Source organism: Coregonus lavaretus, assembly GCF_964263955.1.
Source record: "Coregonus lavaretus genome assembly, contig: HAP1_SCAFFOLD_204, whole genome shotgun sequence".
Lineage (NCBI taxonomy): Eukaryota > Metazoa > Chordata > Actinopteri > Salmoniformes > Salmonidae > Coregonus > Coregonus lavaretus.
Genome location: NW_028163741.1, coordinates 454,996 through 592,495, shown reverse-complemented (window position 1 = coordinate 592,495; position 137,500 = coordinate 454,996). Strand labels below are relative to the sequence as shown.

Here is a 137,500-nt window from a genome sequence, read left to right as displayed (position 1 = left end):
TTCAGCTACTGTACTGAGGTCATCACCTACTTTACTATTACTATTCAGCTACTGTACTGAGGTCATCACCTGCTTTACTATTCAGCTACTGTACTGAGGTCATCACCTGCTTTACTATTCAGCTACTGTACTGAGGCCATCACCTACTTTACTATTCAGCTACTGTACTGAGGCCATCACCTACTTTACTATTCAGCTACTGTACTGAGGCCATCACCTACTTTACTATTCAGCTACTGTACTGAGGCCATCACCTACTTTACTATTCAGCTACTGTACTGAGGCCATCACCTACTTTACTATTCAGCTACTGTACTGAGGCCATCACCTACTTTACTATTCAGCTACTGTACTGAGGCCATCACCTACTTTACTATTCAGCTACTGTACTGAGGCCATCACCTGCTTTACTATTCAGCTACTGTACTGAGGCCATCACCTACTTTACTATTACTATTCAGCTACTGTACTGAGGCCATCACCTACTTTACTATTCATCTACTGTACTGAGGCCATCACCTACTTTACTATTCAGCTACTGTACTGAGGTCATCACCTACTTTACTATTACTATTCAGCTACTGTACTGAGGCCATCACCTACTTTACTATTACTATTCAGCTACTGTACTGAGGCCATCACCTACTTTACTATTACTATTCAGCTACTGTACTGAGGCCATCACCTACTTTACTATTCAGCTACTGTACTGAGGCCATCACCTACTTTACTATTCAGCTACTGTACTGAGGTCATCACCTACTTTACTATTACTATTCATCTACTGTACTGAGGTCATCACCTACTTTACTATTCAAATACTGTACTGAGGCCATCACCTACTTTACTATTACTATTCAGCTACTGTACTGAGGCCATCACCTACTTTACTATTCAGCTACTGTACTGAGGCCATCACCTACTTTACTATTACTATTCAGCTACTGTACTGAGGTCATCACCTACTTTACTATTACTATTCAGCTACTGTACTGAGGCCATCACCTACTTTACTATTACTATTCAGCTACTGTACTGAGGCCATCACCTACTTTACTATTACTATTCAGCTACTGTACTGAGGTCATCACCTACTTTACTATTCAGCTACTGTACTGAGGCCATCACCTACTTTACTATTACTATTCAGCTACTCTACTGAGGCCATCACCTACTTTACTATTCAGCTACTGTACTGAGGCCATCACCTACTTTACTATTCAGCTACTGTACTGAGGCCATCACCTACTTTACTTTTCAGCTACTGTACTGAGGCCATCACCTACTTTACTATTCAGCTACTGTACTGAGGCCATCACCTACTTTACTATTCAGCTACTGTACTGAGGTCATCACCTACTTTACTATTACTATTCATCTACTGTACTGAGGTCATCACCTACTTTACTATTCAGCTACTGTACTGAGGCCATCACCTACTTTACTATTACTATTCAGCTACTGTACTGAGGCCATCACCTACTTTACTATTCAGCTACTGTACTGAGGCCATCACCTACTTTACTATTACTATTCAGCTACTGTACTGAGGCCATCACCTACTTTACTATTCAGCTACTGTACTGAGGCCATCACCTACTTTACTATTCAGCTACTGTACTGAGGCCATCACCTACTTTACTATTCAGCTACTGTACTGAGGCCATCACCTACTTTACTATTCAGCTACTGTACTGAGGCCATCACCTACTTTACTATTCAGCTACTGTACTGAGGCCATCACCTACTTTACTATTACTATTCAGCTACTGTACTGAGGCCATCACCTACTTTACTATTCAGCTACTGTACTGAGGCCATCACCTACTTTACTATTCAGCTACTGTACTGAGGCCATCACCTACTTTACTATTCAGCTACTGTACTGAGGTCATCACCTACTTTACTATTCAGCTACTGTACTGAGGTCATCACCTACTTTACTATTCAGCTACTGTACTGAGGCCATCACCTACTTTACTATTCAGCTACTGTACTGAGGCCATCACCTACTTTACTATTCAGCTACTGTACTGAGGCCATCACCTACTTTACTATTCAGCTACTGTACTGAGGCCATCACCTACTTTACTATTACTATTCAGCTACTGTACTGAGGCCATCACCTACTTTACTATTACTATTCAGCTACTGTACTGAGGCCATCACCTACTTTACTATTACTATTCAGCTACTGTACTGAGGCCATCACCTACTTTACTATTCAGCTACTGTACTGAGGCCATCACCTACTTTACTATTCAGCTACTGTACTGAGGCCATCACCTACTTTACTATTCAGCTACTGTACTGAGGCCATCACCTACTTTACTATTACTATTCAGCTACTGTACTGAGGCCATCACCTACTTTACTATTCAGCTACTGTACTGAGGCCATCACCTACTTTACTATTACTATTCAGCTACTGTACTGAGGTCATCACCTACTTTACTATTCAGCTACTGTACTGAGGTCATCACCTACTTTACTATTACTATTCAGCTACTGTACTGAGGTCATCACCTACTTTACTATTACTATTCAGCTACTGTACTGAGGTCATCACCTACTTTACTATTACTATTCAGCTACTGTACTGAGGCCATCACCTACTTTACTATTCAGCTACTGTACTGAGGTCATCACCTACTTTACTATTACTATTCAGCTACTGTACTGAGGTCATCACCTACTTTACTATTCAGCTACTGTACTGAGGCCATCACCTACTTTACTATTCAGCTACTGTATTGAGGCCATCACCTACTTTACTATTCAGCTACTGTACTGAGGCCATCACCTACTTTACTATTACTATTCAGCTACTGTACTGAGGCCATCACCTACTTTACTATTCAGCTACTGTACTGAGGCCATCACCTACTTTACTATTCAGCTACTGTACTGAGGCCATCACCTACTTTACTATTCAGCTACTGTACTGAGGCCATCACCTACTTTACTATTACTATTCAGCTACTGTACTGAGGCCATCACCTACTTTACTATTCAGCTACTGTACTGAGGCCATCACCTACTTTACTATTACTATTCAGCTACTGTACTGAGGTCATCACCTACTTTACTATTCAGCTACTGTACTGAGGTCATCACCTACTTTACTATTCAGCTACTGTACTGAGGCCATCACCTACTTTACTATTACTATTCAGCTACTGTACTGAGGTCATCACCTACTTTACTATTACTATTCAGCTACTGTACTGAGGTCATCACCTACTTTACTATTCAGCTACTGTACTGAGGCCATCACCTACTTTACTATTCAGCTACTGTACTGAGGTCATCACCTACTTTACTATTCAGCTACTGTACTGAGGCCATCACCTACTTTACTATTCAGCTACTGTACTGAGGTCATCACCTACTTTACTATTCAGCTACTGTACTGAGGTCATCACCTACTTTACTATTCAGCTACTGTACTGAGGTCATCACCTACTTTACTATTCAGCTACTGTACTGAGGCCATCACCTACTTTACTATTACTATTCAGCTACTGTACTGAGGTCAGCACCTACTTTACTATTCAGCTACTGTACTGAGGCCATCACCTACTTTACTATTCAGCTACTGTACTGAGGCCATCACCTACTTTACTATTCAGCTACTGTACTGAGGCCATCACCTACTTTACTATTCAGCTACTGTACTGAGGCCATCACCTACTTTACTATTCATCTACTGTACTGAGGCCATCACCTACTTTACTATTCAGCTACTGTACTGAGGTCATCACCTACTTTACTATTACTATTCAGCTACTGTACTGAGGCCATCACCTACTTTACTATTACTATTCAGCTACTGTACTGAGGCCATCACCTACTTTACTATTACTATTCAGCTACTGTACTGAGGCCATCACCTACTTTACTATTCAGCTACTGTACTGAGGCCATCACCTACTTTACTATTCAGCTACTGTACTGAGGTCATCACCTACTTTACTATTACTATTCATCTACTGTACTGAGGTCATCACCTACTTTACTATTCAGCTACTGTACTGAGGCCATCACCTACTTTACTATTACTATTCAGCTACTGTACTGAGGCCATCACCTACTTTACTATTCAGCTACTGTACTGAGGCCATCACCTACTTTACTATTACTATTCAGCTACTGTACTGAGGTCATCACCTACTTTACTATTACTATTCAGCTACTGTACTGAGGCCATCACCTACTTTACTATTACTATTCAGCTACTGTACTGATGCCATCACCTACTTTACTATTACTATTCAGCTACTGTACTGAGGTCATCACCTACTTTACTATTCAGCTACTGTACTGAGGCCATCACCTACTTTACTATTACTATTCAGCTACTGTACTGAGGCCATCACCTACTTTACTATTCAGCTACTGTACTGAGGCCATCACCTACTTTACTATTCAGCTACTGTACTGAGGCCATCACCTACTTTACTATTCAGCTACTGTACTGAGGCCATCACCTATTTTACTATTCAGCTACTGTACTGAGGCCATCACCTACTTTACTATTCAGCTACTGTACTGAGGTCATCACCTACTTTACTATTACTATTCATCTACTGTACTGAGGTCATCACCTACTTTACTATTCAGCTACTGTACTGAGGCCATCACCTACTTTACTATTACTATTCAGCTACTGTACTGAGGCCATCACCTACTTTACTATTCAGCTACTGTACTGAGGCCATCACCTACTTTACTATTACTATTCAGCTACTGTACTGAGGCCATCACCTACTTTACTATTCAGCTACTGTACTGAGGCCATCACCTACTTTACTATTCACCTACTTTACTATTCAGCTACTGTACTGAGGCCATCACCTACTTTACTATTCAGCTACTGTACTGAGGCCATCACCTACTTTACTATTCAGCTACTGTACTGAGGCCATCACCTACTTTACTATTACTATTCAGCTACTGTACTGAGGCCATCACCTACTTTACTATTCAGCTACTGTACTGAGGCCATCACCTACTTTACTATTCAGCTACTGTACTGAGGCCATCACCTACTTTACTATTCAGCTACTGTACTGAGGCCATCACCTACTTTACTATTCAGCTACTGTACTGAGGTCATCACCTACTTTACTATTCAGCTACTGTACTGAGGTCATCACCTACTTTACTATTCAGCTACTGTACTGAGGCCATCACCTACTTTACTATTCAGCTACTGTACTGAGGCCATCACCTACTTTACTATTCAGCTACTGTACTGAGGCCATCACCTACTTTACTATTCAGCTACTGTACTGAGGCCATCACCTACTTTACTATTCAGCTACTGTACTGAGGCCATCACCTACTTTACTATTCAGCTACTGTACTGAGGCCATCACCTACTTTACTATTACTATTCAGCTACTGTACTGAGGCCATCACCTACTTTACTATTACTATTCAGCTACTGTACTGAGGCCATCACCTACTTTACTATTCAGCTACTGTACTGAGGCCATCACCTACTTTACTATTCAGCTACTGTACTGAGGCCATCACCTACTTTACTATTCAGCTACTGTACTGAGGCCATCACCTACTTTACTATTACTATTCAGCTACTGTACTGAGGCCATCACCTACTTTACTATTCAGCTACTGTACTGAGGCCATCACCTACTTTACTATTACTATTCAGCTACTGTACTGAGGTCATCACCTACTTTACTATTCAGCTACTGTACTGAGGTCATCACCTACTTTACTATTACTATTCAGCTACTGTACTGAGGTCATCACCTACTTTACTATTACTATTCAGCTACTGTACTGAGGCCATCACCTACTTTACTATTCAGCTACTGTACTGAGGTCATCACCTACTTTACTATTACTATTCATCTACTGTACTGAGGTCATCACCTACTTTACTATTACTATTCAGCTACTGTACTGAGGTCATCACCTACTTTACTATTCAGCTACTGTACTGAGGCCATCACCTACTTTACTATTCAGCTACTGTATTGAGGCCATCACCTACTTTACTATTCAGCTACTGTACTGAGGCCATCACCTACTTTACTATTACTATTCAGCTACTGTACTGAGGCCATCACCTACTTTACTATTCAGCTACTGTACTGAGGCCATCACCTACTTTACTATTCAGCTACTGTACTGAGGCCATCACCTACTTTACTATTCAGCTACTGTACTGAGGCCATCACCTACTTTACTATTACTATTCAGCTACTGTACTGAGGCCATCACCTACTTTACTATTCAGCTACTGTACTGAGGCCATCACCTACTTTACTATTACTATTCAGCTACTGTACTGAGGTCATCACCTACTTTACTATTCAGCTACTGTACTGAGGTCATCACCTACTTTACTATTCAGCTACTGTACTGAGGCCATCACCTACTTTACTATTACTATTCAGCTACTGTACTGAGGTCATCACCTACTTTACTATTACTATTCAGCTACTGTACTGAGGTCATCACCTACTTTACTATTCAGCTACTGTACTGAGGCCATCACCTACTTTACTATTCAGCTACTGTACTGAGGTCATCACCTACTTTACTATTCAGCTACTGTACTGAGGCCATCACCTACTTTACTATTCAGCTACTGTACTGAGGTCATCACCTACTTTACTATTCAGCTACTGTACTGAGGTCATCACCTACTTTACTATTCAGCTACTGTACTGAGGTCATCACCTACTTTACTATTCAGCTACTGTACTGAGGCCATCACCTACTTTACTATTACTATTCAGCTACTGTACTGAGGTCAGCACCTACTTTACTATTCAGCTACTGTACTGAGGCCATCACCTACTTTACTATTCAGCTACTGTACTGAGGCCATCACCTACTTTACTATTCAGCTACTGTACTGAGGCCATCACCTACTTTACTATTCAGCTACTGTACTGAGGCCATCACCTACTTTACTATTCAGCTACTGTACTGAGGTCATCACCTACTTTACTATTCAGCTACTGTACTGAGGTCATCACCTACTTTACTATTCAGCTACTGTACTGAGGCCATCACCTACTTTACTATTCAGCTACTGTATTGAGGCCATCACCTACTTTACTATTCAGCTACTGTACTGAGGCCATCACCTACTTTACTATTCAGCTACTGTACTGAGGCCATCACCTACTTTACTATTCAGCTACTGTACTGAGGCCATCACCTACTTTACTATTACTATTCAGCTACTGTACTGAGGCCATCACCTACTTTACTATTCAGCTACTGTACTGAGGCCATCACCTACTTTACTATTCAGCTACTGTACTGAGGCCATCACCTACTTTACTATTACTATTCAGCTACTGTACTGAGGTCATCACCTACTTTACTATTACTATTCAGCTACTGTACCGAGGTCATCACCTACTTTACTATTCAGCTACTGTACTGAGGCCATCACCTACTTTACTATTCAGCTACTGTACTGAGGTCATCACCTACTTTACTATTCAGCTACTGTACTGAGGCCATCACCTACTTTACTATTCAGCTACTGTACTGAGGCCATCACCTACTTTACTATTCAGCTACTGTACTGAGGCCATCACCTACTTTACTATTCAGCTACTGTACTGAGGCCATCACCTACTTTACTATTCAGCTACTGTACTGAGGTCATCACCTACTTTACTATTCAGCTACTGTATTGAGGCCATCACCTACTTTACTATTTCTATTCAGCTACTGTACTGAGGTCATCACCTACTTTACTATTCAGCTACTGTATTGAGGCCATCACCTACTTTACTATTCAGCTACTGTACTGAGGCCATCACCTACTTTACTATTCAGCTACTGTACTGAGGCCATCACCTACTTTACTATTCAGCTACTGTACTGAGGTCATCACCTACTTTACTATTCAGCTACTGTACTGAGGCCATCACCTACTTTACTATTCAGCTACTGTATTGAGGCCATCACCTACTTTACTATTACTATTCAGCTACTGTACTGAGGTCATCACCTACTTTACTATTCAGCTACTGTACTGAGGCCATCACCTACTTTACTATTCAGCTACTGTACTGAGGCCATCACCTACTTTACTATTCAGCTACTGTACTGAGGCCATCACCTACTTTACTATTACTATTCAGCTACTGTACTGAGGCCATCACCTACTTTACTATTCAGCTACTGTACTGAGGTCATCACCTACTTTACTATTACTATTCAGCTACTGTACTGAGGTCATCACCTACTTTACTATTACTATTCAGCTACTGTACTGAGGTCATCACCTACTTTACTATTACTATTCAGCTACTGTACTGAGGTCATCACCTACTTTACTATTCAGCTACTGTACTGAGGTCATCACCTACTTTACTATTCAGCTACTGTACTGAGGCCATCACCTACTTTACTATTCAGCTACTGTACTGAGGCCATCACCTACTTTACTATTCAGCTACTGTACTGAGGCCATCACCTACTTTACTATTCAGCTACTGTACTGAGGCCATCACCTGCTTTACTGTTCAGCTACTGTACTGAGGTCATGACCTACTTTACTAATCAGCTACTGTACTGAGGCCATAACCTACTTTACTATTCAGCTACTGTACTGAGGCCATCACCTACTTTACTATTCAGCTACTGTACTGAGGCCATCACCTACTTTACTATTACTATTCAGCTACTGTACTGAGGTCATCACCTACTTTACTATTCAGCTACTGTACTGAGGTCATCACCTACTTTACTATTCAGCTACTGTACTGAGGCCATCACCTACTTTACTATTCAGCTACTGTACTGAGGCCATCACCTACTTTACTATTCAGCTACTGTACTGAGGTCATCACCTACTTTACTATTCAGCTACTGTACTGAGGTCATCACCTACTTTACTATTCAGCTACTGTACTGAGGCCATCACCTACTTTACTATTACTATTCAGCTACTGTACTGAGGTCATCACCTACTTTACTATTCAGCTACTGTACTGAGGCCATCACCTACTTTACTATTACTATTCAGCTACTGTACTGAGGCCATCACCTACTTTACTATTCAGCTACTGTACTGAGGTCATCACCTGCTTTACTATTCAGCTGAGACTGTATCAGTGTGTTTTGATGCGTTGTTGTGTGTTCATCCTCCAGTCTTAATGTGTATTGATGAGTCCTGTACAGCTGCCTCCTCAGCAGTCTGTCTGTCTCTCTCTGGGGGAATTTGGTTGTAAATGTATGAACTACATGCCATGTTTATGTATGTATCAACAGGATTCTGATCAGTGCACTACGTTGGTCCCTGCATACATCATGAATGCTTCCCAAATGGCACCCTATTCCCTACCTAGTGCACTACTTTTGACCAGAGCCCTATTGGGAATAGGGTGTCTTTTGGGACTCTGCCTCACACTGGTCCTTTCCTCTGGCTTAAAGACTAAAAAGGAGAACCTATTGAGTTTTCTGAAATGAAACAAATTTCTGGCAGACATTTTTACAATGTAAGTTTACTTTTAATCCATCTATCTGCATATTTCAAGACATGGCTTGTAAGGGGAGATACCCAATGGGTTGGACAATATTATTTTCATCTCATATTGAAGAAGCTATTACTTACACTGAACAAAAATATAAACACAACATGTGAAGTGTTTCATGAGCTGAAATAAATTATCCCAGAAATGTTCCATACGCACAAAAAGCTTATTTCTCTTTAATTTTGTGCACACGTTTGTTTACATCCCTGTTAGTGAGCATTTCCCCTTTGCCAAGATAATCCATCCACTATTAAACAGCATGATCATTACACAGGTGCACCTTGTGCTGGGGACAATAAAAAGGCCACTCTAAAATGTGCTGTTTTTTCACACAACACAATGCCACAGATGTCTCAAGTTTTGAGGGAGCGTGCAATTGGCATGCTGCCTGCAGGAATGTCCACCAGAGCTGTTGCCAGAGAATTTAATATTAATTTCTCTACAATAAGCTGCCTCAAATGTCGTTTTAGAGGATTTGGCAGTACGTCCAACTGGCCTCACAACCGCAGACCATGTGTTTGGTGTTGTGTGGGCGAGCGGTTTGCTGATGTCAACGTTGTGAACAGAGTGCCCCATGGTGGCGGTGGGGTTATGGTATGGACAGGCATAAGCTACGGACAACAAACATAATTGCATTTTATCAATGGCAATTTTAATGTAAAAAAATACCGTGATGAGATCCTGAGGCCCATTGTGAGACTCATTTTTTAAAGGTATCTGTGACCAACAGATGAATATCTGTATCCCCAGTCATGTGAAATCCATAGATTAGGGCCTAATGAATTTATTTCAATTGACTACTTTCCTCATATGAACTGTAACTCAGTAAAATCGTAGAAATCTCCTCCCGTTGCTCCGCTCTGATTCGCCGGTCAGAGGGCCAGATTGGGACTTTGGTCAGGACACCGGGGTTAACACCCCTACTCTTACAATAAGAGCCATGGGGTCTTCAGTGACCACAGAGAGTCAGGACACCCGTTTATCGTCCCATCCGAAAGACGGCACCCTACACAGGGCAATGTCCCCAATCACTGCCCTGGGGTATTATTTTGTTATTTTTTGACCAGAGGAAAGACCACCTCCTACTGGCCCTCCAACACCACTTCCCACAGCATCTGGTCTCCCATCCAGGGAATGACCAGGACAAACACTGCTTAGCTTCAGAGGCAAGCCAGCAGTGGGATATCAAGTTAGTTGACCATCTCAGTTTCTACTTTTGATGTACAGTACCAGTCAAAAGTTTGGACACACCTACTCATTCAAGGATTTTTCTTATTTTTTAAAAACTATTTTCTACATTGTAGAATACTAGTGAAGACATCAAAACTATGAAATAACACATATGAAATCATCTAGAAACCAAAAAAGGGTTAAATTCTTCAAAGTAGCCACCCTTTGCCTTGATGACAGCTTTGCACACGCTTGGCATTCTGTCAACCAGCTTCACCTGGAATGCTTTTCCAACAGTCTTGTTGGCTGCTTTCCTTCACTCTGCGGTCCATCTCATTCCAAACCATCTCAATCGGGTTGAGGTCGGGTGATTGTGGAGGCCAGGTCATCTGATGCAGCACTCCATCACTCTCCTTCTTGGTCAAATAGCCCTTACACAGCCTGGAGGTTTGTTGGGTCATTGTCCTGTTGAAAAACAAATGATAGTCCCACTAAGCACAAACCTGATGGGATGGCAAATCGCTGCAGAATGCTCTGGTAGCCATGCTGGTTAAGTGTGCCTTGAATTCTAAATAAATCACAGACAGTGTCACCAGCAAAGCAACCCCACACCATCACACCTCCTCCTCCATGCTTCACGGTGGGAACCACACATGCGCAGATCATTTATTTGGGCTGCAATTTCTGAGGCTGGTAACTTTCTAATGAACATATCCTCTGCAGCAGAGGTAACTCTGGGTCTTCCTTTCCTGTGGCGGTCCTCATGAGAGCCAGTTTCATCATAGCGCTTGATGGTTTTTGCGACTGCACTTGAAGAAACTTTCAAAGTTCTTGACATTTTCCTCATTGACTGACCTTCATGTCTTAAAGTAATGATGGACTGTCGTTTCTCTTTGCTTATTTGAGTAGTTCTTGCCATAATATGGGCTCCCGAGTGGCACAGCAGTCTAAGGCACTGCATCTCAGTGCTTGAGGCGTCACTACAGACCCCCTGGTTCGATTCCAGGCTGTATCACAACCGGCCGTGATTGGGAGTCCCATAGGGCGGCGCACAATTGGCCCAGCGTCGTCCGGATTTGGCCGGTGTAGGCCGTCATTGTAAATAAGAATTTGTTCTTAACTGACTTGCCTAGTTAAATAAAGGTTAAATAAAATCAAATAAAATCAAATATGGACTTGGTCTTTTACTAAATAGGGCTATCTTCTGTATACCCCCCTACCTTGTCACAACACAACTGATTGGCTTAAATGCATTAAGAAGGAAAGAAATTCCACAAATTAACTTTTAAGAAGGCACACCTGTTAATTGAAATGCATTCCAGGTGACTACCTCATGAAGCTGGTTGAGAGAATGCCAAGAGTGTGCAAAGCTGTCATCAAGGCAAAGGGTGGCTACATTGAACACTTTTTTTATTACTAAATGATTCCATATGTGTTATTTCATAGTTTTGTTGTCTTCACTATTATTCTATAATATAGAAAATAGTACACAATAAAATAAAACCCTTGAATGAGTAGGTGTGTCCAAACTTTTGACTGGTACTGTAGGTAGTAGTAATAGGAGCAATCCAGGCTCTGGAGACAGCCCTACTGACAGACAGCAGACTAGCAGAGGAGAATGGAGACAGCCCTACTGACAGACAGCAGACTAGCAGAGGAGAATGGAGACAGCCCTACTGACAGACAGCAGACTAGCAGAGGAGAATGGAGACAGCCCTACTGACAGACAGCAGACTAGCAGAGGAGAATGGAGACAGCCCTACTGACAGACAGCAGACTAGCAGAGGAGAATGGAGACAGCCCTACTGACAGACAGCAGACTAGCAGAGGAGAATGGAGACAGCCCTACTGACAGACAGCAGACTAGCAGAGGAGAATGGAGACAGCCCTACTGACAGACAGCAGACTAGCAGAGGAGAATGGAGACAGCCCTACTGACAGACAGCAGACTATCAGAGGAGAATGGAGACAGCCCTACTGACAGACAGCAGACTAGCAGAGGAGAATGGAGACAGCCCTACTGACAGACAGCAGACTAGCAGAGGAGAATGGAGACAGCCCTACTGACAGACAGCAGACTAGCAGAGGAGAATGGAGACAGCCCTACTGACAGACAGCAGACTAGCAGAGGAGAATGGAGACAGCCCTACTGACAGACAGCAGACTAGCAGAGGAGAATGGAGACAGCCCTACTGACAGACAGCAGACTAGCAGAGGAGAATGGAGACAGCCCTACTGACAGACAGCAGACTAGCAGAGGAGAATGGAGACAGCCCTACTGACAGACAGCAGACTAGCAGAGGAGAATGGAGACAGCCCTACTGACAGACAGCAGACTAGCAGAGGAGAATGGAGACAGCCCTACTGACAGACAGCAGACTAGCAGAGGAGAATGGAGACAGCCCTACTGACAGACAGCAGACTAGCAGAGGAGAATGGAGACAGCCCTACTGACAGACAGCAGACTAGCAGAGGAGAATGGAGACAGCCCTACTGACAGACAGCAGACTAGCAGAGGAGAATGGAGACAGCCCTACTGACAGACAGCAGACTAGCAGAGGAGAATGGAGACAGCCCTACTGACAGACAGCAGACTAGCAGAGGAGAATGGAGACTGCCCTACTGACAGACAGCAGACTAGCAGAGGAGAATGGAGACAGCCCTACTGACAGACAGCAGAGGAGAATGGAGACAGCCCTACTGACAGACAGCAGACTAGCAGAGGAGAATGGAGACAGCCCTACTGACAGACAGCAGACTAGCAGAGGAGAATGGAGACAGCCCTACTGACAGACCGCAGACTAGCAGAGGAGAATGGAGACAGCCCTACTGACAGACAGCAGACTAGCAGAGGAGAATGGAGACAGCCCTACTGACAGACAGCAGACTAGCAGAGGAGAATGGAGACAGCCCTACTGACAGACAGCAGACTAGCAGAGGAGAATGGAGACAGCCCTACTGACAGACAGCAGACTAGCAGAGGAGAATGGAGACAGCCCTACTGACAGACAGCAGACTAGCAGAGGAGAATGGAGACAGCCCTACTGACAGACAGCAGACTAGCAGAGGAGAATGGAGACAGCCCTACTGACAGACAGCAGACTAGCAGAGGAGAATGGAGACAGCCCTACTGACAGACAGCAGACTAGCAGAGGAGAATGGAGACAGCCCTACTGACAGACAGCAGACTAGCAGAGGAGAATGGAGACAGCCCTACTGACAGACAGCAGACTAGCAGAGGAGAATGGGGACAGCCCTACTGACAGACAGCAGACTAGCAGAGGAGAATGGAGACAGCCCTACTGACAGACAGCAGACTAGCAGAGGAGAATGGAGACAGCCCTACTGACAGACAGCAGACTAGCAGAGGAGAATGGAGACAGCCCTACTGACAGACAGCAGACTAGCAGAGGAGAATGGAGACAGCCCTACTGACAGACAGCAGACTAGCAGAGGAGAATGGAGACAGCCCTACTGACAGACAGCAGACTAGCAGAGGAGAATGGAGACAGCCCTACTGACAGACAGCAGACTAGCAGAGGAGAATGGAGACAGCCCTACTGACAGACAGCAGAGGAGAATGGAGACAGCCCTACTGACAGACAGCAGACTAGCAGAGGAGAATGGAGACAGCCCTACTGACAGACAGCATAGGAGAATGGAGACAGCCCTACTGACAGACAGCAGACTAGCAGAGGAGAATGGAGACAGCCCTACTGACAGACAGCAGACTAGCAGAGGAGAATGGAGATAGCCCTACTGACAGACAGCAGACTAGCAGAGGAGAATGGAGACAGCCCTACTGACAGACAGCAGACTAGCAGAGGAGAATGGAGACAGCCCTACTGACAGACAGCAGACTAGCAGAGGAGAATGGAGACAGCCCTACTGACAGACAGCAGACTAGCAGAGGAGAATGGAGACAGCCCTACTGACAGACAGCAGACTAGCAGAGGAGAATGGAGACAGCCCTACTGACAGACAGCAGACTAGCAGAGGAGAATGGAGACAGCCCTATTGACAGACAGCAGACTAGCAGAGGAGAATGGAGACAGCCCTACTGACAGACAGCAGACTAGCAGAGGAGAATGGAGACAGCCCTACTGACAGACAGCAGACTAGCAGAGGAGAATGGAGACAGCCCTACTGACAGACAGCAGACTAGCAGAGGAGAATGGAGACAGCCCTACTGACAGACAGCAGACTAGCAGAGGAGAATGGAGACAGCCCTACTGACAGACAGCAGACTAGCAGAGGAGAATGGAGACAGCCCTACTGACAGACAGCAGACTAGCAGAGGAGAATGGAGACAGCCCTACTGACAGACAGCAGACTAGCAGAGGAGAATGGAGACAGCCCTACTGACAGACAGCAGACTAGCAGAGGAGAATGGAGACAGCCCTACTGACAGACAGCAGACTAGCAGAGGAGAATGGAGACAGCCCTACTGACAGACAGCAGACTAGCAGAGGAGAATGGAGACAGCCCTACTGACAGACAGCAGACTAGCAGAGGAGAATGGAGACAGCCCTACTGACAGACAGCAGACTAGCAGAGGAGAATGGAGACAGCCCTACTGACAGACAGCAGACTAGCAGAGGAGAATGGAGACAGCCCTACTGACAGACAGCAGACTAGCAGAGGAGAATGGAGACAGCCCTACTGACAGACAGCAGACTAGCAGAGGAGAATGGAGACAGCCCTACTGACAGACAGCAGAGGAGAATGGAGACAGCCCTACTGACAGACAACAGACTAGCAGAGGAGAATGGAGACAGCCCTACTGACAGACAGCAGACTAGCAGAGGAGAATGGAGACAGCCCTACTGACAGACCGCAGACTAGCAGAGGAGAATGGAGACAGCCCTACTGACAGACAGCAGACTAGCAGAGGAGAATTGAGACAGCCCTACTGACAGACAGCAGACTAGCAGAGGAGAATGGAGACAGCCCTACTGACAGACAGCAGACTAGCAGAGGAGAATGGAGACAGCCCTACTGACAGACAGCAGACTAGCAGAGGAGAATGGAGACAGCCCTACTGACAGACAGCAGACTAGCAGAGGAGAATGGAGACAGCCCTACTGACAGACAGCAGACTAGCAGAGGAGAATGGAGACAGCCCTACTGACAGACAGCAGACTAGCAGAGGAGAATGGAGACAGCCCTACTGACAGACAGCAGACTAGCAGAGGAGAATGGAGACAGCCCTACTGACAGACAGCAGACTAGCAGAGGAGAATGGAGACAGCCCTACTGACAGACAGCAGACTAGCAGAGGAGAATGGGGACAGCCCTACTGACAGACAGCAGACTAGCAGAGGAGAATGGAGACAGCCCTACTGACAGACAGCAGACTAGCAGAGGAGAATGGAGACAGCCCTACTGACAGACAGCAGACTAGCAGAGGAGAATGGAGACAGCCCTACTGACAGACAGCAGACTAGCAGAGGAGAATGGAGACAGCCCTACAGACAGACAGCAGACTAGCAGAGGAGAATGGAGACAGCCCTACTGACAGACAGCAGACTAGCAGAGGAGAATGGAGACAGCCCTACTGACAGACAGCAGACTAGCAGAGGAGAATGGAGACAGCCCTACTGACAGACAGCAGACTAGCAGAGGAGAATGGAGACAGCCCTACTGACAGACAGCAGACTAGCAGAGGAGAATGGAGACAGCCCTACTGACAGACAGCAGACTAGCAGAGGAGAATGGAGACAGCCCTACTGACAGACAGCAGACTAGCAGAGGAGAATGGAGACAGCCCTACTGACAGACAGCAGACTAGCAGAGGAGAATGGAGACAGCCCTACTGACAGACAGCAGACTAGCAGAGGAGAATGGAGACAGCCCTACTGACAGACAGCAGACTAGCAGAGGAGAATGGAGACAGCCCTACTGACAGACAGCAGACTAGCAGAGGAGAATGGAGACAGCCCTACTGACAGACAGCAGAGGAGAATGGAGACAGCCCTACTGACAGACAGCAGACTAGCAGAGGAGAATGGAGACAGCCCTACTGACAGACAGCAGACTAGCAGAGGAGAATGGAGACAGCCCTACTGACAGACAGCAGACTAGCAGAGGAGAATGGAGACAGCCCTACTGACAGACAGCAGACTAGCAGAGGAGAATGGAGACAGCCCTACTGACAGACAGCAGACTAGCAGAGGAGAATGGAGACAGCCCTACTGACAGACAGCAGACTAGCAGAGGAGAATGGAGACAGCCCTACTGACAGACAGCAGACTAGCAGAGGAGAATGGAGACAGCCCTACTGACAGACAGCAGAGGAGAATGGAGACAGCCCTACTGACAGACAGCAGAGGAGAATGGAGACAGCCCTACTGACAGACAGCAGACTAGCAGAGGAGAATGGAGACAGCCCTACTGACAGACAGCAGACTAGCAGAGGAGAATGGAGACAGCCCTACTGACAGACAGCAGACTAGCAGAGGAGAATGGAGACAGCCCTACTGACAGACAGCAGACTAGCAGAGGAGAATGGAGACAGCCCTACTGACAGACAGCAGACTAGCAGAGGAGAATGGAGACAGCCCTACTGACAGACAGCAGAGGAGAATGGAGACAGCCCTACTGACAGACAGCAGACTAGCAGAGGAGAATGGAGACAGCCCTACTGACAGACAGCAGACTAGCAGAGGAGAATGGAGACAGCCCTACTGACAGACAGCAGACTAGCAGAGGAGAATGGAGACAGCCCTACTGACAGACAGCAGACTAGCAGAGGAGAATGGAGACAGCCCTATTGACAGACAGCAGACTAGCAGAGGAGAATGGAGACAGCCCTACTGACAGACAGCAGACTAGCAGAGGAGAATGGAGACAGCCCTACTGACAGACAGCAGACTAGCAGAGGAGAATGGAGACAGCCCTACTGACAGACAGCAGACTAGCAGAGGAGAATGGAGACAGCCCTACTGACAGACAGCAGACTAGCAGAGGAGAATGGAGACAGCCCTACTGACAGACAGCAGACTAGCAGAGGAGAATGGAGACAGCCCTACTGACAGACAGCAGAGGAGAATGGAGACAGCCCTACTGACAGACAGCAGACTAGCAGAGGAGAATGGAGACAGCCCTACTGACAGACAGCAGAGGAGAATGGAGACAGCCCTACTGACAGACAGCAGACTAGCAGAGGAGAATGGAGACAGCCCTACTGACAGACAGCAGACTAGCAGAGGAGAATGGAGACAGCCCTACTGACAGACAGCAGACTAGCAGAGGAGAATGGAGACAGCCCTACTGACAGACAGCAGACTAGCAGAGGAGAATGGAGACAGCCCTACTGACAGACAGCAGACTAGCAGAGGAGAATGGAGACAGCCCTACTGACAGACAGCAGACTAGCAGAGGAGAATGGAGACAGCCCTACTGACAGACAGCAGACTAGCAGAGGAGAATGGAGACAGCCCTACTGACAGACAGCAGACTAGCAGAGGAGAATGGAGACAGCCCTATTGACAGACAGCAGACTAGCAGAGGAGAATGGAGACAGCCCTACTGACAGACAGCAGACTAGCAGAGGAGAATGGAGACAGCCCTACTGACAGACAGCAGACTAGCAGAGGAGAATGGAGACAGCCCTACTGACAGACAGCAGACTAGCAGAGGAGAATGGAGACAGCCCTACTGACAGACAGCAGACTAGCAGAGGAGAATGGAGACAGCCCTACTGACAGACAGCAGACTAGCAGAGGAGAATGGAGACAGCCCTACTGACAGACAGCAGACTAGCAGAGGAGAATGGAGACAGCCCTACTGACAGACAGCAGACTAGCAGAGGAGAATGGAGACAGCCCTACTGACAGACAGCAGACTAGCAGAGGAGAATGGAGACAGCCCTACTGACAGACAGCAGACTAGCAGAGGAGAATGGAGACAGCCCTACTGACAGACAGCAGACTAGCAGAGGAGAATGGAGACAGCCCTACTGACAGACAGCAGACTAGCAGAGGAGAATGGAGACAGCCCTACTGACAGACAGCAGACTAGCAGAGGAGAATGGAGACAGCCCTACTGACAGACAGCAGACTAGCAGAGGAGAATGGAGACAGCCCTACTGACAGACAGCAGACTAGCAGAGGAGAATGGAGACAGCCCTACTGACAGACAGCAGACTAGCAGAGGAGAATGGAGACAGCCCTACTGACAGACAGCAGACTAGCAGAGGAGAATGGAGACAGCCCTACTGACAGACAGCAGAGGAGAATGGAGACAGCCCTACTGACAGACAGCAGACTAGCAGAGGAGAATGGAGACAGCCCTACTGACAGACAGCAGAGGAGAATGGAGACAGCCCTACTGACAGACAGCAGACTAGCAGAGGAGAATGGAGACAGCCCTACTGACAGACAGCAGACTAGCAGAGGAGAAGGGAGACAGCCCTACTGACAGACAGCAGACTAGCAGAGGAGAATGGAGACAGCCCTACTGACAGACAGCAGACTAGCAGAGGAGAATGGAGACAGCCCTACTGACAGACAGCAGACTAGCAGAGGAGAATGGAGACAGCCCTACTGACAGACAGCAGACTAGCAGAGGAGAATGGAGACAGCCCTACTGACAGACAGCAGACTAGCAGAGGAGAATGGAGACAGCCCTACTGACAGACAGCAGACTAGCAGAGGAGAATGGAGACAGCCCTACTGACAGACAGCAGACTAGCAGAGGAGAATGGAGACAGCCCTACTGACAGACAGCAGACTAGCAGAGGAGAATGGAGACAGCCCTACTGACAGACAGCAGACTAGCAGAGGAGAATGGAGACAGCCCTACTGACAGACAGCAGACTAGCAGAGGAGAATGGAGACAGCCCTACTGACAGACAGCAGACTAGCAGAGGAGAATGGAGACAGCCCTACTGACAGACAGCAGACTAGCAGAGGAGAATGGAGACAGCCCTACTGACAGACAGCAGACTAGCAGAGGAGAATGGAGACAGCCCTACTGACAGACAGCAGACTAGCAGAGGAGAATGGAGACAGCCCTACTGACAGACAGCAGACTAGCAGAGGAGAATGGAGACAGCCCTACTGACAGACAGCAGACTAGCAGAGGAGAATGGAGACAGCCCTACTGACAGACAGCAGACTAGCAGAGGAGAATGGAGACAGCCCTACTGACAGACAGCAGACTAGCAGAGGAGAATGGAGACAGCCCTACTGACAGACAGCAGACTAGCAGAGGAGAATGGAGACAGCCCTACTGACAGACAGCAGACTAGCAGAGGAGAATGGAGACAGCCCTACTGACAGACAGCAGACTAGCAGAGGAGAATGGAGACAGCCCTACTGACAGACAGCAGACTAGCAGAGGATAATGGAGACAGCCCTACTGACAGACAGCAGACTAGCAGAGGAGAATGGAGACAGCCCTACTGACAGACAGCAGACTAGCAGAGGAGAATGGAGACAGCCCTACTGACAGACAGCAGACTAGCAGAGGAGAATGGAGACAGCCCTACAGACAGACAGCAGACTAGCAGAGGAGAATGGAGACAGCCCTACTGACAGACAGCAGACTAGCAGAGGAGAATGGAGACAGCCCTACTGACAGACAGCAGACTAGCAGAGGAGAATGGAGACAGCCCTACTGACAGACAGCAGACTAGCAGAGGAGAATGGAGACAGCCCTACTGACAGACAGCAGACTAGCAGAGGAGAATGGAGACAGCCCTACTGACAGACAGCAGACTAGCAGAGGAGAATGGAGACAGCCCTACTGACAGACAGCAGACTAGCAGAGGAGAATGGAGACAGCCCTACTGACAGACAGCAGACTAGCAGAGGAGAATGGAGACAGCCCTACTGACAGACAGCAGACTAGCAGAGGAGAATGGAGACAGCCCTACTGACAGACAGCAGAGGAGAATGGAGACAGCCCTACTGACAGACAGCAGACTAGCAGAGGAGAATGGAGACAGCCCTACTGACAGACAGCAGGCGGTCATCCACAACAGCCTAATAACAACTCTTCAGGATGACCTCCAGGTCCTAAATGCATCAAGCCACTGCAGATGGCAGTTAACAGCTAGCTCAGGGGTGTCAAACTCATTTTGGTTCAGGGGCCACATACAGCGCAATCTGATCTCAAGTGGGCCGGGCCAGTAAAATAATAGCAAAATAACCTATAAATAACGTCAACTCCAAATCTTTACCTTTGTTTTTCAATATTATGCCTTAATTTATCATTTAGCCTACATATGTGCATTATAACTCACAGATCACAGTGGATCTACAAAGGCACAAAACATGTATTCACAGATAGGCCTATGGAACTGAAAAAATGGCATTTCACTTTGATTAAAACAACTTGTTTTATTAACTTATTAACTTAACTTATTTTAATGGACAGTATACATTCTGACCACCTGAACTGACTCACCACACTATGCACAAACTAAAGCTATGAAGAACGTTATCACAATGTTCATGGTCTTTAAATATTACATTACCACAGTAAATGTTATTTTTTCACAGAACTGTATTCTTCAGAGTGCAAAACGTCTCTTAAAGAGCATTACAAGTCTTACAATTAGACTTGACCTACTCGCTGTTTAACCCCCTCCCCTCTCTTTCTCTCACTGCGGCCTACCGGCTGCTCCTGAAACTTGGCATCTTTTAGCCTTCACGATTGCATCAATATCAGGTGTCAAATCCTGAGTAGCAGCCAATTTCATAATGTCATTTAAGTGCTTGTGTGTTAGCCTTGAGCGCAGCTTTGTTTTATTGATGTTCATTACAGAGAAAACCTGTTCACAAAGATAGGTAGTCCCAAACATGCATAAAACCTTTGCAGCCAGGGCTGTTAATTTGGGGCACCCTGGCAAGAGATACTGATAAAATGTGTCCAAGCCCACAGAGGCAAATTTGTCCTTCATACCTGAATCACACTGCAAGTCAATTATTTCGAGTTGGATGTCAGCGGGCAGATCAGAAGCCTTGACTGTGAATGGCGAGCAAAAAACGGCAAATTCTGTCTCAAGTTCACCGAAGACCTGAAACCGTCGCTCAAACTCCCGCAGCAATCCTGTAATCTTGTCTTTGTATTGAGTCATGTCAGCATTAAGTCCGGTCGCACGCACATCTCTTAGACAAGGGAAATGAGCGGTGTCACCGCTAGATAGTTGTGTCTCCCAGAGTGACAGTTTCAACTTGAATGCGCGTATGCTGTCATAATACTGAGTGACAACTTTTTTGCGGCCCTGCAACATTTTGTTAAGATTATTCAGGTGCTCTGTAATATCCACCAGAAAGGCAAGATCCTGCACCCATTCTGGGCATTTAAGTTCCTTCACTGGTTTGCCTTTTTTCTCCATGAACTGTTCAATTTGCTCTCGTAGCTCAAAGAAACGCTTCAGCACGGCACCTCGGCTTAATCACCGTACTTCAGTGTGGTATGGCAAGCCATGCGTAATGTCTTTATCACTGAGAAGACTGTCAAACTGACGGTGATTCAAACCTCTTGCTCGGATGAAATTAACAGTGCGGACAACCACCTCCATGACATGATCCATTTTTAATGATTTGCAACACAATGCTTCCTGGTGCAAAATACAGTGAAATGTCCAAAACTCTTGTCCTCCATTTGCGGCCTGTACTTTATCTCTGAATTTTGTCACAACGCCTGCTTTTCTCCCAATCATTGATGGCGCACCATCTGTAGCCAGGCTGACGGCACGGGACCAGTCCACTCCGACGAGAGAGCTCATAATGTCATCCGCTGTTGTAGTATCCGTCATAGGTACCAACCCAAGGAACTCCTCTGTGACTGTCAAAGTCGCATCAACACCACGAATGAAAATGGCCAGTTGAGCAACATCTGTAATATCAGTGCTCTCATCAATTGCAACCGAAAATGCAACAAATGACTTGACTTTGTGATTCATTTGGCTCTCCAAGTCTGCCGAGAGATCTGAAATTCTATCTGCGACAGTGTTTCTCGTTAGGCTAATGTTGGCAAAGGCCTGTCGCTTTTCAGGGCACACGATTTCTGCAGCCTTCAGCATGCATGTTTTCACGAACTCACCCTCAGAAAATGGCTTGGATCCTAACGCTATCTCATTAGCAATAAGGTAGCTAGCTTTCACCGCTGCATCACTGACCTCTCGGCTACGGGTAAAAACAGACTGCTGTTTCTTCAGACCCACTAACAATTCATTTATCTTCTCTATTCTCAGTTGTCCTCGCAAATGGTTGTATTTTTCACCATGATGAGTCTCATAGTGGCGCCGAATATTATATTCCTTGAGCACTGAAACTTGCTGATTACACACCAAGCACACAGATTTCCCATTCACTTCTGTGAATAAATATGAATCAGTCAATTTTTCTTGGAAAACTCTGCACTCTGTGTCAACTTTTCTCCTTTTTGACAAAGACATTTTGGTAATGTGGGTGCAACAGTGGGTAATTTTGACAACAAGAGCTTAATAACGATAAGGCAAGCTCGGCAGATGGCGCATTCTGGGCGCGTTGCTGTCACGTGCTGTTTATTTCAGGATCTCTCGTTATTTCAGTGCGACCTCTGCTGGACAAATTTGGAATATCTGTTCCTTAAAAAAAAAAAAAAAGTGGACGTCGTCTCGCGGGCCGGATTGAACCATCTGGCGGGCCGGTTCTGGCCCGCGGGCCGTATGATTGACATCCCTGAGCTAGCTAGTCACTAGGGTCAGTCTGAGGAAAGGCTGGGTCGTTTTGACGTTTTCTGCAGTAGGGTATTAGATGGAGACCAGTGGTGGAAAAAGTACACAATTATCATACTTGAGTAAAAGTAAAGATACCTCAATAGAAAATGACTTAAGTGAAAGTCACCCAATAAAATACTACTTGTGTAAAAGTCTGAGTATTTGGTTTTAAATATAATTAAGTATCAAAAGTAAATGTAATTGCTAAAATATACTTAAGTATCAAAAGTAAAAGTTTGAATAATTTCAAATTCCTTATATTAAGCAAACCAGACGGCACAATTTTCTTGTATTTTATTTATTTATGGATAGCCGGGGGCACACTCCAAAACTCAGACATAATTTACAAAGAAGCATTTGTGTTTAGTGAGTCCGCCAGATCAGAGGCAGTAGGGATGACCAGGGATGTTGATGACAGGATAGAGACAGCCCTACTGACAGACAGGATAGAGACAGCCCTACTGACAGACAGGATAGATACAGCCCTACTGACAGACAGGGTAGAGACAGCCCTACTGACAGACAGGGTAGAGACAGCCCTACTGACAGACAGGACAGATACAGCCCTACTGACAGACAGGGTAGAGACAGCCCTACTGACAGACAGGATAGAGACAGCCCTACTGACAGACAGGATAAAGACAGCCCTACTGACAGACAGGATAGAGACAGCCCTACTGACAGACAGGATAGAGACAGCCCTACTGACAGACAGGATAGAGACAGCCCTACTGACAGACAGGATAAAGACAGCCCTACTGACAGACAGGATAGAGACAGCCCTACTGACAGACAGGATAGAGACAGCCCTACTGACAGACAGGATAGAGACAGCCCTACTGACAGACAGGGTAGAGACAGCCCTAGAGACAGCCCTACTGACAGACAGGATAGAGACAGCCCTATTGACAGACAGGGTAGAGACAGCCCTACTGACAGACAGGGTAGAGACAGCTCTACTGACAGACAGGATAAAGACAGCCCTACTGACAGACAGGATAGAGACAGCCCTACTGACAGACAGGATAGAGACAGCCCTACTGACAGACAGGGTAGAGACAGCCCTACTGACAGACAGGATAGAGACAGCCCTAGAGACAGCCCTACTGACAGACAGGATAGAGACAGCCCTACTGACAGACAGGGTAGAGACAGCCCTACTGACAGACAGGATAGAGACAGCCCTACTGACAGACAGGATAGAGACAGCCCTAGAGACAGCCCTACTGACAGACAGGATAGAGACAGCCCTACTGACAGACAGGATAGAGACAGCCCTAGAGACAGCCCTACTGACAGACATGGTAGAGACAGCCCTACTGACAGACAGGGTAGAGACAGCCCTACTGACAGACAGGGTAGAGACAGCCCTACTGACAGACAGGGTAGAGACAGCCCTACTGACAGACAGGATAGAGACAGCCCTACTGACAGACAGGGTAGAGACAGCCCTACTGACAGACAGGATAGAGACAGCCCTACTGACAGACAGGGTAGAGACAGCCCTACTGACAGACAGGATAGAGACAGCCCTACTGACAGACAGGGTAGAGACAGCCCTACTGACAGACAGGGTAGAGACAGCCCTACTGACAGACAGGGTAGAGACAGCCCTACTGACAGACAGGGTAGAGACAGCCCTACTGACAGACAGGATAGAGACAGCCCTACTGACAGACAGCATAAAGACAGCAGTAGGGATTTGTAAACTCACTCCTCAGCTTGAAATGTCTCCACCCGTGCCATCGAATTGCTAGCTGGCTAATATGTTGTGAAGGGGGACGGTCACATTTGTTTGCAAAACAGGTCCCGAGATCCAGTCTCTGTGTGAGTGAGCTGGTAAGATAGGAAGAGTTACGTTTAAGCACAGTGGTGTCCGCCACGACAGCTAGCTAGCACTATGAAGCCGGACTGTGACATCAGCCGTTCTCTGTCAGGATCAACTGTCAATCACAGAAATGGATGCACTGATTGGTGGATCCATGAGGAAAAAATACATTTTTGCTCTTTGACTGACTGGGCAGTTAGTCTCCTGATTGATGAGTCACTGACGGGTAGTCAAGTGTAGGGGGAAGTTTGATAGGTAGAGGGTGTGGTTCCACGGGATGTGGAGGTCTTTCATTTCCTTTCCTCCTTCTCTTCACTGTGGGGGTCTTTCATTTCCTTTCCTCCTTCCTTTCCTCCTTCTCTTCACTGTGGGGGTCTTTCATTTCCTTTCCTCCTTCCTTCCTTCCTTCCTTCTCTTTACTGTGTGGGTCTTTCATTTCTTTGTCAGGATATATTTTCTCAGCTCTGGTTTTCTCAGGTTTAGGATGTGCATGAATATCACGTCCATTTGCTTTACCACTGTACAGGTAACTGCCAAAATAAAGGAAACACTTGAGTAAATCAGGGATACAAAGTATATTGAAAGCAGGTGTCTTCCAGAATCTTATTTTTGCTCAGCACTGGTTTTGTCAGGTTTGGGATATGCATACCACACTCGCTTGCTTTGCGTTTGCTGGACATCAACCACAGTATAAACCTACATTCTTAGTTTCTTAGAAAAATCTAATAAAACATTTTTTTCTTCTCTCTCTTCCAGAACCATTCGACATCGATGACTGAGGTCACATGACTAGCGGAGACTGAGGGGCAGCACCGGGTCACCTTTGCGTCTCCTCAACACAACTTCTAGGCACAATGATGTTTTTCTACTGTCATACTACTGTAAAAAAGGACAGTATTCTGGTGTAACTAGTTAGAGGCTGATGTTTTGTACATTTTGTATAAGAGAGTACGTGCTGTAGCCTCCCTAACTCTGAAGATGTTACTACTGGTAGGTCTGGTTGCAAAATAAGCAGCCGGGAATCCGGGAATCCTCCTGGGATTTCTGGAAAACCTGGGAACTTTGGGAACGTTTGCAACCCTGGTCTGAACTGAACTGTCTGTCTTACAGTCATTCCTCCTCTCTCTCTCTCATCATGTTCTACATCACAAAGGAAATCTAATATACAGTATCTAATGTTATTGAAATATTGATGTCGTTCTGTGGTATTTGTACAAATCCTTCGATCTATTCTGTTTATTGACTAAAGTCATATTTTTATTATTTTTGTTATCGCTGTATGAAATATTTTGTCAAATTCGTTGCCTGCTGTTTTTCAGGAATGTATTTGGTATTCATAATTTTTTTGTATAGGAAAAAAATTAAGTCTAATTGGATTGTGACTCGGTGTGGTAGTGTTTTCCTTCATGGCAGAATACAGAAGCTGCCATTCTTTCAGCATGGAAGTAAACAGTTGAACTGTTTGAATAGATCCCTATTTGTATAGTGTCTTTCTTTGAAAAAAAAAAAAAGATTAATTTAGAAATGCTGCATATATTTTTCTTGATTTGTGAACAAAATAAACAGTCCGTAGCAGAGTATTTATTGTGTGGGCTTTTTATTCCAAACCTCAACAGTCTAATCCTGAATGCTGATTGGTTAAAATGCCTATTTACTCTGTTCCATCTGACTGCCCAATCCACTTTCTCATCAGCCCAGCTTGATCTCCACTATAAAAATCACCTAGACATTATCTCACATTTCTTTTAGACTAACATTTAGTTTTCAACAGCTGAGATTTGTATAAAACTTGCTGTCTGTCGCTCCAACATTGTTTCAATGTTCAAATTCGATCTCCAGCTGTACCATAGTAATAAACGTGTCGAGAGTCGGGACGAGACAGAAAGGTGGGCAGCGTTTCTCAGCCAGTCGAAATCATGAATCAGCTGGCATCATTTTTATGGATATATATCAAGAAATGTCAATTGAAAAAAGGTAAAACGAAACGTGCGGCTAGTCGCTTTCTAGCTTCAGCTTGATGTGATGTTGGCTAGCTGTTTTAGAAACATTTAAAATAAGGGCTGTGTTTCATGTAGGCTTACCCAGGTGTGACGTTTTGATAACCGTGTAAAGCTCTCTCGGACAAGGTGACTTTTATCAATATATTCGACTCAATTTACTCTCAGATTCTCAAACGCTAATTCGCATCAAAGTAGACATCATGCAAAACTACAAATCCCTGCAAGCTCCTGCACATCGTCTCTAGCTGATACCTTTGCTAACAGGGATTGTGTCAATTTAAAACCTGCACAAGACAGTTCACAGAATTGTCCATTTAAAGAAATGTACCCAATTTATTCATTAATACATTTAGCAATAGAGTTTTTTTTTTTTTGGGGGGGGGGGGAATGGATCAGCTTAATATTGCAGATAGATTGTATCTTCTATCAATGTAATTGTCTGCATCACTTCCAATCCCCCATGTTTTTTTTAATATATGTATATACATACTCCCCTTTATTACTTTTCAACCCCACCATCCTTTCCCTACTTGGAGTAAATTAGTGAACAACAATGCCCAGGCCTCTACTTCTGGTCTATACTTACTATACTTACTATCTACACCTTATGGACAGAGTTAATTTTACAATAATTCTATTATATATATATATATATATATATATATATATATTTTTTTATTTTTTTTATTTTTTGCTCCTGAACTACTTCTACTCTCAACCTCTCCGATCATTTTGTCACGATCGTCGTAATGAAAGGACCAAGGCGCAGCGTGATATGCGTACATCTTTTAATTAGTACTTTAAACAATTCAACAAAACAACAAAACGAAACGTGAAGTCCTCGGTCATAAACACAAACCTACACGGAACAAGATCCCACAAATGACAAGTGCAAAACAGGCTGCCTAAGTATGGTTCCCAATCAGAGACAACGAGCCACAGCTGTCTCTAATTGGGAACCACCCCGGCCAACATAGAAATAAACGATCTAGAAAGAAACACATAGAACGCAAAACATAGACACTACACACCCTGGCTCAACATTTAAGAGTCCCCAGAGCCAGGGCGTGACACATTTTCCTGATGTCCATCCGGTTTGCTTCTATATGTACAGTGGGGGAAAAAAGTATTTACTCAGCCACCAATTGTGCAAGTTCTCCCACTTAAAAAGATGAGAGAGGCCTGTAATTTTCATCACGTCAACTATGACAGACAAATTTAGATTTTTTTTCTCCAGAAAATCACATTGTAGGATTTTTAATGAATTTATTTGCAAATTATGGTGGAAAATAAGTATTTGGTCACCTACAAACAAGCAAGATTTCTGGCTCTCACAGACCTGTAACTTCTTCTTTAAGAGGCTCCTCTGTCCTTCACTCGTTACCTGTATTAATGGCACCTGTTTGAACTTGTTATCAGTATAAAAGACACCTGTCCACAACCTCAAACAGTCACACTCCAAACTCCACTATGGCCAAGACCAAAGAGCTGTCAAAGGACACCAGAAACAAAATTGTAGACCTGCACCAGGCTGGGAAGACTGAATCTGCAATAGTTTGCTTGGTTTGAAGAAATCAACTGTGGGAGCAATTATTAGGAAATGGAAGACATACAAGACCACTGATAATCTCCCTCGATCTGGGGCTCCACACAAGATCTCACCCCGTGGGGTCAAAATGATCACAAGAACGGTGAGCAAAAATCCCAGAACCACACGGGGGGACCTAGTGAATGACCTGCAGAGAGATGGGACCAAAGTAACAAAGCCTACCATCAGTAACACACTACGCCGCCAGGGACTCAAATCCTGCAGTGCCAGACGTGTCCCCCTGCTTAAGCCAGTACATGTCCAGGCCCGTCTGAAGTTTGCTAGAGTGCATTTGGATGATCCAGAAGAGGATTGGGAGAATGTCATATGGTCAGATGAAACCAAAATATAACTTTTTGGTAAAAACTCAACTCGTCGTGTTTGGAGGACAAAGAATGCTGAGTTGCATCCAAAGAACACCATACCTACTGTGAAGCATGGGGGTGGAAACATCATGCTTTGGTGGCTGTTTTTCTGCAAAGGGACCAGGACGACTGATCCGTGTAAAGGAAAGAATGAATGGGGCCATGTATCGTGAGATTTTGAGTGAAAACCTTCTTCCATCAGCAAGGGCATTGAAGATGAAACGTGGCTGGGTCTTTCAGCATGACAATGATCCCAAACACACCGCCCGGGCAACGAAGGAGTGGCTTCGTAAGAAGCATTTCAAGGTCCTGGAGTGGCCTAGCCAGTCTCCAGATCTCAACCCCATAGAAAATCTTTGGAGGGAGTTGAAAGTCTGTGTTGCCCAGCGACAGCCCCAAAACATCACTGCTCTAGAGGAGATCTGCATGGAGGAATGGGCCAAAATACCAGCAACAGTGTGTGAAAACCTTGTGAAGACTTACAGAAAACGTTTGACCTGTGTCGTTGCCAACAAAGGGTATATAACAAAGTATTGAGAAACTTTTGTTATTTACCAAATACTTATTTTCCACCATAATTTGCAAATAAATTCATAAAAAATCCTACAATGTGATTTTCTGGATTTTTTTCCCTCATTTTGTCTGTCATAGTTGACGTGTACCTATGATGAAAATTACAGGCCTCTCTCATCTTTTTAAGTGGGAGAACTTGCACAATTGGTGGCTGACTAAATACTTTTTTCCCCCACTGTATATGCTATATATGATATATGCTTATATATCTATATTCTATATATTCTATATTCTATATATATGCTTCTATCTTCTTTCTAACTGTGCTCTTTCCCAAAAGCTCCCAACATACAACCTATATACAGTGGGGAGAACAAGTATTTGATACACTGCCGATTTTGCAGGTTTTCCTACTTACAAAGCATGTAGAGATCTGTAATTTTTATCATAGGTACACTTCAACTGTGAGAGACGGAATCTAAAACAAAAATCCAGAAAATCAAATTGTATGATTTTTAAGTAATTAATTTGCATTTTATTGCATGACATAAGTATTTGATACAACAGAAAAGCAGAACTTTATATTTGGTACAGAAACCTTTGTTTGCAATTACAGAGATCATACGTTTCCTGTAGGTCTTGACCAGGTTTGCACACACTGCAGCAGGGATTTTGGCCCACTCCTCCATACAGAACTTCTCCAGATCCTTCAGGTTTCGGGGCTGTCGCTGGGCAATACGGACTTTCAGCTCCCTCCAAAGATGTTCTATTGGGTTCAGGTCTGGAGACTGGCTAGGCCACTCCAGGACCTTGAGATGCTTCTTACGGAGCCACTCCTTAGTTGCCCTGGCTGTGTGTTTCGGGTCGTTGTCATGCTGGAAGACCCAGCCACGACCCATCTTCAATGCTCTTACTGAGGGAAGGAGGTTGTTAGCCAAGATCTCGCGATACATGGCCCCATCCATCCTCCCCTCAATACGGTGCAGTCGTCCTGTCCCCTTTGCAGAAAAGCATCCCCAAAGAATGATGTTTCCACCTCCATGCTTCACGGTTGGGATGGTGTTCTTGGGGTTGTACTCATCCTTCTTCTTCCTCCAAACACGGCGAGTGGAGTTTAGACCAAAAAGCTCTATTTTTGTCTCATCAGACCACATGACCTTCTCCCATTCCTCCTCTGGATCATCCAGATGGTCATTGGCAAACTTCAGACGGGCCTGGAAATAAGCTGGCTTGAGCAGGGGGACCTTGTGTGCGCTGCAGGATTTTAATCCATGACGGCGTAGTGTGTTACTAATGGTTTTCTTTGAGACTGTGGTCCCAGCTCTCTTCTGGTCATTGACCAGGTCCTGCCGTGTAGTTCTGGGCTGATGCCTCACCTTCTTCATGATCATTGATGCCCCACGAGGTGAGATCTTGCATGGAGCCTCAGACCGAGGGTGATTGACCGTCATCTTGAACTTCAACTATTTTCTAATAATTGCGCCAACAGTTGTTGCCTTCTCACCAAGCTGCTTGCCTATTGTACTGTAGCCCATCCCAGCCTTGTGCAGGTCTACAATTTTATCCCTGATGTCCTTACACAGCTCTCTGGTCTTGGCCATTGTGGAGAGGTTGGAGTTTGTTTGATTGAGTGTGTGGACAGGTGACTTTCATACAGGTAATGAGTTCAAACAAGTGCAGTTAATACAGGTAATGAGTGGAGAACAGGAGGGCTTCTTAAAGAAAAACTAACAGGTCTGTGAGAGCCGGAATTCTTACTGGTTGGTAGGTGATCAAATTCTTATGTCATGCAATAAAATGCAAATTAATTACTTAAAAATCATACAATGTGATTTTCTGGATTTTTGTTTTAGATTCCGTCTCTCACAGTTGAAGTGTACCTATGATAAAAATTACAGACCTCTACATGCTTTGTAAGTAGGAAAACCTGCAAAATCGGCAGTGTATCAAATACTTGTTCTCCCCACTGTACTTATTATGGACACAGTATGCCCTACATTATTAGCTATCTTTGTTATTATTTGTTGTTATTTGTTATTAGTCCCATCCTTCAACTCTATTAAATACCTCCCATCTATCTCTTAACACCATCCATATAGGATTTCTTTTTGCCATATATATTTCAACCGTACTGTGATGTTTTACAAAAGTTCTGAACCTTTCTATTCTCATTGCTTCTACAGATTGTGAATTAAAAATAAACATTTTTGCTAAAAGTATTATTATAATATTGATTGATTGACTATGACTTTTCAGATCACCCAGTAATGCTATCTGCAAGGTTAGCTCCAGGTAAATATTGTAATCCTTTAGCCATTCCTGGACCTGTGTCCAAAAACAAGCTACAAATGGACAGAACCAAAACAAATGATCTAATGATTCTGTCTCTTCACAGCAAAATCTGCAGAGCTGGGAAGATTGTATCCCCCATATAAATAACATTCTATTGGTAGCAAGAATTTTATATAATAATTTAAATTGAAAGATTCTAATTTTTTAATCCGGTGTCGTTTTGTGTGTCAGTTCATAAACACTATGCCATGGGATCGGTACGTCAAAGATCTCTTCCCAACTATTTTGCAATCTATATGGGACGGCTGTCAATCCTTTGGTCCTTAAGTGAAACTGATATACTTTTTTATTTATCACAGTTTTCCTTAACCAATTATGTTCTTTAATGCAAGGCCGACAGACAAGTTCCTTACTTTCTCCCCCTTCCACTTTCCTCTTCCACTTTTGCGGTAAGGCTGCAATTATTTGGTTGTAATTTTGGGTAGAGCAGACATTTCCATATGTTTTTGTTAGCTGCATGTGCGACATAACTCCACCAGTCCTACCGATGATATCATTTACCTAAGTTTGAGTTGTTCACTTAGTTAGCACACTCCGCCAACCCTGATGTTCTAGCAGTGTCTGAATCCTGGCTTAGGAAGGCCACCAAAAATTCTGAAATGTCCATCCCCAACTATAACATTTTCCGTCTAGATAGAACTGCCAAAGGGGGTGGAGTTGCAATCTACTGTAGAGATAGCCTGCAGAGGTCTATCAGACTATCCAGGTCTGTGCCCAAATAGTTTGAGCTTCTACTTCTAAAAATCCACCTTTCCAGAAATAAGTCTCTCACTGTTGCCGCTTGCTACAGACCCCCCTCAGCCCCCAGCTGTGCCCTGGACACCATATGTGAATTGATTGCCCCCCATTTATCCTCAGAGTTCGTACTGCTTGGTGACCTAAATTGGGATATGCTTAACACCCCGGCCATCCTACAATCCAAACTAGATGCCCTCAATCTCACACAAATTATCAACGAACCTACCAGGTACAACCCTAAATCCGTAAACATGGGTACCCTCATTGATATCATCCTGACTAACTTACCCTCTAAATACACCTTTGGCCGCCATTCCTTCCAGTTCTCTGCTGCCAATGACTGGAACGAATTGCAAAAATCTCTGAAGCTGGAGACTCTTATCTCCCTCACTAACTTTAAGCATCAGTTGTCAGAGCACCTTACCGATCACTACACCTGTACACAGCCCATCTGAAATTAGCCCACCCAACTACCTCATCCCTATATTGTTATTTATTTTGCTCTTTTGCACCCCAGTATCTCTATTTGCACATAATCTCTTGCACATCTAGCATTCCAGTGTTAATACTAATTGTAATTATTTTGCACTATAGCCTATTTATTGCCTTACCTCCATAACTTGCTACATTTGCACACACTGTATATATATTTTCTGTTGTATTTTTTGACTTTATGTTTTTTACCCCATATGTAACTCTGTGTTGTTGTTTTTATCGCACTGCTTTGCTTTATCTTGGCCAGGTCGCAGTTGTAAATGAGAACTTGTTCTCAACTGGCTTACCTGGTTAAATAAAAATAAATAATATAAATAAAATTTACGAAGATTATACCTTTTTTAAACATTCTTTCAAAAAATAAAGTTTTTTTGTCAATTAGTATATTTGAATTTAACCACAATAATTGTTGCATTATTTGTTCTGTCGTTTCTGGAGGATTAAATTGAAATTGCAACCAACTTTCTATGGCTTGTTTTAGAAATAGTGATATATGGGAGATTATTTCCTTTTCAAATAACTGAAAGTGAGAGGTTGTAATCTGAATAAAGGGAAAAAGGCCTTTCTTGAACATTGGGTGAGACAATCTTACTAATTTGCTTGAGAACCAGTTCGGATTTAAGTATAACTTTTGTATGACTGAAGCTTTTAGTGATAGGTCTAATGCTTTAATATTTAATAATTTCTGTCCTCCGAATTCATATTCATTATATAAATATGTCCTTTTAATTTTGTCTGGCTTGCCGTTCCAAATAAAATTGAATATTTTTTTCTCATATAATTTAAAAAACTGTTCGCTAGGCATAGGCAAGACCATAAGCAAATAGGTAAACTGGGATAATACTAAAGAGTTAATCAGGGTGATTTTTCCACAAATTGACAGGTATTTTCCTTTCCATGGTAGTAAGATCTTATCTATTTTTGCTAAATTTCTATTAAAATTTATTGAAGTGAGATCATTTATTTCCTTTGGGATATGTATTCCGAGTATATCCACATCAACATCAGACCATTTTATTGGTAAACTACATGGTAATGTAAAAATTGTATTTTTTAGTGATCCAATACGTAATATAGTACATTTGTCATAATTTGGTTGTAATCCAGAGAGGTTAGAAAATTTATCTAGATCCTCTATGAGGCTGTGGAGGGATTCTAGTTGTGGATTTAAAAGAAAACATGAATCATCAGCGTACAATGACACCTTTGTTTTTAAGCCCTGTATTTCTAATCCTCTGATATTATTATTGGATCTGATTTTAATAGCTAACATCTCGATGGCCACAATAAATAGATATGCCGATAGTGGACAACCTTGTTTCACTCCTCTTGACAGTTTAAAACTTTCTGAGAAATAGCCATTATTTACTATTTTACACCTAGGGTTACAATACATGATTTTGACCCATTTTATAAGAGATTCTCCAAAATTGAAATGCTCCAGGCATTTATATATAAACCCCCCAGTCGAACTTTATCAAATGCCTTTTCGAAGTCTGCTATGAATTGCAGGCCTGGTTTCCCATATTTTCCATAGTGTTCTATTGTTTCCAATACTTGCCTTATATTATCTCCAATGTATCTTCCATGTAAAAAACCTGTCTGATTAGAATGAATAATATCCGACAATACCTTTTTAATTCTATGCGCTATACATTTTGCTAGGATTTTTGCATCACGACACTGAAGTGTAAGGGGTCTCCAATTTTGTAAATGGACTGGATCTTTGTATTTTACACTTGTATCCTGTTTCAGTAATAATGAGATTAGACCTTCTTCTTGAGTGTCAGATAATCTACCATTTACATAGGAGTGGTTAAAACATGCTAATAACGGTCCTCTTAGTATATCAAAAAAGGTTTGGTATACCTCGACTGGTATGCCATCCAACCATGGAGTTTTCCCGGACTTAAAGTCTTTAATTGCATCCAGAAGTTCCTCCTCTGTAATTTCACCTTCACATGAGTCTTTCTGTGTGGCTGTTAATTTGACATTATCAATAGAAAAAAAATCTCTACAATTAGCTTCAGTTAGAGGAGATGGAGGCGACTGAAAAGAAAACATATGCTTAAAGTACTTTGTTTCTTCCTTCAAAATATCATTTGGTGAATTATGGGTGACTCTGTCAATTGTAACCGGTTTCATTAAGTTATTTTTGGTAGCATTCCTATGTTGAAGATTAAAAAAGAATTTTGTGCATTTTTCCCCATATTCCATCCAGTTTGCTTTATTTTTTATAATATATTACACTTGATCTTTCTTGAATAAGTTTCTCCATTTCTTTTTGTTTTTCCTCTAAATTATTCTGAGCCTCTATGTTACAGTTTTTATTACCATCTATCTGTTCTGTTAGACTTTCTATTTCCTTTCTTAGTATAAACTCTTTTGACCTAAATTGCTTTTGTTTTCGAGATGAGTACTGAATTGCATGGCCTCTAAAGGCACATTTAAAGGTGTCCCATACAATAAGGGGATTCGCTGTACCTATGTTATGTTGGAAAAAGTCAGTTATACATTCGTTTGTTCTAATTATAAATAAATTATCATCCAATAGGCTTTGATTAAATTTCCAATATCCTCGCCCACGTGGAAATTCAGTAAGAGTAATGTATATGCCTATTATATGATGGTCCGACTGCATTCTGTCCCCTATCAACACTTTTTTTTTACTTTTGGTGCCAACGAGAATGAGATAAGAAAGAAGTCAAGACGACTAGCTTGATTCAGTCTCCGCCATGTATATCTCACTAGATCAGTATATTTAAGCCTCCATATATCTACTAGTTCTAATGTATCCATGACATTCACAATTTCCTTAAGAGCATGTGGGTGATTGTTTGTGGTGTGATTTCCTTTACGGTCCATTGAGTTATTTAAAACAGTATTATAATCCCCCACCATAATAATATTGTCTTGAGTTGCTTGCAGGCTTGATAATTTATTATATATATTGTCAAAGAATTGTGGATCATCATTATTTGGTCCGTAAAGGTTAATGAGCCATATTTGTTTATGGTCCAATAACATATTTAAAATAATCCATCTACCTTGCGTATCTATTTGGACAATTTGCACATTCGGATCGAAATTACTATTAATTAATATCATCACCCCTTTTGAATTTCTTTGCCCATGGGAGAAGTATATTTCGCCCCCCCATTCCTTTTTCCACGCTACTTCATCTCAAATTGTTGAATGAGTTTTCTGTATACAATAGATATTATATTCCTTCTCTTTGAGCCATGTAAATATTGTTCTTCTTTTGTTATTATCAGCTAAGCCATTACAATTATAACTGGCTATACTTATTTCACCATACACCATAATGAGATACAAGTTTCAAGTCTATTTATCATTATATATGTTTGTAAATTTACCAATAAAAAATAGCGTAATGATTGAGTGTCCATATAGCTGTACCGTGATATTTGCATTGCTACGGAGTAACCCTTCAATTGTTCTCCACTAATTCCCCCGCTAAAGCCCCTCCCCATCCCAAGTTGAGCCGTCATCCCAGTGATCAGCATCCCACCCACGTCCCTCCGTATCCCTAAGGCCCCGAGAGGCCAGGACCCATCCATCGAAAACAAAAACACAGTGCCACCCACAAAACAGAAGCAGATTAACCGCCAAAAGCATTTCCAATGCTTTCACCTCTCTCTATATATATATATATATATCTATATAACTATTTTTTTTTAAAATTATGCATATCCTATTTTCCATCATTATCAATTAATATGCGTAATAATGTCGGCAGTTCACGCGTAGGATTCTAACATATAACCCGGATTGCCATTGTATTACATTTAATTCATTGACAAGCAATTATTATCCTAGCAAATAATTCCCAGGGTCCATCCCATACCCCCCCCCCCTCCCCCACAACATCCCCACCCCCCCACAACAGATACCAGACAAGCACATACTCACATACTACAACACACTCAACCCCCCTCCTCCACAATCCACCATAAAATCAGATACTCAACGGCTGTTATATCCCAGAGCTCAACTCGAGAAATAACTTGATTTACGAGTGCACATACAGTTAAAGCTGATTGAGAAAGCATGCAGATTGAGCAGAAATTGATAACAATGTGAGATTTGATTAATCTAGTTAATCTATGTCAAGTCCTAGGTGATGGAGATCAGATCCACCCTCTTCACCTGAGACACAAACACTCTGATCCCCTGTTGTAACCATTTTCCCAAGCATCTCCATGCGGTCAGACCTTTGATTATTTTGTGCCACCTGGGCCACAATGATAAACCCCCTCTCTGATTGTCCGAGTGTGACCCCCTCCCCATGGGTTACTGCAGCCAGTGTTGCCAGCACTGCCACTACCTGGGTGGGGGCACCCCACCGGAATCCCCACCGGCTAGGTCGTCAAGGTTCTCATTAGCAGCTTTGAGAATTTCCTTGTATATTATGCTCTCCCATCAGGGGGCTCTGGCTTTGTAGGACCAACCCTGCCAGGCAGGCTCAGAATCTTGAGGGGGCGGTACTGCTCAAGTAGGTCTCTGACCGCATTTATTTCTCTGTTTAGGCTGCATATTCACAGCAGGTCCATAAACGAGATGGGAACTTCTCTTTGGTGTATGGGTCGCTCAGGTGGGTGTCCAGGTTATAGGGTTAGGGATCTTTCCATCATGATAGGACAATGAAAATTTAGATTAGATGTATACTATATTTTAAAATGTATATCCCTCATCTACACAAAATTGAAAGCTCTCTCTCACTACCCCTGCTCATAGATCCCCGGTCGGCTCTGGGACATGCAACCATTTCCCCTCTCACTCACTTAATGCCGCACCTTTTCAAACACAAAAATGCACACCACATGGTTGACTGCGGAAGAAATGGGCCGAGCGTGCAAAGCATCCGCATCCACATCTGCCGCAAGGGGGAAAGGATGCCAGAGAGAACAAAGGACCAACCACAACAACCATCCGCCAAAACAACAACCTCCCGCCAAAAAAGCCATGTTCTAATTATTTGTATTTAAAGATGTATTATTAAGCTTGTTATATCGTTTTATCCTTTTATAATATACTATACTTACTATAAATGTTATTTAATATTACAATCCCTATCATTGCTAGTATCAGGTGCTCCAATATTTGACTCCTCTATTACAACTTTTAGAATAGCCATGGAGTAGTCTTTGTGTCTCTGAACATTTGGTTGTCAATATATAATTTATCCACCACTAGTGCAACACGTTTCCCTTTTAATCTGTTTTCCTTGAAGATTGGATACAGAACTTTGCGCCTTTCTACAATCTCCCTCGGGAACTGATCATTCATGCCTATTTTCGTGCCAGCAAGTCTTTTTCCTAGGCTTTTCACCATAGCTTTATCCTTAAAAAAAGCAAATTTGGCAACGATTGGGCGCTCATATTTCTGTCCTCTTTTTCCGAAACGATGTACACGTTCGAGTTGGATTTTACCGACAGCCTCGAGTGGGATTTGTAACGCTGTATGCAGGAAGTCCTTCATAATATTCTCTGTTATTTCTCCCTCCTTTTCCTGAATACCCGTAAGTACTAGATTTTCCCTCATCGATCTAGTTTGGATGTCTAGTAAGGCTTCTCTCAGAAGATTGTTCTCCTTTTTTAGTTCCCTAACGTCCGTTTCCATTTTAGAGACTGTCACTTTTAATTATTTGGTTTCTTTCTCCATTACCAAAGCTTTTTCGTCACTCATTTGAAGACTCACTTTCAACTCTTTAACGTCTTTACTGACCAATTCCAGTATGCCCAATTTGTCATTTATCGACTTCAACAGGTCGCTTTCCACACTTACCAGACCCAGTGGTGAAAAGCATATATCATCTGTATCAGTCGATGAGTCGCGTTTCCTTTTGGGGATCGGCTCTCCACGCTTGTCTTCAGTCATGTTTGGGTGTTGCGTGTTGATGTAATATTTGTCCATATATTTCTCTAGCCTTATGATCTGTTTTGTGTTATTATCCAGATTGAATTATATTAACTGCGAATATATGAAATGCTAATATTTAGTCTAATTTACTGATTTTGAATATTATGAACCATTTCCTTGTTTGACCACTACATGTTATGGTGCACTACATTTGACCGGGGCACTATATAGGGAATAGGGTGCCGTTTGGGACACAGACAGCATCAATGCCACTGGTATTCAGTATTCAGAGGGAGAGAGGGAGCTTCTGTTTCTGCTACAGATATCATACATCACCCTGACACCTCTACAGCTATCATACATCATCCTGACACCTCTACCCAGGGCTCCTCTTCCCAGGGCTCCAAATGTTCACCATCCTTTGACACCTCTACCCAGGGCTCCTCTTCCCAGGGCTCCAAATGTTCACCATCCTTTGACACCTCTACCCAGGGCTCCTCTTCCCAGGGCTCCAAATGTTCACCACTCCCTGACACCAACACACATCTGTGGCACGGTCTCCCTAAAACCCCATGGTTCACAAATCTAAACGAACTGTAATTCTGGAAATAAAATGCATTCATGAAGAAAAGTTCTGATTTAATATAATATTGTATCATCAGTCCCTCAGTACCCTCTGTCTTCACACAGCAAACGGTCGGAAGACATCCACAATATCTCATTCTTTATGAAATAAGATGTGAGAGAGAGAGTAACAACAGGCACCACTAGAATATCTATTGAAATAATCCACCCCAGGACCGGGACAAAGGCTTTGGGTCCAGACAGTGTTCCTCTGATTAACTCCTCTGTCAGAGAGAGCTTGGAGGTTGGTTGGAGCTGGAGAGCAGATGGTTCCAGGGATCAGGAGACACCATGTTCCTCTGGGTAGAGGGCTCTGGGTTTTGGGTGAGTCTGGCTGGTCTCTGGGTCTTGATCTCTGGGTAGAGGGCTCTGGGTTTTGGGTGAGTCTGGCTGGTCTCTGGGTAGAGGGCTCTGGGTTTTGGGTGAGTCTGGCTGGTCTCTGGGTAGAGGGCTCTGGGTAGAGGGCTCTGGGTTTTGGGTGAGTCTGGCTGGTCTCTGGGTCTTGATCTCTGGGTAGAGGGCTCTGGGTTTTGGGTGAGTCTGGCTGGTCTCTGGGTCTCAGGCTGGTTGTCCTCCTGCTGGTCCTCTGTGCTGCTCTCAGACTCAGTGTTCCCGTTGTCAGCTGGTACCAGTGTAACAGAGTTAGCTTCATAACCTCAATCCCCAGTTTGAAATATCTTCACTCATGCTATCAAATTGAGTTATTTTCTATAGCTTAATTCTCAGTCATTTTGTGACCAGACCAGTCCTCTACTCAGCGATATTGAGTGTCTGCTGGTACCGTCTCTACTCTGTCATCTAGTATGTCTGCTGGTACCGTCTCTACTCTGTCATCTTGTATGTCTGCTGGTACCGTCTCTACTCTGTCATCTAGTATGTCTGCTGGTACCGTCTCTACTCTGTCATCTTGTATGTCTGCTGGTACCAGTCTCTACTCTGTCATCTAGTATGTCTGCTGGTACCGTCTCTACTCTGTCATCTTGTATGTCTGCTGGTACCGTCTCTACTCTGTCATCTTGTATGTCTGCTGGTACCAGTCTCTACTCTGTCATCTTGTATGTCTGCTGGTACCGTCTCTACTCTGTCATCTTGTATGTCTGCTGGTACCGTCTCTACTCTGTCATCTTGTATGTCTGCTGGTACCGTCTCTACTCTGTCATCTTGTATGTCTGCTGGTACCAGTCTCTACTCTGTCATCTTGTATGTCTGCTGGTACTGCTCCAGCTCCCTCTTCTTCTTCATGGCGATGTGCAGCTGCTGTTTGATGACGGGGATGTGTGTCTCCAGCTCCGACAGCTCCTGCAGCATGGCAATGGTCCTGGCCTGTAGACCCACCTGGACCCGGTCTGTCCTCCTGTTAGAGGTGGCCTGCCGGGGGACCAGGCTCTTCACCTGTGGAGGAAGAGGACAAAATAAGATACATTTGGACACCTCCCCCCAATCAAATGGCCCCCCAGTCAAAATATCAATTACAGTGCCTTCGGAAAGGATTCAACCCCCTTGACTTTTTCCACATTTCGTTACGTTACAAAGTGGGATTAAAATTAATTTCATTGTACTTTTTTTTTTGTCAAAGATCTACACAAAATACAATGTAATATGAAAGTGGAAGAAAAATTCAAACATTTATGAATAATAAAACAATAATTTATCTTGATTAGACCACCTGAGTCAATACATGTTAGAAACACCTTTGGCAGAAATATAGCGTGTCTGTGTCTCTAAGAGCTTTGCACACCTGGATTGTTCTGGAATGTTCCATCAATCTTTAAAGAGAAAGAAATCAAGCTCTGTCAAGTTGGTTGTTGATCATTGCTAGACAGCCATTTTACAGTCTTGCCATAGATTCAAACCAGTTTAAGTCAAAACTGTAACTAGGCCACTCAGGAACATTCAATGTCATCTTGGTAAGCAGTGTAGATTTGGCCTTGTGTTTTAGGTTATTGTCCTGCTCAAAGGTGAATGAGGTTTTCCTCCCATGTTTTGGAATATTTGTATTATGTACAGGCTTCCTTCTTTTCACTCTGTCATTTAGGTTAGTATTGTGGAGTAACTACAATGTTGTTGATCCATCCTCAGTTATGTCCTATCACAACCATTCAACTCTGTAACTGTTTTAAAATTACTATTGGCTTCAGTTTCCTTCCTCTCCGGCAACTGAGTTAGGAAGGAGGCCTGTATCTTTGTAGTGACTGGGTGTAGTGATACACCATTCAAAGGGTAATTAATAGCTTCACCATGCTCAAAGGGATATACATTTGTCTGCTTTTTTTACCCATCTACCAATGGGTGCCTTTCTTTGCAAGGCATCAGAAAACCTCCCTGGACTTTGTGGTTGAATCTGTGCTTGAAATTCAATACTTGACGAGGGACCTTACAGATAATTGTATGTGTGGAGAACAGAGATGAGGTAGTTATTCAAAAATCATGTTAAACACTATTATTGCACACAGAATGAGTCCATGCAACTTATTATGTGACTTGTTAAGCAAATGTTTACTCCTGAACTTATTTAGGCTTGCCATAACAAAGGGGTTGAATACTAAATTCCACTTTGACATTTTGGGATGTTGTTTGTAGACTAGAGACACACAATCTCAATTTAATCCATTTTAAATTCAGGCTGTAACACAACAAAATGTGGAGAAAATCAAGGGGGTTGAATGCTTTCTGAAGGCAAATGAGAGAAATGACCCCCTTATTTGATCAATCGATTATGACTAAATCGTAACCGCTGGTATTGGCTAGAATGGCTACCTTTATTTGAAATAATTCAGGCTCTAGAATACAGGAAATAGAATACAGGAAATAGTGTTGTGGAAAATTGTCTTTGTCCTCAGTAAACACAAAGTATTTCAGAGTTTTTGTAGAATTAAAGATAGACTTTATTACACAAGCAATAGAATAGTCTGCAGAGCATCTACAGTGGGGAGAACATGTATTTGATACACTGCCGATTTTGCAGGTTTTCCTACTTACAAAGCATGTAGAGGTCTGTAATTTTTATCATAGGTACACTTCAACTGTGAGAGACGGAATCTAAAACAAAAATCCAGAAAATCAAATTGTATGATTTTTAAGTAATTAATTTGCATTTTATTGCATGACATAAGTATTTGATACAACAGAAAAGCAGAACTTTATATTTGGTACAGAAACCTTTGTTTGCAATTACAGAGATCATACGTTTCCTGTAGGTCTTGACCAGGTTTGCACACACTGCAGCAGGGATTTTGGCCCACTCCTCCATACAGAACTTCTCCAGATCCTTGAGGTTTCGGGGCTGTCGCTGGCCAATACGGACTTTCAGCTCCCTCCAAAGATGTTCTATTGGGTTCAGGTCTGGAGACTGGCTAGGCCACTCCAGGACCTTGAGATGCTTCTTACGGAGCCACTCCTTAGTTGCCCTGGCTGTGTGTTTTCGGGCCGTTGTAATGCTGGAAGACCCAGCCACGACCCATCTTCAATGCTCTTACTAAGGGAAGGAGGTTGTTGGCCAAGATCTCGCGATACATGGCCCCATCCATCCTCCCCTCAATACGGTGCGGTCGTCCTGTCCCCTTTGCAGAAAAGCATTCCCAAAGAAAGATGTTTCCACCTCCATACTTCACGGTTGGGATGGTGTTCTTGGGGTTGTACTCATCCTTCTTCTTCCTCCAAACACGGCGAGTGGAGTTTAGACCAAAAAGCTCTATTTTTGTCTCTTCAGACCACATGACCTTCTCCCATTCCTCCTCTGGATCATCCAGATGGTCATTGGCAAACTTCAGACGGGACGGGACATGCGCTGGCTTGAGCAGGGGGACCTTGCGTGCGCTGCAGGATTTTAATCCATGACGGCGTAGTGTGTTACTAATGGTTTTCTTTGAGACTGTGGTCCCAGCTCTCTTCAGGTCATTGACCAGGTCCTGCCGTGTAGTTCTGGGCTGATCCCTCACCTTCCTCATGATCATTGATGCCCCACGAGGTGAGATCTTGCATGGAGCCCCAGACCAAGGGTGATTGACCGTCATCTTGAACTTCTTCCATTTTCTAATAATTGCGCCAACAGTTATTACCTTCTCACCAAGCAGCTTGCCTATTGTCCTGTAGCCCATCCCAGCCTTGTGCAGGTCTACAATTTTATCCCTGATGTCCTTACACAGCTCTCTGGACTTGGCCGTTGTGGAGAGGTTGGAGTCTGTTTGATTGAGTGTGTGGACAGGTGTCTTTTATATAGGTAACGAGTTCAAACAGGTGCAGTTAATACAGGTAATGAGTGGAGAACAGGAGGGCTTCTTAAAGAAAAACTAACAGGTCTGTGAGAGCCGGAATTCGTACTGGTTGGTAGGTGATCAAATACTTATGTCATGCAATAAAATGCTAATTAATTACTTAAAAATCATACAATGTGATTTTCTGGATTTTTGTTTTAGATTCCGTCTCTCACAGTTGAAGTGTACCTATGATAAAAATTACAGACCTCTACATGCTTTGTAAGTAGGAAAACCTGCAAAATCGGCAGTGTATCAAATACTTGTTCTCGCCACTGTAACTGTCCACCTCTCAGCTCTTAGTTTATATAGTCACTTTACATATATTTCAGCTTAATCCCTCCCTCTTTGGTTCCTCCACCACTGTCTCCAGTTTTCACCTCCTGACCGCTCCGCCCACTTCCTTAATGGCGGTATCTGACTTCCCTCCCTTCTAGTTCCGTGTCTGCAAACAATAGTGGTGGGACCAAGCCCTGTCATGCAAAAATAACAGAGGCATTCCCTGACTTCATTCTGACCCCTTAATTGATCCCCAAACCCCTCAATCGGTACTTAAATGGCTTAAAACATGGCAGGTCCATAATCAATCTCTCAAACATATACCAGCCTCCTCCCTCTGTACCACTCAGTCCCAACGCCCCTCATGCTGTGATTAACCATGTTTAGTCTGAACTCTGTTCAACCCTGGCTCCGTTCCAGGACTATGCCTAAGGAGAGATGCAACGGGCAACAGTCTGGTTTAAGTCACTGACAAGGCAGGACAGCCGTGGATTAGGGAGGAGCGAGGAATTCGACCCGAAGACAGGTCAGATGAAAAGAGAACAAAACGGTCCTATTTCCCCCACAGTGACTACACCATCGAGAGGAACCCATTAAGGTATTGCCTGAATAAAACGGTCCTATTTCCCCCACAGTGACTACACCAGCGAGAGGAACCCATTAAGGTATTGCCTGAATAAAACGGTCCTATTTCCCCCACAGTGACTACACCAGCGAGAGGAACCCATTAAGGTATTGCCTGAATAAAACGGTCCTATTTCCCCCACAGTGACTACACCTGTCACGGTTTCGGCCGAGGCTGCCTCTCTCCCTTGTTCGGGCAGGTTTCGGCGTTCGTCGTCTCCGGAATTCTAGCTGCCACCGTTGCATGTTCTATGTTTCCTGTTTGATTAGTTTTGTCTGTTAGCCACACCTGTCTTGTGTTATGTCTCATTAAGCACCCTATTTAGTTTCCTTGTTGTTAGTGTAGTGTTGTGTGTAATTGTTTCGTGTCAGGTGTTTGTGCGTTACCAGTGTTTCGGTACGCCAGTTACGATTTACTTCCTCCTCGGTTGAGGAGAGTTTTTGCGCCCTGTGTTTGTGCGCTCGTTTTGACGCCTGTGTGCGTCTGTTGGCCTCTGGCCGTTTTTGGATTATTTTGCACTCGCTAGTAAAGTCTTGTTGGACTGTACATCTGCTTCTGCGCCTGATTCCACACCTCACCATTTCTAACACCGTGACAGAATTACACACCCTTTGACATGGAATCAGCAGGAGCCGAAGCAGCCCCGACGAGACTGGAGGTCCAGGTTCGGGAACAACAGGACCAGATACAGCAGATGGGGACCGCCCTGCAGGAGGTGATCACCACGCTCCGAGGCTGGGGAGCGCCTCCACCACCTCCCTCCCTGCCAGCACCATCGGCCAGTCCGCCCATTCCAGCGCCAGAACCCCGAGGAATCCGACTCTCTCTCCCGAGGGCCTACGACGGAACCGCGGCTGGGTGTCAGGGATTCCTCCTCCAGGTGGAGCTGTACCTGGCCACCGTACACCCGGCACCCTCGGGGCATGAGAGCGTGTCCGCCCTGATCTCCTGCCTGTCCGGGAAGGCGTTGGAGTGGGCCAACGCGGAGTGGAGGAAGATCGACGCCGAGACTATCACCTACAACGAGTTCTCCCGCCGCTTCAAGGCGGTGTTTGACCATCCCCCGGAGGGGAAAGCGGCGGGGGAGCGTCTGGTCTTCCTCCGGCAGGGGAGGAGGAGTGCCCAAGAATTCGCTCTCGAATTCCGTACTCTAGCGGCAGATGCAGGGTGGAATGAGCGGGCCCTCGTCGATCTATGCAGATGTAGCCTACGAGAGGACGTCCGTCGGGAGCTGGCTTGTAGGGACACCAGTCTCTCTTTCGACCAGCTGGTCGACATGTCCATCAGGCTGGATAACCTATTGGCCACCCGCGGACGTCCTGAGGGGGGTCCGTCCATTTCACCCTCCAGCGCCTCCGAGCCGTGTCCTATGGTGCTCGGGGGCGCTGGCGCTAGAGAGAGGAGGAGTCGGTTGGTTAGGGGGTCCATCCACTGCACCAACTGTGGTCGGGGAGGACACACCGCGGCTAGGTGCTGGGGATGGCCTCCTAGGGAGGATGACGACAGGTCCCGCACTGGGGATTCCCTCCAGGTGAGTAGGCGCCCCACTCACCCAGAGCTCACTGTTGCCCATTTTTGGATGCCTGTGCGTTTTCCACAGGTAGCACCTCATTCCCAGCATAAGGCGCTGGTAGATTCAGGCGCGGCTGGGAATTTTATTGATAAAAAGTTTTGTTTAGCGTTAGGGATTCCCCTTGTTTCTGTTGATGTTCCTTTCCCCGTTCATGCCCTAGATAGTCGTCCGTTGGGTACGGGCTTAATCAGGGAGGTCACGGCGCCACTTAGGATGTGTGCGCAGGGGGATCATCAGGAGATGATTCAGCTGTTCCTGATTGATTCTCCTGCGTATCCGGTGGTGCTGGGCATGCCCTGGTTGAGTACCCATAACCCAGCTATTTCGTGGCAGGAGAGGGCTCTGATGGAGTGGTCTGCTCAGTGTGTGGGTAGATGTTTGGGCGTTTCCGTAGGGGCTACCTCGGTGGAGAGTCCAAACCAGGTGCCCGCATTTCACGTTCCCCCTGAGTATGGGGATTTGGCTATTGCGTTTAGTAAGGCGAGGGCGACGCGGTTGCCACCCCATAGGCAGGGAGATTGTGCGATAGACCTCCAGGCAGGAGCTGCGCTCCCACGGAGCCATGTGTATCCTCTGTCTCAGGAGGAGAAGAAAGCTATGGAGATTTACATAGACGAATCTCTGAGACAAGGATACATACGGCCTTCCACTTCCCCTGCGTCCTCGAGTTTCTTTTTTGTGAAGAAAAAGGATGGTGGTTTGCGCCCGTGCATCGATTACCGTGGTCTCAATCAGATTACGGTGAAGTACAGTTATCCACTCCCGCTGATTGCGACCATGACTGAGTCGTTGCATGGGGCGCGTTTCTTCACTAAATTAGATCTCAGGAGCGCGTACAACTTGGTGCGCATCAGGGAGGGTGATGAATGGAAGACAGCCTTTAGTACCACCTCGGGCCATTACGAGTATCTGGTCATGCCATACGGGTTGATGAACGCTCCGTCAGTTTTCCAATCATTCGTGGATGAGATCTTCAGGGACATGCAGGGGCAGGGGGTGGTTGTGTACATTGATGACATTCTCGTGTACTCGCCTACCCGTGTCGAGCATGTGGCCCTGGTGCGTAGAGTGTTGCGGAGGCTGGTGGAGCACGACCTGTATGTGAAGGCAGAGAAGTGTCTGTTTTTCCAGGAGTCGGTCTCCTTTTTGGGTTATCAGTTGTCTGCGTCAGGGGTGAAGATGGAGGTAGACCGGGTGTCGGCCGTGCGTTATTGGCAAACACCAACCACTGTGAAGGAGGTGCAGCAGTTTTTGGGGTTTGCAAATTACTACAGGAGGTTTATCCGGGGTTTTGGACAGGTGGCAGCTCCCATCACGTCTCTTTTGAAGGGGGGTCCGGTGCGTCTGCAGTGGTCGGCCGAGGCGGACAGGGCGTTTGGGAGGCTGAAGGACCTGTTTACCTTTAGGCCCCGGTGCTGGCGCATCCGGATCCCTCTTTGCCGTTCCAGGTAGAGGTGGACGCGTCAGAGGCCGGTTTAGGAGCCGTGCTTTCACAACGGTCTGGCGCGCCACCTAAACTCCGCCCCTGTGCTTTTTATTCTAAGAAGCTCAGTCCGGCGGAGCGGAACTATGACGTAGGGGACAGGGAGCTGTTAGCCGTGGTACAGGCTCTAAAGGTGTGGAGGCACTGGCTTGAGGGGGCTCAACACCCTTTCCTCATTTTGACGGACCACCGTAACCTGGAGTACATCCGGGCGGCGAGGAGGCTGAACCCTCGCCAGGCAAGATGGAGTATGTTCTTGACCAGGTTCACTTTTAAGATCACGTACATCCCTGGGTCACAGAATGGTAAGGCAGATGCGCTGTCTCGGCGGTATGACACGGAGGAGAGGTCCGTGGAGCCCACTCCCATACTGCCTGAGTCGTGTCTGGTGGCACCGGTACTGTGGGAGGTCGATGCTGAACTCGAGCGGGCGTTACGCACCGACCCTAGTCCACCACAGTGCCCGGAGGGTCGGAGGTACGTTCCGCTCGAGGTTCGGGATCGATTGATCTATTGGGCTCACACGTCACCCTCCTCTGGACATCCGGGTATCGGCCGGACAGTGCACTGTCTTAGTGCCAAGTACTGGTGGCCCACGTTCGCAAGGGATGTGAGGGTTTATGTTTCCTCCTGCTCGGTGTGCGCCCAGTGTAAGGCGCCTAGACATCTGCCTAGGGGTAAGTTGCTACCCCTGCCCGTTCCACAACGACCATGGTCCCACCTCTCTGTGGACTTTATAACAGACCTTCCCCTCTCCCAAGGTAATACTACCATCCTGGTCGTTGTGGACCGGTTCTCTAAGGCCTGTCGTTTGCTCCCCATGCCGGGTCTTCCTACTGCCCTACAAACTGCCGAGGCACTGTTCACCCATGTGTTCCGGCACTACGGGGTACCCGAGGACATTGTGGCTGATCGGGGTCCCCAATTCACCTCCAGAGTCTGGAGAGCGTTTATGGAGCGGTTGGGGGTCTCGGTGAGCCTCACCTCGGGGTACCACCCGGAGAGTAATGGGCAGGTGGAACGCGTAAACCAGGATGTGGGTAGGTTTCTCAGAACATACTGCCGGGACCGGCCGGAGGAGTGGTCAAGGTACGTTCCCTGGGCCGAGATGGCCCAGAATTCCCTACGCCATTCCTCCACTAACCTGACTCCATTTCAATGTGTGTTAGGTTACCAGCCGGTTCTGGCACCCTGGCAGCAGAGCCAGATCGAGGCTCCTGCGGTGGATGAGTGGGCGCGGCGCTCGGAGGAGACTTGGAACGCTGCACACGTCCACCTGCAGCGGGCCCTCCGACGTCAGAAGGCGAGCGCTGATCTCCACCGCAGTGAGGGACCGGTGTACGCACCTGGTGATCGAGTCTGGCTCTCTACCAGAAACCTGCCCCTCCGACCTGCCCTGTCGGAAACTGGGTCGGCGGTTTGTAGGGCCATTTAAAGTCCTGAGAAGGTTGAACGAGGTATGTTATAGATTACAGCTACCTGTGGAGTATAAGTGTATTAACCCCTCGTTCCATGTGTCCCTTCTCAGGCCGGTGGTAGCGGGCCCGCTCCAAGAAAATGAGATAGGGGAGACTCCCCCGCCCCCATTGGACATCGAGGGGGCACCGGCGTACTCCGTGAGGTCCATCTTGGATTCGAGACGTCGGATGGGGGGTCTTCAGTATCTAGTGGAGTGGGAGGGGTATGGTCCGGAGGAGCGGTGCTGGGTGCCGAGGAGAGACATTTTGGACCCGTCGCTCCTGACGGAATTCCATCGGGGGTATCCGACGCGCCCTGCTCCACGTCCTCCGGGTCGTCCCCAAGGCCGGAGTCGGCGCACGTCTGGAGCCGCGCGTCAAGGGGGGGGTACTGTCACGGTTTCGGCCGAGGCTGCCTCTCTCCCTTGTTCGGGCAGGTTTCGGCGTTCGTCGTCTCCGGAATTCTAGCTGCCACCGTTGCATGTTCTATGTTTCCTGTTTGATTAGTTTTGTCTGTTAGCCACACCTGTCTTGTGTTATGTCTCATTAAGCACCCTATTTAGTTTCCTTGTTGTTAGTGTAGTGTTGTGTGTAATTGTTTCGTGTCAGGTGTTTGTGCGTTACCAGTGTTTCGGTACGCCAGTTACGATTTACTTCCTCCTCGGTTGAGGAGAGTTTTTGCGCCCTGTGTTTGTGCGCTCGTTTTGACGCCTGTGTGCGTCTGTTGGCCTCTGGCCGTTTTTGGATTATTTTGCACTCGCTAGTAAAGTCTTGTTGGACTGTACATCTGCTTCTGCGCCTGATTCCACACCTCACCATTTCTAACACCGTGACAACACCAGCGAGAGGAATCCATTAAGGTATTGCCTGAATAAAACGGTCCTATTTCCCCCACAGTGACTACACCATCGAGAGGAACCCATTAAGGTATTGCCTGAAAAAAACGGTCCTATTTCCCCCACAGTGACTACACCATCGAGAGGAACCCATTAAGGTATTGCCTGAATAAAACGGTCCTATTTCCCCCACAGTGACTACACCATCGAGAGGAACCCATTAAGGTATTGCCTAGCAACAGAGATGTACCCATGTTTAACCCTGGCTCTGTGTACGTCATGTTGTGATTAACTATGTTTATCTTATAGTCTGCTGATGAATCCTCATCAATAGCTCTTACAGGGGTTTTAAAAATGTGTTCCTTAGAATTCTGTGCTTGTGGTGGAAATGCTACCTGAGGAGGAGGAAGAGGAGGAGCGGAGCAGTCACGGGGGGGGTTCTCCAGAACGTTTAGCTGGGACTCCTGAGGAGGAGGAGGAGGAGGAGGAGGAGGAGGAGGAGGAGGGGAGCAGTCACGGGGGGGGTTCTCCAGAACGTTTAGCTGGGACTCCTGAGGAGGAGGAGGAGGAGGAGGAGGAGGAGGAAGAGGAGGAGGAGGGGAGCAGTCACAGGGGGGGTACTCCAGAACGTTTAGCTGGGACTCCTGAGGAGGAGGAGGAGGAGGAGGAAGAGGAGGAGGAGGAGGAGCGGAACAGGGGGGGTACTCCAGAACGTTTAGCTGGGACTCCTGAGGTGGGATCTTCCTCCTGTTGCAGTTGGACTCTGAGCTGTTACATGGCTGCTGTTGTTGTTGGTTGTTACCCATGTTGCACCTTGGGGTCGAACAAAAACACAGATTTTATTGGGGCGTTGAGATCTTGTTTATTTCCAGGATTCTTTATACACCACTAGTCACCCTGTTGTTCTTTTCCACAGTCAATTTTGCGGTGGGCTGTTAAAAAAAAGCAACAGGGAACCTAAACTACAATGTACAGAGATCAGCGGAGGCTGCTGAGGGGAGGACGGCTCATAATTATGGCTGGAATGGAGTCAAGGGAATGGCATCAAACACATGGAAACCATGCTGGATGTATTTGATTACATTCCACTAATTATTCTCCAGCCATTACCATGAGCCCGTCCTCCCCAAATAACCTCCCGTGACAGAGATCCTTCTAAGACTATGAATTAACCTAATAGTGTAACATGAAGTGAGGCGTCTATCAGGTCATTATTCTACAGTGATATGTAAGACTGACTCAATACTTAGTGAGGAATCTATCCATATTAAAAGTAATTTTTAAATGATATTCACTATCTATTACTGGACTTGGTATATGACAGAATAGGATCTTTTTCACGGCCAGTTAGTAGGGTGATTCATCAAATAGGTTTTCAAAGTCTGCGTCCCAGATCCAAGATGGCGTAGCAGTGCGGTCGTGTTTTCTGTAGTGTTCTTCTGTAAATAGCCAGTTTTTTTTGTTTCTTTGTCTATTTTGTATATATTTCTCAATTTTACTTTTCATTCTTTAACTAAATATACTTTCCTGCAACCCGCCTCACCCAACGTGGAAAGGATTCTATTATTTCTTTATAACTTTTATTCTCCGTGGCCTGCACTACCCACCAGCCAGCACTAGCTCTAGCCTGGACAATTTGTCGGCCAGTCTGCACAGCGTGCTATCGACCCAGAGCATATCGGATTTTCTGCCGGAATCACTGGACCCTAGCGCTGGATCATCGCAACTAGTTAGCTGCAACCGAATGGCTGTTGTAGCCAGCTAGCTAGCTACTTGCTATTAGCCACCGTTAGTTGTCTAAACCATTGTCCGTGGCCTGCACTACCCACCAGCCAGCTCTAGCCTGGACAATTTGTCAGCCAGTCTGCACAGCGTGCTATCGACCCAGAGCATATCGGATTTTCTGCCGGAATCATTGGACCCTAGCGCCGGATCATCACAACCAGCTAGTTTCAACCAAATGGCTGTTGTCGTTGGCTAATTACCATTGCCCCTTATCAAGCACCAGTTAGCCTTGAGCTAGCCTTGAGCCAGGCCAATCTACCTCTCTGTCAACCGGACGGGACCTCCTAGTGTTGACACGGAGCCCCGCCGATCCAACATGACTGGTCTGCCGACGAAATCGTCTCATGTGGTTTCAACAGGCTTCCCGTTACGACGTCGACCACGAAGATCCATCTGCTAGCCCCGACCCGCTAGCACACGCAAGCCGTGGCCTCTTGCTCGCCAGTGCTGTAGCAGCCCCCGAACTACCTCTGAACTCTCCTATTGCTGTTCACTGGACCTTATGATAACTCAGCTATACAGCGGATGCCTGCTGGACTGTTCCTTTATACGGTACCGCATCCTGTTTATGTTTAGCCTCAGCCCAAACTTTGTCACTATTACCAGCTGTTGTCTTAGCTCTCTCGAATAACACCTGTGATTGCTTTATGCCTCTCTCCCATGTCAATATGCCTTGCTTATTGCTGTTTCGGTTATTTCTAATTGTACTATTTCACTGTAGATCCTCCAGCCCAGCTAAACCTGCCTTAGACAGCTCCTTTGTCCCACCCCCCATACATGCGGAGACCGACTCAATTGGTGCTTCCATATCCTTGTCTGTACATAATGCCCTGAATCTATTCTACAACGCCCGGAAATCTGACCCTTTTTATCTCTGTACCCAACGCACTAGAAGACCAGTTCGTAAAACCTTTAGCCGTATCCTTATTCTAGTCCTCCTCTGTTCCTCTGGTGATGTAGAGGCTAACCAAGGCCCTGTAGCCCCCAGTATCACTCCTACTACCCAGGCGTTATCATTTGTTGACTTCTTTAACCGTAAAAGCATTAGTTTCTTGCACGTTAACATCCGAAGCCTCCTCCCTAAGTTTGAGTTATTCACTGCGTTAGCATACTCTGCCAACCCTGATCTAGCAGTGTCTGAATCCTGGCTTAGGAAGGCCACCAAAAATTCAGAAATGTCCATCCCCAACTACAACATTTTCCGTCTCGATAGAACTACCAAAGGGGGTGGGGTTGCAATCTACTGTAGAGATAGCCTGCAGAGCTCTATCGTACTATCCAGGTCTGTGCCCAAAGAGTTTGAGCTTCTATTTCTAAAAAATCCACCTTTCCAGAAATAAGTCGCTCACTGTTGCCGCTTGCTACAGACCCCCCTCAGCCCCGAGCTGTGCCCTGGACACCATATGTGAACAGATTGCCCCCCAACTATCCTCAGAATTTGTACTGCTTGGTGACCTAAATTGGGATATGCTTAACACCCTAGCCAACCTACAATCTAAACTAGATGCCCTCAATCTCACACAAATTATCAACGAACCTACCAGGTACAACCCTAAATCTGTAAACATGGGCACCCTCATAGATATCATCCTGACAAATGTACCCTCTAAATACACCTCCGCTGTCTTCAACCAGGATCTCAGCGATCACTGCCTTATTGCCTGCATCCGTAATGGGTCCGTGGTCAAACGACCACCCCTCATCACTGTCAAACGCTCCCTAAAACACTTTAGCGAGCAGGCCTTTCTAATTGACCTAGCCCAGGTATCCTGGATGGAAATTGACCTCATTCCGTCAGTAGAGGATGCCTGGTTGTTCTTTAAATGTGCTTTCCTCTCAATCTTAAATAAGCATGCCCCATTCAAAAAATGCAGAACTAAGAACAGATATAGCCCCTGGTTCTCCTCAGACTTGACTGCCCTTGACCAGCACAAAAACACCCTGTGGCGTACTGCATTAGCATCGAACAGCCCCTGCGAAATGCAGCTTTTCAGGGAAGTCAGGAACCAATATACACATTCAGTTAGGAAAGCAAAGGCTAGCTTTTTCAAACAGAAATTTGCATCCTGTAGCACCAACTCCAAAAAGTTTTGGGACACTGTAAAGTCCATGGAGAGTAAGAGCACCTCCTCCCAGCTGCCCACTGCACTGAGGCTAGGAAACACTATCACCACCGATAAATCTACAATAATCGAAAATTTCAACAAGCATTTTGCTACAGCTGGCCATGCTTTCCACCTGGCTACCACTACCCCGGCCACCAACTCTGCACCCTCCGCTGCAACTTGCCCATGCCCCCCCCCCGCTTCTCCTTCACACAAATTCAGATAGCTGATGTTCTGAAAGAGCTGCAAAATCTGGACCCCTACAAATCAGCTGGGCTAGACAATCTGGACCCTTTCTTTCTAAAACTAGCCGCCGAAATTGTCGCAACCCCTATTACTAGCCTGTTCAACCTCTCTTTCGTAACGTCTGAGATCCCCAGAGATTGGAAAGCTGCCGCGGTCATCCCCCTCTTCAAAGGGGGTGACACTCTAGATCCAAACTGTTACAGACCTATATACATCCTGCCCTGCCTTTCGAAAGTATTTGAAAGCCAAGTTAACAAACAGATCACCGACCATTTCGAATCCCACCGTACCTTCTCCGCTTTGCAATCCGGTTTCCGAGCTGGTCATGGGTGCACTTCAGCCACGCTCAAGGTCCTAAACGATATTATAACCGCGATCGATAATAGACAGTACTGTGCAGCCGTCTTCATCGACCTGGCCAAGGCTTTCGACTCTGTCAACCACCGCATTCTTATTGGCAGACTAAATAGCCTTGGTTTCTCAAATGACTGCCTCGCCTGGTTCACCAACTACTTCTCAGATAGAGTTCAATGTGTCAAATCGGAGGGCCTGTTGTCTGGACCTCTGGCCGTCTCTATGGGGGTGCCACAGGGTTCAATTCTGGGGCCGACTCTATTCTCTGTGTAAATCAATGATGTCGCTCTTGCTGCTGGTGACGCTAGGATCCACCTCTATGCGGACGACACCATTTTGTATACATCTGGCCCTTCATTGGACACTGTGTTAACAAAACTCCAAACGAGCTTCAACGCCATACAACACTCCTTCCATAGCCTCCAACTGCTCTTAAACACTAGTAAAACTAAATGCATGCTCTTCAACCGAACGCTGCTTGCACCCGCCCACCGGACTAGAATCACTACTCTCGGCGGGTCTGACCTAGAGTATGTGGACAACTACAAATACCTAGGTGTCTGGTTTGACTGTAAACTCTCCTTCCAGACTCACATTAAGCATCTCCAATCAAAAGTCTGATCTATAGAATTGGCTTCCTATTTCGCAACAAAGCCTCCTTCACTCATGCTGCCAAACATGCCCTCGTAAAACTGACTATCCTACCGATCCTTGACTTCGGCGATGTCATTTACAAAATAGCCTCCAACACTCTACTCAGCAAATTGGATGTAGTCTATCACAGTGCCATCCGTTTTGTCACCAAAGCCCCATATACTACCCACCACTGTGACCTGTACGCTCTTGTTGGCTGGTCCTCACTACATATTCGTCGCCAAACCCACTGGCTCCAGGTCATCTATAAATCACTTCTAGGCAAATTCCCGCCTTATCTTAGATCATTGGTCACCATAGCAACACCCACCCGTAATATGCGTTCCAGCAGGTATATCTCACTGGTCATCCCCAAAGCCAACACCTCCTTTGGCCGCCATTCCTTCCAGTTCTCTGCTGCCAATGACTGGAACGAACTGCAAAAAATCTCTGAAGCTGGAGACTCTTATCTCCCTCACTAACTTTAAGCGTCAGTTGTCAGAGCACCTTACCGATCACTACACCTGTACACAGCCATTCTGAAATTAGCCCACCCAACTACCTCATCCCCATATTGTTATTTATTTTGCTAATTTGCTCCCCAGTATCTCTATTTGCACATAGTCTTCTGCACATCTATCATTCCAGTGTTAATACGACATTTTAAGTTTTTTGCACTTTGGCCTATTTATTGCCTTACCGCCATAACTTGCTACATTTGCACACACTGTATATATATTTACTTTTGTAATTATTATTATTATTATTATTATTATTATTATTATTATTTTTATTTTTTTATATATATATTTATTTATTTTTATCTTTTTTTTTTGGGGGGGGGGGAATGGATCAGCTTAATATTGCAGATAGATTGTATCTTCTATCAATGTAATTGTCTGCATCACTTCCAATCCCCCATGTTTTTTTTATTTTTTATATATATACTCCCCTTTATTACTTTTCAACCCCACCATCCTTTCCCTACTTGGAGTAAATTAGTGAACAACATTGCCCAGGCGTCTACTTCCGGTCTATACTTACTATCTACACCTTATGGACAGAGTTCATTTTACAATAATTTTATTATATATATATATATATATTTTTTTTTTGCTCCTGAACTTCTTCTACTCTCAACCTCTCCGATCATTTTCATGGTGTCCATCCGGTTTGCCATATCTTTCTAACTGTGCTCCTTCCCAAAAGCTCCCAACATACAACCTATATACTTATTATGGACACAGTATGCTTACATTATTAGCTATCTTTGTTATTATTTGTTGTTATTTGTTATTAGTCCCATCCTTCAACTCTATTCAATACCTCCCATCTATCTCTTAACACCATCCATATAGGATTTCTATTTGCCATATATATTTCGACCGTACTGTGATGTTTTACAAAAATTCTGAACCTTTCTATTCTCATTTCTTCTACAGATTGTGAATTAAAAATAAACATTTTTGCTAAAAGTATTATTATATTATTGATTGATTGACTATGACTTTTCAGATCACCCAGTAATGCTATCTGCAAGGTTAGTTCCAGGTAAATATTGCAATCCTTTAGCCATTCCTGGACCTGTGTCCAAAAACAAGCTACAAATGGACAGAACCAAAACAAATGATCTAACGATTCTGTCTCTTCACAGCAAAACCTGCAGAGCTGGGAAGATTGTATCCCCCATATAAATAACATTCTATTGGTAGCAAGAATTTTATATAATAATTTAAATTGAAAGATTCTAATTTTTGAATCCGGTGTCGTTTTGCGTGTCAGTTCATAAACACTATGCCATGGGATCGGTACGTCAAAGATCTCTTCCCAACTATTTTGCAATCTATATGGGACGGCTGTCAATCCTTTGGTCCTTAAGTGAAACTGATATACTTTTTTATTTATCACAGTTTTCCTTAACCAATTATGTTCTTTAATGCAAGGCCGACAGACAAGTTCCTTACTTTCTCCCCCTTCCACTTTCCTCTTCCACTTTTGCGGTAAGGCTGCAATTATTTGGTTGTAATTTTGGGTAGAGCAGACATTTCCATATGTTTTTATTAGCTGCATGTGCGACATAACTCCACCAGTCCTACCGATGATATCATTTACGAAGATTATACCTTTTTTAAACATTCTGTCAAAAAATAAAGGTTTTTTGTCAATTAGTATATTTGAATTTAACCACAATATTTGTTGCATTATTTGTTCTGTCGTTTCTGGAGGATTAAATTGAAATTGCAACCAACTTTCTATGGCTTGTTTTAGAAATAGTGATATTTGGGAGATTATTTCCTTTTCAAATAACTGAAAGTGAGAGGTTGTAATCTGAATAAAGGGAAAAAGGCCTTTCTTGAACATTGGGTGAGACAATCTTACTAATTTGCTTGAGAACCAGTTCGGATTTAAGTATAACTTTTGTATGACTGAAGCTTTTAGTGATAGGTCTAATGCTTTAATATTTAATAATTTCTGTCCTCCGAATTCATATTCATTATATAAATATGCTCTTTTAATTTTGTCTGGCTTGCCGTTCCAATTAAAATTGAATATATTTTTCTCATATAATTTAAAAAACTGTTCGCTAGGCGTAGGCAAGACCATAAGCAAATAGGTAAACTGGGATAATACTAAAGAGTTAATCAGGGTGATTTTTCCACAAATTGACAGGTATTTTCCTTTCCATGGTAGTAAGATCTTATCTATTTTTGCTAACTTTCTATTAAAATTTATTGAAGTGAGATCATTTATTTCCTTTGGGATATGTATTCCGAGTATATCCACATCACCATCAGACCATTTTATTGGTAAACTACATGGTAATGTAAACATTTTATATTTTAGTGATCCAATACGTAATATAGTACATTTGTCATAATTTGGTTGTAATCCAGAGAGGTTAGAAAATTTATCTAGATCCTCTATGAGGCTGTGGAGGGATTCTAGTTGTGGATTTAAAAGAAAACATGAATCATCAGCGTACAATGACACCTTTGTTTTTAAGCCCTGTATTTCTAATCCTCTGATATTATTATTGGATCTGATTTTAATAGCTAACATCTCGATGGCCACAATAAATAGATATGCCGATAGTGGACATCCTTGTTTCACTCCTCTTGACAGTTTAAAACTTTCTGAGAAATAGCCATTATTTACTATTTTACACCTAGGGTTACTATACATGATTTTGACCCATTTTATAAGAGATTCTCCTAAATTGAAATGCTCCAGGCATTTATATATAAACCCCAGTCGAACTTTATCACATGCCTTTTCGAAGTCTGCTATGAATAGCAGGCCTGGTTTCCCATATTTTCCATAGTGTTCTATTGTTTCCAATACTTGCCTTATATTATCTCCAATGTATCTATCTTCCATGTAAAAAACCTGTCTGATTAGAATGAATAATATCCGACAATACCTTTTTAATTCTATGCGCTATACATTTTGCTAGGATTTTTGCATCACAACACTGAAGTGTAAGGGGTCTCCAATTTTGTAAATGGACTGGATCTTTGTATTTTCCACTTGTATCCTGTTTCAGTAATAATGAGATCAGACCTTCTTCTTGAGTGTCAGATAATCTACCATTTACATAGGAGTGGTTAAAACATGCTAATAACGGTCCTCTTAGTATATCAAAAAAGGTTTGGTATACCTCGACTGGTATGCCATCCAACCATGGAGTTTTCCCGGACTTAAAGTCTTTAATTGCATCCAGAAGTTCCTCCTCTGTAATTTCACCTTCACATGAGTCTTTCTGTGTGGCTGTTAATTTGACATTATCAATAGAAAAAAAATCTCTACAATTAGCTTCAGTTAGAGGAGATGGAGGCGACTGAAAAGAAAACATATGCTTAAAGTACTTTGTTTCTTCCTTCAAAATATCATTTGGTGAATTATGGGTGACTCCGTCAATTGTAACCAGTTTCATTAAGTTATTTTTGGTAGCATTCCTATGTTGAAGATTAAAAAAGAATTTTGTGCATTTTTCCCCATATTCCATCCAGTTTGCTTTATTTTTATAATATATGACACTTGATCTTTCTTGAATAAGTTTCTCCATTTCTTTTTGTTTTTCCTCTAATTTATTCTGAGCCTCTATGTTACAGTTTTTATTGCCATCTATCTGTGCTGTTAGATTTTCTATTTTCTTTCTTAGTATAAACTCTTTTGACCTAAATTGCTTTTGTTTTCGAGATGAGTACTGAATTGCATGGCCTCTAAAGGCACATTTAAAGGTGTCCCATACAATAAGGGGATTCGCTGTACCTATGTTATGTTGGAAAAAGTCAGTTATAAATTCCTTTGTTCTAATTATGAATAAATTATCATCCAATAAGCTTTGATTAAATTTCCAATATCCTCGCCCACGTGGAAATTCAGTAAGAGTAATGTCTATGCCTATTATATGATGGTCCGACCGCATTCTGTCCCCTATCAACACTTTTTTTTACTTTTGGTGCCAACGAGAATGAGATAAGAAATAAGTCAAGACGACTAGCTTGATTCAGTCTCCGCCATGTATATCTCACTAGATCAGGATATTTAAGCCTCCATATATCTACTAGTTCTAATGTATCCATGACATTCACAATTTCCTTAAGAGCATGTGGGTGATTGTTTGTGGTGTGATTTCCTTTACGGTCCATTGAGCTATTTAAAACAGTATTATAATCCCCCACCATAATAATATTGTCTTGAGTTGCTTGCAGGCTTGATAATTTATTATATATATTGTCAAAGAATTGTGGATCATCATTATTTGGTCCGTAAAGGTTAATGAGCCATATCTGTTTATGGTCCAATAACATATTTAAAATAATCCATCTACCTTGCGTATCTATTTTGACAATTTGCACATTCGGATCGAAATTACTATTAATTAATATCATCACCCCTTTTGAATTTCTTTGCCCATGGGAGAAGTATATTTCCCCCCCCCCCCATTCTTTTTTCCACGCTACTTCATCTCGAATTGTTGAATGAGTTTCCTGTATACAATAGATATTATATTCCTTCTCTTTGAGCCATGTAAATATTGTTCTTCTTTTGTTATTATCAGCTAAGCCATTACAATTATAACTGGCTATACTTATTTCACCATACACCATAATGAGATACAAGTTTCAAGTCTATTTATCATTATATATGTTTGTAAATTTACCAATAAAAAATAGCGTAATGATTGAGTGTCCATATAGCTGTACCGTGATATTTGCATTGCTACGGAGTAACCCTTCAATTGTTCTCCACTAATTCCCCCGCTAAAGCCCCTCCCCATCCCAAGTTGAGCCGTCATCCCAGTGATCAGCATCCCACCCACATCCCTCCGGATCCCTAAGGCCCCGAGAGGCCAGGACCCATCCATCGAAAACAGCACACAGTGCCACCCACAAAACAGAAGCAGATTAACCGCCAAAAGCAATTCCAATGCTTTCACCTCTATATATATATATATATATATATATATATATATATATATATATATATAACTATTTTTTTTTAAATTATGCATATCCTATTTTCCATCATTATCAATTAATATGCGTAATAATGTCGGCAGTTCACGCGTAGGATTCCAACATATAACCCGGATTGCCATTGTATTACACTTAATTCATTGACAAGCAATTATTATCCTAGCAAATAATCCCCGCGGTCCATCCCATACCCTCCCCCCCAACATCCCCACCCCCCCACAACAGATGCCAGACAAGCACACACTCACATACTCACATACTCCAACACACTCAACCCCCCTCCTCCACAATCCACCATAAAATCAGATACTCAACAGCTGTTATATCCCAGAGCCCAACTCGAGAAATAACTTGATTTACGAGTGCACATACAGTTAAAGCTGATTGAGAAAGCATGCAGATTGAGCAGAAATTGATAACAATGTGAGATTTGATTAATCTACTTAATCTATGTCAAGTCCTAGGTGATGGAGATCAGATCCACCCTCTTCACCTGAGACACAAACACTCTGATCCCCCGTTGTAACCATTTTCCCAAGCATCTCCATGCGGTCAGACCTTTGATTATTTTGTGCCACCTGGGCCACAATGATAAACCCCCTCTCTGATTGTCCGAGTGTGACCCCCTCCCCATGGGTTACTGCAGCCAGTGTTGCCAGCACTGCCACTACCTGGGTGGGGGTACCCCACCGGAATCCCCACCGGCTAGGTAAAAAGGTCGTAAAGGTTCTCATTAGCAGCTTTGAGAATTTCCTTGTATATTATGCTCTCCCATCAGGGGGTCTGGCTTTGTAGGACCAACCCTGCCAGGCAGGCTCAGAATCTTGAGGGGGCGGTGCTGCTCAAATAGGTCTCTGACCACATTTATTTCTCTGTTTAGGCTGCATATTCACAGCAGGTCCATAAAAGAGATGGGAACTTCTCTTTGGTGTATGGGTCGCTCAGTTGGGTGCCCAGGTTATAGGGTTAGGGATCTTTCCATCATGATAGGACAATGAAAAATTAGATTAGATGTATACTATATTTAAAAATGTATATCCCTCATCTACACAAAATTGAAAGCTCTCTCTCTCACTACCCCTGCTCATAGACCCCCGGTCGGCTCTGGGATATGCAACCATTTCCCCTCTCACTCACTTAACGCCGCACCTTTTCAAACACAAAAATGCACACCACATGGTTGACTGCGGAAGAAATGGGCCGAGCATGCAAACGCACCCGCATCCACATCTGCCGCAAGGGGGAAAGGATGCCAGAGAGAACACAGGACCAACCACAACAACCATCCGCCAAAACAACAACCTCCCGCCAAAAAAGCCATGTTCTAATTATTTGTATTATAAGATGTATTATTCTGCTTGTTATATCGTTTTATCCTTTTATAAAATACTATACTTACTATAAATGTTATTTAATATTACAATCCCTATCATTGCTAGTATCAGGTGCTCCAATATTTGACTCCTCTATTACAACTTTTAGAATAGCCATGGAGTAGTCTTTGTGTCTCTGAACATTTGGTTGTCAATATATAATTTATCCACCACTAGTGCAACACGTTTCCCTTTTAATCTGTTTTCCTTGAAGACTGGATACAGAACTTTGCGCCTTTCTACAATCTCCCTCGGGAACTGATCATTCATGCCTATTTTCGTGCCAGCAAGTCTTTTTCCTAGGCTTTTCACCATAGCTTCTGTTGTATTTTTGACTTTATGGTTTGTTTTACCCCATATGTAACTCTGTGTTGTTGTTTTTATCGCACTGCTTTGCTTTATCTTGGCCAGGTCGCAGTTGTAAATGAGAACTTGTTCTCAACTGGCTTACCTGGTTAAATAAAGGTGAAATAAAAAATAAATACAAATTAAACTGGATTATACCTGGTGTCTTTGCTATCATCACTGACAATTACACTACCAGTCAAAAGTTTGGACACACCTACTCATTCAAGGGTTTTTCTTTATTTTTTACATTGTGAATAATATTGAAGACATCAAAACTATGAAATAACACATATGGAATCATGTAGTAACCCAAAAAGTGTTAAACAAATCAAAATATATTTTATATTTGAGATTCTTCAAATAGCCACCCTTTGCCTTGATGACAGCTTTGCACACTCTTGGCATTCTCTCAACCAGCTTCATGAGGCAGTCACCTGGAATGCATTTCAATTAACGGATGTGCCTTTTAAAAGTGAATGTGTGGAATTTATTTCCTTCTTAATGCGTTTGAGCCAATCAGTTGTGTTGTGACAAGGTAGGGTTGGTATACAGAAGATAGCCCCAATTGGTAAAAGACCAAGTCCATATTATGGCAAGAACAGCTCAAATAAGCAAAGAGAAACGACAGTCCATCATTACTTTAAGACATGAAGGTCAGTCAATACGGAAAATGGTAAGAACTTTGAAAGTTTCTTCAAGTGCAGTCGCAAAAACCATCAAGCGCTATGATGAAACTGGCTCTCATGAGGACCACCACAGGAATGGAAGACCCAGAGTTACCTCTGCTGCAGAGGATAAGTTCATTAGAGTTACCAGCCTCACAAATTGCAGCCCAAATAAATGCTTCACAGAGTTCAAGTCAACATCAACTGTTCAGAGGGGACTGTGTGAATCAGGCCTTCATGGTTGAATTGCTGCAAAGAAACCACTACTAAAGGAAACCAATAAGAAGAAGAGACATGCTTGAGCCAAGAAACATGAGCAATGGACATTAGACCGGTGGAAATGTGTCCAAATTGGAGATTTTGGGTTCCAACCGGCGTGTCTTTGTGAGACACGGTGTGGGTGAACGGATGATCTCCACATGTGTAGTTCCCACCATAAAGCATGGAGGAGGAGGTGTAATGGTGTAGGGGTGCTTTGCTGGTCTGTGATTTATTTAGAATTCAAGGCACACTTAACCAGCATAGCTATCACATCATTCTGCAGTGATACACCATCCCATCTGGTTTGTGCTTAGTGGGACTATCATTTGTTTTTCAACAGGACAATGACCCAACACACCTCCAGGCTGTGTAAGGGCTATTTGACGAAGAAGGAGAGTGATGGAGTGCTGCATCAGATGACCTGGCCTCCACAATCCCCCAACCTCAACCCAAATGAGATGGTTTGGGATGACTCGGACGGCAGAGTGAAGGAAAAGCACCCAACAAGTGCTCAGCATATGTGGGAACTACTTCAAGACTGTTGGAAAAGCATTCCAGGTGAAGCTGGTTGAGAGAATGCCAAGAGTGTGCAAAGCTGTTATCAAGGCAAAGGGTGGATATTTGTAGAATCTCAAATATAAAATATATTTTGGTTTGTTTAACACTTTTTTGTTTACTACATGATTCCATATGTGTTATTTCATAGTTTTGTATGTCTTCACTATTATTCTACAATGTAGAAAATAGTAAAAATAAAGAAAAACCCTTGAATGAGTAGGTGTGTCCAAACTTTTGACTGGGACAGTACATTTGCCACCTTGCGATTAAAGCAAATGACTTTAAATTACCAGTCAACGGTCTTTTCTGTTTTTTTGTGAAGGTAACAGGACATTCAATGGCACGTCAATGATTTGTTACCTTTCTTGTGGCTTTGCTACGGTCTGCAGTTTATCTTCATTGAAAGATGAGTTCATTGCTCGATGTAACCTCTGTGGGACAGAGCAGACGTAAGATGTCAAACAGAAACTACACAGATACCAGGGTATGATATTCTCAGAATAGTTTCAGTCATTTCTGAATGGGACTGCCGCACAGAAGAAATATAAACCCATAGATAGAAGCACGAGATTGAACTTCACTCAACTTTCTAGAGTTGTCCCTGTTAACACTACCAACATTTCCCTTTACTGTGGCAACTGTGATCGAATCAATGCAATATTAGCCTCTTTCAATGCAACATACCAAAACAAAACGAACTATGCAAGAGATGTTGTTGTAGGCAGAACGCATAGGAGTAGGATTCTATTGCATTGACAGGCAGGACTCAGACCCTACCCTACACAGACCGGTGCACCATATCCAATCAGTGCTGCATTAGGCCAATATGCAAATAGACCATTGCCATATACTGTATGGATCTGTTCCATTCACTTTGAACTGGACTGTGTTTACAGCATGAGCGGTCGGGAGTAGATCGGCTTGTTTTGAGATCAAAGCGAGAGCTGCATGTCTCCTTTGCTAGTTAGTGAGTTATTAGCCCAGTTATAGATCATTGTGTTCATATCCTTTGGTAGTTAGTGAGTTATTAGCCCAGTTATAGATCATTGTGTTCATATCCTTTGCTAGTCAGTGAGTTATTAGCCCAGTTATAGATCATTGTGTTCATATCCTTTGGTAGTTAGTGAGTTATTAGCCCAGTTATAGATCATTTGTAGTCAGCAATAGGGGAGTGATTGCTTCCTACATGAGCACAAAAGTGAGTCAGGTAAAGAGCTTTTTTTTTTGTCTTAAAGGGGCAGTGTTGTATTTTGAGACAGTCTTGAATAAGCTAAGTAGCCAATAGGCAGAGGGTAGCATAATTTGTCTGATTCTCTGTAATAATGGTATGGGAATAATATTGCATTTTATTTTGTAAAGTGGTTTCTTGCATCAAACAACATTTTCAGTCACCTCCTTTTCTGAAGGACAAGTGGATAAACATATTAATGTCAAGCCCTGCATGTTTTTTTTCAAAAGTCTCATGGAATGTAGGCCTACATTGAACACCACACATTGGCTGCTACTGTAGGCTGAACGACAGAACAGCTATTTCCATGTTAAAATGTTATGGGATGCATTTTCTCCATTGTTTTTGATGGTCGGCCACTCTGGTAGGCCTAAATTATGATCAAATAGCCACAGTAGCCTACGTGGCCACTGTTCAAACTGTAACTTTAAACATTTTTAGTCATTTAGCAGACGCTCTTATCCAGAGCGACTTACAGTTAGTGCATACATTATTCTTTTTTATTTTCATACTGGCCCCCCGTGGGAATCGAACCCACAACCCTGGCGTTGCAAACAATATGCTCTACCAAATGAGCTACCTCCCTGCCGGCCATTCCCTCCCCTACCCTGGACGACGCTGGGCCAATTGTGCACCGCCCCATTGGTCTCCCGGTTGCGGCCGGCTACAGCAGAGCCTGGATTCTAACCAGGATCTCTAGTGGCACAGCTAGCACTGCAATGCAGTGCCTTAGACCACTGCGCCACTCAGGAGACATACCTGACTAGTATGCAGCCAGTTAACATAGTGATAGTTAAGTGAGTTACCTGACTAGTATGAAGCCAGTTAACATAGTGATAGTTAAGTTAGTTACCTGACTAGTATGAAGCCAGTTAGCATAGTGATAGTTAAGTTAGTTACCTGACTAGTATGAAGCCAGTTAACATAGTGATGGTTAAGTGAGTTACCTGACTAGTATGAAGCCAGTTAACATAGTGATAGTTAAGTTAGTTACCTGACTAGTATGAAGCCAGTTAACATAGTGATGGTTAAGTGAGTTACCTGACTAGTATGCAGCCAGTTAACATAGTGATAGTTAAGTGAGTTACCTGACTAGTATGCAGCCAGTTAACATAGTGATAGTTAAGTTACTGACTAGTATGCAGCCAGTACTTGAACTTGGGGTCCTTGACTCTGGGGATGATGAAGTGGTAGATGATGTGTTCAGCCAGGGTGGTGAGGAGAGAGAGACCCAGCCCAACACACAGCATCAGAAACAGGCCTGAGAAATGCTTAATGCCCATCTGGAGGGTCTGGAGAAAGCAGAAACAAACACACAGGCTATAATAAACAGTTTGTACTGTTACAGTTTTAACATTTGTACATGTTTTACATTTCCCTTGCATAAGAATCAAACTGAACTATTTCACATATTTTACGAATAGCATCTTATTTATGGAAGCTTATTTAAGAAAACAAATGGCAAGTTTTATTTTCTGTTGCAGCGAAAAGCTTCTGTTATTTATAATGAACATCATTAAGACTTTTTGAAAAACACAGAATAGAGATGATTTAGTATTGTGATGTAGCACATCAGTATTGGCATTGCAGTAGTATGATGTGCATTACCTCTGTGACTGATTGCAGTAGTATGATGTGCATTACCTCTGTGACTGATTGCAGTAGTATAATGTGCATTACCTCTGTGACTGATTGCAGTAGTATGATGTGCATTACCTCTGTGACTGATTGCAGTAGTATGATGTGCATTACCTCTGTGACTGATTGCAGTAGTATAATGTGCATTACCTCTGTGACTGATTGCAGTAGTATATTGTGCATTACCTCTGTGACTGATTGCAGTAGTATAATGTGCATTATGATGTGACTGATTGCAGTAGTATATGTGCATTATGATGTGCATTACCTCTGTGACTGATTGCAGTAGTATAATGTGCATTATGATGTGACTGATTGCAGTAGTATAATGTGCATTATGATGTGCATTACCTCTGTGACTGATTGCAGTAGTATAATGTGCATTGCCTCTGTGACTGATTGCAGTAGTATGATGTGCATTACCTCTGTGACTGATTGCAGTAGTATGATGTGCATTACCTCTGTGACTGATTGCAGTAGTATGATGTGCATTACCTCTGTGACTGATTGCAGTAGTATAATGTGCATTACGATGTGCATTACCTCTGTGACTGGTTGCAGTAGTATAATGTGCATTACCTCTGTGACTGATTGCAGTAGTATAATGTGCATTACGATGTGCATTACCTCTGTGGCTGCAAAGCTCCGTTTCCCACAGGGCAACACCTTGTACCACTTGTCATGCAGCATGTCCATGAAGCCATCTGACTTGTACTGGCTCACCAGCTCAGAGAGGTTAGAGGTAAGGGGGGAGTTCTGGCGCAGGCCGATGCCATAACCTGGGAAGAGGGAATGACTACAGCGGTGTGAACTGGCGCAGGCCGATGCCATAACCTGGGAAGAGGGAATGACTACAGCGGTGTGAACTGGCGCAGGCCGATGCCATAACCTGGGAAGAGGGAATGACTACAGCGGTGTGAACTGGCGCAGGCCGATGCCATAACCTGGGAAGAGGGAATGACTACAGCGGTGTGAACTGGCGCAGGCCGATGCCATAACCTGGGAAGAGGGAATGACTACAGCGGTGTGAACTGGCGCAGGCCGATGCCATAACCTGGGAAGAGGGAATGACTACAGCGGTGTGAACTGGCGCAGGCCGATGCCATAACCTGGGAAGAGGGAATGACTACAGCGGTGTGAACTGGCGCAGGCCGATGCCATAACCTGGGAAGAGGGAATGACTACAGCGGTGTGAAAAGGAGAGGGGATAGGGATCACCTTGTCCCTCTACAGTATGGGTACAGCAGTTATTTCATCTCAAACTACTCGCCTTCAAATTACAAATAGATACAGACACATAGAGCGACAGAAAACACAGCAATCAGATGCATTTTTTGTGATCTTAAACTGGTGTTGCACATGTATGTGTGTACAGGGTTATCTGGCTGTCTCTGAGGATCTGTATTATAATGTATAGCCTTGTCTTATCCTTTCGACCAGTGGCTCTATAGCTAGCATGAAAAGGAGAGGGGACATACCTGTCTCATTCCTCTTCATTATGGATATAGAATTAACACCTTATTTCATGTCAATCTACTTGCCTTCAATTGCAAATGGTTTCCCCACGGTGAGTGTCTTGCAGTCTGCATCGATAGACACCTCGTAGTCTAGTAAGGCCTTGTCCATGATGAAAGCATCCAGTTGCTGTGGATCATGCCTGAAAACGACAGAAGATTTGCTACTGAATAAATTGCATCTCTCTAACATTGTCTATGACCCAAATGGCACCCTATTCCCTACATAGTGCACTACTGTTGACCAGGGCCCATAGTGAATAGGGTGCTATTTTTAAATTTTTAGTCATTTAGCAGACACTCTTATCCAGAGCGACTTACAGTTAGTGAGTGCATACATTTTTCATACCGGCCCCCCGTGGGAAACGAACTCACAACCCTGGCGTTGCAAGCGCCACGCTCTACCAACTGAGCTACAGGGGACTACGATATTTGAGATGCAGTCTTGAACATGGACTATAATCAACATCAGGAAAGGATGTTTTTTCAAAATAAATAAATAAATTCAACCTACTGATGTTAGACATTTAACATTTTAGTCATTTATCAGACACTCTTATCCAGAGAGACTTATAGGAGCAGTTAGGGTTAAGTGCCTTGCTCAAGGCCACAGACAGACTTTTCATCTAGTCAGCTCGGGGATTCGAACCAGCGACATTTCGGTAACTGGCCCAACGCAAAGCTGCCTGCCGTTAGCTCTGTTTTAGTTCCAGGTGTCCACATGTCAATGCATACTAATATATATTGTTGGATATAGTAAATGTGGGAGGACTATTTCTGTCTCTGAAAGAAACTCAGGCAAGCGGATACAGTGTGCACGTCCTTATCAAAATACATTCCAGAAGGATCTTATCAGTGTCGAGCAGGTGCCATTCTTCAGGCATAGAATAGTCCTCCCCCACCCCCCCACCCCCCCACCCCACCCCCCGACACAGAGAGAAAGGTATATTTAATCACACCCAACCTGCCCTCAGCCCCCCAGCCTTCTGCCCTCAGCTCCAGTAACTCTGCTCTGCTCCAGAGAAGATGTGAGATGACTTGAGAAACAGTTTCAGATTGGGTAGCAGATATTGGAGAGGGTCAAAGGGCACATAGTGGCACACAGCAGCTCCTGTGGACCTGGGTTTCAAATACGTGTAGCACTGGAGAGGGTGGCAGTGAACAGAGCCCAATACGTGTAGCACTGGAGAGGCTGGCAGTGAACAGAGCCCAATACGTGTAGCACTGGAGAGGCTGGCAGTGAACAGAGCCCAATACGTGTAGCACTGGAGAGGCTGGCAGTGAACAGAGCCCAATATGTGTAGCACTGGAGAGGCTGGCAGTGAACAGAGCCCAATACGTGTAGCACTGGAGAGGCTGGCAGTGAACAGAGCCCAATACGTGTAGCACTGGAGAGGCTGGCAGTGAACAGAGCCCAATACGTGTAGCACTGGAGAGGCTGGCAGTGAACAGAGCCCAATACGTGTAGCACTGGAGAGGCTGGCAGTGAACAGAGCCCAATACGTGTAGCACTGGAGCGGCTGGCAGTGAACAGAGCCCAATACGTGTAGCACTGGAGCGGCTGGCAGTGAACAGAGCCCAATACGTGTAGCACTGGAGAGGCTGGCAGTGAACAGAGCCCAATACGTGTAGCACTGGAGCGGCTGGCAGTGAACAGAGCCCAATACGTGTAGCACTGGAGAGGCTGGCAGTGAACAGAGCCCAATACGTGTAGCACTGGAGAGGCTGGCAGTGAACAGAGCCCAATACGTGTAGCACTGGAGAGGCTGGCAGTGAACAGAGCCCAATACGTGTAGCACTGGAGAGGCTGGCAGTGAACAGAGCCCAATACGTGTAGCACTGGAGCGGCTGGCAGTGAACAGAGCCCAATACGTGTAGCACTGGAGCGGCTGGCAGTGAACAGAGCCCAATACGTGTAGCACTGGAGAGGCTGGCAGTGAACAGAGCCCAATACGTGTAGCACTGGAGCGGCTGGCAGTGAACAGAGCCCAATACGTGTAGCACTGGAGAGGCTGGCAGTGAACAGAGCCCAATACGTGTAGCACTGGAGAGGCTGGCAGTGAACAGAGCCCAATACGTGTAGCACTGGAGCGGCTGGCAGTGAACAGAGCCCAATACGTGTAGCACTGGAGAGGCTGGCAGTGAACAGAGCCCAATACGTGTAGCACTGGAGAGGCTGGCAGTGAACAGAGCCCAATACGTGTAGCACTGGAGAGGCTGGCAGTGAACAGAGCCCAATACGTGTAGCACTGGAGAGGCTGGCAGTGAACAGAGCCCAATACGTGTAGCACTGGAGAGGCTGGCAGTGAACAGAGCCCAGTGCCACTAATGCTGTTACTCATGTATTGATGATAGCTGGACACATTCCATATTGACCTGTTATTGGCAGAGAGGAATAAAACATATTGACCTGTTATTGGCAGAGAGGAATAAAACATATTGACCTGTTATTGTCAGAGAGGAATAAAACATATTGACCTGTTATTGTCAGAGAGGAATAAAACATATTGACCTGTTATTGTCGGAGAGGAATTAAACATATTGACCTGTTATTGGCAGAGAGGAATAAAACATATTGACCTGTTATTGGCAGAGAGGAATAAAACATATTGACCTGTTATTGGCAGAGAGGAATAAAACATATTGACCTGTTATTGTCAGAGAGGAATAAAACATATTGACCTGTTATTGGCAGAGAGGAATAAAACATATTGACCTGTTATTGGCAGAGAGGAATAAAACATATTGACCTGTTATTGTCAGAGAGGAATAAAACATATTGACCTGTTATTGTCAGAGAGGAATAAAACATATTGACCTGTTATTGTCGGAGAGGAATAAAACATATTGACCTGTTATTGTCAGAGAGGAATAAAACATATTGACCTGTTATTGTCGGAGAGGAATAAAACATATTGATCTGTTATTGTCAGAGAGGAATAAAACATATTGACCTGTTATTGTCAGAGAGGAATAAAACATATTGACCTGTTATTGTCGGAGAGGAATAAAACATATTGACCTGTTATTGTCGGAGAGGAATAAAACATATTGACCTGTTATTGTCAGAGAGGAATAAAACATATTGACCTGTTATTGTCAGAGGGGAATAAAACATATTGACCTGTTATTGTCGGAGAGGAATAAAACATTAAGTCTAAGTGTAGGTGTAGACAGTGAAATGGTGTAGCTTTGTTTTACTGGAGTACAAAACGTGTTAAATCTGACCCTGTGGGACATATTCACAACAGTTATGAAGTCTCCCTATATGAAGCCTGTATTGTCTTGGTACTCATGTTAAAGCTGTGATGAGTCAGAATTGTATTGTCTTGTCTTGGTACCCATGTTATTTTTATTTTTATTTTTTTATTTCACCTTTATTTAACCAGGAAAGCCAGTTGAGAACAAGTTCTCATTTACAACTGCGACCTGGCCAAGATAAAGCAAAGCAGTGCGATTTGCTCATCACGCTGCGCCTTGGTCTACTCCGTTCAACGATCGTGACAGAAGATCCCACCATACCAGGACCAAGCAGCGTGTCCAGGAGCAGGCAGCCTGGACGTGGGAGCAGATAATGGACGGGCAGGGGTCCTGGACCTGGGAGGAAATCCAGGCCGGGATGGATCGCCGTCCATGGAAGGAGACGGTGGAGGCGCGACGGAGAGAGGAGGGCCGGGCTGGCGACGCGCACCGTAGGCTTGGTGCGAGTGGCAGGAACAGGCCGGGCCGGGCTGGCGACGAACACCGTAGGCTTGGTGCGAGTGGCAGGAACAGGCCGGGCCGTGCTGGCGACGCGCACCGTACGCTTGGTGCGAGTGGCAGGAACAGGCCGGGCCGGGCTGGCGACGCGCACTGTAGGCTTGGTGCGAGTGGCAGGAACAGGCCGGGCCGGGCTGGCGACGCGCACCATTAGCTTGGTGCGGGGAACAGGAACAGGCCGGGCCGGGCTGGCGACGCGCACCATTAGCTTGGTGCGGGGAGCAGGAACAGGCCAGGCTGGGCTGGCGACGCGCACCGTTAGCTTGGTGCGGGGAGTAGGAACAGGCCGGGCTGGGCTGGCGAAGCGCACCGTAGGCTTGGTGCGAGTGGCAGGAACAGGCCGGGCCGGGCTGGCGACGTGCACCGTAGGCTTGGTGCGAGTGGCAGGAACAGGCCGGGCCGGGCTGGCGACGCGCACCGTAGGCTTGGTGCGAGTGGCAGGAACAGGCCGGGCCGGGCTGGCGACGCGCACCGTAGGCTTGGTGCGAGTGGCAGGAAAAGGCTGAGCCGGGCTGGCGACGCGCACCGAAGGCTTGGTGCGAGGGGCAGGAACAGGCCGGGCCGGGCTGGCGACGTGCACCATGAACTTAGTGCGGGGAGCAGGAACGGGCCGGACCGGACTGGTGACGCACACCACTTGCTTGGTGTGAGGAGCGGGACTGGGTTTCGTCATAACCCTCCGCTCCCTCAGCTGCCTACACAGTTCCTCTCGCCGTGCCTCTACTCTCACCCTCTCCCTTATCGCCTCCAGTAGCTCCACCCTCTGAACCACTAACTCCTGCTCCCTCTGGACCAATAGCCCCCTTAACCTGGTGGCCTCCTCACCTAACCTCCTAATACGCCCTGTAGCTGCCTCCTGCTGCCCCGTCGCCCATGCCGTGTGCCCCCCCCTAAAAATGTTTTGGGGTTGCCTCTCGTCCGTCCGACGACGACACTGTTGACGCCGTTGCTCCTCTCTCCGTCGCGCCTCCACCGTCTCCTTCCATGGACGGCGATCCATCCCGGCCTGGATTTCCTCCCAGGTCCAGGACCCCTGCCCGTCCATTATCTGCTCCCACGTCCAGGCTGCCTGCTCCTGGACACGCTGCTTGGTCCTGGTATGGTGGGATCTTCTGTCACGATCGTTGAACGGAGTAGACCAAGGCGCAGCGTGATGAGCGAACATACTTTATTATCTTTAGTGATAACAAGAACAAAACAATAAACGAACAACGTGACGTCCTAGGTTAAACAACCAACACGGAACAAACCAAAAGGAACAAGATCCCACAACCACTGTGGGAACACAGCCTGTCTAAATATGGCTCCCAATCAGAGACAACCAGCAACAGCTGACACTCGTTGCCTCTGATTGGGAACCACTCTGGCCAACATAGAAATACAATACTAGACTGTGAACATAGAACAAAACCACATAGAATCTACACACCCTGGCTCAACATATAGAGTCCCCAGAGCCAGGGTGTGACACATTCCTCCATGCATATCTCCTCTAGAGCAGTGATGTTTTGGGGCTGTCGCTGGGCAACACGGACTTTCAACACCCTCCAAAGTTTTCTATGGGGTTGAGATCTGGAGACTGGCTAGGCCACTCCAGGACCTTGAAATGCTTCTTACGAAGCCACTCCTTCGTTGCCCGGGTGGTGTGTTTGGGATCATTGTCATGCTGAAAGACCCAGCCACGTTTCATCTTCAATGCCCTTGCTGATGGAAGGAGGTTTTCACTCAAAATCTCACGATACATGGCCCCATTCATTCTTTCCTTTACACGGATCAGTTGTCCTGGTCCCTTTGCAGAAAAACAGCCCCAAAGCATGATGTTTCCACCCCCATGCTTCACAGTAGGTATGGTGTTCTTTGGATGCAACTCAGCATTCTTTGTCCTCCAAACACGACGAGTTGAGTTTTTACCAAAAAGTTCTATTTTGGTTTCATCTGACCATATGACATTCTCCCAATCCTCTTCTGGATACTCCAAATGCACTCTAGGAAACTTCAGACGGGCCTGGACATGTACTGGCTTAAGCAGGGGGACACGTCTGGCACTGCAGGATTTGAGTCCCTGGCGGCGTAGTGTGTTACTGATGGTAGGCTTTGTTACTTTGGTCCCAGCTCTCTGCAGGTCATTCACTAGGTCCCCCCGTGTGGTTCTGGGATTTTTGCTCACCGTTCTTGTGATCATTTTGACCCCATGGGGTGAGATCTTGCGTGGAGCCCCAGATTGAGGGAGAATATCAGTGGTCTTGTATGTCTTCCATTTGCTAATAATTGCTCCCACAGTTGATTTATTCAAACCAAGCTGCTTACCTATTGCAGATTCAGTCTTCCCAGCCTGGTGCAGGTCTACAATTTTGTTTCTGGTGTCCTTTGACAGCTCTTTGGTCTTGGCCATAGTGGAGTTTGGAGTGTGACTGTTTGAGGTTGTGGACAGGTGTCTTTTATACTGATAACAAGTTCAAACAGGTGCCATTAATACAGGTAACGAGTGGAGGACAGAGAAGCCTCTTAAAGAAGAAGTTACAGGTCTGTGAGAGCCAGAAATCTTGCTTGTTTGTAGGTGACCAAATACTTATTTTCCACCATAATTTGCAAATAAATTCATTAAAAATCCTACAATGTGATTTTCTGGATTTTATTTTCTCATTTTGTCTGTCATAGTTGACGTGTACCTATGATGAAAATTACAGGCCTCTCTCATCTTTTTAAGTGGGAGAACTTGCACAATTGGTGGCTGACTAAATACTTTTTCCCCCCACTGTATGTAGTGAGGACCAGCCAACAAGAGCGTACAGGCCACAATGGTGGGTAGTATATGGGGCTTTGGAGACAAAACGGATGGCACTGTGATAGACTACATCCAATTTGCTGAGTAGAGTGTTGGAGGCTATTTTGTAAATGACATCGCCGAAGTCAAGGATCGGTAGGATAGTCAGTTTTACGAGGGCATGTTAGCAGCATGAGTGAAGGAGGCTTTGTTGCGAAATAGGATGCCGATTCTGGATTTAACTTTGGATTGGAGATGCTTAATGTGAGTCTGGAAGGAGAGTTTACGGTCTAACCAGACACCTAGGTGTTTGTAGTTGTCCACATATTCTAAGTCAGACCCGCCGAGAGTAGTGATTCTAGTCGGGCGAGCGGGTGCAAGCAGCGTTCGATTGAAGAGCATGCATTTAGTTTTACTAGTGTTTAAGAGCAGTTGGAGGCCAGTTGTATGGCGTTGAAGCTCGTTTGGAGGTTTGTTAACTCAGTGTCCAGTGAAGGGCCAGATGTATACAAAATGGTGTCGTCTGCGTAGAGGTGGATCTGAGAGTCACCAGCAGCAAGTGCGACATCATTGATATACACGGAGAATAGAGTCGGCCCGAGAATTGAACCCTGTGGCACCCCCATAGAGACTGCCAGAGGTCCACACAACAGTCCTATCACCTCCTGTAACTGTTATGAGTGATGAGTCAGTATTGTATAATCTTGACTCACTTCAGATGTTCTATTCCATCTGGGGTTGCTGGTACATTGTATCGTGTCATGTATCCGTGCATCTCTGGAAAGCTTTTCTTCAGGTAATCCTCAGCACTGCTCTCCCGGACCGTCGCGAAGCGGAACCCCTGTGATGGGTGATGAAGCTGGAAGAACAGAAAATATGTAACTCTTACTGTGGTCTACGTGGTCTAGTACCTCCTGTAACTGTTACTGTGGTCTACGTGGTCTAGTACCTCCTGTAACTGTGGTCTATTACCTCCTGTAACTGTGACCTATTACCAACTGTAACTGTTACTGTAGTCTAATATCTCCTGTAACTGTTACTAAGGTCTATTACCTCCTGTAACTGTGGTCTATTACCTCCTGTAACTGTTACTGTAGTCTAATATCTCCTGTAACTGTTACTAAGGTCTATTACCTCCTGTAACTGTGGTCTATTATCTCCTGTAACTGTTACTAAGGTTTATTACCTCCTGTTACTGTGGTCTATTACCTCCTGTACCTGTTACAGAGCTCTCTTAGCTCCTGTCACCTTTAAACTGTGATTGTTATTTGTTTTATTTCTAAAGGAGTTGTGCTGTCCAGCCGTTTCACATATATTGTTTAGACAGGACAGTGAAAGACTTACAGGAAAGATAGGAGGAGAGGGTGTGCTAGAATAGCAGTGGGTCGGATTCCATCCCACATTCACACTGGTACATTATATGACCTATTCTGGAGGCGGCGTAGACCACTAGGACCACCCCAGGCTACTTAGAACTGATTCATTGTGATGATACTGCACTTTAAACTGGAACTCTCCACAACACTACAACCCTCATAGATCTACTTGACTCTTTTCAAAAATATATTTTTGACTTCAACTCCTCTCCATTGTAAAATCCATAACCTCCTGAACCTTATGCCTCATCCAGTCCCAGCCCCATACCCATACCCCAGCCACCCTCCCCAGCCCCTCTCCCCAGGCCCCTCTCCATAGCCCCTCTCCCCTAGCCCCTCTCCCCAGCCCCTCTCCCCAGGCTCCTCTCCCCCGGCTCCTCTCCCCAGCCCCAGCTCCATGCCCAGCCTCAGCCCCACAACACCCTATGATGCACTATTTATGCCTGTACTGCAAGTAGTACTCATCTACACAGCATATATTTAAATGATTAAGTTAATAAAGCTGAGTAGCCTTTCTTACCTTTGGATCGTGTATTCCTGAGAGTTGCTCGAAGGTCTTCTCCCCCACCATGACGGCGGCCAGGTTCGCTGTGTAGGTGGAGAGACAGAACAGGCAGAAGATAGCCCAGAGATTCATGAGGAACCGACCCGTCCAGCACTTAGGAGGCTTAATGGCAGCCGTACGGCCGAACAGGATGGCATAGCAGACGTTCAGAGCCGAGGAGAATGAGAACACCTTATCTCTGTTCCTGCCTCGCGGCGTCATCCCAAACGGGCTGTTCCACTCGTAGACGGTGAGGAACACGGCCGTGACGTGTAGAGAGATGAAGATTCCCAGCCACATGGACCAGTGCAGGGGCCACATGAAGGCCCCGATGGGCGCGGCCGTGTCCCGGCTCCGCACCAGGATGCCCAGAGAGGTGGAGAAGAACGGGGAGGTGAAGTCTATAACCCTGCTCCGGGCCGAGTTTATACTGAAGGATGTGACCGCCAGGTGGGCCGCTCCACTGAGAAGATCCCCCACCAGCCCTGTCCAGCGCCTGTTCTTAAACCCACCGTACTTTCCGTCACCTACAATATACAGGTCGAAGTCGAAGCCTATGTCCTCCGCCAGTTTCTCTAAGAGGTCTATGCAATAACCATAGCAACACTTCTTATACTTCATGGGAATGCTGTCATTAGGCCCCTGGAGGAAGAGGGACTGGAGCAGGGCTGTGTTGTTGGTGAGGGGGTCCAGGCAGAGCTGACCAGCGGGACAGAGACCGTCCTCATCCACCTCCCGGGTGAAGACGAAGGGGTGCTCCACCAGGGTGACCACCCGCAGATGGAGCCGTGATGGGTACCTCCAGTCCACGCCCTGATAGGACGACTGTTTGTTAGACTAGGCAGCATAGTCCATTAGGGAGGGAGGGAGGGAGGGAGGGAGGGAGGGAGGGAGGGAGGGAGGGAGGGAGGGGTAGAAGGAGTGAGGGAGAGGGAAGGAGAGAGAGAGAAAGAAAGAAAAAATGAGGGAGGTGGAAAAGAGAGGATAACCGTAGCAACAGCAGCAGTAAAAGAGAGGATAACCGTAGCAACAGCAGCAGTAAAAGAGAGGATAACCGTAGCAACAGCAGCAGTAAAAGAGAGGATAACCATAGCAACAGCAGCAGTAAAAGAGAGGATAACCATAGCAACAGCAGCAGTAAAAGAGAGGATAACCATAGCAACAGCAGTTTGAAGTTGAACATACCCATTAGTAAGGGAAGACTGGGGGAAGTTGGAACATATGATTTCTTTCTATTATAGACCTGTTTAGGTTAGTGATCATTTGTAGAGTGGCTCTCTGTTTGCCCTCAGCATGCATCTTTTCACCGTTCTGAATGTCTAAGAACCCATATGTTCTTCTGAAATATGAACACAGAAATAATGAAATTTTGAACTCTTATTATGGTGGCGATTTGACACAATTGTGACCGACCGGCTCGATTTGGTCTTCTATAGCAAAATTTGAAATTGTGTTTTTTACATTGGATAAAAGTAGAGACTCAGAGCTAGAAAATGGTACATCATACACTACAGTTGAGGAACAATGGGAAAGTCATTCTCCTTTGAAAGTTGATAAACTTGTAACCTCACTTTTGAGAAAATGGCCTTTGAATGTTTTGGTACACCTACTGGAGAGCTCTTCTTTGTTTACACCCATTCAGCATCGTTCACACCCTCTTAAGCTATAGCCCCGCCCATAAACTCAGAGCGTTGTCAGTTTGTCCGTTTGTAAATTCAGAGTGTTTCGCTCTCTGAGTGTTTGGAGCGCACACTGGACGCTCTGGCCGAAGAGTAGGGTTGATCCGAGCATTCTGTCCTAACAACAGCAGTCAAGCACCCAAGCTAACGTTGTCTAGCTACTTCCAGACACAAATGAGAAAACAGCTCACTCTGACCATTTTACTCACCCTAGCAAAGCTGGTTAGGCTGTTTTTATGTTATCCAGAGAGTTGGTGACTGTAACTGTGCTGCTGGCAACTATTTAATTATGCTTTTTTGACAACGTTTACTGACAAAGGCCATATTCAATGGGTATTGAGCGTTCGTAAATTCATCAGTTATTCTGCGCTCTTGCACACTCAGACGAGAATGCTCTGAAATCGGAGTAGATAGCCAGAGCGAATTTACCAGCTATGTCATTCAACAGTTGTCACATTGACATCATGAACATTCTATTGAAATGGTTACTTGCATAGTGGAGTCTTTTGATAAGACATGTAGCTAGCTAGCTAAACAATTAACCATAATCCCAACTCATGACGTTACTACCCTGCATGAATCTGCAGGTGGCTAACCAACCAGGTTCAATGTTAGCTAGCTAATATTAGGCTATAACTAGCAAAGCAAATGGCTCTGAGATACGAATAATAGTACTACAAAGATCGTACACAACAACAGCAGCCAAGCATCCAAGCTAACTGGCTAACGTTGGCTAGCTTGCTAGCTACTTCCAGACACAAATGAGAGAACAGCTCACTCTGACCATTCTACTCACCCTAGCAGACCTGGTTAGGCTGTTTTTATGTTATCCAGAGAGTTGGTTGCTGCAACTGTGCTGCTGGCAATAATTTAATTACGATGTACACTCCACAGAGCTGGGCTTTACGGAAGAGAGGCCAGAAAAAAGCCATTGCTTAAGCAAATGGCTCTGAGATACGAATAATATTATTACACAGATCGTACACGTAACATTAGCTAGCGAGACAGCCAAAAGAAAATGACTTTCTGACTATTTAAAACGTGTAATATCTTACCCGTATACATGGACGGACGCTTCTCCCTCTCTGTCACGGATGCCATGGTTGCCCTTAGTTTGAAGATGTAATCCGGAGACAGGTGTTTTCTCCATCTCCTAAACTATTATACTCTAATTCCACTGATTTCAAAACTCGATCTCTCGGCATGTCCAGCCCACTCATTATCACAGCCAATCATGGCTAGTGGGAAGGTTGCTATCTTTTCAACATCAAATCAAATCACATGTTATTTGTCACATGCGCCGAAAACAACAGCTGTAGACCTTACAGTGAAATGCTTACTTAAAAGCCCTTAACCAACAATGCAGTAAAAAATGGATAAAGAAATAACAAATAATTAAAGAACAGCAGTAAAATAACAGTAGCGAGGCAAAATACAGGGGTTACCGGTACAGAGTCAATATGTGGGGGCATAGGTTAGTAGAGGTAATTGAGGTAAAACAACCTACAGTGCCTTGCAAAAGTATTCAGCCCCCTTGGCGTTTTTCCTATTTTGTTGCATTACAACCTGTAATTGAAATGGATTTTTATATGGATTTCATGTAATGGACATACACAAAATAGTCCAAGTTGGTGAAGTGAAATTAAAAAAATAACTTGTTTAAAAAATTTCAAATAAATTAATAACGTAAAAGTGGTGTGTGCATATGTATTCACCCCCTTTGCTATGAAGCCCCTAAATAAGATCTGGTGCAACTAATTACCTTCATAAGTCACATAATTAGTTAAATAAAGTCCACCTGTGTGTAATCTAAGTGTCACATGATCTGTCACATGATCTCAGTATATATACACCTGTTCTGAAAGGCCCCAGAGCCTGCAACACCACTAAGCAAGGGGCAGCACCAAGCAAGCGGCACCATGAAGACCAAGGAGCTCTCCAAACAGGTCAGGGACAAAGTTGTGGAGAAGTACAGATCAGGGTTGGGTTATAAAAAAATATCAGAAACTTTGAACATCCCACGGAGCACAATTAAATCCATGATTAAAAAATTGAAAGAATATGGCCCCACAACAAACCTGCCAAGAGAGGGCCGCCCACCAAAACTCACGGACCAGGCAAGGAGGGCATTAATCAGAGAGGCAACAAAGAGACCAAAGATAACCCTGAAGGAGCTGCAAAGCTCCACAGCGGAGATTGGAGTATCTGTCCATAGGACCACTTTAAGCCGTACACTCCACAGAGCTGGGCTTTACGGAAGAGTGGCCAGAAAAAAGCCATTGCTTAAAGAGAAAATGAAGCAAACACGTTTGGTGTTCACCAAAAGGCATGTGGGAGACCCCCAAACATATGGAAGAAGGTACTCTGGTCAGATGAGACTAAAATTGAGCTTTTTGGCCATCAAGGAAAACGCTACGTCTGGCGCAAAACCAACACCTCTCATCATCCCGAGAACACCATCCCCACAGTGAAGCATGGTGGTGGCAGCATCATGCTGTGGGGATGTTTTTCATCGGCAGGGACTGGGAAACTGGTCAGAATTGAAGGAGTGATGGATGGCACTAAATACAGGGAAATTCTTGAGGGAAACCTGTTTCAGTCTTCCAGAGATTTGAGACTGGGACGGAGGTTCACCTTCCAGCAGGACAATGACCCTAAGCATACTGCTAAAGCAACACTCAAGCGGTTTAAGGGGAAACATTTAAATGTCGTGGAATGGCCTAGTCAAAGCCCAGACCTCAATCCAATTGAGAATCTGTGGTATGACTTAAAGATTGCTGTACACCAGCGGAACCCATCCAACTTAAAGTAGCTGGAGCAGTTTTGCCTTGAAGAATGGGCAAACATCCCAGTGGCTAGATGTGCCAAGCTTATAGAGACATACCCCAAGAGACTTGCAGCTGTAATTGCTGCAAAAGGTGGCTCTACAAAGTATTGACTTTGGGTGGGGGGTGAATAGTTATGCATGCTCAAGTTTTCTGTTTTTTTTTGTCTTATTTCTTATTTGTTTCACAATCAAAAATATGTTGCATCTTCAAAGTGGTAGGGATGTTGTGTAAATCAAATGATACAAATCGCCAAAAAATCCACTTTAATTCCAGGTTGTAAGGCAACAAAATAGGAAAATGCCAAGGGGGGTGAATACTTTCACAAGCCACTGTAGGTAGATTTAAAGTGACTATGCATAGATAATAAACAATATACAATTTGGCAGCAGCGTAAAAGACGGGGTGGGTGGGGGGGAATGCAAATAGTCTGTGTGTCCATTTTATTACCTGTTCAGGAGACTTATGGCTTGGGGGTAGAAGCTGTTAAGAAGTATTTTGGACTTAGACTTGGCGCTCCGGTACTGCTTGCCGTGCGATAGCAAAGAGAACAGTCTATGACTAGGGTGGCTGGAGTCTTTGACAATTTTTAGGGCCTTCCTCTGACACCGCCTGGTATAGAGGTCCTGGATGGCAGGAAGCTTGGCCCCAGTGATGTACTGGACCGTACGCACTACCCTCTGTAGTGCCTTGCGGTCGGAGGCCGAGCAGTTGCCATACCAGGCAGTGATGCAACCCGTCAGGATGCTCTTGATGGTGTAGCTGTAGAACTTTTTTAGGATCTGGGGACCCATGCCAAATCTTTTCAGTCTCCTGTGGGGGGGAATAGACTTTGTTGTGCACTCTTCACGACTGTCTTGGTGTGTTTGGACCATGATAGTTTGTTGGTGATGTGGATACCAAGGAACTTGAAGCTCTCAACCTGCTCCACTACAGCCCCGTCGATGAGAATAGGGTGTGCTCGGTCCTCCTTTTCCTGTAGTCCACAATCATCTCCTTTGCCTTGATCATGTTGAGGGAGAGGTTGTTATCCTGGCACCACATGGCCAGGTCTCTGACCTCCTCCCTATAGGCTGTATCATCGTTGTCGGTGATCAGGCCTACCCCTGTTGTGTCGTCTGCAAACTTAATGATGGTGTTGGAGTCATAACTGGCCATACAGTCATGTGTGAACAGGGAGTACAGGAGGGGACTGAGCACGCACCCCTGAGGGGCCCCTGTGTTGAGGATCAGCGTGGCAGATGTGTTGTTATCTACCCTTACCACCTGGGGTTCGGCCCGTCAGGAAGTCCAGGATCCAGTTGCAGAGGGAGATGTTTAGTCCCTGGGTCCTTAGCTTAGTGATGAGCTTTGAGGGACCTATGGTGTTGAACACTGAGCTGTAGTCAATGAATAGCATTCTCACATATTGTAGGTGTTCCTTTTGTCCAGGTGGGAAAGGGCAGTGTGGAGTGCAATAGAGATTGCATCATCTGTGGATCTGTTGGGGCGGTATGCAAATTGTCTAGGGTTTCTGGGATAATGGTGTTGATGTGCACTTCATGGCTACAGACATGAGTGCTACAGGTCTGTGGTAATTTAGGCAGGGTATCTTAGTGTTCTTGGGCACGGGGACTATGGTGGTCTGCTTGAAACATGTTGGTATTACAGACTCAGTCAGGGACAGGTTGAAAATGTCTGTGAAGAAACTTGCAAGTTGGTCTGCGCATGCTCGGAGTACACGTCCTGGTAATCCATCTGGCCCTGTGGCCTTGTCAATGTTGACCTGTTTAAAGGTCTTACTCACATCGGCTACGGAGAGTGTGATCACACAGTCATCCGAAACAGCTGATGCTCTCATACATTCTTCAGTGTTGCTTGCCTCTAAGCGAGCATAGAAGTAATTTAGCTCATCTGATAGGCTTTCTCACTGGGCAGCTCGCGGCTGTCCTTCCCTTTGTAGTCTGTAATAGTTTGCAAGCCCTGCCACATCCTCCGAGCGTCGGAGCCGGTGTAGTACGATTCAATCTTAGTCCTGTATTGACTCTTTGCCTGTTTGATGGTTCGTCGGAGGGCATAGAGGGATTCCTTATAAGCATCCGGGTTAGAGTCCCGCTCCTTGAATGCGACAGCTCTACCCTTTAGCCCAGTGCGGATGTTGCCTGTAATCCATGGCTTCTGGTTGGGGTATGTACGTACGGTCACTGTGGGGACGACATCATCGATGCACTTATTGATGAAGCCAGTGACTGATGTGTTGTACTCTTCAATCCCACGGGGATCCCATGGCTAACTGTAAGTCGCTCTGGATAAGACCGTCTGCTAAATGACTAAAATGTAAAAATCTGAAGAATTCTGGAAAATATAGAATTATGGTCAGATTTGCCAAATGGAGGGCGAGGGAGAGCTTTGTATGCGTCTCTGTGTGTGGAGTAAAGGTGGTCTATAGTTTTTTTCCTCTGGTTGCACATTTAACATGCTGGTAGAAATGAGGTAAAACAGATTTAAGTTTCCCTGCATTAAAGTCCCCAGCCACTTGGAGCGCCGCCTCTGGATGAGCGTTTTCCTGTTTGCTTAAGGCAGGGGTGTCAAACTCATTTTAGCTCAGGGGCCACATGGAGGAAAATCTATTCCCAAGTGGGCCGGACTGGAAAAATCATGGTATATATAACTTAAAAACAACAACTTCAGATTGTTTTCTTTGTTTTAATACGATCAACATACAACATAAAGCTGGAGCCTGACGACAGTGTGTCCAACATAGTACAAGCACAACATCACTATTAATCATAAAACACGTCAAGTTTATTTGAAAATTCTAAAGAAAAAGAACACAAACACACAATGCCTCAGTGATTAACAGAACTGTTTCACAGATCACAGAACTATATCAGGGGGTCATTTCTCAGGCAGAAATGTAGATAAAAAGAATGAAATCCTGTTCCCCAAACAAGTGCAAGAACCACAGAGTCAATAATAGGTTAAATATACAAATAAAATAAAATCAATTAAAAACAATAGCACATCAACATAAAAACATATAAACATAAAGCTGGAGCCTGAGGACAGTGTGTCCAAAAGCACAACATCACTATTAATCATAAAACACCTCAAGTTATTTGAAAGTTCTGAGGACAAAGAACACACAAACACACAATGCCTCAGTGATTCACAGAAGTATATCACAGATCACAGAACTATATCAGGGTGTCTCATGTAGCACTTTAAGTGGGGTTGCATAGATTATTTGACTCCTGATACCTGGCATCTTTTAGCTTTCACCAGCGCATCAATATCAGGCGTCACATCCTGAGTGGCAGCCAACTTCAGGATGTGATTCAAGTGCTTGTGCGTGAGCCTTGAGCGCAGCTTTGTTTTATTTATGCTCATTACAGAGAAAACTTGCTCACAAAGATATGTGGTTCCAAACATCACAACAGTTTTGCAGCGAGGGCTGTCAAGTTGGGGTAACCTGGCAAGAGATTCTGATTAAATGTGTCCAAGCCAGATGCGGCAAATTTGCCCTTCAAATCCGAGTCACACTGCAAGTCTATTATTTCAAGTTGGATGCTGACGGCCAGATCAAAGGGATTCACGGTGAATGGCGAGCAAAAAACGTTGAAGTCTTTCTCCAGTTCACCAAAAATCTGAAAGCGTTGCTCAAACTCCCGTAACAGTCCCGTTATTTTATCTTTGAACCGCTTCATGTCTGCCACATGTTGGGTCGCGCACACATTTTTCAGACAGGGGAAGTGAGCTGCATCACCACCGGCAAGTTGCGTCTCCCACAATGACAGCTTCAACTTGAAAGAACGTATGCTGTCATAATACTGCGTGACAACTTTGTTGCGCCCTTGCAGCTGTTTGTTCAAGTTATTCAGGTGCTCTGTAACATCCACCATAAATGCAAGGTCCTGCATCCATTCTGCGGAATGGAATTCTAACACTGGTTTGCCCTTTTCTTCCATGAACTGTTCAATTTCTTCTCGTAAATCAAAGAAACGCCTCAGCACCTCGGCTTAACCATCTTACCTCAGTGTGGTATGGCAGGCCATAGATGTGGTCTTTCTCTCTGAGAAGGCTGTCAAACTGACGGTGATTCAGGCTTCTGGATCGGATGAAATTAACAGTTTGGATGACCACCTTCATGACGTTATCCATCTTTAATGACTTGCAACACAAAGCCTCCTGGTGCAAAATACAGTGAAAAGTCAAAAAATCACGTCCTCCATTTGCAGATTGCACTTTCTCTCTGAACTTTGTCACAACGCCTGCTTTTTTCCCGATCATTGAGGGCGCACCATCTGTAGCCAGGCTGACAGCGCGGGACCAGTCCACTCCGACCCTGTCCAGCGTGCCGACGAGTGCGGTAAAAATATCAGCTGCTGTCGTTGTATCTGTCATCGGCACCAACTCCACGAACTCCTCGGTGACGGTCAATGTGTCATCAACTCCGCGGATGAAAATGGCCAGTTGTGCAACATCTGTAATGTCCGTGCTTTCATCAATTGCAACCGAAAATGCAATAAATGACTTTACTTTTTGCTTCAACTGGCTGTCCAAATCCACTGAAAGATCGGAAATCCTGTCTGCAACTGTGTTTCTTGTCAGGCTGATATTTACAAAAGCCTGACGCTTTTCAGGGCACACAATCTCCGCTGCCTTCATCATGCATGTTTTTACAAATTCACCCTCACTAAATGGTTTTGAAGCCACTGCGATTTCATTAGCAATGAGGTAGCTATCTTTCACTACAGCGTCACTGATGTCTCGGCTGTGAGTAAACACAGACTTGACCTACTTGCTCTGCCCCGGTATAAACAGTTTGCTTGCTTAACACAATTGCTATTGCGCCATCCAGTGGACGCAATTGGAACAGCAGTTTATTTTATTGAAAAATTGCAGCGCATTTTTATACTTTACAAAATCATCTCGCGGGCCGGATTAAACCCGTTTGCGGGCCTAATCCGGCCCGCGGGCCGGACGTTTGACACCCCTGGCTTAAGGCCTTATACAGCTCATTGAGTGCGGTCTAAGTGTCAGCATCGGTTTGTGGTGGTAAATAGACAGCTACGAAAAATATAGATGAAAACTCTCTTGGTAGATAGTGTGGTCTACAGCTTATCATGAGATACTCTACCTCAGGCGAGCAAAACCTTGAGACTTCCTTAGATATCGTGCACCAGCTGGTGTTTACAAATATACACAGACCGCCACCCCTTGTCTTACCGAAGGCAGCTGTTCTATCTTGCCGATGCACTGAAAACCCCGCCAGCTGTATGTTATCCATGTCGTTGTTCAGCCACGACTCGGTGAAACAAAAGATATTACAGTTTTTAATGTCCCATTGTTAGGATATTTGTGATCGTAGCTCATCTATTTTGTTATCCAATGATTGTACGTTGGCTAATAGGACTGATGGTAGAGGCAGATTACCCACTCGCCGTCGTATCCTTACAAGGCACCCCGACCTACGTCCCCGATATCTCAGTCTCTTTCTCCTGCGAATGACGAGGATTTGGGCCTTGTCGGGTGTCTGAAGTAAATCCCTCTTCGTCCAGTACGAGGTGAGTAATCGCTGTCCTGATATCCAGAATCTATTTTTGGTCATAAGAGATGGTGGCAGAAACATTATGTACAAAATAAGTTACAAATAACGCAAAAAAACACACACAATAGCACAATTGGTTAGCAGCCCGTAAAACGGCAGCCATCTCTCCGGCGCCATTTTTCTGTGGCTAAACCAACTAGGCTCGTAATTTAACAATTGTATTTGTATTTACAGATGGAATACAAGTTTGTTATTAAGGCACATGAAAGTTCACGTTTCAGAAGGCATTTCTGCATAAAAACGTATTTTGATTTTTAAAAAATGTTTACTTTCAAATGGCTCTTCTGTGAAGTAGTGACACGTGGTTATCCCACTGGCTATAGGGTGAACGCACCAATTTGTGAGTCGCTCTGGCTAAGAGCGTCTGCTAAATGACGTTAATGTGCCCTTGAGCAAGGCACTTAACCCTAATTGCTCCTGTAAGTCGCTCTGGTTAAGAGCGTCTGCTAAATGACTAAAATGTAAAATGTAAACGTAACATACGCCTAGTTTCCTGAAACGAGTCACAATTACAATCATGGTCTTGAATTGGACTCTCATTTTTCTGGTCTCGACTCGCTCTCGGACCCCTTGCCCCTCTCCCGGTCTCAGTCTTGATTCGGTCTCACCCCCCCACCCCCACCCCCCTCCGGTCTTGGTTTCGACTCGGACTCGACATGCTCCGGTCTTGGTCTTGGTTCGGTCTCACTTTAGGTGGTCTCGAACACAACACTGTGCGCCCCCCCTCTCTCTCCCCCTCCCTCTCTCTCCCCTCCCTCTCTCCCCCTCCCTCCCTCCCTCTCTCGCTCTCTCTCTCTCTCTCTCCCCCTCCCTCTCTCTCTCTCTCTCTCTCTCTCTCTCTCTCTCTCTCCCCCCCCCCCCCCTCTCTCTCTCTCTCTCTCTCTCTCCATCTCTCTCTCTCTGCTCCTCCCTCTCACCTTTTTGTTGGTCCAGAAAGCATAGTCCAAGAGCACCCTGCTCTGCTTCCATCGGCCCAGCCTGGTCCACATGGGGTTCCCTATGGGGTCGTGTTGCAGGGACCAGATGAAGTGATGGCTCTCTGAGGAGATCACTGTCTCCTGCTGGGACGAGATGAAACCACTCAGACCGTCAAATGACGTGTTGGACAGAAACCTGCAGGGAGGGCGGGGGGGCAGAGAAAACAGATGAAGTTATAGGATAAGGGTGAATGTGAGGCTTAGATTTCAGGGTTAGGCCAGAACAGAAAACCACTCAGTGGAGTAGGACTGTATTCTGGTCATGCATCTCAATCAAATCATATCATTCTTTACACCTGTATTCACCTTGAGGGTATTTCGACTAAACCTCTGCATCAGACAGCATTGTATTATCATCAGACAGCATTGTATTATCATCAGACAGCATTGTATTAGCATCAGACAGCATTGTATTAGCATCAGACAGCGTTGTATTATCATCAGATAGCATTGTATTAGCATCAGACAGCATTGTATTAGCATCAGACAGCGTTGTATTAGCATCAGACATCAATGTATTAGCATCAGACAGCATTGTATTAGCATCAGACAGCATTGTATTAGCATCAGACAGCGTTGTATTAGCATCAGACAGCATTGTATTAGCATCAGACAGCATTGTATTAGCATCGGACAGCATTGTATTAGCATCAGACAGCGTTGTATTAGCATCAGACAGCATTGTATTAGCATCAGACAGCGTTGTATTAGCATCAGACAGCATTGTATTAGCATCAGACAGCGTTGTATTAGCATCAGACAGCGTTGTATTAGCATCAGACAGCATTGTATTAGCATCAGACAGCGTTGTATTAGCATCAGACAGCATTGTATTAGCATCAGACAGCATTGTATTAGCATCAGACAGCATTGTATTAGCATCAGACAGCATTGTATTAGCATCAGACAGCGTTGTATTAGCATCAGACAGCATTGTATTAGCATCAGACAGCATTGTATTAGCATCAGACAGCATTGTATTAGCATCAGACAGCATTGTATTAGCATCAGACAGCATTGTATTAGCATCAGACAGCATTGTATTAGCATCAGACAGCATTGTATTAGCATCGGACAGCATTGTATTAGCATCAGACAGCATTGTATTAGCATCAGACAGCATTGTATTAGCATCAGACAGCATTGTATTAGTCAGACAGCGTTGTATTAGCATCAGACAGCATTTTATTAGCATCAGACAGCATTGTATTAGCTAATCTAAACCTAGCTCCGGGGATGAGCTCTAAACAGCACAAGGCAGGCTCATTCTGTGCTCTTTTGGCCTGAGCCCCGATGCCAGGACAGGCAAAGAGGGGGTTCTCCAGATCTGACTGGAGATATCTCTATCAGGGGGTCAGACATTCTCCAGATCTGACTGGAGATATCTCTATCTGGAGATTAGGGCGGCAGGTAGCTTAGTGGGTAAGAGCGTTGTGCCAGTAACCGAAAGGTCGCTGGTTCTAATCCCCGAGCTGACTAGGTGAAAAATCTGTCGATGTGCCCTTAAGCAAGGCACTTAACCCTAATTGCTCCTGTAAGTCGCTCTGGATAAGAGCGTCTGCTAAATGACTAAAATGTAAAATGTAGATAGTAAGGGGGATCTCAGCTCTCTCTGGTTACTGTTGTTGTTGGCGTTTTATAAGAGACGTACAGTATTTCCCCTAGGTTATGTATTAACAGGTATTGAACAATACAGAGCTTTTGTCCTGAACCATTCACTAGGATTAAATCACCACAATCATCTTTAATAATGCTTATAGGAGTAGTGAAGCAGCATCAGTACTGTACCTGGCCAGATATTTCCCTGAGGTCATGATCCTGCTCTGGCTGCTCTGTGTATCCATGCAGTTGGTGATGGAGGGGATGAGGGCTAGCTCAGGGGAGCGGTACGCAGCTGACCCCACCACCCGGGCCACGAGCTCCAGCCCATCCTGGACGTAATGATCGAGGGAGGGAGCCCCCATCCTGCCGTGGGCCAGCAGACCTGCCGGCAGCCCCTCGGTCCTCAGCTCCTCCAAGTCCTGCGTGTCCCCCAACACCCAGTGGTACTCTGGCAGCATCAGGCCCAGCTTGGCCACCACGCTAAAGATCCTCTTGATGTCCCGGATGTCGCAGCCGAATGTGACCACCGTGGACGTGGACTTCTTGATGGACTCCAGGTATCCCTGCAGAGAGGTGTAGAAGTCAGCCTTGGAGACAGAGCTGTTGGGGTGAGATCCAGAGGAGGTACTGGAGGTGGTGATGTTGACCACAGAGCCCAGGTGGAACTTAGTGTTGTTACGGAGACGAACCAGGAAGCTGGAGACGTTCCACTCCTGACAGAGCAGGAGGCTGACGTCATACCAGCTGTTGATCACCAACAGGGAGTAGAGCAGCTCCACCTGGGGCAGGGCCGGGTTATGCATCGGCATCTGGAAATGGAGAGGGTTCTGAAAGGAGGGAGAGCGGGAGATATATATATACAGTGCCTTCAGAAAGTATTCATACCCCTTTATTTATTCCACATTTTGTTGTTACAGCCTGAATTGAAAATTGATTAAAAATATATATAATCTCACCCATCTACACACAATACCCCAAAGTGACAAAGTGACCATTTTCAGGTCTTGCCATAGATTTTCAAGTAGATTTGAGTCAAAACTGTAACTAGGCCACTCAGGAACATTCACGGTCTTCTTGGTAAGCAACTCCAGTGTAGATTTGGCCTTGTGTTTTAGGTTATTGTCCTGCTGAAAGGTCAACTTGTCTCCCAGTGTTGGTGGAAATCAGACTGAACCAGGTTTTCCTCTAGGATTTTGCCTGTGCTTAGCTCCATTACTTTTCTTTTTTATCCTGAAAAACTCCCCAGTCCTTAACGATTACAAAAATACCCATAACATGATGCAGCCACCACTATGCTTGAGAATATGCAGAGTGGTACTCAGTAATGTGTTGTATTAGATTTGCCCCAAACATAACACTTTGCATTCAGGACAAAAAATTTATTGCTTTTCCAAAATGTTTGCAGTGTTACTTTACTGCCTTGTTGCAAACAGGATTTATGTTTACGAATTTTGTTATTCTGTACAGGCTTCCTTCTTTTCACTCTGTCATTTAGGTTAGTATTATGGACTAACTACAATGTTGTTGATCCATCCTCAGTTTTCACCTATCAGAGCCATTAAACGGCATGCATGTATTTTATTTTGATCACTGTTTGTAGCTGAAAAGACACAGTGGACACAGTGAACACAGTGGACACAGTGGACACAGTGGACAATAGACATAAAGAGTTTTTAAGGAGACATACAAAATAGTCTGCTGAAACTCTTGAGGTCTACTTGGATATATATGGCCATAAGTATACCTTCAAATTAGTAGATAAGGGTATTTCAGCCACACCCGTTGCTGACAGTTGTATACAATCGAGCACACAGCCATGCAATCTCCATAGACAAGCATTGGCAGTAGAATGGCCCGTACTGAAGAGCTCAGTGACTTTCAACGTGGCATCGACATAGGATGCCACCTTTCCAACAAGTCAGTTCGTTAAATTTCTTGCACTGTTAAAGCTGCCCCGGTCAACTTTAAGTGCTGTTATTGTGAAGTGGAAACGTCTAGGAGCAACAACGGCTCAGCCATAAACTTCTGACCCACTGGAATTGTGATACAGTGAATTCTAAGTGAAATAATCTGTCTGTAAACAATTGTTGGGAAAATGACTTGTGTCATGCACAAAGTAGATGTCCTAACCGACTTGCCAAAACTATAGTTTGTTAACAAGAAATGTGTGGAGTGGTTGAAAAACGAGTTTTTATGACTCCAACCTTAGTGTATGTAAACTTCCGACTTCAAAGTGTACATCAAACACATGGTTTCCAGTTGTTCTGTTCCGGCCATTATTATTAGCCGTTCTCCCCTCAGCAGCCTCCTGAGGTATACATAATATTTGTGGTGATTTCTGTCAGCACGATGCCTGGAAGCATCCACATGAGAAGGACTTTACTTTTTATTCCGCCAGACATAAATACCTATTTTTCTAGAATATACTACTTTCTAACCAAACACAGTCTTGTGATATTGGTATCATGTGTTTGTCGGACCATTCCCAGGTCAGCATAGTAATTGACCCATCTAACAGAAGGTGGCGGTTAAACCATATGCTATTCAACACACCTGAATTTACTGCCTTTTTAAAGAAACTATGGAATCTCTATATGGAGAATAATGACTGCCCAACGTGTCTCCTTCAATCATTTGTGAAGCAAATTAGTTTAATTTAATTTAAATAGTTTGAGAGGGAATATTATTTCCTATGTCACAGCTAAAAGAAATAAAACATTTCAACTACAGTTGGACTTAAGAGTTAAAAGTAAGGCAACTTGATGATTAATTTAATCTCAGCTCGTTACCTGTATAAAAGACACCTGGGAGCCAGAAATCTTTCTCTGATTGAGAGGGGGTCAAATACTTATTTCCCTCATTGTATTTGTTTATTCATTATTTGATGAAACATTGAATTTGGCCTTACTGCTATTAGCCCATAGAAACGCATTGAATGACAGCTTTATACATCAATAAACAGATAGTCCCCTAAAAAATCTAAAATACGTTTTTTTCTGAAGTTTGTGTCCTATGTCTGAGATATATAAGAAAGATCAGGAAACTATATATATATCTATATATTTTTTTTTTGTATTTAACCCCTTATTTTAGGCACTAAACTACAGTATCTCCATATATACTTACATTCACTTTTTAAACGGGTACCGGGCTACCTTCAGACTAGTCTTGTGAAGCTGGTGTGCATCCCAGAGCAAACCGACAACACCATTGTGTTCGTGAGAGTCTCATCTTTCCATAGAGGGGTCACGCTACAGATGTTTTCCTGAGAAGACCGATTTTGGGGATGTCTCATGGTCTGACAAACACCAATCTAGACCACAACACTTTCACCCAGTTCTCCTCTGAATCATTCAGATGTTCATTGGCAAACTTCAGACGGCCCTGTATATGTGCTTTCTTGAGCAGGGGGACCTTGCGGGTGCTGCAGGATTTCAGTCCTTCACGGCGTAGTGTGTTACCAATTGTTTTCTTGGTGACTATGGTCCCAGCTGCCTTGAGATCATTGACAAACACCGCTCTAGCTCTGCCACCTTTCACCTCAGAAGTGCGACATCTGCGGATACGGTATATAGCTTGAACTGAAAGATTTTGATGGGGATTTTTTATTATTATGCTAATTAGGTTGCCGCGGGGACATCAACTCTAGTTAATTACCAAGAAGTTTATTAGTGATTGGTTTGACATCCAGGTCGCTGCTGTGTTTTAATGCGGTGATTGGTTTGATGACCGGGGGGGGCCTCGTTTTGGTCAATAGAAGATCGATAGAAAAACTATTAATAACCCCACATCCCCTAGCTGGTCTGGTCGGTCCCTCCACTGGGTGAAAAGTATCAGGGGATATCTTTACATGACATATTTTTTACATTGTCCAATGCATATTTAGAGTTGTGTGGATATGCACCACATCCTGACATTCTCAATCCAGATGTCTTTTAGATATACACTGAGTGTACAAAACATTAAGAACACCTTCCCAAGAACAGCCTGAATTCGTCGGGTCATGGACTCTACAAAGGTGTCGAAAGCGTTCCACAGGGATGCTGGCCCATGTTGACTCCCAACGCTTCCCACAGTTGTGTCAAGTTGGCTGGATGTCCTTTGGGTGGTGGACCGTTCTTGATACACACGGGAAAACTGTTGAGCGTGAAAAACCCAGATGTGCCTGGCACCTACTATCATACCCTGTTCAAAGGCACTTCAATATTTTGTCTTGCCCATTCACCCTCTGAATGGCACACATACACAATCCATGTCTCAATTGTCTCAAGGCTTAAAAATCCTTATTTTACCTGTCTCCTCCCCTTCATCTACACTGATTGAAGTGGATTTAACAAGTGACATCAATAAGGGATCATAGCTTTCACCTGGTCAGTCTACGTCATGGAAAGTTGTTTTGTACACTCAGTGTATATGATATTGTGATTACTCTGAATATCACACGTGGACATTTCCTATGGCCGGATACTCATTCAATATCCTGAGATACACTATATATACAAAAGTATGTGGACACCCCTGAAGTGGAAACGTCTAGGAGCAACAACGGCTCAGCAGGGAAGTGGTAGGCCACACAAGCTCACAGAACGGGACCACCGAGTGCTGAAGCGCGTAGTGTGTAGAAATCATCTGTCCTCAGTTGCAACACTCACTACCAAGTTCCTAACCGCCTCTGGAAGCAACATTCGTTGGGAGCTTCATGAAAATGGGTTTCCATGGCCGAGCATCCGCATACAAGCCTTAGATCACCATGCGCAATGCCAAGCGTCGGCTGGAGTGGTGTAAAGCTCACTGCCATTGGACTCTGGAGCAGTGGAAACACGTTCTCTGGAGTGATGAATCACGCTTCACCATCTGGCAGTCCGACGGACATATCTGGGTTTAGCGGATGCCAGGAGAACGCTACCTGCCCGAATGCATAGTGCCAACTGTAAAGTTTGGTGGAGGAGGAATAATGGTCTGGGGCTGTTTTTCATGATTTGGGCTAGGCCCCTTAGTTCTAGTGAAGGGAAATCTTAAAGCTACAGCATACAATTACATTCTAGACGATTCTGTGCTTCCAACTTTGTGGCAACAGTTTAGGGAAGGCCATTTCCTGTTTCAGCATGACAATGCCCCCGTGCACAAAGCAATGTCTATACAGAAATGGTTTGTCGAGATCGGTGTGGAAGAACTTGACTGGCCTGCACAGAGCCCTGACCTCAACCCCATCGAACACCTTTGGGATGAATTGGAACGCCAACTGCGAGCCAGGACTAATCGCCCAACATCAGTGCACGACCTCACTAATGCTCTTGTGGCTGAATTGAAGCAAGTCCCTGCAGCAATGTTCCAACATCTAGTGGAAAGCCTTCCCAGAAGAGTGGAGGCTGTTATAGCAGCAAAGGGGGGACCAACTCCATATTAATGCCCATGATTTTGGAATGAGATGTTGGACGAGCAGGTGTCCACATACTGTTGGTCATGTAGTGTATGTGACATCCTCTCTCTTCATGTTGACAAATACTGACTGTATACATCGCAACATTTTTACCCCCTATCAAGCCTCAAGGTGACAGCTAACGTTTTAAAACATGTTAAATGTGTTAAATGTCTTAAAACGTGTTAAATAAATACAATTTATATTTAGCAAAGATTGGCCTACATTTCCATCTTTCCAGAAAACATGTTGTGATTGGAGCTCTGGATTAGCTATGCTGCATTTTTTAACAGAAATAGCAACTTGGATTAAATATGACGATTTTTTTTGCTTTTCATTGCCTTGTAGCCTATTACTGAATATGGTGCAATATGTATGCTTAAATACGTCATCTTCATGTAAAGAAGCATGATGATTTTCAGTGCTTGAACAGGTAAAATAATTTGGACGCTGGACATTGATCATGAGTCAGATTTAGTTTGATCTGACATATGAGGATGAATATTACATATCATGTAAGAATATCTACTGAAATAATGCATTTTGGGAGAAATATGGATCAATAAATGATCAGGTAATGACTACAAATATGATACATTTCTGAAAGTATGTGGATTTGTTCATGCCTGTGTATAAAGGCTTAGATATGTCAGCTTGTTGACACATACCCTTTCCATTAGAATTTTCTACAAATATGTAAGCGGGTGCACATGCATCAGGGGCAGGTCTTTAAGGGATCTCTCCACAGATATCTCCCTGGATTCATACGGTAGCAGGGAGATTTGAAGGGATCTCTCCACACATATCTCCCTGGACTCATACGGTAGCAGGGAGATTTGAAGGGATCTCTCCACACATATCTCCCTGGACTCATACGGTAGCAGGGAGATTTCTGAGGTCTGGACTGGATGAAATGAACATGCATGTCTACTCCTTATATCTAATAAAATATCATATATAGATAAAGATATCCTCTGATACTGCTCCAGAGTAGATCTGGGTTCAAATAGTGTTTGAAATAATTTCAAAAACTGCATCTAGGCTTGATTGCGCTTGCCTGGCCCAATGAAACCAATAGAATAATCACAAAACTGCAAACCCTGCTCATTTGCCACTCTGGGTAGACTCAAGCAAATGCTCATAGTAAATTTGAAAAATGTCTAATAGTATTTTGAACACAGGTCTGCTCCAGAGAGGCTTGATGATGAGCAGAGTGAGGTGGTCTCTCCAGAGAAGATAAGCTGGTGGTCTGGTCTCTCTAGAGAAGATGAGCTGGTGGTCTAATCTCTCCAGAGAAGAAGAGCTGGTGGTCTGTTTTTTCCAGAGAAGATGAGCTGGTATTCTGGTCTCTCCAGAGAAGAAGAGCTGGTGGTCTGTTTTTTCCAGAGAAGAAGAGCTGGTGGTCTGGTTTTTCCAGAGAAGAAGAGCTGGTGTTCTGGTCTCTCCAGAAGGACAGGATGAGATGCTTCTTGAGGCTGAATAATTTCCCCATGGTGCTTGGGATATAGTGAAGTCTACTTCCTGTAATTGACAGACAGAAAACAGGCTAATCTACTCACACTAAAGAAGAAGCTCTTCATCTCTTCATGGATTAATCTCCAAAATATCAAAACAAAGACAGGACTTCCTGCCAGTTTAGCAGCATTTTAAAATATATGTTCCAAATGACCTGATAGTCCCTGGGTCCTGTTCATTACAGTAGTTGTTAAACGGAAGTAAACAGACTGAAACAGGGAGGTAGTATGCGGAAATTGTACAATAAGTTTAGTTCATTTTGGTTTTCCGTTGCAAAACATTTTGCTTGGTCCGGAGGCTCCGTACGGAGGGTGTGACGCAATTGCGTAGCATGCGGAGGCTTGCAGAGGCCAAATCAAGCTCCACACCGCATCGCCGTGCGACCCACACATGTTGTAACAAGGAGGGCTCTGTGTACTGTAGCTCCGTATAGCGCCGCGTTGACATGATTGGTTGACGGTAGGTGGGGGCGGTACGTCCTGTATAAACAAAAATCACCATAATGGAATCACTATGGAATGTAAACTTCAAGAGGATTTTTTGTAGCCTTGGTCCCAGATCTATTTGTGCTTTTTTGCCAACACATGATGTATTGTTTTGCATGACAATGACAGCAATAGAGTTGGTAGAGGAGCACTAACAGACCTGGGACCAGGGCACATTTCCCCCCAAAGCAAGTGTTTGCTACTTCCTGTCCTGTTGAATGATTTGACAATGATCTAACAGATTGACAATGATCTGACAGATTGACAATGATCTAACCAAAATATTAGCCCTGCAGTGAGTATTAAAGTCTGACAGATACAGTCAGTAACCAGAATATTAGTCCTGCGGTGAGCATTACAGTCTGACAGATACAGTCAGTAACCAGAATATTAGCCCTGTGGTGAGTATTACAGTCTGATGGATACAGTCAGTAACCAGAATATTAGCCCTGCAGTGAGTATTAAAGTCTGACAGATACAGTCAGTAACCAGAATATTAGTCCTGCAGTGAGTATTACAGTCTGACAGATACAGTCAGTAACCAGAATATTAGCCCTGCGGTGAGTATTACAGTCTGACAGATACAGTCAGTAACCAGAATATTAGTCCTGCAGTGAGTATTACAGTCTGACAGATACAGTCAGTAACCAGAATATTAGCCCTGCAGTGAGTATTACAGTCTGACAGACACAGTCAGTAACCAGAATATTAGTCCTGCAGTGAGTATTACAGTCTGACAGATACAGTCAGTAACCAGAATATTAGCCCTGTGGTGAGTATTACAGTCTGATGGATACAGTCAGTAACCAGAATATTAGCCCTGCTGTCAGTATTACAGTCTGATGGATACAGTCAGTAACCAGAATATTAGCCCTGCAGTGAGTATTACAGTCTGACAGATACAGTCAGTAACCAGAATATTAGCCCTGCAGTGAGTATTACAGTCTGACAGATACAGTAAGTAATCAGAATATTAGCCCTGCAGTGAGTATTACAGTCTGATGGATACAGTCAGTAACCAGAATATTAGCCCGGCAGTGAGTATTACAGTCTGACAGATACCGTCAGTAACCAGAATATTAGCCCTGTGGTGAGAATTACAGTCTGACAGATACAGTCAGTAACCAGAATATTAGCCCTGCAGTGAGTATTACAGTCTGACAGATACAGTCAGTAACCAGAATATTAGCCCTGCAGTGAGCATTACAGTCTGACAGATACAGTCAGTAACCAGAATATTAGCCCGGCAGTGAGTATTACAGTCTGACAGATACAGTCAGTAACCAGAATATTAACCCTGCGGTGAGTATTACAGTCTGACAGATACAGTCAGTAACCAGAATATTAGCCCTGTGGTGAGAATTACCGTCTGACAGATACAGTCAGTAACCAGAATATTAGCCCTGCAGTGAGCATTACAGTCTGACAGATACAGTCAGTAACCAGAATATTAGCCCTGCAGTGAGCATTACAGTCTGACAGATACAGTCAGTAACCAGAATATTAACCCTGCGGTGAGCATTACAGTCTGATGGATACAGTCAGTAACCAGAATATTAACCCTGCGGTGAGCATTACAGTCTGACAGATACAGTCAGTAACCAGAATATTAGTCCTGCGGTGAGTATTACAGTCTGATGGATACAGTCAGTAACCAGAATATTAACCCTGCGGTGAGCATTACAGTCTGACAGATACAGTCAGTAACCAGAATATTAGCCCTGTGGTGAGAATTACCGTCTGACAGATACAGTCAGTAACCAGAATATTAGCCCTGCAGTGAGCATTACAGTCTGACAGATACAGTCAGTAACCAGAATATTAGCCCTGCAGTGAGCATTACAGTCTGACAGATACAGTCAGTAACCAGAATATTAACCCTGCGGTGAGCATTACAGTCTGATGGATACAGTCAGTAACCAGAATATTAACCCTGCGGTGAGCATTACAGTCTGACAGATACAGTCAGTAACCAGAATATTAGTCCTGCGGTGAGTATTACAGTCTGATGGAAACAGTCAGTAACCAGAATATTAACCCTGCGGTGAGCATTACAGTCTGACAGATACAGTCAGCAACCGGAATATTAGTCCTGCGGTGAGCATTACAGTCTGACAGATACAGTCAGTAACCAGAATATTAGCCCTGCGGTGAGTATTACAGTCTGACAGATACAGTCAGTAACCAGAATATTAGCCCGGCAGTGAGCATTACAGTCTGACAGATACAGTCAGTAACCAGAATATTAACCCTGCGGTGAGCATTACAGTCTGATGGATACAGTCAGTAACCAGAATATTAACCCTGCGGTGAGCATTACAGTCTGACCGATACAGTCAGTAACCAGAATATTAGCCCTGCGGTGAGTATTACAGTCTGACAGATACAGTCAGCAACCAGAATATTAGTCCTGCGGTGAGCATTACAGTCTGACAGATACAGTCAGTAACCAGAATATTAGCCCTGCAGTGAGCATTACAGTCTGACAGATACAGTCAGTAACCAGAATATTAGTCCTGCGGTGAGCATTACAGTCTGACAGATACAGTCAGTAACCAGAATATTAGTCCTGCGGTGAGCATTACAGTCTGACAGATACAGTCAGTAACCAGAATATTAGTCCTGCAGTGAGCATTACAGTCTGACAGATACAGTCAGTAACCAGAATATTAGCCCTGCAGTGAGTATTACAGTCTGACAGATACAGTCAGTAACCAGAATATTAGCCCTGCGGTGAGTATTACAGTCTGACAGATACAGTCAGTAACCAGAATATTAGCCCTGCTGTCAGTATTACAGTCTGATGGATACAGTCAGTAACCAGAATATTAGCCCTGCAGTGAGCATTACAGTCTGACAGATACAGTCAGTAACCAGAATATTAGCCCGGCAGTGAGTATTACAGTCTGACAGATACAGTCAGTAACCAGAATATTAACCCTGCGGTGAGTATTACAGTCTGACAGATACAGTCAGTAACCAGAATATTAGCCCTGTGGTGAGAATTACCGTCTGACAGATACAGTCAGTAACCAGAATATTAGCCCTGCAGTGAGCATTACAGTCTGACAGATACAGTCAGTAACCAGAATATTAACCCTGCGGTGAGCATTACAGTCTGATGGATACAGTCAGTAACCAGAATATTAACCCTGCGGTGAGCATTACAGTCTGACAGATACAGTCAGTAACCAGAATATTAGTCCTGCGGTGAGTATTACAGTCTGATGGATACAGTCAGTAACCAGAATATTAACCCTGCGGTGAGCATTACAGTCTGACAGATACAGTCAGTAACCGGAATATTAGTCCTGCGGTGAGCATTACAGTCTGACAGATACAGTCAGTAACCAGAATATTAGCCCTGTGGTGAGAATTACCGTCTGACAGATACAGTCAGTAACCAGAATATTAGCCCTGCGGTGAGTATTACAGTCCGACAGATACAGTCAGTAACCAGAATATTAGCCCTGCTGTCAGTATTACAGTCTGATGGATACAGTCAGTAACCAGAATATTAGCACTGCAGTGAGCATTACAGTCTGACAGATACAGTCAGTAACCAAAATATTAGCCCTGCAGTGAGCATTACAGTCTGACAGATACAGTCAGTAACCAGAATATTAGCCCTGCAGTGAGCATTACAGTCTGACAGATACAGTCAGTAACCAGAATATTAGCCCTGCGGTGAGTATTACAGTCTGACAGATACAGTTAGTAACCAGAATATTAGCCCTGCGGTGAGTATTACAGTCTGACAGATACAGTCAGTAACCAGAATATTAGCCCTGCAGTGAGCATTACAGTCTGACAGATACAGTCAGTAACCAGAATATTAACCCTGCGGTGAGCATTACAGTCTGATGGATACAGTCAGTAACCAGAATATTAACCCTGCGGTGAGCATTACAGTCTGACAGATACAGTCAGTAACCAGATTATTAGTCCTGCGGTGAGTATTACAGTCTGATGGATACAGTCAGTAACCAGAATATTAACCCTGCGGTGAGCATTACAGTCTGACAGATACAGTCAGTAACCGGAATATTAGTCCTGCGGTGAGCATTACAGTCTGACAGATACAGTCAGTAACCAGAATATTAGCCCTGCGGTGAGTATTACAGTCTGACAGATACAGTCAGTAACCAGAATATTAGCCCGGCAGTGAGCATTACAGTCTGACAGATACAGTCAGTAACCAGAATATTAACCCTGCGGTGAGCATTACAGTCTGATGGATACAGTCAGTAACCAGAATATTAACCCTGCGGTGAGCATTACAGTCTGACCGATACAGTCAGTAACCAGAATATTAGCCCTGCGGTGAGTATTACAGTCTGACAGATACAGTCAGTAACCAGAATATTAGTCCTGCGGTGAGCATTACAGTCTGACAGATACAGTCAGTAACCAGAATATTAGCCCTGCAGTGAGCATTACAGTCTGACAGATACAGTCAGTAACCAGAATATTAGTCCTGCGGTGAGCATTACAGTCTGACAGATACAGTCAGTAACCAGAATATTAGTCCTGCGGTGAACATTACAGTCTGACAGATACAGTCAGTAACCAGAATATTAGTCCTGCGGTGAGCATTACAGTCTGACAGATACAGTCAGTAACAAGAATATTAGTCCTGCGGTGAGCATTACAGTCTGACAGATACAGTCAGTAACCAGAATATTAGCCCTGCGGTGAGTATTACAGTCTGACAGATACAGTCAGTAACCAGAATATTAGCCCTGCGGTGAGTATTACAGTCTGACAGATACAGTCAGTAACCAGAATATTAGCCCTGCTGTCAGTATTACAGTCTGACAGATACAGTCAGTAACCAGAATATTAGCCCTGCGGTGAGTATTACAGTCTGACAGATACAGTCAGTAACCAGAATATTAGCCCGGCAGTGAGCATTACAGTCTGACAGATACAGTCAGTAACCAGAATATTAGCCCTGCAGTGAGTATTACAGTCTGACAGATACAGTCAGTAACCAGAATATTAACCCTGCGGTGAGTATTACAGTCTGACAGATACAGTCAGTAACCAGAATATTAGCCCTGCGGTGAGTATTACAGTCTGACAGATACAGTCAGTAACCAGAATATTAGCCCTGTGGTGAGAATTACCGTCTGACAGATACAGTCAGTAACCAGAATATTAGCCCTGCAGTGAGCATTACAGTCTGACAGATACAGTCAGTAACCAGAATATTAGCCCTGCAGTGAGCATTACAGTCTGACAGATACAGTCAGTAACCAGAATATTAACCCTGCGGTGAGCATTACAGTCTGATGGATACAGTCAGTAACCAGAATATTAGTCCTGCGGTGAGTATTACAGTCTGATGGATACAGTCAGTAACCAGAATATTAACCCTGCGGTGAGCATTACAGTCTGACAGATACAGTCAGTAACCGGAATATTAGTCCTGTGGTGAGCATTACAGTCTGACAGATACAGTCAGTAACCAGAATATTAGCCCTGCAGTGAGTATTACAGTCTGACAGATACAGTCAGTAACCAGAATATTAGCCCTGCAGTGAGCATTACAGTCTGACAGATACAGTCAGTAACCAGAATATTAGCCCGGCAGTGAGTATTACAGTCTGACAGATACAGTCAGTAACCAGAATATTAACCCTGCGGTGAGTATTACAGTCTGACAGATACAGTCAGTAACCAGAATATTAGCCCTGTGGTGAGAATTACCGTATGACAGATACAGTCAGTAACCAGAATATTAGCCCTGCAGTGAGCATTACAGTCTGACAGATACAGTCAGTAACCAGAATATTAGCCCTGCAGTGAGCATTACAGTCTGACAGATACAGTCAGTAACCAGAATATTAACCCTGCGGTGAGCATTACAGTCTGATGGATACAGTCAGTAACCAGAATATTAACCCTGCGGTGAGCATTACAGTCTGACAGATACAGTCAGTAACCAGAATATTAGTCCTGCGGTGAGTATTACAGTCTGATGGATACAGTCAGTAACCAGAATATTAACCCTGTGGTGAGCATTACAGTCTGACAGATACAGTCAGTAACCGGAATATTAGTCCTGCGGTGAGCATTACAGTCTGACAGATACAGTCAGTAACCAGAATATTAGCCCTGTGGTGAGAATTACCGTCTGACAGATACAGTCAGTAACCAGAATTTTAGCCCTGCAGTGAGCATTACAGTCTGACAGATACAGTCAGTAACCAGAATATTAGCCCTGCAGTGAGCATTACAGTCTGACAGATACAGTCAGTAACCAGAATATCAACCCTGCGGTGAGCATTACAGTCTGATGGATACAGTCAGTAACCAGAATATTAGTCCTGCGGTGAGTATTACAGTCTGATGGATACAGTCAGTAACCAGAATATTAACCCTGCGGTGAGCATTACAGTCTGACAGATACAGTCAGTAACCGGAATATTAGTCCTGCGGTGAGCATTACAGTCTGACAGATACAGTCAGTAACCAGAATATTAGCCCTGCGGTGAGTATTACAGTCTGACAGATACAGTCAGTAACCAGAATATTAGCCCTGTGGTGAGAATTACCGTCTGACAGATACAGTCAGTAACCAGAATATTAGCCCTGCAGTGAGCATTACAGTCTGACAGATACAGTCAGTAACCAGAATATTAGCCCTGCAGTGAGCATTACAGTCTGACAGATACAGTCAGTAACCAGAATATTAACCCTGCGGTGAGCATTACAGTCTGATGGATACAGTCAGTAACCAGAATATTAACCCTGCGGTGAGCATTACAGTCTGACAGATACAGTCAGTAACCAGAATATTAGTCCTGCGGTGAGTATTACAGTCTGATGGATACAGTCAGTAACCAGAATATTAACCCTGCGGTGAGCATTACAGTCTGACAGATACAGTCAGTAACCGGAATATTAGTCCTGCGGTGAGCATTACAGTCTGACAGATACAGTCAGTAACCAGAATATTAGCCCTGTGGTGAGAATTACCGTCTGACAGATACAGTCAGTAACCAGAATATTAGCCCTGCAGTGAGCATTACAGTCTGACAGATACAGTCAGTAACCAGAATATTAACCCTGCGGTGAGCATTACAGTCTGATGGATACAGTCAGTAACCAGAATATTAACCCTGCGGTGAGCATTACAGTCTGACAGATACAGTCAGTAACCAGAATATTAGTCCTGCGGTGAGTATTACAGTCTGATGGATACAGTCAGTAACCAGAATATTAACCCTGCGGTGAGCATTACAGTCTGACAGATACAGTCAGTAACCGGAATATTAGTCCTGCGGTGAGCATTACAGTCTGACAGATACAGTCAGTAACCAGAAAATTAGCCCTGCGGTGAGTATTACAGTCTGACAGATACAGTCAGTAACCAGAATATTAGCCCGTTAGTGAGCATTACAGTCTGACAGATACAGTCAGTAACCAGAATATTAACCCTGCGGTGAGCATTACAGTCTGATGGATACAGTCAGTAACCAGAATATTAACCCTGCGGTGAGCATTACAGTCTGACCGATACAGTCAGTAACCAGAATATTAGCCCTGCGGTGAGTATTACAGTCTGACAGATACAGTCAGTAACCAGAATATTAGTCCTGCGGTGAGCATTACAGTCTGACAGATACAGTCAGTAACCAGAATATTAGCCCTGCAGTGAGCATTACAGTCTGACAGATACAGTCAGTAACCAGAATATTAGTCCTGCGGTGAGCATTACAGTCTGACAGATACAGTCAGTAACCAGAATATTAGTCCTGCGGTGAGCATTACAGTCTGACAGATACAGTCAGTAACCAGAATATTAGTCCTGCGGTGAGCATTACAGTCTGACAGATACAGTCAGTAACCAGAATATTAGCCCTGGGGTGAGTATTACAGTCTGACAGATACAGTCAGTAACCAGAATATTAGCCCTGCGGTGAGTATTACAGTCTGACAGATACAGTCAGTAACCAGAATATTAGCCCTGCTGTCAGTATTACAGTCTGATGGATACAGTCAGTAACCAGAATATTAGCCCTGCAGTGAGCATTACAGTCTGACAGATACAGTCAGTAACCAGAATATTAGCCCGGCAGTGAGTATTACAGTCTGACAGATACAGTCAGTAACCAGAATATTAACCCTGCGGTGATTATTACAGTCTGACAGATACAGTCAGTAACCAGAATATTAGCCCTTGTGGTGAGAATTACCGTCTGACAGATACAGTCAGCAACCAGAATATTAGCCCTGCAGTGAGCATTACAGTCTGACAGATACAGTCAGTAACCAGAATATTAGCCCTGCAGTGAGCATTACAGTCTGACAGATACAGTCAGTAACCAGAATATTAACCCTGCGGTGAGCATTACAGTCTGATGGATACAGTCAGTAACCAGAATATTAACCCTGCGGTGAGCATTACAGTCTGACAGATACAGTCAGTAACCAGAATATTAGTTCTGCGGTGAGTATTACAGTCTGATGGATACAGTCAGTAACCAGAATATTAACCCTGCGGTGAGCATTACAGTCTGACAGATACAGTCAGTAACCGGAATATTAGTCCTGCAGTGAGCATTACAGACTGACAGATACAGTCAGTAACCAGAATATTAGCCCTGTGGTGAGAATTACCGTCTGACAGATACAGTCAGTAACCAGAATATTAGCCCTGCAGTGAGCATTACAGTCTGACAGATACAGTCAGTAACCAGAATATTAGCCCTGCAGTGAGCATTACAGTCTGACAGATACAGTCAGTAACCAGAATATTAACCCTGCGGTGAGCATTACAGTCTGATGGATACAGTCAGTAACCAGAATATTAACCCTGCGGTGAGCATTACAGTCTGACAGATACAGTCAGTAACCAGAATATTAGTCCTGCGGTGAGTATTACAGTCTGATGGATACAGTCAGTAACCACAATATATTAACCCTGCGGTGAGCATTACAGTCTGACAGATACAGTCAGTAACCGGAATATTAGTCCTGCGGTGAGCATTACAGTCTGACAGATAGGGTCAGCAACCAGAATATTAGCCCTGCGGTGAGTATTACAGTCTGACAGATACAGTCAGTAACCAGAATATTAGCCCGGCAGTGAGCATTACAGTCTGACAGATACAGTCAGTAACCAGAATATTAACCCTGCGGTGAGCATTACAGTCTGATGGATACAGTCAGTAACCAGAATATTAACCCTGCGGTGAGCATTACAGTCTGACCGATACAGTCAGTAACCAGAATATTAGCCCTGCGGTGAGTATTACAGTCTGACAGATACAGTCAGTAACCAGAATATTAGTCCTGCGGTGAGCATTACAGTCTGACAGATACAGTCAGTAACCAGAATATTAGCCCTGCAGTGAGCATTACAGTCTGACAGATACAGTCAGTAACCAGAATATTAGTCCTGCGGTGAGCATTACAGTCTGACAGATACAGTCAGTAACCAGAATATTAGTCCTGCGGTGAGCATTACAGTCTGACAGATACAGTCAGTAACCAGAATATTAGCCCTGCAGTGAGCATTACAGTCTGACAGATACAGTCAGTAACCAGAATATTAGCCCTGCAGTGAGCATTACAGTCTGACAGATACAGTCAGTAACCAGAATATTAACCCTGCGGTGAGCATTACAGTCTGACAGATACAGTCAGTAACCAGAATATTAGTCCTGCGGTGAGCATTACAGTCTGACAGATACAGTCAGTAACCAGAATATTAGCCCTGCGGTGAGTATTACAGTCTGACAGATACAGTCAGTAACCAGAATATAAGCCCTGCGGTGAGTATTACAGTCTGACAGATACAGTCAGTAACCAGTATATTAGCCCTGCTGTCAGTATTACAGTCTGATGGATACAGTTAGTAACCAGAATATTAGCACTGCAGTGAGCATTACAGTCTGACAGATACAGTCAGTAACCAGAATATTAGCCCTGCAGTGAGCATTACAGTCTGACAGATACAGTCAGTAACCAGATTATTAGCCCTGCAGTGAGCATTACAGTCTGACAGATACAGTCAGTAACCAGAATATTAGCCCTGCGGTGAGTATTACAGTCTGACAGATACAGTCAGTAACCAGAATATTAGCCCTGCGGTGAGTATTACAGTCTGACAGATACAGTCAGTAACCAGAATATTAGCCCTGCAGTGAGCATTACAGTCTGACAGATACAGTCAGTAACCAGAATATTAGTCCTGCGGTGAGTATTACAGTCTGATGGATACAGTCAGTAACCAGAATATTAACCCTGCGGTGAGCATTACAGTCTGACAGATACAGTCAGTAACCGGAATATTAGTCCTGCGGTGAGCATTACAGTCTGACAGATACAGTCAGTAACCAGAATATTAGTCCTGCAGTGAGTATTACAGTCTGACAGATACAGTCAGTAACCAGAATATTAGCCCTGCAGTGAGCAGTACAGTCTGACAGATACAGTCAGTAACCAGAATATTAGTCCTGCAGTGAGTATTACAGTCTGAAAGATACAGTCAGTAACCAGAATATTAGCCCTGCAGTGAGTATTACAGTCTGACAGACACAGTGAGTAACCAGAATATTAGTCCTGCAGTGAGTATTACAGTCTGACAGATACAGTCAGTAACCAGAATATTAGCCCTGTGGTGAGTATTACAGTCTGATGGATACAGTCAGTAACCAGAATATTAGCCCTGCTGTCAGTATTACAGTCTGATGGATACAGTCAGTAACCAGAATATTAGCCCTGCAGTGAGTATTACAGTCTGACAGATACAGTCAGTAACCAGAATATTAGCCCTGCAGTGAGTATTACAGTCTGACAGATACAGTAAGTAACCAGAATATTAGCCCTGCAGTGAGTATTACAGTCTGATGGATACAGTCAGTAACCAGAATATTAGCCCGGCAGTGAGTATTACAGTCTGACAGATACAGTCAGTAACCAGAATATTAGCATTGTGGTGAGAATTACAGTCTGACAGATACAGTCAGTAACCAGAATATTAGCCCTGCAGTGAGTATTACAGTCTGACAGATACAGTCAGTAACCAGAATATTAGCCCTGCAGTGAGCATTACAGTCTGACAGATACAGTCAGTAACCAGAATATTAGCCCGGCAGTGAGTATTACAGTCTGACAGATACAGTCAGTAACCAGAATATTAACCCTGCGGTGAGTATTACAGTCTGACAGATACAGTCAGTAACCAGAATATTAGCCCTGTGGTGAGAATTACCGTCTGACAGATACAGTCAGTAACCAGAATATTAGCCCTGCAGTGAGCATTACAGTCTGACAGATACAGTCAGTAACCAGAATATTAGCCCTGCAGTGAGCATTACAGTTTGACAGATACAGTCAGTAACCAGAATATTAGTCCTGCGGTGAGCATTACAGTCTGACAGATACAGTCAGTAACCAGAATATTAGCCCTGCAGTGAGCATTACAGTTTGACAGATACAGTCAGTAACCAGAATATTAGTCCTGCGGTGAGCATTACAGTCTGACAGATACAGTCAGTAACCAGAATATTAGTCCTGCGGTGAGCATTACAGTCTGACAGATACAGTCAGTAACCAGAATATTAGCCCGGCAGTGAGTATTACAGTCTGACAGATACAGTCAGTAACCAGAATATTAACCCTGCGGTGAGTATTACAGTCTGAAAGATACAGTCAGTAACCAGAATATTAGCCCTGTGGTGAGAATTACCGTCTGACAGATACAGTCAGTAACCAGAATATTAGCCCTGCAGTGAGCATTACAGTCTGACAGATACAGTCAGTAACCAGAATATTAGCCCTGCAGTGAGCATTACAGTTTGACAGATACAGTCAGTAACCAGAATATTAGTCCTGCGGTGAGCATTACAGTCTGACAGATACAGTCAGTAACCAGAATATTAGCCCTGCAGTGAGCATTACAGTTTGACAGATACAGTCAGTAACCAGAATATTAGTCCTGCGGTGAGCATTACAGTCTGACAGATACAGTCAGTAACCAGAATATTAGTCCTGCGGTGAGCATTACAGTCTGACAGATACAGTCAGTAACCAGAATATTAGTCCTGCGGTGAGCATTACAGTCTGACAGATACAGTCAGTAACCAGAATATTAGCCCTGCGGTGAGTATTACAGTTTGACAGATACAGTCAGTAACCAGAATATTAGCCCTGCGGTGAGTATTACAGTCTGACAGATACAGTCAGTAACCAGAATATTAGCCCTGCTGTCAGTATTACAGTCTGATGGATACAGTCAGTAACCAGAATATTAGCCCTGCAGTGAGCATTACAGTCTGACAGATACAGTCAGTAACCAGAATATTAGCCCGGCAGTGAGTATTACAGTCTGACAGATACAGTCAGTAACCAGAATATTAACCCTGCGGTGAGTATTACATTCTGACAGATACAGTCAGTAACCAGAATATTAGCCCTGTGGTGAGAATTACCGTCTGACAGATACAGTCAGTAACCAGAATATTAGCCATGCAGTGAGCATTACAGTCTGACAGATACAGTCAGTAACCAGAATATTAGCCCTGCAGTGAGCATTACAGTCTGACAGATACAGTCAGTAACCAGAATATTAGCCCGGCAGTGAGTATTACAGTCTGACAGATACAGTCAGTAACCAGAATATTAACCCTGCGGTGAGTATTACATTCTGACAGATACAGTCAGTAACCAGAATATTAGCCCTGTGGTGAGAATTACCGTCTGACAGATGCAGTCAGTAACCAGAATATTAGCCCTGCAGTGAGCATTACAGTCTGACAGATACAGTCAGTAACCAGAATATTAGCCCTGCAGTGAGCATTACAGTCTGACAGATACAGTCAGTAACCAGAATATTAACCCTGCGGTGAGCATTACAGTCTGATGGATACAGTCAGTAACCAGAATATTAACCCTGTGGTGAGCATTACAGTCTGACAGATACAGTCAGTAACCAGAATATTAGTTCTGCGGTGAGTATTACAGTCTGATGGATACAGTCAGTAACCAGAATATTAACCCTGAGGTGAGCATTACAGTCTGACAGATACAGTCAGTAACCGGAATATTAGTCCTGCGGTGAGCATTACAGTCTGACAGATACAGTCAGTAACCAGAATTTAGCCCTGTGGTGAGAATTACCGTCTGACAGATACAGTCAGTAACCAGAATATTAGCCCTGCAGTGAGCATTACAGTCTGACAGATACAGTCAGTAACCAGAATATTAGCCCTGCAGTGAGCATTACAGTCTGACAGATACAGTCAGTAACCAGAATATTAACCCTGCGGTGAGCATTACAGTCTGATGGATACAGTCAGTAACCAGAATATTAACCCTGCGGTGAGCATTACAGTCTGACAGATACAGTCAGTAACCAGAATATTAGTCCTGCGGTGAGTATTACAGTCTGATGGATACAGTCAGTAACCAGAATATTAACCCTGCGGTGAGCATTACAGTCTGACAGATACAGTCAGTAACCAGAATATTAGCCCTGCAGTGAGCATTACAGTCTGACAGATACAGTCAGTAACCAGAATATTAGCCCTGCAGTGAGCATTACAGTCTGACAGATACAGTCAGTAACCAGAATATTAACCCTGCGGTGAGCATTACAGTCTGATGGATACAGTCAGTAACCAGAATATTAACCCTGCGGTGAGCATTACAGTCTGACAGATACAGTCAGTAACCGGAATATTAGTCCTGCGGTGAGCATTACAGTCTGACAGATACAGTCAGTAACCAGAATATTAGCCCTGCGGTGAGTATTACAGTCTGACAGATACAGTCAGAAACCAGAATATTAGCCCGGCAGTGAGCATTACAGTCTGACAGATACAGTCAGTAACCAGAATATTAACCCTGCGGTGAGCATTACAGTCTGATGGATACAGTCAGTAACCAGAATATTAACCCTGCAGTGAGCATTACAGTCTGACCGATACAGTCAGTAACCAGAATATTAGCCCTGCGGTGAGTATTACAGTCTGACAGATACAGTCAGTAACCAGAATATTAGTCCTGCGGTGAGCATTACAGTCTGACAGATACAGTCAGTAACCAGAATATTAGCCCTGCAGTGAGCATTACAGTCTGACAGATACAGTCAGTAACCAGAATATTAGTCCTGCGGTGAGCATTACAGTCTGACAGATACAGTCAGTAACCAGAATATTAGTCCTGCGGTGAGCATTACAGTCTGACAGATACAGTCAGTAACCAGAATATTAGTCCTGCGGTGAGCATTACAGTCTGACAGATACAGTCAGTAACCAGAATATTAGCCCTGCGGTGAGTATTACAGTCTGACAGATACAGTCAGTAACCAGAATATTAGCCCTGCGGTGAGTATTACAGTCTGACAGATACAGTCAGTAACCAGAATATTAGCCCTGCTGTCAGTATTACAGTCTGATGGATACAGTTAGTAACCAGAATATTAGCACTGCAGTGAGCATTACAGTCTGACAGATACAGTCAGTAACCAGAATATTAGCCCTGCAGTGAGCATTACAGTCTGACAGATACAGTCAGTAACCAGATTATTAGCCCTGCAGTGAGCATTACAGTCTGACAGATACAGTCAGTAACCAGAATATTAGCCCTGCGGTGAGTATTACAGTCTGACAGATACAGTCAGTAACCAGAATATTAGCCCTGCGGTGGGTATTACAGTCTGACAGATACAGTCAGTAACCAGAATATTAGCCCTGCAGTGAGCATTACAGTCTGACAGATACAGTCAGTAACCAGAATATTAACCCTGCGGTGAGCATTACAGTCTGATGGATACAGTCAGTAACCAGAATATTAACCCTGCGGTGAACATTACAGTCTGACAGATACAGTCAGTAACCAGAATATTAGTCCTGCGGTGAGTATTACAGTCTGATGGATACAGTCAGTAACCAGAATATTAACCCTGCGGTGAGCATTACAGTCTGACAGATACAGTCAGTAACCGGAATATTAGTCCTGCGGTGAGCATTACAGTCTGACAGATACAGTCAGTAACCAGAATATTAGTCCTGCGGTGAGCATTACAGTCTGACAGATACAGTCAGTAACCAGAATATTAGCCCTGCAGTGAGCATTACAGTCTGACAGATACAGTCAGTAACCAGAATATTAGTCCTGCGGTGAGCATTACAGTCTGACAGATACAGTCAGTAACCAGAATATTAGTCCTGCGGTGAGCATTACAGTCTGACAGATACAGTCAGTAACCAGAATATTAGCCCTGCGGTGAGTATTACAGTCTGACATATACAGTCAGTAACCAGAATATTAGCCCTGCGGTGAGTATTACAGTCTGACAGATACAGTCAGTAACCAGAATATTAGCCCTGCTGTCAGTATTACAGTCTGATGGATACAGTCAGTAACCAGAATATTAGCCCTGCAGTGAGTATTACAGTCTGACAGATACAGTCAGTAACCAGAATATTAGCCCTGCGGTGAGTATTACAGTCTGACAGATACAGTCAGTAACCAGAATATTAGCCCGGCAGTGAGCATTACAGTCTGACAGATACAGTCAGTAACCAGAATATTAGCCCTGCAGTGAGTATTACAGTCTGACAGATACAGTCAGTAACCAGAATATTAACCCTGCGGTGAGTATTACAGTCTGACAGATACAGTCAGTAACCAGAATATTAGCCCTGCGGTGAGTATTACAGTCTGACAGATACAGTCAGTAACCAGAATATTAGTCCTGCGGTGAGCATTACAGTCTGACAGATACAGTCAGTAACCAGAATATTAGCCCTGCAGTGAGCATTACAGTCTGACAGATACAGTCAGTAACCAGAATATTAGTCCTGCGGTGAGCATTACAGTCTGACAGATACAGTCAGTAACCAGAATATTAGTCCTGCGGTGAGCATTACAGTCTGACAGATACAGTCAGTAACCAGAATATTAGCCCTGCGGTGAGTATTACAGTCTGACAGATACAGTCAGTAACCAGAATATTAGCCCTGCGGTGAGTATTACAGTCTGACAGATACAGTCAGTAACCAGAATATTAACCCTGCGGTGAGCATTACAGTCTGACAGATACAGTCAGTAACCAGAATATTAACCCTGCGGTGAGTATTACAGTCTGACAGATACAGTCAGTAACCAGAATATTAACCCTGCGGTGAGTATTACAGTCTGACAGATACAGTCAGTAACAAGAATATTAACCCTGCGGTGAGTATTACAGTCTGACAGATACAGTCAGTAACCAGAATATTAGTCCTGCGGTGAGTATTACAGTCTGACAGATACAGTCAGTAACCAGAATATTAACCCTGTGGTGAGCATTACAGTCTGACAGATACAGTCAGTAACCAGAATATTAACCCTGTGTTGAGCATTACAGTCTGACAGATACAGTCAGTAACCAGAATATTAGCCCTGCAGTGAGTATTACATTCTGACAGATACAGTAAGTAACCAGAATATTAGCCCTGCAGTGAGTATTACAGTCTGACAGATACAGTCAGTAACCAGAATATTAGCCCTGTGGTGAGCATTACAGTCTGATGGATACAGTCAGTAACCAGAATATTAGCCCTGCAGTGAGTATTACAGTCTGACAGATACATTCAGTAACCAGAATATTAACCCTGCGGTGAGCATTACAGTCTGACAGATACAGTCAGTAACCAGAATATTAGCCCTGCAGTGAGTATTACAGTCTGATGGATACAGTCAGTAACCAGAATATTAGCCCTGTGGTGAGTATTACAGTCTGATGGATACAGTAAGTAACCAGAATATTAGCCCTGCAGTGAGTATTACAGTCTGACAGATACAGTCAGTAACCAGAATATTAGCCCTGCTGTCAGTATTACAGTCGGACAGATACAGTCAGTAACCAGAATATTAGCCCTGCAGTGAGTATTACAGTCTGATGGACACAGTCAGTAACCAGAATATTAACCCTGCGGTGAGCATTACAGTCTGACAGACACAGTCAGTAACCAGAATATTAGCCCTGCTGTCAGTATTACAGTCTGATGGACACAGTCAGTAACCAGAATATTAGCCCTGCAGTGAGCATTACAGTCTTGTAAGTTCTAAGTGAATTAAGACCAACTCAGTGTCCTTGGGGTTAGAGTGTCCGCCCAGAGAGTGGAAGCGTGGGTGTAACCAGTCCTGGACCCAGGTCAAGTCATACCAAGAAGCTGTCTCATGCTTTGAAGATGACTCACACCCTACGGTGTGAACCATGTTAGGACATGAATTACTTGAGATAAACCTGACTTAGATAAAACTGACTTATATTACTAATCACTGCTGTCCTCTGCTCCACACACACACACACACACACACACACACACACACACACACACACACACACACCTATTCCCTATATAGTGCCGTACTTTAGTCCACTATGTAGCAATGGGCCCTGGTCAGTAGTCCACTGTGTAGCTATGGGCCCTGGTCAGTAGTCCACTATGTAGCTATGGGCCCGGGTCAGTAGTCCACTATGTAGCTATGGGCCCTGGTCAGTAGTCCACTATGTAGCAATGGGCCCTGGTCAGTAGTTCACTATGTAGCAATGGGCCCTGGTCAGTAGTCCACTATGTAGCAATGGGCCCGGGTCAGTAGTCCACTATGTAGCTATGGGCCCTGGTCAGTAGTTCACTATGTAGTAATGGGTCCTGGTCAGTAGTCCACTATGTAGCAATGGGCCCTGGTCAGTAGTCCACTATGTAGCAATGGGCCCTGGTCAGTAGTCCACTATGTAGCTATGGGCCCTGGTCAGTAGTCCACTATGTAGCTATGGGCCCTGGTCAGTAGTCCACTATGTAGCTATGGGCCCTGGTCAGTAGTCCACTATGTAGCTATGGGCCCGGGTCAGTAGTCCACTATGTAGCTATGGGTCCTGGTCAGTAGTCCACTATGTAGCTATGGGCCCGGGTCAGTAGTCCACTATGTAGCAATGGGCCCTGGTCAGTAGTCCACTATGTAGCTATGGGCCCTGGTCAGTAGTCCACTATGTAGCTATGGGCCCGGGTCAGTAGTCCACTATGTAGCAATGGGCCCTGGTCAGTAGTCCACTATGTAGCTATGGGCCCTGGTCAGTAGTCCACTATGTAGCAATGGGCCCTGGTCAGTAGTGCACTATGTAGCAATGGGCCCGGGTCAGTAGTCCACTATGTAGCTATGGGTCCTGGTCAGTAGTCCACTATGTAGCTATGGGCCCGGGTCAGTAGTCCACTATGTAGCAATGGGCCCTGGTCAGTAGTCCACTATGTAGCTATGGGCCCGGGTCAGTAGTCCACTATGTAGCTATGGGCCCGGGTCAGTAGTCCACTATGTAGCAATGGGCCCTGGTCAGTAGTCCATTATGTAGCTATGGGCCCTGGTCAGTAGTCCACTATGTAGCAATGGGCCCTGGTCAGTAGTGCACTATGTAGCAATGGGTCCTGGTCAGTAGTCCACTATGTAGCAATGGGTCCTGGTCAGTAGTCCACTATGTAGCTATGGGACCTGGTCAGTAGTCCACTATGTAGCTATGGGCCCGGGTCAGTAGTCCACTATGTAGCTATGGGCCCTGGTCAATAGTCCACTATGTAGCAATGGGCCCGGGTCAGTAGTCCACTATGTAGCAATGGGCCCGGGTCAGTAGTCCACTATGTAGCAATGGGCCCGGGTCAGTTGTCCACTATGTAGCTATGGGCCCTGGTCAGTAGTCCACTATGTAGCAATGGGCCCAGGTCAGTAGTCCACTATGTAGCAATGTGCCCGGGTCAGTAGTCCACTATGTAGCTATGGGCCCTGGTCAGTAGTCCACTATGTAGCAATGGGCCCTGGTCAGTAGTCCACTATGTAGCAATGGGCCCGGGTCAGTAGTCCACTATGTAGCTATGGCCCCTGGTCAGTAGTCCACTATGTAGCAATGGGCCCTGGTCAGTAGTCCACTATGTAGCAATGGGCCCGGGTCAGTAGTCCACTATTTAGCAATGGGCCCGGGTCAGTAGTCCACTATGTAGCAATGTGCCCGGGTCAGTAGTCCACTATGTAGCTATGGGCCCGGGTCAGTAGTCCACTATGTAGCAATGGGCCCTGGTCAGTAGTCCACTATGTAGCAATGGGCCCGGGTCAGTAGTCCACTATGTAGCTATGGCCTCTGGTCAGTAGTCCACTATGTACCAATGGGCCCTGGTCAGTAGTCCACTATGTAGCAATGGGTCCTGGTCAGTAGTCCACTATGTAGCAATGGGTCCTGGTCAGTAGTCCACTATGTAGCAATGGGCCCTGGTCAGTAGTCCACTATGTAGCAATGGGTCCTGGTCAGTAGTCCACTATGTAGCTATGGGCCCTGGTCAGTAGTCCACTATGTAGCAATGGGCCCTGGTCAGTAGTCCACTATGTAGCAATGGGCCCTGGTCAGTAGTCCACTATGTAGCAATGGGCCCTGGTCAGTAGTCCACTATGTAGCTATGGCCCCTGGTCAGTAGTCCACTATGTAGCAATGGGCCCTGGTCAGTAGTCCACTATGTAGCTATTGGCCCTGGTCAGTAGTCCACTATGTAGCAATGGGCCCGGGTCAGTTGTCCACTATGTAGCTATGGCCCCTGGTCAGTAGTCCACTATGTAGCAATGGGCCCTGGTCAGTAGTCCACTATGTAGCAATGGGGCCTGGTCAGTAGTCCACTATGTAGCAATGAGCCCTGGTCAGTAGTCCACTATGTAGCAATGAGCCCTGGTCAGTAGTCCACTATGTAGCAATGGGCCCTGGTCAGTAGTCCACTATGTAGCTATGGGCCCTGGTCAGTAGTCCACTATGTAGCTATGGGCCCTGGTCAGTAGTCCACTATGTAGCTATGGGCCCTTCTCTCTCTCTCTCTCTCTCTCTCTCTCTCTCTCTCTCTCTCTCTCTCTCTCTCTCTCTCTCTCTCTCTCTCTCTCTCTCTCTCTCTCTCTCTCTCTCTCTCTCTCTCTCTCTCTCTCTCTCTCTCTCTCTCTCTCTCTCTCTCTCTCTCTCTCTCTCTCTCTCTCTCTCTCTCTCTCTCTCTCTCTCTCTCTCTCTCTCTCTCTTTAGGAATATATTGTTATATTTGTGGGATAGATTGTGCATGGAGTGTGCATTTAGCTGCCCACGTTACACAGGACAAGGAAAGACAAATATCAACATTTACTCATCGAGTAAAGCAGCACGAGGAATGCGTGGTGCTGAATTGACAGAAACACCCTTCCTTTCTCAACTGTCCATGGTTGGAGTTTCTGAACTTGAGCGCTCTGTCCATGATTGGAGTTTCTGAACTGGAGCGCTCTGTCCATGTACCAGACACATCAAATACAATGTTATGCTAGTACTGCACCAGTGTTTAAGCCTTCAGAGATCTATCTGCCTTACCTTTCTCTGCCTTACCTTACTCTGCCGTTTGAATTCGTTCTGGACAACACTGATGACAGGAATTTGAAGCGCTGACGCGATGAATTCCAACTTCACCAGTTCGTCCCTGGTCTGAGGGAAAGCCATCATAGCAGAAACTCCTTGGACTATAACAGTATGACAAACACTCTGCAGAAACGACATGGGGTCTTCACTGACCGGGGTAGAGGACACAGACATGGGGTCTCCACAGCCCGGGGTAGAGGAGGAGTAGGCGGGTAATTCCCCGAGCCCCGCTTCCACAGCCATCACCACCTCCAGTGAGAGGTTATATGGTAACAGACCGACCATGCGGTTCAACGTCTCCATGGCTAATATGATAGAGTCCCTCGGCATAAACACATTACTCTCACTCTCGATCTGTATATACATGTTTTTACTTTTACCCCCATTGTCCCTGTCCCTGTCCCTGTCCCTGTCCCTCTCCCTCTCCCTGTCTTGGCTGTTCACGGACCCATTAGTCCTTAGGCTGCATAAACCCTGTTTATTGCCACTTTTGGTAATTTTCAACTGTCTCTCCACTGCTTCCCTCGTGCCTCCGTTTATATCCCATTCCTCCACGGGGACAGGGGGTTCTTTCCCGCCTCTGAAGGTAGAAACGGGACCGAAGAGCCGCGGCTGCAGTTGCAGGGCCCCCACGCGCACCGTGTGCCCAATCCGCTTGAGGATTTGACAAGGCTGGGAGGAAGAGAAACACACTGGAATCAGAACGCACGACAGCATGGTGCATGGAGCGAGCAAAGGGAGCAGCACAAACCGGCCAAACGCACCCCAAATCCTGAACCGCTTCATCACGCAACAGGGACCTCCGACCAACACCGAAAAACGGAGCTCCACTGGTTCCCCTGCCACTCTTGATGTCCCAGCGCAACGCCAGTTAGATCTCTCCGTCTCCCATGTAATGATCCCGGTCAGACACCAACAGGAGCGAGCGCGGCCACAACTCACGCACAGACACAAAAATATTGGCTAAAACTGCAGCTTTTCATCTCAAAATCTTTTCATTATCAATAAATGCATTTATATTTTTTTTAATCGAGTATTCCGTTTGGTTTCAAATATCCCAATGCAGGTCAATGGAAAATAACATAGTAAGAAAAACAATGCCGATTTGGGAATGATGAACACATCGTTACAGTTTGGGTATTATTCGTAACTTATTGTTAGATTCCCTCTCATTTTCTGTTAGTTAAATACGTTTACTTCCAAAAATATATTCCAATATCATCCATCTGATCTGGAAACATCCGGTATTCTCTTTCTCCTCTCACCCCCCAAACGCTCTCCGACTGTCTAACGCAGGTGCCCGCGCGTTCTTACCCTTAATTGCACGTGTACTGATAAAAACCTTTGGCACCGGACAGTTCACGTTTCGGTAAAACTGCAGCTGAGAAAAGACAAACTCCAATTTGGTCTCATTGACCAGTTACTCTCCCTCGTCAAAAAGCAGTGACCTTCAAGGAACCAACCACATAGTGAATTGCGTGACGTGTGTGTGTGTTTATTTTCTCCGGGAGCATTTAAGGTGTTTGCGACAACTACATATTTAATTATTAAGGCTAATTATAACGAAACCGATAGTACAGCTAGGCCCTCTTGAGTTCAGATAATATTATATTTGTTGATGTTCCAAATGGTCTGCCCCGAGGTCTAGTGCTGAACCTGTCTACAAATCAAAACACATTTTATTTGTTACATGCTATGAAAACAACACTAACTGAAAGGATCATTTACGGGTCATTTTCCAACAATGCAGAGTTAAAGATAAGATAGTACAATAATAAAAAGGGACACGAGGAATAAATCAGTGAATAACAATAATGAGTAAAAATAACACCTGTATACAGGAAGTACCAGGTAATAACACGGCTGTATACAGGAAGTACCAGGTAATAACATGGCTATATACAGGAAGTACCAGGTAATAACATGGCTATATACAGGAAGTACCAGGTAATAACATGGCTATATACAGGAAGTACCAGGTAATAACATGGCTATATACAGGAAGTACCAGGTAATAACATGGCTATATACAGGAAGTACCAGGTAATAATGTGACCGTATACAGGAAGTACCAGGTAATAACATGGTTATATACAGGAAGTACCAGGTAATAACGTGACTATATACAGGGAGTACCAGGTAATAACATGGCTGTATACAGGAAGTACCAGGTAATAACATGGCTATATACAGGAAGTACCAGGTAATAACATGGCTATATACAGGAAGTACCAGGTAATAACGTGACTGTATACAGGAAGTACCAGGTAATAACATGGCTATATACAGGAAGTTCAAAAGGCACTTGCACATCTGAGCTATCTTTGTTGCAGGTGCCATGGTAACAGTTGAATAAGATGAGGAGAAAAGAAGAAACCGGCACACTGCTCTTGATAGCATCACTGCCCTTTAATAAGCTTTACTATCGGCCTCAAGGCCTTCTTCAGAGCTTTTGTGACTTTTTTAAATTAGCACCCTTACGTAAACATAGCCCCACCCACATCCGTTCCACGCAAATTTTATCTGCTTATAATTTCAAAAAATGTATAGACTATTTTAGTCAACTTGTCTAGTCAAATAGGCCGAGGCTTCTCTTCAGTCATAACTTGTTGCTCTAGAAGACAAATCAATTATAATACATAATAAATCAATCGGTACTCACAAGAATAAATGTCTTCAATGATAGAATGAATGCATAAATCATCTAGCTGACGTCTGTAAAGCTTTCTCTTTCATTGTTGCTCCCCTCGACCGGGCCGGGAAGAAAACGCAATAGCTCTAAACAGGGTAGCCGAAATATTCTTCCCTTGCAAACATTTTCTGAATAAAAGCAGTGAAAACTAAAATCCATGTTTCTGATAAGAATTCACTTCGTTATTGATGCATAGTTTACGTGGTCAAAATACTTACAGCTGTTATCTAAAAGGATCAATCACATATTCGCATTTGCTCGAGATACTGAAATAAATGAATCTTATATTGCTCCACTTTCTTTTCCGGATACAAAAAACAGTTGGAGCATCATTGTACTGCAAGAAATATTTAATTCTACAGTAGTACATTTCATATTAGGCTACATGTGAGATGTTATAGGCCTGTCAATGTCCAGATTTCAGTTAGTATTCCATTTAACTCATCTCAAGTTCAAAGGTATAATTTCAGCTCCCTCATTTCAGCTCCCTTATTTGTTGGCAAAGTAAACATGTAATAATTCGATATATTCTTCTCTCACAAGATTTCACAATAAACAAGTCATTCAAAATAATACTCAAAGTAGGAACAGTAATAGAGACAGTCTTTCACAGCGTCCAATATTTAAGTAAGCTTAGTAATAACCTCAAAGTTGATCTGTTCTGAAGATACAGGATAGTTTACATAGCACAATGAAATAGTAGCCATACATACAGTAACGACAGTGTAGTGCAACACAAGGCATACAGTGGTGCAGTGGAGACAACAGCGGTGTGGCTGTAGAGCAAAGAGGAATCTTGTGACAAGAACATGGAGAGAATTGAGTACCACAGTATGAGTCATAATACTCATAAAACCTACCGGTAAAACCCGGAAATGGTTCCAATGTTTTTTTCACCATTCATTTTTGCGTTTGTGTTTAGTGTAGGCTTCCCCTGGCGTGACGTTTTGATAACCGTGTAAATCTCTCTCGGACAAGGTGACTTTTATCAATATATTTGCCTGTAATTACCCCGCATAAACAAAATGCTAATTAGCTGCTAATGTGGCCATCAGACAGAACTACACATCTTGTCGCAAGCTTTGACGTCATCCCTCAAGGCACATTTCTCCATGCAAACTCATCGACAAGTAGCAGGTAACCTAGCAAGTAGCGTAGATATTATAGCCTTTTTAGTTTCTCATATACATAATTGATATTGTGACCTTTTTATTGACACGTTTTTAGTGAGCTAGCCAGCTACTTTTTCACGTGGTGACATGCTAGTGTTGATGATCACAAGTTTACTGGAGAACTGAGACCAAGTAGAGACTTTTGGACAAGGTGGATAATTGTATAATATAAGGCAGTTTATTCAGAGGTAAAGATATCTGGAATAGCGTGCACGGACTCGTTCGTCAAACTCGTAGGGAGTTTATCAGAAGAGAGCCCCGAAACATTGTGTGCTGACATTTTATGCAATAAAATGAAGTAGGTTGAATCTAGTAGTTCTGATCTTCTGATTGGTCCTGATGAGTTGGGCGAGGTCCCCTCCAGGCTAGTGTCACTGTTGCATTGGCTCTGAGTCGGGTTCTCTGTCTTCAGATGTTCAGCCTAAGAGAAGGGGATTTTTGTGTGTGTGTGTGTGTGTGTGTGTGTTTAACAGTGATGATGTGTGTGTGTGTGTGTGTGTGTGTGTGTTTAACAGTGATGATGTGTGTGTGTGTGTGTGTGTGTGTGTGTGTGTGTTATCAGTGATGATGTGTGTGTGTGTGTGTGTGTGTGTGTGTGTGTCCTCAGAGCAAGAACTCGTGAGTTGGAAGAACTGAGAGACCTATGGCGTGGGTGTTGTCCTTGGCCACCTGCTGACAAGGCTGACAAGATAGGACCATTTTGTCCATTGTATTGAAAACAAACGCCCAACACAAAATGGGTCATGCACAAGATTTTAGTCAGACCAAGCTATAACATTATATATTTACTACGACAAATCCCCCTCTTCACGTCTCCCCAGAGACGTGACCAAGTAACAGTAAAGAAGGAAAACTTAAGACGTGACACAAGCTAACAGTGTAATTGGCAAAATAGGGAAAACTTTATCAGAAGATAAAGTTTTGATTCCCCCTCTTCACGTCTCACAAGAGACGTGACACAAGCTAATAGTGCAATTGGCAAAATAGGGAAAACTTTATCAGAAGATAAAGTTTTGATTCCCCCTCTTCACGTCTCACAAGAGACGTGACACAAGCTAATAGTGCAATTGGCAAAATAGGGAAAACTTTATCAGAAGATAAAGTTTTACATTCCCCCTCTTCACGTCTCACAAGAGACGTGACAAAAAGCTTAAATGCTGCAATTGGCAAAATAGGGAAAACTTTATCAGAAGATAAAGTTTTACATTCCCCCTCTTCACGTCTCACAAGAGACGTGACAAAAGCTAATAGTGCAATTGGAAAAATAGGGAAAACTTTATCAGAAGATAAAGTTTTACATTCCCCCTCTTCACGTCTCACAAGAGACGTGACAAAAAGCTTAAATGCTGCAATTGGCAAAATAGGGAAAACTTTATCAGAAGATAAAGTTTTACATTCCCCCTCTTCACGTCTCACAAGAGACATGACAAAAAGCTTAAATGCTATTCATCATCCAGATATCCTTGGTCAGCATCGTCAATAGCAAGCAAAGGAAACATCTGACCGTTATCTGCAGGATTTGGATCAATAGCGGTGGTTATAATCCTGGTTGTCAGCGTCCGTATGCATGGAATGCAACAGCATCCACAAAGCACTAGAATTGCAGCAAAAACAGAGATGGATACAAGTATAGAAGAAACAAGCGTTTTATATTTACCAAACGCATCCATCCAAGAGTCCCACATTGAAGTATCCACCCCTGAGTGGCTCTTCATTTTGCCATTAAGAGTTCGTAACCCTTCCAGGGCGACAGTCAAGCTGCCATCTGTGGCTGTATTGTTGGGAATAAAGGTACAACATTGTTCACCAAACATAGCACATACTCCTCCTTTTTCAGCCAGGAGCATGTCGACAGCAATACGATTTTGGAAAGCCATGAGAGAGGTCGCAGCCAACTGGCCATGCACCGCCTCAAAACCTTGTTGTGTCCAATTGCCTAATTTTTGAACATTAAAATGGACATAATTGATTCTGTCAACATTTTTATTAATCGTGCACCACCAGCAAAATGAAGATTCAAAACCTGCGGCTACTTGGTCAATCAATTTATACTCATCTGGTACCCCCCTAGGGACCCCAATTGCATCAATGTAGGTTGGGTCCCCAGGAGTAGGGCCCACAGCGCGCCTGGTCCTGGTAGGAATTAAGTTAGACACATGGGTCACCAGCTCCTGAACACCTGTTGGATACACAGAAATTGGTAGCAAAAGAGAGACTAGTGCACAGGTGCCTGTGGCATTTCCAGGCAGTCCATCAAACAGACGAACGCCTCCACACCACCACCAGACATCAGCCCTGGAAACAGGTTTAAACTCAGCATTAGGCGTATAGGTAAACCGACACCATCCAACAGGTACCATACCCAACAATGGTAGACCTTTCGTGAGATTAACACAGGTAAAGTTAGCTCTAGCCACCTGATAGGAAAAAATTGGTTTCTTAGTTACTTTAGTAACCAAGGGATGAACTACGTCCCATAGTGTACAATTGGCGGAAGGGTTGTCATGTTTCATGACAGACAGGAAGCATTCTGGCGTAATGGCGGCAGGGATAATGCGAAGCAATGGCCGTGCCCCCATACAAACCACACAACTCTGATGAGTCACCCTTGCCGCTTCCTCAGTCAACAAGAGCCAGTTGTTAGAAAGGCCGGAGACACCTGTAGCAGTCAGGATTGCATCATCCAAAGTAGGTGGAGTGGTAACCATGGTAATTGGTCCCCATCTACCTCTACCTGTGGGTTTCACAATGTTTTTTCTATCGTCCTTAATTGTAGAAGTGGAAGGGTCGGGTGTTGATACAAAACAAACAATCAAGTTCCATTTATAATTGTAAATATAAAGTGGAGCCCTATATGGACTATATGGACCGGTGTCCATATATGGAGCCAATATGAAATATTGGCAGCCCTCCCTCTGGCCTGGTGGGATAATTAACTTCAGGCCATTTTGTTCTTTGGCCAATGTAAGTCCATTTCGCCATAATAAGACGTTCCGTCCTGTTGAATAACTTGACCAATCAGGACCCGTCTCGGCGACTAGGTTTTTCCAGGACCATTTATCCAAACCCCCCAATGTCATGTACCAATGATATTGGACTTGCCATAACTTCCTGTTTTCATTCTGCCCAGTACTTTCCAACATTCCCCAAGGGACGGTGACAGTGGTGGTAGTATTTATAGGGATACATAGGGTGGTACTTCTAATTTGGTTGGTAGTACAGTTTTGGTCGCTATTTAAAACATGTCGTTTTCGTAAGGTATGGGTGTTTGTTCTGACGGTGGCGTGAGATGTGATATTATTAGGACTAGTGATATTAGTAGGTGGATGTGCTAGTTGCTGTATTAGCCATGTGAAAGTTCCCATGGAAACTCCAGTGACTATAATGAAAATAACAAACAAGGGACCAGAGATACCCAGTCTCTCCCAGGGAGGTCTATGTCTCCTCCCAGGGCGAAGCCCTCCAGTCTCTGTTAATGAGAGTCTCCTCCACATTCTCACAGACTAGGAGCCTCTGTATTTGGTGCCGAATTTAGGGCGCTCAAGTCAGCCCTGACCTCAGTCAAAGTTCTGGAAGGAGTTGGTGCTGGTGTGCAATGTGTAAGGTGGTGCCAAGGTGCGCCCAATTTACCTTTGACCTGGACTGAGTGTGAAGTAACCTCCTTCACTTCGTACGGTCCAGTCCACCTGGGTTCTTGCCACTTTCTCTTGTGGACCTTAACCCTCACCCAGTCACCAACCTTTACCTTCAGCGGCGCCGGATCTCCCGTCAGCTCCCCCTCTTGGACCTTGTGAATCTGTTTGGAGATAGCTGCAGAGAGTTCCGTTAGTTTTCTCACATAATCAGACATTACAATTTGTTGTACATCAAGGGCGGGCATATGACCTCCCTCCCTTGGTGGACCAGGCATGACTCTACCAGTCATAATCTCATGTGGAGAGAGATGGGTGCCTGCTCCTGGAGAGGCTCTCATGGCCATCAACGCCAGGGGCAGAGCTTCAACCCACGTCAACTTTGAACCTGCACATACCTTGGCTATCTTAGCCTTCAAAGTTTGATTGGCACGTTCCACGAGGCCCTGAGATTGCGGCCGGTACACAGACCCAAACTTGTGCACAATGCCGAACCTCTCCTCCACCTGTCTCAGGTGTTGGTTACTGAAATGGGACCCGTTGTCGGATCGGATTTGTCTTGGAACCCCATACCTTGGTATGAGTTCAGTCTGCAGCCACTTAATGACCGACCTGGCATCCTCACGTGCTGTTGGTATTGCCTCAACCCATTTGGAGAATCGATCTACCATTACCAATAAGTACCTTTTCCCATTAGTTACATTATCAGCCCCCATGTCAGTGTAATCTATGCTAATGTCCTGAAAACATGCATTAGGTACTGGGTATGAACCCATGGGTGTTTGGAAAGGTTTCTTTGGGTTGTGGCTGCCACAAATGCTGCACTCATCACAAAACAAGTCTGTCATGTCCTTAATGTGTGGGTGCCACCAAATATGGGAAACCTTCTGTAAAGTTTTGAGTTTCCCTTCATGGGTGGGCCCATGAGCCTCACGTATCAGCTCGGGACAGAGATTAGCTGGGGCAACCAACCTGCCGTCATGGCATCTCCAAAGTTCATCAGGTCCTTTGGTGGCTCCATTCTGTCCCCATACCGAGTGCTCATACGGGCCCGCTGTGAATTGTAGTTCCTTTATGTGTTGGTCTGTGAGTTCTGTTCTAGCTGGTTGAGTCTGCAGCACCATCTGTCTTGGAGTGTAGCCCCCAGCTTTCTTGGCTGCTTTGTCAGCTGCGTCATTTCCCTCGCTGACTTTGTTCTTGAGTTGCTGATGTCCTTTGCACTTCATGATGGCCACCTGCTCAGGTAGTGAGACTGCTTTTATCAGTCTCTCCATTTGTGCCTTGTGTTTGATCGGAAGGTTTCCTGTTGTGGTGAAGTTACGTCTGACCCATTGTGGTCCATCTGTATGGACTGCTCCATGAGCATATGCTGAGTCAGTGTAGATGTTCACAGTCTTTCCTTCAGCCTTTTCCAGGGCTTGAGTCAAACCAATGATCTCAGCTAGTTGGGCTGAGGCAGGTTGTGGGATGATGTCTGATTCCAGGGTCACGTGTGACCCGTCTGGAAGCTGCTGTACCACTGCATATGCTGCTATGTTCCCTTCTTCTCCTCTATAGCAGCATCCATCGGTGTACAACCATAGATCAGGATTGGTAAGGGGTTCGTTTCCCAAGTCTGGTCGCAGTTTCAGTTCCTGTGCCGCCCTCTCTTCGCAGGAGTGTGCCAACCCTTCTTCTGCATTGAGTGCGTCTGCCATGTTTTTGTCGGTGTTGACAAAAGTAATGTGTGATTGGGTGCATTTATTCTGGATTTTGTTCTTTCTTTCAGCGCTGAACGTGAATTCCTTGCTCATCAGATATGCTGCAACCCCATGGTGAGTATGGATTTCCAATTTGTGGCACATTACCAGGTGGGCGGTTTTTTCAATAGCTTTTGCCACTGCAGCCACGTACCTGGAACATGTTGTCTGACCTGCTTCAATATGGTCCAACTTAGAGGAATGATACATCAGTACTCTTCTCTCCCCCTCTTGTTTCTGAAAAAGGATGGAAGAAGTGAACCCCTCCTTTTCAGAAACATCAAGATGAAATTTGTTTTTGTAGTCGGGTGCTGTCAGAGCTGCTGCCACCGAGAGATCGGTTTTTAGGAGAGCAAATGCTGTTGATGCTTCAGGTGTCCAGGTAAGTGAGGAGTGTAAGTTTCTTGGTCCTGCTTCTCTCACTATTTCTCTCAGTGGTTCAGTCCTGGATGTGTAGTCAGGGATGTTGGTACGGCTGTACCCTGTCAACCCCAGGAAGGACAACATGCCTGACACTGTGATGGGACGTGGATGATGGAGTATGGAATCTCGGTGGGATTTCGAGAGACCAGCACCTTCTCCTGAGATTTCTCTGCCAAGGAAAAGGACAGTTCTGCGACAGGACTGGACTTTGCTCATTTTGACCTTGTAGCCTTTGACAGCCAAGAAGTCAAGTAGGGTTTTTGTCATTTGTAGACAGAGATCAGATGTGGGAGCCCCCAGCAAAAGGTCGTCTACATATTGGATGAGTATCACTCCTTCAGGGATTTTCAATTCGGCCAGGTGTGTCTTCAAGATATGATTGAAGATTCCGGGAGAACACCTGTAACCCTGTGGAAGAACCGAATACGTATACTGTTGATGTTCATATGTGAAGGCAAAGAGAGGCTGTGAAGCCTCATCCAGTGGAATGCTGAAGAAGGCATTAGCCAGATCCACAACGGTGAAGTATTGGTGTTTTGGTGAGAGATTACTCAGTGTAATGTGAGGGTCAGGGACAGGTAGGTCAATGGGTGCAGTGACGTCGTTCACTGCTCGGAAGTCTTGTACCATCCGGTATGTTTCGCCTCCTGCTTTCAAGACTGGTAAGATTGGTGTGTTCCATGGAGACACAGTGCGATATATGACACGAGCTCCCAACAACCCATCTATGGTTGGTTTGATCCCCATGGTCTGTTCAGGTTTCAGACGGTACTGTGTTCGGTAGATAGGAATTTGATCAGGGTTGAGTAAGGTGATGGTGACTGGTGCCACCTGTAGTTGTCCAACATCAAATGGGGTGTGTGTCCATATGCCTTCATCAATGGTGGAAAGCAGTGCTTGTGATGAGGGGTGGTCTGTGTAAGGTTTACCATGGTGTCTTGGGAGAGTCAAACGTTCAGGAAGGCAATGTTCCTCTGTGTCAACTGTCATAAACCTCCACATGTTCTCAGTGGTGGCTTTGGTTATTCCTGGAGTTTGGGTGGGTTCCCACTGGAGTTTGGATGCTCTTCTGATCATAGGCCCAAGGCTCCTTGCTTCAAAACCGTGTCCAACTGCCAGTGTAACATGGGGAGCAGATTCTTCGCCCAGTAGGTACCAGGATTTCAAATGGGAAGGTAGGATAACCGGAGCAGCCACTCCTTCTTGTCCACACACTATGGTACAACATCTGATTGTTGGTGTCAGGTGCATCATGTTTTCATCCCAGTCATCGGTATATGGGTTGACATCATTGTCAGTCACATTAAGTGTACAGTGGATTTCAGCTTGAGGAGTCTTGTATGGGTGAAATGTGTAAATGAGTTGTCTCAGCTGGTTGAACTTGAATTGAACCTCAGGGGTTCCTTGGCCGGATTCGATGCACTTCAACCAGTATATTTCTTGGGTCAGGGAGAGCACTGGGGTTGGGATGATGGGTAGCATCAGCACCCTAACTGGATGAACTGGTGTGGAGGTAATGGGATCAATGGAGACCTCCACACCCTTTTCGGTAAGGTAGATTGAACATTTCAGTTTGCACAATAGGTCCCTTCCTAATAGGTTGATTGGACAGTTGGGACAATATAGGAATTGATGCTTCAAATTGGAAGGGCCCCATTGGAAGAGCAATGGTATGGTCTTGTTTTGTGCTTCGGGTGTTCCTGATACCCCCACCACCTGTATTGATTCCGAAGAGAGTGGTTGACGAGATCTTATGGCAGAGTACGTACATCCTGTATCTACCAAAAATTGGTGGGTAATTCCCTCCACTTCACTTTCTGTTCCTTCCTTCACTGCCTCCTCTAGCTCTTTCTCCATAGAGGTGAGTTGCCCTTTCGACGGGGCACCCCGGCTAAAGTAACCTGCCTGTGTCCATTTGAGTTTCACTCCCTCCCACACTTTCTTCACTGTCTTATACTGTTCTTTCCCTCCCGCTCTATCCTGTATTTTTTGATCTAGATATTCATTAAATTTGAGTTTTGGGACGGTAGTGGTTGCCATGGTTATACAGTTTTTAGACTATCTTGGTGCACTTAGCCCGTCACTGGCCGAAACCAGCAATGTATTCTTGGCGCTGACTGAGACTTATCTCTGATGTCCCACCCTCGTACACAAAAAATGTTCAATACTTTATTATTAGGAATTATTTTGCAAAAGGTATTATTGTTTTTCAATTATTCGAATTATTATATATTTTCCCAAAAGGTATCAGAATCGCCCTTTTGGAACAATATATTAACAAACTCGAGCGCTCCTAAAATAATTATCAATTTAATTTTAGGAATTATTTGCAAAAGTTATTATTGTTTTTCAGGTATTCGAGTTATTATATATTTTCCCAAAAGGTATCAGAATCGCCCTTTTGGAAGAATATATTAACAAACTTGAGCGCTCCTAGAATAATTATCAATTTAATTTTAGGAATTATTTGCAAAAGTTATTATTGTTTTTCAGGTATTCGAGTTATTATATATTTTCCCAAAAGGTATCAGAATCGCCCTTTTGGAAGAATATATTAACAAACTCGAGCGCTCCTAAAATAATTATCAATTTAATTTTAGGAATTATTTGCAAAAGTTATTGTTTTTCAGGTATTCGAGTTATTATATATTTTCCCAAAAGGTATCAGAATCGCCCTTTTGGAACAATATATTAACAAACTCGAGCGCTTCCAAAATAATTATCAATTTAATTTTAGGAATTTAGGAAATACCAACACCACAAGAGGGAAAAAGTACAAGTCAGCTTTTAGCGCAGCGGCTGCATAACAGGCAAAATAGGACTCGGTGGTCCTCTTAAAAGTTATCAACTAGTTAGTCTCATGAAACGGCCAATCTTACACAACATTCAGGTTAACATTTCAACATTTACATTTTGCATTTACATATCAGCATCAACACATTAATTCAGTTTGAGTTCTTCACAGTACATCTAGTTGAGTGCCAAGTCAACCATTGCCCGACTATCTGAACTTGTATTTTTATTTTATTTTATTGATTCTCCTCAACCAAGACTCCCAGTCGTTTAAACCATTCAACTGGCGTCTAGTCGGGAGAACCTTTTCTGGACTTGGATTCTCACGGAATTAACTCAACCCGACTATCTGAATCTTTTTATCAAGTCACCAGATCCTTCTCTTGTGGATCAAATAAAAGGGTCCATCTCTTGTGAACCAAAACCTCTGTAAATAGGCTCCTCACTAGAGAGCCACAATTCAACAGAAAATAAAAGTCGGTCCTTCTCTTGTGAACCACTGTAACTAGACTTCTTCTCTTAGAGTCACATTTCAACAGTAAAAACCTAAGATTTCAGATATCAACAGTAAAAATAAAAGGGTCCTTCTCTTGTGAACCAAAACCTCTGTAAATAGGCTCCTCACTAGAGAGCCACAATTCAACAGTAAAAATAAAAGGGTCCTTCTCTTGTGAACCACAACCTCTGTAACTAGACTCCTCACCTAGAGAGTCACATTTCAACAGTAAAAACCTAAAGAATTCAGATATCTTTACATATATGCCTTTTGAGTCATAATAGATATGTTATAAATTTAACAGTAATCCATACTCACGCTCAGTACTACTGATCTTAATTTTGGTTTATCCTATAATACAATATGCAGATTTTGTTTTAACAGGTTCTGCTTACCTTTGTATTGACGTCCGTTTAGATCAGTTTCCTGAGGCGAGCTGGATTCCCGGCTGCTCCTGCGAACAGGTCACCCGTCCTTTCTGATCCGTCTCTTACTTGTCTCCTTTCTCTATCAACTTTTATGGACCGAATTCAGAGTTAGAAAACCATCCTCTGCTACCAATTTTGTTGATGATCACAAGTTTACTGGAGAACTGAGACCAAGTAGAGACTTTTGGACAAGGTGGATAATTGTATAATATAAGGCAGTTTATTCAGAGGTAAAGATATCTGGAATAGCGTGCACGGACTCGTTCGTCAAACTCGTAGGGAGTTTATCAGAAGAGAGCCCCGAAACATTGTGTGCTGACATTTTATGCAATAAAATGAAGTAGGTTGAATCTAGTAGTTCTGATCTTCTGATTGGTCCTGATGAGTTGGGCGAGGTCCCCTCCAGGCTAGTGTCACTGTTGCATTGGCTCTGAGTCGGGTTCTCTGTCTTCAGATGTTCAGCCTAAGAGAAGGGGATTTTTGTGTGTGTGTGTGTGTTTAACAGTGATGATGTGTGTGTGTGTGTGTGTGTGTTTAACAGTGATGATGTGTGTGTGTGTGTGTGTGTGTGTGTGTGTGTGTGTTATCAGTGATGATGTGTGTGTGTGTGTGTGTGTGTCCTCAGAGCAAGAACTCGTGAGTTGGAAGAACTGAGAGACCTATGGCGTGGGTGTTGTCCTTGGCCACCTGCTGACAAGGCTGACAAGATAGGACCCTTTTGTCCATTGTATTGAAAACAAACACCCAACACAAAATGGGTCATGCACAAGATTTTAGTCAGACCAAGCTATAACATTATATATTTACTACGACACTAGCTAGTTACTTAACACCTATTTAGCTTAACAGCTATTTAGCTTAAAACCTACTTACTTTAAAACCTACTCACCTTAAAACCTATTTAGCTTAACACCTATTTAGCTTAACACCTATTTAGCTTAAAACCTCTTTAGCTTCACCTATTTAGCTTATCACCTATTTAGCTTATCACCTATTTAGCTTAACACCTATTTACCTTAAAACCTACTTACCTTAAAACCTATTTAGCTTAACACCTATTTAGCTTAACACCTATTTAGCTTCAAACCTATTTAGCTTAACACCTATTTAGCTTAACACCTATTTAGCTTAAAACCTACTTACCTTAAAACCTACTTACCTTAAAATCTATTTAGCTTAACACCTATTTAGCTTAACACCTATTTAGTTTAAAACCTATTTAGCTTAAAACCTACTTAGCTCAACACCTGTTTAGCTTAACACCTATTTAGCTTAACGCCTATTTAGCTTAACGCCTATTTAGCTTAAAAGCTATTTAGCTCAACACCTGTTTAGCTTAACACCTATTTAGCTTAACGCCTATTTAGCTTAACGCCTATTTAGCTTAATGCCTATATAGCTTAACACATATTTAGCTTAACACCTATTTGCCTTAAAACCTATTTAGCTTAAAACCTCTTTAGCTTAACACCTATTTAGCATAACACCAATTTAGCTTAACACCTATTTAGCATAACACCTATTTAGCTTAAAACCTACTTACCTTAAAACCTATTTAGCTTAACACCTATTTAGCTTAAAACCTACTTACCTTAAAACCTACTTACCTTAAAACCTATTTAGCTTAACACCTATTTAGCTTAACACCTATTTAGTTTAACACCTATTTAGCTTAAAAAATATTTAGCTTAAAACCTATTTAGCTTATCACCTATTTAGCTTAAAACCTATTTAGCTTAACACCTGTTTAGCTTAACACCTGTTTAGCTTAACAACTATTTAGCTTAACAGCTATTTAGCTTAAAACCTACTTACCTTAAAACCTACTTACCTTAAAACCTACATACCTTAAAACCTATTTAGCTTAACACCTATTTAGCTTAAAACCTACTTACCATAAAACCTACTTACCATAAAACCTATTTATTGTCACAATGGTAGGGATTAACTGAGCTGGTCTTTTGTCATTGATAAGTAATTGTTTCAATGCAGCCTTGACATGCGTGGACAGAGTCAAGGAGCCAAGATGATTTGGATGGACTCTGTCATTCCTGTGGAGTATCTTCTGTTTCCAGAAGGTGTCCAAGTTATCTATAAAAGTGATTCCAGCAGAGCTACAGTAATGTTTTAGCCAGATGTGTAATGCCAGTAGTCTGCTGAATCCTTCACACCTGCGGTCCAACGATGGTAACGGATCTGAAATGATTGTCTTTTTGGTATCTTTCAGTTCTTTAAAATCAATTTTCAGATGTTCCGAGCTAGCCCTCCTGATGTCGTTTGACCCCACATGGACTACGTCAGCGTCAGCCCCTGGCAGCTGTCATAGAACGGTCGGATGCAGCCTTGTAATGTCCTGTACTCGTGCTCCTGGGTAAGACACGGTTTTTGCTCTAGGAGCCGAGATGTTTCGCACCATAGAGCTGCCGATGATGACAGCTGGTGAAATAGCCGAGGAGATCCGGCCGTTCTTTCGCCTCGAGTGAAGACGCTTTGAGGACCGAAGGGCGGTGGGGTCCGATGGAAGCTGTAGTATCCATCATGGATGATGAATGGGCCGGTCTCTCAGGCAGCCTCACGGTCTGATGAGGGTGGGAGCTCTGAGGATCTGAACCCGAGGAAGAAGCCACCGAAGAGGGAGACAGAACAGAGGACGAAGGCGCAGGTACCTCCAGATCCGATCTCGAATCGGAAGCCCCTAAGGAAGAAGGCGCCGGAACCTCTGAATCTAGGATGAAAAAGCAATTTCTGGTCTGTGTCCGGTCCGGGCTTAATATCTCCAAGGAGGCCCCCGTTGTCAGAGGATGCTTTCTTCGACTTCCACGACGAGTGACATATCTCCATGGCTGGTTGGTTGGTTGGGTCGAGAACAGGAACATCCCCCAGGTCATCCAGGAGCATCCTACTAGCTCCGTTCTCCAGGGAAGAACCAGAGCGGCGTTCAGATCAGACCAGAGCGGCGTCTGGCTATTGGGGTAGAAGAAAAAGAGAAAGTAGGCGGGTGTGGGTCCCCAGTAGCATGTGTAGGTTTGCTACTTCCTTGCTAAGTAGCCACTTCGCCCCTGTAGTCCTCCGCAAGCAAGCAGTTGCTACATTTAAAGTCTGAGCAGTCCACATTGTCCCGGAATAAAGCAAAGTAAACACAGCTCCGGCAGCGACCTCCAGTTGAGACTGCCGAGCCAGCTAGGCTAGCTGGGTTTCCGTGTGTCTGTCTTTACATGGAATCTGGCAGGATCCTGGGACAGATAGGGACATGATATGTAATATTGTCACGGATTTAGCCGAGGCTCCTCCTCCTCCTTGCTCGGGCAGGCCTCGGCGTTCGTCGTCCCCGGAGTACTAGCTGCCACCGATCTAGGTTTCAGCAATCATCTAGATTGGTCTGCTTTGTGTAGTGTTGATGGTTTCCCTTTATAACCCCATACACGTTTATCCTGACACCCTGTCTCTCTCTTTACATGGAATCTGGCAGGATCCTGGGACAGATAGTAGCATTCACAGCAACTAAGCCGCGGGATCCAAAATCCAAAGTCAAAAAGTATATAAAATCAAATTTTACAAGGAAACACTGTCACAACGTTATAAAAACAATAAACCGAGGTCTCTCGTTCAGCATTCAGCATTAAACAACATATGTTTTGCATTAATCTAAAGGCCTACTGCAACATGTAGCATGTTTTCATTTCCTTTACAATACATTTGATTAGTAATAGAGTTATAGTAGATAAAACAGTCCAATAACAGCTTATTTTTTACAAAGTTATTTGCTGTTGATCAATAGGCATAACACAAACTCGTCATTACACTATTGTCTTTCTAAATTAAATCAACCTCTTCACGCTCCTTATTATTTAGTTGGGTCTAATTTAAATTTGATTGTGAAGTAAAGGTGCACAATTATTGCCCATTCACCCATTTGTCATTGATTCAGTGAGGAGAGAGAGACTCATTAGCGCCTGGCTGGGTACCAACGTCCTACAGCACATTGTCTTAGCGGGTAAATTAGGAAATAAATAAAGGTAAATAGCCTCTAAATACTTTTCTGTAGGTGATTTTTAAAATTCTGACAAATGAGCAAAAACACAAATATTTAGGAAAAGTCCGGGAAGGAGCAGGACATAGCTTTTTTTTCGGCTGATTTTTATTTATTTACAATATCAAACATCAGTGGGCGTTTGGCCTTTTGGCGGTTCTAAGAAATTTATCAACCCAGGCAATTTATCTGCTTTTTTTTTACATGCATTTTTACCTGCGTGAATGAGCGTGTACACGCTGGGATTAGAATGCACGGTAGTGAATGAGAGAAAATATATGGGCCACGACAGTCAACGCACTACTTCATGCGCTTCAAATTATAAAGCTAGTCTATTTTTCTGGCATCTACACGATGCAATGCTGGTAAAGTGAACGGATATAGCCTGCTTGTGCATTGTTACTTCTGGAATCGCGACATGTGTAGTTAGTGTGTCATCATTCTGGTGAACAAGGGATTATTTAGTCTTCTAAGGCAACAAGTGATGACAGAAGAGAAGCTGCATGTATCTAATTATAGACAACGACTAACAAATAGCCTACCAACATGTTGTAAATTATGAGCAGAAACATATCTAAATCATGCCAAAAAAAAGCACCCCCTGTCGAAACATTGTTCCACCTTCTCTGACTGACTACAGTGCATTTTCTATATTATTATTATAATAATTATGGTTATGGAAAATATATTTCACAGCAGTTTAGAGGGTACAATGATTCTCTACACTACACTTGCTTTTTTTGTCACATAAACTGAAATTAGGCAAACTTTTAGAATTTAAGCCACCAGGAAATGGCGGAGCGATTTCTGCATAGCGCATCTTACATTTTTTATTAATCTTTTTTTTTTTTATCGAATTTTTCTTCCACTTTGACATTACTGAGTATTTTGTGTATATTGTTGACCCCCCAAAAATCTATTTGAATCCCACTTTGTAAAACAATTAGATGTGAAAAAATCAGAGGGGTCGGAATACTTTTGCAAGGCACTGTAGATACAGCAGCTGAAGAACATATGCGGATCCAGCTACTTTTTGTAGGTGAACTCATGAAAAATAAAAGACCTGCTTTCCCGTACTCTGTGGTTCCACGCCGGTTGAGAGTCATGTACGTGCCCTCCAGCCCATCAATCGGTCCTCCCGTATCGTTGGCCCCATGTTTTAGGACGTAGATGTGGACATCCGCCAGGCTCTGGAAAGGGAACCCGCTCCTGCTACCTGCCCTCCAGAATGCATCTACGTCCCCACGGGGGTGAGAGATCGGCTGTTGACCTGGGCACACACATCCCTCGCCGCTGCACACCCAGGTATCACCCGCATTATCCAATCCCTCTCCGATAAGTACTGGTGGCCCACCTTGGCTCAGGACATCGCCCGCTATGTCAACTTCTGCTCCATATGTGCCCAAACTAAATCTCTCCGGCACGCTCCAGCAGGGAAACTACTTCCCCTTCCCGTGCCTCAGCGGCCTTGGTCACATCTGTCCATAGACTTTCTAACGGATCTCCCCCTTTCTGATGGTTTTACCACTATTCTGGTTGTGGACAGATTCTCCAAATCCTGCCATTTTATCCCTCTCGCCGGTCTACCTACCGCTCTCCAGGTCGCTGAGGCACTATGGCCTTATGGCCTTTCCGGAGGACATCGTCTCTGACCGTGGCCCCCAATTCACGTCGAGGGTATGGAGAGCCTTCATGGAGAAGCTGGGGGCCACGACCAGCCACACATCCGGGTCCCGGCCTCAGTCCAATGGGCAGGTAGAGAGGACCAACCAGGAGCTGGGGAGGTTCCTGAGGAGTCACTGCCAGGACCGACAGGGGGCCCGGTTCCTTATTTGGGCGGAGGACGTCCAGAGCTCCTCCACCGGGCTGACTCCTTTACAGTGCGTCCTGGGATATCAGCCGACCCTGGCTCAGTGTACTCCGAGCCAGACCAAGGCCCCTGCAGTGAACGAGACTGTAACGTAACAAAATGTGGAAAAAGTCAAGGGGTCTGAATACTTTCCAAAGGCACTGTATAAGACCTTCCAGCCCCACATGGGATATGGATTCTTGATGAAGACCTAAAGGTGGAAATGTATAATACATACAACATTATAATACATCACCTGGGAGCATGAGCAGCAGTGTGCAGCCGATTCCACTGTAAATACAAGTAGCATAGCATACATAGCAGGTCAATCAGGGCTTCATAGTTCACTGTTCAAAGCATGGACCCCATTAGGATTCTTCATATTTATGTGAAGAGAAAAATAGAAGCGGGCCAAATACAAACGACTATTATAACAGAACAGCTGTTGATTGCAACAGCTAACCCTGTTGCAGGGGCTGAGTCACTGGCCTGCTGGTGCTCTTTCATGCCGTCCCTGGGAGGGGTACGTCAATTGAGTGGGTTGAGTTACTGACGTGATCTTCCTGTCTGGGTTGGCGACCCCCCCCCCCCCTTGGTTTGTGCTGTGGTGGAGACCTCTGTGGGCTATACTCGGCCTTGTCTCAGGATTGTAAGTTGGTGGTTGGGGATATCCCTCTAGTGGTGCGGGGGCTGTGCTTTGGCGGAGTGGGTGGGGTTATATCCTTCCTGTTTGGCCCTGTCCGGGGGTTTCTTCGGATGGGGCCACAGTGTCTCCGGACCGCTCCTGTCTCAGCCTC

General features: G+C 44.5%; 2 protein-coding genes across 2 annotated transcripts in view; one reads left to right on the top strand and one right to left on the bottom strand.

Moving 5' to 3' along the window:
• Positions 1-26,831, top strand: part of LOC311117816 (phospholipid phosphatase-related protein type 1) — a 76,993-nt gene extending 50,162 nt beyond the window's left edge. Inside the window, exon 7 of the mRNA XM_084192724.1 lies at positions 26,009-26,831. Within this exon, the coding sequence (XP_084048850.1) occupies positions 26,009-26,041 (33 nt within the window). The 3' untranslated portion in view covers positions 26,042-26,831. The remainder of the gene's footprint in view (positions 1-26,008) is intronic.
• Positions 26,832-40,995: 14,164 nt separating this feature from the next.
• Positions 40,996-126,642, bottom strand: LOC311117814 (glutamate receptor ionotropic, NMDA 3A-like; the record flags this gene model as incomplete). Its single annotated transcript, XM_084192722.1, has 14 exons — positions 40,996-41,202; positions 51,030-51,129; positions 66,487-66,647; positions 67,621-67,772; positions 68,535-68,650; positions 75,744-75,889; positions 76,927-77,775; positions 87,962-88,157; positions 89,810-90,450; positions 117,420-117,803; positions 117,966-118,121; positions 125,059-125,109; positions 125,344-125,470; positions 125,918-126,642. 14 exons carry the CDS (start codon positions 126,640-126,642, stop codon positions 40,996-40,998), a joined length of 4,011 nt encoding a protein of 1,336 aa, XP_084048848.1.
• Between the last annotated feature and the right edge of the window lie 10,858 nt (positions 126,643-137,500).